At 46.2% G+C, this 127,500-nt stretch overlaps 1 protein-coding gene across 5 annotated transcripts; it reads left to right on the top strand.

Moving 5' to 3' along the window:
- Positions 1 to 25,832: 25,832 nt before the first annotated feature.
- Positions 25,833 to 87,302, top strand: LOC146178194 (uncharacterized). Of its 5 annotated transcripts, none has more exons than XM_084578013.1 (27): positions 25,833 to 27,065; positions 30,954 to 31,243; positions 35,624 to 35,718; positions 36,205 to 36,318; positions 36,979 to 37,085; positions 37,516 to 37,577; positions 42,508 to 42,653; positions 45,462 to 45,715; positions 50,839 to 51,184; positions 52,191 to 52,405; positions 54,699 to 54,893; positions 56,761 to 56,823; positions 58,241 to 58,340; positions 59,620 to 59,748; positions 62,680 to 62,767; positions 65,327 to 65,432; positions 68,314 to 68,360; positions 68,999 to 69,119; positions 69,375 to 69,496; positions 69,899 to 70,155; positions 70,270 to 70,421; positions 74,976 to 75,064; positions 78,000 to 78,135; positions 79,945 to 79,989; positions 80,289 to 80,331; positions 82,401 to 82,519; positions 84,656 to 87,302. In XM_084578013.1, exons 1-27 carry the CDS (start codon positions 26,661 to 26,663, stop codon positions 84,731 to 84,733), a joined length of 3,924 nt encoding a protein of 1,307 aa, XP_084434139.1. In that variant the 5' UTR covers positions 25,833 to 26,660; the 3' UTR covers positions 84,734 to 87,302. The 5 variants fall into 5 exon arrangements, with proteins under 5 accessions (XP_084434139.1, XP_084434138.1, XP_084434136.1 ...); XM_084578012.1 differs by having other exon boundaries at positions 80,286 to 80,331; XM_084578010.1 differs by having other exon boundaries at positions 25,834 to 27,065; positions 69,002 to 69,119; positions 80,286 to 80,331; positions 82,398 to 82,519.
- Positions 87,303 to 127,500: the final 40,198 nt, after the last annotated feature.

Raw genomic sequence — 127,500 nt, 5'->3', positions numbered from 1 at the left:
CCGCCTTACACACACACACACACACACACACACACACACACACACACACACACACACACACACACACACACACACACACACACACACACACACACACACACACACACACACACACACACACACACACACACACACACACACACACACACACACACACACACACACACACACACACACACACACACACACACACACACACACACACACACACACACACACACACACACACACACACACACACACACACACACACACACACACACACACACACACACACACACACACACACACGCGCGCGCACACACACACACACATACATACATACATACATACATACATACATACATACATACATACATATATACATACATACATACATACATACATACATACATACATACATACATACATACATACATACATATGTATGTATTCAAACAGGATGTCACACAACTTTCTCGATTATCTATTTTAGTCCAACAGTTTCGGACGGTGGACCGTCCTTCTTCAAGGTAGAATTGATTCTTCAAGGTAGATTGATGTAGAATTCTCAAGTCTACCTTGAAGAAGGACGGTCCACCGTCCGAAACTGTTGGAATAAAATAGATAATCGAGAAAGTTGTATGACATCTTGTTTGAATTTAACTAGCTGGCCCATTAGTAACAAGCAATCCATGTGTATATATATATATATATATATATATATATATATATATATATATATATATATATATATATATATATATATATATATATATATATATATATATATATATATATATATATATATATATATATATATATTGCGAGTCTAGAGCTACAGTTCTACAGGCATCTCTAATATCTACTGAAGAGGCCAATTCGACATACATTCGACGTATAAGCTAGGTGGCCTTCCGGCTCAAGCCGCTACGTGGGTCCGGGGATTAAAAAATTACTTGCAGGGATTATTGTTACAATGATTATTGTGCGAAAGGCAAGCACGGGCTCTTTTTCGTCGTGTTTATTTTAGCGCGGCATAATCGCTGTTTTTTATACGATACTTACCTGATCGTTTAAAATTCCCGTGAGACTCCTGATGAACCGGTTAATAATCTTTCCAGCCTGATGACGTCACACAACCTAGCAGTTTTATTACCAAGTGGTGCAAGAGTTTTTTCACTGACTGTGGACATGGCTCGCTGTAGTTTCAGCTTTACATGTGGCGCCTGGATCTGATAGCCGCCGTCCTAAACGGCGGAGGTTTAACCGTGGCCTCCACTATCAGCTCCGATGCAACGGAGCGCTTGATCGTGGAGGCCACGGGTTTAACCCTATACTTGTGACTCCATCTGGGAGCCGACTCGTCAAATGGAGGATGCTTAACATTTAAAAATGGTTATAACGAGCTAAGCACCCGCCACGTTGGCTCGGTGGTTAGCAACGTGATGGATGCCATAATTCATTTCCCTCAACTCATTTCTCATGAGGTCGCGGGCTCGAACCCAGTCACGGCGGCAGTATTTCAATGGAGACGAAATACAAAAATACCCCTGCTGTTTCCATTGTGAGCACAAGTTAAATATGTCGACGAGGTTTGGCTGCAGAAGCTGGACATTCAGCATTAACTCTGCGTCCTCTCCATTTGGACGCTTTTCGGCACTGCCATTTTTATTTTAGCACTACAAATTATGGGCTGTCGACGTCTTCACCTCCCACTGCCCCGGCTTGGCAAGCGCGCTTCTCATCCACACCATCTACCCTTTGTTTTCCTCTTTAATTTTCGCTCGAACAGTTGTGTTCAGTAAAGCATGGACTTGTTGGTTCAGCAGAGTATAGTCTTTGGCGCAGCAGGGATACACGCTGATGACGTTTATAGCATTCACAACATCTGTTCAAAACGCTGTAAAGACTCTCAGGTATCCTTTTCCCAACAACTCTCTGCAAAATACAAACCATTACGAAGAGGTCAGGATTTCTATTTGGGCATTCTCTGTCAGCCTAAGCTGGTAAACCTTATAGCGTGTTTTCATCCTGCTCACTCGTGCCTGCCGCCGCCTGCCCGGCCTTTCCTCTGTTGCTCACCAGAGCACGTCCGAAGCTCGCGCAATCAAATCGTTCGGGAAAGCGCTATAGATGTGACAAGCCATGTAGACTGCCATTAGCCGCGCTGCTTTCCATCGGTAACCTCGCACCGTAGCAGCTGCGAGGGCGCAGTACACCGTAGGCGGCTATAGCCACGCTGCTAGATTGGCGCATAATGCCTATATGAAGAAACTCTTTAAAAGCCTCGAATTCCTCACAATTTGAACAGGTGGCATCGAAACCGTCTACACAGAATCCGCTTAAATGTGTCATACACAAACTACTTCCTACATAAAATAGGCATAGCGAGCAGGCCTCTGTGCTCTACATGTGATGTGTGTGAAAATTTTGAACATTTGGTAACCTCCTGTCAACGGTTTACTGCACATCGCAGGACACTGCGCAATAATTTAAGCTTACCTAAAGACACAACCTTGCGCCTTGAACATGTCCTGGGTCCTTGGTGCGACGGATCGTCTGCTGCGCGAGCTACCAAGGCCTTACTAACTTTTCTGAAGGACACAGGGTTGATTAATACCCTTTAAAACTCATCTGTGTGTGATTATGTGCGTATGAAAGTTAACTTTTCTTAAGGACACAGGGTTGATCAATACCCTTTAAAACTCATCTGTGTGTGCTTATGTGCGTGTGAAAGTGTGCGACACCGATTTTCTTTTTTTTTTTTCTCATTTATTTCACCTTCCCCTCCCACAATCTGTCACCCTCATCCCTCAACCCTCATCAGGAGTAGCATGCTAGGCTTACCACCAGGCAGGCATCTCCTGTTGCCATTAAAATATATATCTCTCTCTCTTTAAAAGCCGCCGTCTCACTGAATGTTGATACTGTGCGATGTCAGCGCACGTTAAAGATCCCCAGGTGGTCGAAATTACTCCGTAGCCCTCCACTACGGCTCCTCTTTCTCTCTTTCCACTTTCATTCCCACCTTCCTCCCTTCCCTTACGGCGCGGTTCGGGTGTCCACAGAGCAAGTGTGACAGTTACTGCGCCTTTCCCTTCCTGTGAACCAATTTACTATACGGTTAGAGCGGAAACGAAGAGTAAGAGTCATTGTATCTGATAAATCGTATTGTTGAAAGATAAGCAGGGCGTAGAGTCGACAAAGCTGTCCACCCTCTACAACGAGATAGTATATCGTTGATTTTACGTGTATAACATGGTGCATATATTGTCTTGACCTGCAGTACAACGTCACAAACTTCTTTGAGTTTTCTGCTACACAGTTCATTTTGCTTTCATTTTCGCTGTACTATGTTTAGGACAATCGCAGAAAACATACTGGACAAAGCTTGTAATGTCCTAAAGCAATAACCGGCCGCTTCTACTGCACGTCGAAGGCAAGAGCACGTGATCAAGGGTGGCATAACCGCAGAACCAATGATACGGTTAAGAAGATGGCAGCGGCTTCAGGAGCCATGTGCGACTGGCAGTGATTCGATAGTATAAATGTGAGTGTAAGCTTAGTGGGGCACTCGGCCGGAGCTCCGCGTAGCCAGCAAAGCGATTTTTTGAGGTTGTTACTTGGTTTCACTGAAATAATTTCGCTCGAACAGAGCCGCATAGACTAAAAGAGGACAAAATTAACAGCAATGTGTCCTTCTCAAAGTGGTTGTTCTAGGAGTATTCTTTATTCGCTCGGTAGCCCACAGCTCCAGCGCCCTATGAACATGCCTGCTCACATCTGTCCAGTCTTATGACGTTCATCAATCTGGTAACGCTAGATTCAGGGAGAGCTGCGGTTCTTCTTCGTGTTGCAATATTTGTGTTTATTTTTTTTTTTTTTTTTCAGCGGTACATATGGGTAATGTCTACAGTGTTTTCAATCTAGGTATTGCTGTTATTATGACGTTACTGTGTCAGGATGCAGCGATGTGGCGCATTATCATGGCGTCATGTGTGATGTCACTGTCTTCTCGGTCTGATGAATGAGTGTGGCGTGTGTCACTCGTTTTCGCTTTCTTTTCTTCTTTCCTCATCTCAGTCCTTCGCGAAAACATCGTCAACATATAGGATGCCGCAGAAGCTGGAGGCAAGGCTGTACCAGCCTTAGGTTTGGCTGGTGCCAACAGTGCAATAACGCCGGAATCGCGTCCTCTGCCAAAGTGAAGCTTTCTCCATGATTCACGCCTCGAAGGACCCCAAGCAAGCGGTCGCGACATGCTCCGTGCCGTGCGACTACAAACTTTCCGCCCCGCTCCACATGCACAGCCCTCAAAGGCTGCCGCTAGGGCGGGCCGCTGCCCCTCCGTCGTAAAGGCAAACACACACACGCCCTGCGGAACACTCGCTTTGTGAAGGTTGCTCGCACTCTCCTTCCTTTTGCTGCCTTGGCGCTTACGGCTGGCGGGAAAGGAGGGGGGGGGGGGATCTTTCTTTTCCCCCCGACACCGGAATTCCCGCTAACTGTACACTACCGCCTGGATTGCTGCCATGCCGGTTTACGACGCGACTATTTTTCTTCCCGTTTGCTGGAGCCGCGATGGGTGCCTCTGCACCATGTACACGGACGTCGCCTGTTATAAGTTTATAACTGCACGTGCCGCAGGCGAGCAGACCAACAGTAATTGTCCCGCAGGATCTCTATGCTACTGTGTTCATCGTCTAAATAGATAATGTATGCATAACAGACACTGTATATTGTCCAGAGATTAATAAAATGTTGTGCCTGCACTTTACCGCCATATAAGCGTCGCTCCACCTGTTTCACTGTAATGACATCCGGGGTCCCTTCTTTGCAGAGCTGCAGTTCCCTATGCAAGCCAGAAACAGCTTGCGCTCACGGCCGACAGTCCCGCTGCCTCCTTTTTTGTCCTCCTCGGCATTCCACTTGCATCCACTGTGTGATAAAGGTCCGCCCCATTCGCCTCCAATTAATACCTCCTTCATCCATCGGCGGTCACTTCTCCAAAGAAACCCGGAAGATTTCTTAATCCCATCTTTACACCCGTCTCCTCTTCGCCACCGCTCTGTGCTTCTTCGGTACCCTGCCACGTCCAAAGTACTCATCTACGTTTAGTTAACCAGCATGAGTTTTGAACAGTTCGACGCGCTATTTCCAAATTCACGGCCTTATCTTTATTCAAACATCTATCCCCCCTTCCCTTCAGCGATATGCAGTCATTTTGCCATCATATTAGCCTCAGCCAAAGTCCGCGTTCTTGGAATTCAATTTCGAGGAGCGAGCAAAAGAAAGCCCCTTTCGTCGAAATGCAGCGCACACCAAATATCCGAGTCATTTCGTCGTCCTACAAGCACAGCTTTTACTACAACGACACGTGTGATTGATGGACTGAAGTAACATCAAATAATGAGTTTTCGTGTGGACAAAAGGGATAGTTGATCTGCTGTCACTGTCTAGCTAACGAAAGTAGACCAGTGGCGCAAGTCCGTGTGGTTCCTTTTGTATCTCGCCCTTGCGTGTTTCGTGTCCCTCTGCCAACATGAAAGTTTCTCCGACCACTGCAAGCTGCCCCACAACGTGTTCACGTTCCGGCATTCCTCGCTTGCCGTTCGCCCTTACAAGCTGTCTGCGCAAGGGGCTCTTTCTCTTGTGGAAGAAGGAAGCAATCACTTTCGCCGAAACTCTTTCTTTTCCTCCTGGGCTCGCGGGGCAGCCCCCAATGGGGTCGTAAAACATCGCCACTCTACCGTGGCGGGCCCAATGGACAGTTTGCCGGCCCGCATTCGACTGCAGGATGCGAGCCCGTTTACGGCGGTTGAGAATGTTCTGTCAGAGTCGGGGCGATGACGGACTACCAGGATGCCCATTACTTCCGTGCCTGATGCTGTTCAATTTTTGTTCTTTGGCAGTGCAGTGGGGCTATACCTTGCGGAGAACAGCACTGAATGAATGAATGAATGAATGAATGAATGAATGAATGAATGAATGAATGAATGAATGAATGAATGACGGCTCTGTGAACTGTCTGCGTTGAAAACGGCTCCGAAACAGAAAATTCTGAGCATGCATTATCAAGGATGTGAGTTATCGGTTGCCTTTTAATCGACTGCTTTGTGCATCCTCTTCGAATCAGAATTTGAGGATATACTGTTCTTTTTTTATTTATTTATTTATTTATTTATCTATTTTTGCTGTCAAGTAGATTGGTGCCGTCGTCCTTACAACGCACAGTCTGCCTGGAAAGAAGACTCAGCACTTAATTGCTTCTGTTCTTCTCAACGGTCCACAGCATGGACACATCGGAGGTGCTCGGCCAGGACGAATAGCTAGATCTAGAAATATTAGCAAGTCTAGCTCTCTCCCGCGGCGGTTACAGGCGCACATTCGAAATCTCGCGAGAACACGCTGATTTGGGTGCTCTTGAAGACCCTATTAAAACACGTGTATTCGGGAAAAAATTGTGATTTTCGCATGAGTGTTAGCGGATTCTGATTTCTGCCTATCATTCGGTGAAATGCTGAGCAAGGCTGTAATTTGTTGACAGCCTTTGCTCAGTATTTCATTTCAGTTGACAGCGCAAAATTTCGGAGTTGGTTCGAAATGATGACGTGCGCTTTAACTTATCTTTATTCGTGGTGTGTGAACCTGGTGTTCCTTTTTCTCTAAGTGATATGTTTTCGCATTTTCTTCTAACTGGTGTGCATTTTATTGTTCATGCCTATGCAGTACCATGTGCATAGCCGCCATTTTACTTCGCGTTGTTAAAAAACAAAACATCGTGACTCCTGTCTTGGCATATATGCTGACACTGCGGCTAAATAAAAAAATAAGAAATAAATCACACACAAAGGAATGCCACGAACCCGGAGTGAAAAAAGGGAAACAGTCACACATACATACATTAGCCGAGGAGGTTGGCGCCGTTCGTGGCGCGCGGGGCAGCCACCGTGACAGGAACGATGGATGATTAGAAGCTATGCTCACGGGTTGACGTGTGTGCTGACGAAAGCCGGGGGCCGGGGCCGTCTCCTCCCCTGGTGTCTCACTTCAGGCGGCGTTCGCTTTGCCAGCGCTCAGCAGGTGTTGAGTGAGCGCGGCCGCCCGCTTCTCAACGCCTTAGCGGTCTCATTGCCCTGGGCTCCCGCAAAAGAAGGCTTCAAGCCGCGAGCTCCCGATCGCGCAGCCTCGAACGTCGGGGACCCCGAGCGAGGCATCACGTGAACTGGCGCTTGCACCCGACCCCAACGGTTCAGAGTCCCCTGCTTTTCGCCTCTTTAGTCTCAGCGTGCAGTTTTGTGCGACATAGGCCCCGCGGTTCTCTGTGCAGGCCTCTCTGAAGCTGTGCCATCGGAATTTGTATCCAGGAAGCGCAGGAGGTCATAAAGTTGGACTGCAGCTTGCAGGAAACGTATTTGGCACGCAAAACCCGAAATACATATCACAGATAATATCACGTACAACGCAATGTGTTCTCATTCGTTTAATTCCTTCGGCTCTGAATTCTTACCCGCAAACAAGTTTTAACTATACACCCCCCCCCCCCCCCCCCTTCTCCCAACATCCTATCTCCCCTTCCCCCTGGACGCCAAGAGTGCCGTCACGACTCAGGCAACACGACTCAGGCCGGTCTAGGTTGTGTGTTGACTCAGGCCGGCATAACCCGCGTCCAGTATCCCCTCCCCAACAATATCCCAAAGTACTCATCTTCATCAACTATATAAGCAAGCTCGCCATCATAACTGAACTCCGGTGCCTGTAAAGTGTTCGAGGAACAGTCTATATATATACATATAGCCTGAAAAACAAATAAGCAAAAGAAAGAAAACCTATACGTCCGTTCCCTCGATACTTCTTCCTCTAACAGATTCGGCCATGTTCGCCTTCAAGATGGAAAGCTTGTAACCTGTTTAATTACAGAAGACAGCGAAGAGTGCGCTTTTTCCAATGTAAGGAGGATGAGACACGGACGCCACGATTTGAGATAAATTTTACTTTTGATTATAGGTTAGGTCAATATTGTTTATAGCAGTCCGCTGTAATTTGGGGGAATCCCCACGAAACTTGGGCGTTGGCAGCGCAGATTATGCTGAGGGGAAATCCCACCTTTTTGCTTTGGAGGGTAGGGGAGTGGATAACTCACACCTTGGCGGGATTCCCCAGAGTGCAAAGGAATAGCTGTCCGTCAAGTCGGCCTCTTCCTGCCATGCACCGGTGATCCTGGTTACCTTGTTTCAAATTAGGAAAGGGCGGAAGTGCTGTGCTTGGTACATATTGCCGGGAACGAACTCTCTGTTTCTATTTTTAGCCTACAGCCTTGTTTTATTATCACATTTACATTACAACGCACCGTGCCTCACATGGCAAGTAGGGTAGGTTACAGGACGCACCACTGTGGTCCTCTAAATGCGTATCTTGATCATTCCGTCGATGGATTAGAATGTCTTTTTGCAGTGGAGTTTCTTCAGAGCACCGGCTGTGCACGGACTTCGGACCAACTCTGCACTGCCACGTTATGTCACGAGTTTTTGCATACAGTTCATTATGTAAAAATATTTCTTTCTTCGCAGAGAGCAAGAGGGGGGGGGGGGGGCGAAGTGTTATTGGTCTTCCCTATCGGCTCACCGGCCACGGTCTCGCTCATATAGACAGCGGCGCCTGCATGCAGTCACTATATAAAGAAATCTGTATAATGAAATTAGACGGATGGGTTGCCCATATTGCTTTGATTATATGATTATATATGATTACCCAACCTACCTAGTGCCGGGTCATAGACGACCATGCTGAGTTACTGCAGCATTATTCTGTCTCGCCTGGTTTGTACATTGTGTAGAACTTCAGTAACCATAATTCAATGCAATATGTGCAACCCATCAAACTAATTTCTTTATACAGTTTTCATCTTTCTGCTGAGCTTTTCCTTGATTCCCATGTTTTCTTAAAAATGTATTATTTTTTGTAACTATTCTTTTTCAAAGTCAGGTATTTCTGAATTAACATGAAGAAGGAGCACGTCTCCGGTCGTGTTGTAGACCTGATTATAAGCTTTGTATTAATATTTCTCCTCTTCTTTTGCTTCAGAGGCTTTTTTTCTTGATCTTGCCGCAATGTAATAATGCGCTGATGCGATCGGGTTTCGGTCGAAGGTTGAACTAGCACCGAAACTCTGCGCATCATCAGTTCGCGGAAGGTCAATACCAACTATGCCACCGCGTTCACACAAATCACAGCCTTTCGTGTGCGCATAAACAAACAAAAATCAATCATATCATATTTAGCAAATTTGTTTCCTATCTTCTTTTGCAAAGAAATTGCTAGGAAGCTCTTGTCGCAATGAGCTGATTCAGGAGATCATGGAGGTTCCTAATCGCTGATTGAACTTCGGCACGTGGAGCTCCGACCGGGTATAATACACCCCTTTACGCTAGGTGCAGCTCTATGGTTTTTTTTTTGTTTTTTTTTGTCTTTCTGGGTGCACAAGCCTGATTGCTTTTTTAGTCCTGTTGTAACATTTTAGCGAATTTGTTGTTTCCCTAAATCATCGATTTTATAAACTGAATACGTGAGCGCGCTCGTCGCTTCCACTTAACGAGCCGTGATGACGGTGGTTCGCCATATTTAGCGTCAGGAAAAACGGCGCGTGCAAGTGAAGATGCATCTTGTCGTCCCTAATTACACAGGTAATAACTGCTTAAGACCGAAATACTGCACTGCCAACCTTTCACCACTTTGACTGCACAAGCGTTTCGAATCGGGCCTACACGTGTTATCAGTAGACACCGTTAAACTTAAAACTAGTTGATAACGCGATAAAGCGTTAAAGGCCCCTTTGACGGGCAAAGGCTGATTTTTCTTCTTCACACAGCAACAACTCCATGCTAACTTATAGCAACAATGTGCTTTTTTGCTCGATAAACGGTGCCACTCAGCTCCGGCATAATTCCCTCTCCAGGACTACTGCGGCCAGCAGCAACAACAACAACAACAAAATCACTCACTTTGCACTCAAGGAGGTCAAGAGTACCCCAAAATGCCCGCATAATGGCGACTGTCCTAACGTACCACGCACATGCTGGGTCTATTGCATCTTGCTCTTCATTGCGGCCGGAGATTTCCAGCGCCTCTGCTGCCCAATCACATCCAACCATTCATCGAATTTCGGAGAGGACATGACACCTATCCCGCTGAACTGTCCTTCTATTTTATACAAGACTGCCCTGAACAGAAAATTTCATAACTGTTATTTTTAATAAAGATGTCGATCTTTCATTTCTTATTATTATTTTTTTTTTTTTTATGTTCCAGCGTGTAATGGTGCCTTGCTTGTTATGTTGTCAATACTTTCAGCTTCTTCTACTGTGTGTGCTTCGAATGCAGAAGTTAAAAGCTTTTCCGGGGAGTGAAATTTTGCTGAAAAAAAAAAAAGAATCAACGTTACTTTTTTTTTTCGGCGACAGGAGTCCAAGAAATGAATTCCTCGATTATTGCCGCCGCGCCCCACCGAAACCGTATTTTCCCAGCGTGGCCCAGGAATCGGCTTCTCCACAAATCTGTGCGCTTCAACGATCGCCACGCGGCCTAAATAAATGTGTATGACTTTACCCTTTACCCGGCTGGCCTTGCCACCTTCGGCCTCTAAAAGTTGTATGGGTAAGCGCATTGAACCACTAGCCAGCGGAAAGTTCATTGTAAGAATTTCTCATAGCGCTATCCGCTATCCCCGACCGGTTCCCCGAGGCTCCGTTGCAAATGTTTGGATTAATCGCCAGGGGCGCACACGCTCGCTGGCCAGTGACTTCAGCTACTTTCCCGCTGGAGCAGATCACGGTAACGCATTGCAGATTGCTCTATGTGTTCAATTTATTTTCAAATGTCGACCGAGTTGCATCTGCTCATCCATCGGCATACGCGCAAGTAGAGTCTCGAGGTACCGGTTAGCGGTAACGCGTCGCGAATCATGCTGCGCTAAACATCTCTAAAGATAATTTTAACATAGCGCAAGCCGTAATCCACTGTCTCGACCCGCCTCTGCAGGGCACTGTCTGCGCATGCGCAAACGTAACTAGCAGGCGTCCATTTGCACTATACAGGAGCTGTTGGGTCCTTGACGGTGAAGCAAAACACGGGGTCTGTATCCCGACGTTTTTAAGAGTGTCGTTTTCACCTTTAGCTCGAGTCATTTGAGTGGTGAAGACGCCTGAACCGGATGTTGGTTCGGTAAAAAAACGGTGAGGGCAAAAAACGGCGAAAACGACGGAAACTAAAAATACAAACCCTGGTGTCTATTTAATTTTAAGGTACCTCTAGCCGTCTGTGCCAGATCTCTCACAGGTTGCCTGAGCCGGTTCGAGCTCTGGGTCGTGCACCCGCCTCTGCCTCTTCTTCTTTTTTTTTTTTTTTTTTTTTTTTTTTTCCGTTCACGGAAACAGACTCCTCGGTTCTATGCGGCTAAATAAGCTCGGGCTTACGCCGTTTGTCGCGAAGGCGCAAGTTTCTGCCGTACTAATGATCCATTTCAGAGACCGGCTGCTCACGAAGAACTGGACAGCCTGAGCGCGCAGCAGCAAATCATTTGTCAGGGATACACGTCGGGTGTGGAAGTAGCGGCGCTGCGCGCACCGGATTGCCTTCGTCCCGTGGCAGTCGAAAGCAGAGATGTCCTCCTTATCGCAGGCAGGAAGCAACCGTTTGCTCGAAATAAAGAAGGTTTTTATACATGAATCGATAGCACATGACGCATACCTCAGAGGTACGAAGTATACTGGTTAGGCCTTATATTGCTCGCTTTTCTTGGAGAAGAGTGTGTATTTGTCGGGTGCCTCAAGTTCGCACGTTAATTACTGGGAGGATTGTAATAAGTTTTATTTTCATATAAAAAAAATAAAGAAATAAAGCGGACACAACTGTTAATTATTTCTTTAGTGATGCGTCATAATCATCATAATCACCAACAGACTGACTATACACCAATGCATGCACTGCAGTGCAAAGGCGCTGTTTCATGTCCCTCCAATTCTGTGCCAGCTGTATGCATTTGGTCTCCGCAAACTTCTCCTCCGCCCATCTGACTATCTGCCGCATACTGCTACGCCTGTCTTTCTTTGGAATCGACTCGTACCCTTAGCGACCACTCGGTATCCTCCCGTCGCATTACATGTCCTGTCCATGCCACATATATTGCCATGAATTGAATGACTAGAATATTAATTTGCGTTTGTTTCCTTACCCATTCTGCACGTTTTATTTATCTTGTTACACCTACCATATTTTTCATTTCGTAGCTCTCTGCGTGGTCCACAGAAGAGTAATTAGTTAGGCTTGTTAGTTCATGATCATGTCGGAAAGAGCGTCGAGACAGGATTCTTCTAAATCTCTGACCTGTCCTAGGTATAACGTACTTACCCTACCACTTCAGACCTCGCTACCTCTCGTCAACTCCGGTTCCTTTCCGAGGCTTTCGAACATTACCTTCGTTTTCTGCATATTAATTTTAAGGCTTCTGTACCATTCTGCTTTGAAGTAACCATTCTTTGCGATTCGTGCTCTCAGTTACTTAGCGACGCAGTGTCATCACATAATCTCAGGTATTCTTCATTAATCCTTACCCCTGACTGTTCTCAATCCATGTTTCTGATGCCTTCCACCGAGCTAACCGCGCATAATGCTGAAGAAATCGAGTCACCTTGCCTAATGCTATAATTCTTATTGGGATTTTATTACTTTCTTTACAAACATGCGTCAGATATTGTATGAGAAGCAGATATAGTACTTCTTGGGCTCTTTTCAAGCCCTGATAATGAAGATGCAAAGCAAAAATTTTCTGAATTCGTTGCTTCAGTAGAGAACTCACAATGTTAGCTGTTTCTGTGATTGTATATTTTATAGCTCCATGCATCCAGATTCTCCGTCTAGGTTTCTTTGGAAAGGACCATGAAAAGGTATTAACTAAAACTAAAAAGCTTGCATGACAGATCAACATTCCATCAGCCGTCTCTGCAATGCCAAAATGTTTAACCTATCTTCACCACGTCTAAGATGGCGTTTAAAAATGATGCTCATGTTCTCCTCCTTCAGCTTAATGCATCGACTCGAAAGAAAAAAAAAAATAAAGAGAACAGGTTGCAGTAGCATCTCACCGCGACCCGTCCTGCCCAATGAGAGGGGGCATCCAGATAGCCCAGCTTTAAAGCCTTGATGTCGCGCGCCTCTGTACAAAGGCGCTTACATCGAGGATTCGAGGCGCCCTAGCAGCTCACGTCAAACGGTAAGCTAAGAACACGCGGTGAAGTGACCTGTAAGATCAAATTTACAATTATTTTCTTTCTATAACGGGCCAGTGTTACAGAAAGGACGGCCGAGGTCAACCAACGGTCGAAACACTGAAAACAATGGCTGTCATGCGCTTGCATTGTCTTGTTGTCCTCCTCCTAGTTCCTCCTCCACGTTTCTCGAGTTACGACGAATTACCAACATGCGTGCCCAAGCCTATTCAATTCTCTTTCTTCCGAAAAGGGTTCCTAACAGCAGTAAATTGCCGTTGCCATGACTTCATCGCAAGATCAGGTACTCCAAATACTTGCATTGCTTAATTTTTCTTTTTATTTGTACAAACACACACACACGCACACACACACACACATTATATATATATATATATATATATATATATATATATATATATATATATATATATATATATATATATATATATATATATATATATTTATATATAGCCGTTTCGTAACGCCTGTACTATGCTATTGCCGCGACCACGCCGCCTCACAGGCATGTCAGCTTATAAAGGGAGGATCAGACTAGATGTAATCCATCCGAAGCCGATTAGCCAGAAGCAGATCCTGCCGCCCCTTACGCGTACGGTTTCTCCCAGTCCGAGGATGACAGTTCGTTCTCCTTCCCTCGATACTCTTTGCTCACATTATACGACTGAGTTTCTTTTTTTTTTCTTTTCCGCATCTCCGGTATGCGGGCGTATGAATGCGTGAGACCAATGCTCCTTCCGAGCTCTCAATCTTTTCAACTCTCTCTCTCTCTCTCTCTCTGTATACCGCTGTACACACAAAGGACTCGTACTTTTCTCCACCGATCTCAGAGCACATTTTTCTTTCTGTTTTCCTGCTGCTCTCGTGTCTACGGCTCTCTCTCTCTCTATCTTTCCGGGATAAAAATTGTCCTCGATCTACATCTACGGGGGACTGCAGCGCGTGTTCTTACCGGCTGGGACATGACATAAAATAGTGATGTCTCTTTCCATCAGCCCCAGGTCGACATCAGCGCTGTTGCAGCTTACGACTGCTGTTTCGCTTCTTTCAAGAGCCCCTTCTCCGATCACCGGTTCCTAAACTCTGATAGCGATAAAAAGTGCAATATTTAGGCGTAACACAAGCCTGAACACTTGCGGGTCACGTGGTACCTCAGACTGACGCCAAAGGAAGCCGGTCCTTCCCTTCAGGCTTTACATGACAAGCGTGAACGTCCGATGTTTTAAGGCGAATGCCTTTAATGCTTCATCGTTGTCATAATTCCCCTTGTCTACCGTGAGGATAACAGGATTCCTCGAGTGACAGATACTGGGCCTTTAATTTGTTGTAAACGAATTATAGAGCACCGGTGAACTTTGATGCGTTCAATTGAATGCTGGTTGTGTTCGACAATGGGCGCGCCATGTACCGTCACAACTGGTCATGACGCCACTGGGAGATTCATGCATAGATGAGCTGACCCCGCCGGGCGTCCCATCCAGGCGTCTGTGCGACGCCTTTAATTTGGCGCCTCCTCGAAAGCCGCGCCACACAACAAACAGAAGCAGACCCAGATGTCTAGGAGGCGTTAGTACATCAGACATCAGCGGCATTTCAAATTGATTTACAGGATAGAAAAGGAGTAGTATTTGTAACAATTCTCCGCGGACACATGTACGCTGCCCATCACCGACAAGAGCGAATCCCTGATATGACTGACATATGCACCGATGCTTCGATTACTAGCGAATTTGCATTTATGGGCTGGGTTTGCGATGACAATCCGTCCCTTTCAGGCGCTTATGCCTACCACCTAACTCAAGGTACCCCTCTTCATGCTGAACTCCTCGCAATTTGGGGAGCCTTGTCAGGAGTACCTTGCACTGGAACTGATATTCAATGCGTATATTCTTACTGATTTATATGAAACCTACAAGATGATCGCTACTCCGGGTTCGCAAGATGCAACTGCTACGGCCATACAGCGCCTTCTTAAACACCACCAACTTGCGACCAGAACTGTCGTCATTCAGTGGACCCCAGGTTACTTGGGCAAATCAGGGGGCAATGCACTGTGCACGGACCAGCCTTCGTAGCCTCAGTCAGCATCGCATGCAGGTGGCCACACCAGATCCACCTTTTAAGCGAAAAACCCACCTCACCCGTAGTCAAGAAGTCTTCTTGAATAAGCTTATCGCCCATGCGGCTTACACGCCACGTATTATGGCCCGCTGGCGTCAGTATACAGAAGAAATGATTACGTGCCCCCACTGTACGACTCTAACGCGCGGCAGAATATCTCGTCTACTTTGGGATTGCTCTCCTTTTTCTGCTGGACGCTCCGAGATCAGACCCTACCGCCTGAACTACCGTTCCCTTCTAGGAACTGATGCTAACACTATAAGTATGGCTCCCTTAGTGGCCTGGTCAGAGCAATATGATTTGAGTGACGATCTGTGCAAACAATGAAGATTCTGCCTACTCCCCTTTATCCCCATCCATGGCCATGAGCCTTAATATTCCATAAAGGACGTTCAATCAATCAACCATGCCGTAAAGGAAGGGAGGAAGGTGGGAGTGAAAGAAGAGAGGGAGATAGAGGTGCCGTAGTGGAGGGCTACGATCCACCGCGCTTTAATGGCTTTCGCCTCATCACAGTTTAGTGGTCCAAAGTGCGTTCTAGATTATTTTTTTTTACCTCTTTTGACCTCGGCGCTTTGTAAAGGGTGAGATGGCACCTCTGGATGCACTGATCATTTGCTTAGCCTGAAGGTTTTCAGACGAGCATAGTGTCTATTTCCGACGTCAAAAATACAATGTTATATTTAGCAGTGCAATTTCAATGATTTAACCAGCCGTAAATACCATCAGTTATGGTTGGCACTAAGTTTCGTTTCGCTTCGTTTCGTGTTTTTATTTTTCGACTGCTGAAACAGGCACGAAAAATTAAAAGAAAACGCGAACAAAAGCGAATGTTTCATATATATATATATATATATATATATATATATATATATATATATATATATATATATATATATATATATATATATATATATATATATGAACGAAAGAAGCCAACAGTCGGCAAGGCCACGGAAAGCATTGAGGATTGTACTTTGTCTTTTTTTTTTTTAATTTTTACTTCGGTGATCACGTAAATTAGTAATGTAATCTGTTTACGGGGCCGATAAATAAACACAAAGTAGAAGGAAAAACAACGTGCCGATGGTGGGAACCGAACCCACGACCTCCGATTATCGCGTCCGGTGCTCTTCCAACTGAGCTACATCGGCCGCCGTCCCCCCTGCTACTTTCTTGGGTATCAATGTTGTCTGTATGCGAACCTGGATGGATGGATGGAATATAGGAGCGTCTCCTTTGAAACGGGGTGGTAGCAGTCGCTATCATGCTCATTTTTCTCCCTATATCTTAACTATTGATTTAGATTGCTTAACTAAACCATCATTCTATTGATTAAATTTTTGTTGCTACATTACTAACATTATGTCGCCTCTCTGCGTTTAAGCCACCAATCTTCCAGTCGTCTTTTGCTAGTTTCCACCGCCGGTTTATTCACCCGGCCACTGGTATCTCTAAACCCCAGTGTTTCAGGAACAGTTACTGCGCCTGCATCAACTTCCGGATGGATACCATTACATTCGAGTGTAATATGGTCAATTGTTTCACTGGAGTTACCACATACAGCACATGCGTCATCTTCATGCCCACGTGTAACCTTGAGAGTGTTCACCAGCGCCACCCTCAATCATAGCGGTGGACGTGGAACGTCCTTTGTTACCGCCAGCGTCACGTAGAACGTGATCAAGAGCGAGGGCGAAAGCTGTGCTAGAACCCACTTACGCTACCTATAGCTGCAAGACTGCCAGAACCACACACACACACACACACACACACACACACACACACACACACACACACACACACACACACACACACACACACACACACACACACACACACACACACACACACACACACACACACACACACACACACACACACGCACACGCACACGCACACGCACACGCACACGCACACGCACACACGGACACGGACACGGACACGGACACAGACGCACGCACGCATATATATATATATATATATATATATATATATATATATATATATATATAAACTTAAAGGAGGTGACACACGGTGGAAAAAAAAACACTTTAATCCGTCGTTTCGGCCGGGGTGCGGCCTTTGTCAAGGAATGTAGCTACAAAGCTACATTCCTTGACAAAGGCCGGACCCCGGCCGAAACGTCGGATTAAAGTGTTGTTTTTTCCACCGTGTGTCACCTCTAAGTTTATGCCCTACCGGGCCCATTCGAGCTTCAACCCTCTCCCTATGTACATATATATATATATTGGGTGGCAACCGTAACTATAACGGTTATGAAGTGAAACCTGAATATTTATGGCTGGTTAAATAGGTGTTAGGTGGAGCGCCACTCAATGAGTGTACTAATAAAAGAACCTCGTTTTGCCTCGTTTTAAAGGACGTGTTTTGCGGTTTGTTTCATTTTTCTTTCGCATGCTGATGGAGCAGATAATCCATATTTTCGCCTCTCAACAGTATTCGTTTTGAAATCCCAGACTTGAACAAGCGCTTAAGAGAGAGACAATAACATCGGCAGTAACTATAGCTCAGCGGACTCCATAATGCTCCCGACGCCCACGCCATTCGTCGTGCATATGCGCCGGTCATTTCGAAAGCGGCTGATGCTTTGAAACTCAGCCGAAATAACCGGGCTCCCACTCGGCTCAGCCATTCAAACGTAATCCAGTCTCGTCCGAGCGATATGCGCTTTCGCTTTCAACGCCGGCGCGGCTCGAGCGAGCGCCTCAAACTTTATTACCTCAGATGGAGAAGATTACCGCACAAGGTCAAGGTTCGTCCGGGCCGTAAAGTTATGTGCCAAGACCTGAGCAGCGCAGACTATAGGCTGCTTGCGCAAAGGAACTAAACTTTTTAAAGTGTAAGAACAACGCATTACCAAAAGCCCTCATAGATAGAGAGAGATGCTTTCATGGTAGAGTGTGAAGTTCCGCTGTCTCTATAGGTCACTAAGCCATTTGGAAATTCAACTCTGTACTTGAGCACAGTAGAATGACGTTATTATTGCGCACGTTGGAGAATGGTTTATATTATGTGTAGAAGTTGAGAAGAAATTGGAGTTGCCTTGCATGGTCTAATTTCTGGAATCTAATATCGAAGTCTCCTTTCCTAAAAACCGAGCAGAATGATAAACTAGAAAACAACAAAAGGGAAATATAAACCAGTATCGCAGATGTAATTCATTTTAAAAACGATGCAATGAAGGCCATAAATAAAGTAGAGTCCATAACAGAAGCCCACATCTATACCGACTCCTTAGCTGCCATAAAAAAAACTGAGAATAGTGACAAATATACGCTACGTGTAACACAGGAGATCCATGCACTTGAAACAAAGATACGCTTCCAGATACAGTGGACTCAAGATAATGCTGAGAACGCTGAGCAAAGAAAAGTTGGCAACCTCACACATCTAATTCCAAACACTAATACACCACCCATCAAGCTATCTTTTGATGCCCGTTTCTGTATAGTCACCATCCTAGCATCCTCTCTGCGGAAAAGTACATGTGCCCTCATCCCGCCGAGCACTTACCCCCTCCCTAATAACTTAACTAGACTGGAGGAGGTATCCCTTAGAAGGATTAGGGCTGGGGCGGCCCTTATTCGTCAGTCAAGTGTCGATGAGACTCCCAAGACATAGGACCGACCACCTGCCCGAAATGTTCTACGCCGGCTGAAGAGGTGGATGTTCGCCACCTGCTGTGGACTTGTGCAGGGACGAGGGCGTCAGGGACACGGATTTTTCAGAAAGTAGGACTGTCGGCGACGAGGGAGGAGGATTTCCCTAAGTGGCTATTTGACAACTCTAAAAGCAAAAGTCTTCTCCAGTTTCTGGCAGAAAACGGTTTGCATGACTTTATATAGTGTGCCTTATGGCAAGTTAGCGAAAAAAAAAAGGAAAGAAAACTGTGGTGACGTAAATTGCATTTTTTTTTAAATTGATTCCTTAGCTTGGCCACCACCTTACTAGAGTGCTCGACGCATTTCGCAGTTCACGGCATCCCCGACGTCAGCGCTGCTCCAGATGGGCAGCGGTGGTGGTGGGAAGTATCGCGCTGTGTAAGGCAATCTTGTATCTTTATGGAGAAACGTACCTGTACAAATAAAGTTTGCCAGGTGTGTGAAGAAGAAGAAGGTGTGCGAAGTTGAAGAATAAGCGAAGCAAGAGAATAGGGAGCAAGAGCCGCCGGCTCCGTGCGCCGAACATGCAAAGAAGGGATTGGGGTCAGCTCCTCGCGCCGTACCAGAGGTCAAATTATCGTACCTGATGACCTCGGCGGAACACGGCGTAGCGGAGCTTCTGCTCCAAAAATGTGAACAATGCACGTAGTACACATCAAGCAGAAAAAGTATAGAAGACACACAAGCAACTTAAGCTCCGCTGAGGGTATACGACACTATATATAGCGTAGGCTGCCACCCGCCTTGACCAAGCAACTAGATATCCATCCACTGATCCTTTCATGTGCCAGCTGCGACCGCCATATATTCCGCAAGAAGTTCATAATTTGCCCAACTGACTCTGTCCCCACACCCCTCCAATCCAATCATTTACTCTTAACGACCATCAGCTATTTGCCTTTCACTGCACGTCATGCCCACATCCGTTGCTTCTTGTTACACGCAAATTCAGCAGGTTGCCCGCATTCTTTGTGTCACTAGTTGGCAAATTAAACAGACTGATTTATCTGGTATCATATCTCTTTGTAGGGGTGTGAAATGCCATTTCGGTACGCGCGGCTACGGGGGAGGGTTACATATCTCCTTGGAGCATATGACTTTCAAAATAAACGGCACAAAAAAGCTTGCAAACCTACTCCCAACTATAGTTATCTCTGATAAAAAAAAAAATCCAAACGAGAGGAAACCGAGCAGGTTCTGCCCTCCAGCTGTCATTTCCTAGTTTTATCAGGCGCCCGCGTATCAGCCGTGGTCGATCACTCAGCGCGTTACGCGGAACTTGCTAATGGGCTCAGAGTGGAACCGGAGATATCCGCCATCGTATTTAGCAATATGGCCAGAAGGATAGAGGAGGGCGACATGAGGACTTTCGCGAGAGGCCTTCGCGTTCCTTGTTCGCGGTCTGGGGCATGCAACCCCGTGAACAGGCGCTGCGCAATATAAGTAACGTCACTCCGTAACGTCAAACCGTATTCTGAATCAGTTTTTTCCTCTTACTTATTTCTTTCGCTGCCATGTCATTGGTCGGCTCTTTCTTGGAGCGGTCGCACAGCCTACGAACGACTTTGCTTGTTTGAATGTTAGCCATGACGTCATAATCATCAACTACCATTGGTAGAGAGCAAAATGATGAAAGGGGAAAAAGGCGGACTCAATACGGCCCCACATCAATTTGTAACTTCTCTTTGTAAGCTCCTCTTAAGGTCATTGCTACGAAATACGGCACTGCGGTTATAGTTAATAACTAGGAGGCTGTGACGTCAGTCAAGACGTTTTGGCGAACTATTCAATGGTGAACACAAACGAAGAGCAGGGTGTCGTATCAAGGAAAGGCTGTAAAAAAGAAAGGAGGAGAGGAACGGCTCAAAATCGGCTTGTCAATTTAAAGACGTTTACGTGGTTTCCGATTTTCATAAAAAACTTTAGGGGTCACCGAAGTTTCCTAACGTGAAAGGATACGAATGCATGTTTGCGATTTCTTTGGCGTCTTCCTTTGGCTGCCGCTTAACCGTCTCTCTTTCGACGACTCTGCTATGCCATCAGTTCATACAAGGAAAAATTACCTTTGAAAAAGAATTCAATTACATTACTGATTACTTGCCTAAAAATCACCAAAGCATAATTAAAATGCATTAGTAATTATGGCTCCCAATAAGTAATGACATGACATATTTATACAATTACTTTTGCAGCGTAATGGAAAACTTCCATCCATGCAAAAACTAAGTCGACCTAGTAACAAAACAACCTCTCTCCAGACGCGATGCACGCATTCTTTCATTTTCTCGCCAAATTCAATCCCGTGCAATTATTCCCCCCTCTTTCCAACAGTGCGCGCTGTCACAAAGGTAAGACAATGCCAACAAATTAACTAAAACAGAAGAATATGGTCGAACGCTCGCCACTTTCTTTGCCCTCAAGGTAAAAATGAGCGGCGAACTCTACGCCTCGCTTGCCGGGAGCGATCTTCATCGTTTGAAGCCCTCCAAACGTCAAATGTTCCTTCTGTGGTTCCATGCGATCGACCTCAGCGCCTTGCGCTCAGTAATGTTCCCGCCATTGACTTTTCCGCCTGCCTCGCTCACCCCGTGTGACAAATGTAACCAGGCACCACTCTGCCCTATAGCGACGCAACGGAGAGCCACTACGCCATCCTAACTATAGTTTTCAACTCCGGCCGTCTTCAACGATTTGTCCATTCGACCGCCTCTCGACACCTTCTTGCTGCTTGGGAAATGCTTGCGCCTATCCATAGGATATATAGTCGCAGTAAGTGACGCGGCTAGGACACCGCAGGCCTCAGGTGCAGAGTTTTACTCAGTTGTATTTCTGCCGTTCCGTTGCAGGCTTGGCACGAGCTGTTCCTGCTTTCGCAGCACTCTGCCGCCTTGCCTACTAAATAGCAGTATTTTCGAAAGCAATTAATTAATTTTGCTGCAAAACTACTCACTGAAGTAATTAATTATATTACTAAATTACCAGATCAAAAAGTAATTCGGTACATGAAAATTAACAGAAAAATAATTCAATTACCGTTCATTGCTGTAATTCAATTACTGCCATGTCTAGCTGAGCTGTTCGTCGAGATAGGCTTGCGACTCATGGACGCGACTTCCTTTTGTTACGTCATTACTCATAGTGCACTGTTGCAGTTTATTCTCTAAATACAGTTTACTATAAGGGGTCGTTATTTACTCCTTTACTACCTCTAGTTCAAGCAACGTACATTTGGCCACATTTGGAGTATTTTAGTACAGCTTGCTCACTAATTAAGGTGGCTAATTAGTGCTGCTTATTACTTAGGGTTCAATTATTCTTCTTCTGACTGCATGTCGCGCATTTTGGCCATCTTATTCACAATCTACACTGGGCTAACTACAAGTCACTAATTGGGAGCCATACACTTCTTTGCATCTTCCAACCCCAGTACCACATCTATTTTATTATATTCAGTGCATTTTTGCCGTTTTCTACATTTTGTCACGAAGACGCTTCACTAATTAAGGGTTGCTATTTACTCATTTGCTACCTTCTTTTCAATTACCTTTCATTTCATTACATTCAGTACATTTCCCGTTTTTGCTCACTAATCACATTTAACTAATTCGCGGTCACTAATTAACAGTCACTACTAACCATTCACTCGATCACTACCCATGCACTGCTGACTATTACGGCACTTAGATTTCTTCCCATGCTTTGCATATCCATATTTGGCACGTTGCCTCCACACTCAACCAACATCAGCTCGTACGGTCAGAATTGTTTTCACTCGACGGAACAGGAATACATATTACCGTTTAGAATCACGTGATTTGGAAAGCTGCATGAGTAGCTGAGATGACAGGCCGAGGGACCGGTTCGAGGCATACCGCGCTATGGTACGCATCTCTGCAGAAAACTTTAGCATACCGATGTATTACTGGTAACGGAGTACCGAGTAACGGGAGCCGGCGCGCCACCAAACGACGCAGGGTTTACGGCACGCTGCGTGCGGCTGTCGCAACAGGATATGCTAAAGGTGTCTATTGTTGAGAAGAAAAAGAGAAAAGTGGCCATTGGATAAAAGCGAAAAGTCACGGTGTGCCACCGGCAGCGGCGCAAATTCGAAGCGCACTTATGAAGAATAAGTATAGGGATCACGGGTCCGTTTCTCGCATGCACTTTCCCATGATAAGCCTGAATCGAGCGGCGGGAAAAAGAGAATAGGAAATGAAGTGTCCAACTTTGGAGGAACAGACATTCTCGTCAGTTTTGTTCATTTTTGTGCAAGCCGTTAGTACATATACCTGGTAGTAAGCACAAATAAGCTAATATTTGAGGCTTAAATGTTACAGGTGATCGATTTCGTGTTAGCCGACCAAGACGATAAGCTTTACTTTTTTGTTTGTTTGTGCAAAAGTAACTCAATGATCTTCTTTTCAGTAGCGCATCCCTCTTGGGTTGCCAGGAGAAATACATTTGTCGCACCGGCTCACGAGGGTCCCTTGCATATTTGCTGCAAAAATTCATTTAAAATAGTTGGATGACCCTATTTTTCAAGTAGTAAAGTGGTCCCGCCTACAAGTGGACAACCCTAACGCACGTTTCGCTCTGCACAACAAAAGGATGCCGTAGAAGCCTGACTGCGTATTTTCGCTTGAGGCGAGGGCGGGTGGGAAAAATGCATACATTACCGATGGCCTAGAAAATGCTAGCACTGTACGTAATTATTGCTCAGCAGTTCATCGCATCGATGACCGTAGGGACGTCGTTCGTGGAAAAGCACGCACAGTGTACTCCTCCCACATTTTCACTGGGCAAAAGCGGCTGCTGAGTTTTCTTCGCGCATGCGGAGAACGTTAGCGAAAAAAAGAAGAGGCCTATGTCATATTAACTAAAAGGCACAAGGGGAACTAGGGCGGTAAGCTGTGAACATGTATTTCACTTGGCCCTTGGTGCAAAATTTTCTTCGTTTGCAGTAAAACTGAGAGTTGATTTAGTTTGTATATCCTCGAAGGAAACAAACAGCTCAGCAACATGGCGCAAGAAAGAAGATAGGAACGGTGTTAAAACAGTTTACAGTTTATTGAAAGGAAGCATAAATAATATATTTTTCCAGCCAGAAGCGCACGTGCAACATCAAGAGACCCGAGAAACTTCAATCCTGCTTGTGAACCAAGATACATTATTTAATTCTGTTCACGACTACAAGCTTCTGTATCTCGAATCCACGTGACGAACATATTGTCCCTTAATTGTAGCTGCTGTTTGTCTCCTTCAAGGATTTTGTTTGAGCACTTTGATTTGTGCAGGTTAAGCCAAGTTGAGGTGTTGACCATCATACTGATTCGGAGAGTATAAAAGCAGTTTGGTGTTTTACCTCAATATTTGTGAAAAGTTCTAGGTCGTCGACGCGTTGGCAGACTGAATTGTGAAACGTACTGCTACCCTTTGTTTTTGGTTTCATCATCGTTCCGACACTGGCAAGCATCCATGGCTTGACGCGTGGCAGCCGCCCTTCGTCAGTTCTAAGTACAGTAATTGCCCCCCCCCCCCCCCCTCCCAACACACACACACACAAATGTCAACATCCTGAAAAGTTCCTTCCTGAGTGCATGTTCTACCAGGATGCAGTTGACATGATTCCTTTCCGCGATTTGTGAGCTGTGCATGCTCAAAAAACCATCTTGTGCCTTTTTTAGCCAGGACGAGCTGTGTGATCATTCTGCGCGCTGACAACGCACACCTGTGTCTGCCACAGCGTTTTCAGGCCCACTATACAGTTTAAGGGAAGCCCAACGACAATTAAGCAAGTGTGAAAAGTGCGCTGTCTTGAGTTCTTTCAAAAGGTCGCCTGTCAACTTTAGCTACGACAGCGTCGTCAAAGAATAAACAAGTGATTTATGGACAAATGCTGAAATATTCTATAACCGGGATGCAGTACAATGAGCGAATGCACTGTGTTCTCAGTTTAACAGACTGGCATTTGAAGACTACCTATGTTGGCACCGTCTGCCTCGGCACCTGCAACAGTCATTAATATTTTATGGATTCCTTAGCCCACCCGGCTTCCCGACGGCGCCCTAAGGTGCGTTGAGAAGTCGCTTAGCTTCATAGTCTCGCCACAAACTGCACAATGAACGACGGCACTCGAACGCTTTTCAAAGAGGAAGGGTGGGGCCCCTATTTACTTTCCGAGTTCAACGACTTCCGGAGCGCGACGGTGTGGGTCGTGGAGGGAGTCTGGTCCTTTGACAACTCACCCCACCAGTGCGCATAAATCTTCTAGGAACTGCGGGGGAGGTGGCGGTGCGGCGTCGCAAAGACTCGACAGCTCCCCCTTCAACCGAGTTTGCAGCTGCATGCTTTGTGTCACGGAAGGCCCTTCGGGGCGCACGCGTTCTGGACTTGCGCCGAGCTCCTACTACGAAGCCAGGTAATAAGCACTCGGCATGAGCTCTTCCAGCCCGAAAACAAAAGTTATACGAAGGCACGCGCAACAATTTGGGTTAAGCGTCGCGCGCGGGTCACGCACGACAACGCCTTTTTCGGCTCGCCGGACTTTCTTCTTTGTTCTGGTCAAGAAACCGTCCTAGTTGCGAGCCTTGTTCTCAGCCGGCGCGAAGTGTTTACTCAGAAGCGACGCGCGTAAAGTGCTCATTTACACGAGTTTAGCATTTGCACGCGTGCGCGAGAAAATAAGGTCGGTGTTTGCTGCCAACCGCAGCAACTAGTCAACGTCCGGAAAAACGCTGCCGATAGGTGTCGCGGCGGGCGACCGCGGCATCGTCGGCGGGAGCTGGCAGGAGGAGAGCGAGGAGAGCGTGCGCGGCGCGGGCGTTCGCACGCTTGTGCGCATTTTTGGTTGTGCGCTGTAGTGAGCGAAACCAAAGGAACGCTTGACGTACGGGGCGTCTGCTACGGCGTCCTGCCGTGTTCCGGGTCTTCCACGGTTGTTCGAGCCCAGCTCGCGTCCATCTTGACCACAGAGACGTTATAGGGGCGCTGCTGTTAGACGAAGCAGACTGCAACAATGCAACCGGTTTGGCCATGCCGGACTTGGCGAAGACGGGCCGTCACTTCAATGCTGGGCGTCCGCGCGTCCTGCGGCGCTGGGGTTGGCTTGTCGCCACTGCAGCCTCCCGCTCCGATCCTCCTGCCAGGGCCTCCGGCTGCTCTCGCATCGATCGTTTAAAAAAGGTGGCGGTAAGCGAAGGAACGCTTTGCCCATTCCGCGCGCGCGCGCGCGGGCTGCACCCACTCACGCGCGTCACACAAGCATATACAACGTATCGCTGTCCCTGCGGCACCTTGTTTCTGGCGCAGCGTTCGGACACTGCTCGGATGCGATGGAGCGGAATACTGGAAACCGCTCTGTGGCCCTCAGTGATCGATTCGACTGCTGCTACTGCCCGTGGTCGTCCGCCGTGGTCGTGAAAGCCAGGAAACGACGCGGGGCACGGGATATTTCAACACCGAGCCCCTGAGGACTGCGCGGGTGCGGCAGGGAAGAGTTGTTCAGCGAGGAGTGTGGTGCCTGACTCAGCGGCGCTGTGTTTTCCGCGTTGCCGTGCCGCTGGCGCGGGAAACGCTGCCCATCGTCATAATGACAGCAGCGCGGCTCCTCGATGCCGCGTCCGTCGTCTGCTGTGCCGCCGCGCTGCTGTTTGTGTCGGTAGTGCGCGTTGTGCCGCGCGCCGAAGCCGCAGAAGTGTTTCGCGACTGTGGCGGCGTGCTGCGCGGCCCACGGGGCGTGATCAGCACCCCAGGCTTTCCCCGACCGTACCCGGTGCCCATCGCGTGCCGGTGGGTGCTCGAGGCGTCGCCACGGCAGCGCGTGGCGCTTTATTTGACGCAGTTCTACATGCGCGAAGGAGTGACTGTGTCGGAGTACTTGTTCTACTCGGACGAGCAGCTCAACATGGGCGGAACACTCATAGGGTCCATCAGCTCCGAGTCCGAGCCCACCCACGTGCTGAGCAACAAGCCTGTCATGGTCATCGATTTTCAGGTGGGAATTCACTTCAATCGAAACGTGGCGTATGAGCGCGTATATATTTTTCTCAAAAGAGAGAACATTCTATCATAAAGAGGCCCCGCTCTGGATAGATTTTAGCGAATCTAGCTATAGCTGGTTACTTCGATCACTCATGCATATTAGGTTGCGCAGGCTTTAAAAAAGGAAAATCTCACCCCCCCCCCCCCCCCCTCCCCTCCCCTTGGGGGTTGAAAAAAGAACGTGCTGCTTCTATCAACTTTTTACGGGACGACGGCAGGGTTCTGAAAAAAATAAAAAATACGGTGCGCGATATGCAGCTGTCAAACGCATGCGCGTACACCAAAGCTGATATATTAGGAAATGACAGAGCTAAAGTTGAAGCTGTGGTCCTGTGGTCGTCCGACCGTCGCTGGAATAAGCTAGTGTGCATCTTCTACATTGTAAAAGGCAGGGCCGACACTTGACTACTTCGTCAAAATTTTTTTTTTCTGCAAAAGTGCTGTAGTTTAATTCTCTCCCCTCAATCTTGGAAACATACAATAACACAGAAAAGTAGGAATTTCTCAAAATACTCATAATGGTTTGTCATTTGAGGACTGCTCGTTCACATAACTCACCGGTTTTCTGGAGGACTACTAAACTATGCTTCTTATTTCAGTGTTTTGTTATAGAAGTGACGTTTCACAACTCACCCTTCATTTACCTTACTGCATACAATTCTTAAATATAGATACGATAATCTTGTGTAAAATATTTTGATAAGTTTTCCAATTCAGGCAGACAGAGAAATGGTGATGCATAGACAAGAAATTTGCATTTATACATCTGCCAGCAGGTACAGCATCATACTCAGCCGGGAAAACATGTGTATGTTTGTATCAGTTGTTAGCAAGCAAGACATCTTGTTATAGTTTTCTTAATCTCTTAGTTTGCTGACCTCCATTTCCTGTCAAAACATTTAATTTGCCCAAAAATATCAGTTACCATGGCTTTTCTTCCAATGTCAAAAGTTGGTTTTTATGGTAACAACTGATAGTTTCTATCTTTTGGTATTTTGCCTAATATTGTTTGTTTTTGGTTTTAGATGATTCAGCTATGCTTCTCTTGTGGCTTATTAGTTAATAAGTGCTAGTGCTGAGTTGTTATAGTGTATGGGGCACAGGTATGTGTAAAATCTGTGTGGTTTGGCAGTCCTAGAGTAGCTCATATGCAAGGTAAAATTAGGCACACCATTGCTTGCATCTCCCTTGCCACTGTTCTTTTGCTACGCTATTACTGTTCTTCTGCTAAGCTTTTGCTAAAGATGGTTATTTGCGTGGCCTTACTGATGCTAGTGCTTACTTTGCTTTCTTTCTTGCTATATACTTCAAAAGTCTGAGCAGTTTAAAAAGAGCTCGTGCTATTGTTCTTTGCTTTTAATATTGCTCCTGTTGACAACTTCAAAGTTAACAATGGATTTTGACTGTAGAGGAGTAAGAATTTTATTTTCTAAATAGGAGAGGGGAGAGGGATGGCTGCAGCTTGAACTATAGTAATAATTTAGTGCTATATCTTCGCCATTCTCGATGCTTGGCCACAAACAATATTGCAGTGACCTCTTTGTTCATCTAACAGAATAGGCAAACACCTGCATGACACGTGAGAAAAAGAAAACTCGAACACTTCCGATTTAGTTCTTTTATTTTCAACGCAAGGTTGCAAATTCAACAGTGAAAAATAGTAACGGTATGCATGAAATGAGTAGCAGTAAGCAGTGCTTCCTTTTTTTCCACTTTGATTAATAGACAGGCTCTCCATTTTTCCATTGTTGGTTTGTATAAATGAAAAATGCCAGAATTGTTGGTGTTATATGCAGTGCAGCAACCAATTACTCAGTGCTGACTGAAAAACTAGTCTGTTGCTATGCTTGCTGTTTTTGTAGTCTTCAATTGCTTTTATAAATTTTTGTGAGACAGCCATTTACTATTAACATACAAGGGCAGAGATGCTGGGTTCATGTATCATAACCACAGTGAAAGAATTAAGTCTCACACCGTGGTCATATCACACCGTAAGGAATGAGGACAAAGGCACAAGGGGATGCTCCATTCTCCCTATGGACATTGCTCCCTGAAATTCTCTGAGTGCTGCATCCTCACCTCCTTTCTTCCTTATTTTTTTCGTCCATTCTTATGACTGGCAGCTTTAACACCCCCCGAAAAACATTTCTGGCTATGCCACTGGTGTGCGGCATAATTTCATGTGAATAATGTGTGAAATCTGTTTGTGGCAGCCCAGCATCACTGTAAACTCTGATAGTTACTGCCCATTTCTAACAATGGCACGACAGGAATAGAACTGTGGTGTAGGTTTACTTGCAGGATATTCTTGTAGTTTTCAATTTGTAATAATGTGGTTGAGCTAAATTTGTTTGCATGTAGCACCACAACTTGATCTGAAAAGCTACATATTAACTAGTAATGTTATACATGCTTTTTGTATACTGGGATTGAAATCATGCTAGTACGCAAAAGCAGACTCAGCTCAACAGTCGTCAACTGATCCTGATGTGAAAAATGGGATACAACATTTGTCTAAGATGTATATTGACAGCATATGCTGTGCAGTAACAGATACAAAAATAGATTTTTGCTCTCTGTTGGGTACCTCCAAAGGGCTTCCAGAAGCTACATGGATAAGATAAACTGTAGAATGGTTTTTGAGATGCAGCAGGGCTATCTTTTTCGTGCCCATCTGCCTTGTCTAAGATTGGACCTCTAGTACCTACGTTTAGGCTAGCGTGATAAACTGTCATCACATAATCTAGGTCGTGTGTTCTGGTTGTGCCATACAGCTGGACACATTTCCTTGAGTTATTCAGGGAGCAAATTTTACTCTGCCAATATAATATGACCTGCATACAGAGCAGCAGCTATATTTGCAGATGCATGTGTCACATAAGTTGAACTGACATGCATATATGGAGACAAGCTTCAATGATGATTGTGTAAGGGGGTCATGGCCACAGAGGTTGACGTCATCAGTCCGTCACATGATGTATTTATTGATTGTGTGACTGATGACAGTGGATCATGGTACCTTCCAATGTGATTGTGTCGCTGAGCGCACACAGCTGCGCTAGTTGGTTCTGAATTGCATTATGAAACATCATTCTAGTGCTGAAGAATGAAAAAAAAAAAAGACTAGAAGCAGGGGGACTAAGACAGAGCAGACACAATGGACATTGCCTCTGTGTGTATGTGTGTGTGTGTTTTTTTTTTGTGTGCTGTAATGAGATTTCGTAACGATTATGTCACCTGATGCAAATGACCCCCACGAGGTAGTGGTGAGGTCTGGCCAGCCTGGAGCTGTCAAAATATATTCAGTGTTGTGGAGCTGAACATGTGCTGTGGCTGATACGGCGCTCGCTATCTAGGCTGTACAGGAGTGTGAGACACGCATGCCACTACGAGATAGGCCTAACATATTGAGGACATATCTAATGAATGGGAGTTGGATGTTAAATTGTGCTTGCAAAAATCACCAGTATGTCAAATTATTTCTTGCGGCTTTGGTCGTCCAGTAGCCTCACAGTCGGCGTTAGTATAGTCGATCACTGGCAGCAGTACTGTACCATCTGTCAGCTTACCTAAAATTGACATAAGTTTCACAAAACTTCGCAATGTGCAACACTTTTCAGGAATTGACAAAATCGTCTGCTTGCGCTCTTCCGTGCAAATTGTCCACTCACTGAATCGTAAGCATTTTAACTTTCGATGGCACCAGCATAACTTTCTTCAGTCCATATCTTAACAGAAACACGTGCAGATGAGTACCATAATATTTTCTGAGGTGTATATTGGCTCAGTGCTTACTTGGAGTAAGTGTTACATAGGTGCATCGATTGCTTGGTCCAAACAGGTGCGCGAGCCGGGCAACATCCACCACCGTGTGCTTGACCTGTTCCTGGACGTGTACGGGTTCAACCTCACCTACGAGATGCTGGAGGCCAATGAGAGCCTGCGTACGGACTCCTGCCTTGGCCACCACTGCTCCTTCACAGGCATCTGCCTGGCGGCCGCGGACTGGAGCCACTACTCCTGCTCCTGCCTGGGTGACTTCTATGGCGACGAGTGCCAGTTTTCGCCGCGGTGTGGCCCCGACAGCAACAGCCGTGCCTCCTCCCTCTGCCACAACGGTGGCACCTGCCGGTCAGTGGCATGAGTTTCCAGGCTCACGATGGTTGCGTAGACCCAACATATGAAGGGGGAGCAGGAGAACAAGAAGAAAGTAGTTGGGAGGCAGGGGCATGGACGGGTAAGTTAGCTTGTTACGCTGTGCTATGTTGTTTCATTTTACTGGCACCCACCATGATGGCGCAGTGTTTAAGGCGCTCGACCGATTATCCCCCCCAAAAAAAAACAAAGCGGGCTCGACCCCTTTGGTGGAGGCAAAAATCAAGCCTTCCGTTTCCTATGCAATATCAGTGCAAGAACCTCAAGTGGTTGAAATGATTGGGAGCCCTCTGCTGCAGTGTCCTTCATAGCCCGAGCCGTTTTAGGACACCAAAACCTGTAAACGAAACCTATAAAGCAATCCTTTTATTGACATTGCACATGTCGCACACCCTGACACCTTTCACTGGGTTCATGCAACATAGCCTAACTGGCAGTCAGTTTTTACTGTAGGAGCACCTTTTATAGCACTTTGCTAAATACTAATGCTAGCGGTTTTCAGCCATCTTGTTTTGTCAATGTCACAGAACGTTGGGCCAAATATCGTACTGTAACTTCCACATGAAGATGAAGCTGCGGAAAAAATAGAACTTGCAGTAAATGACTTTTTATTAGTACAGTGCTTTTGCATTCGTTATCGGAAAGTAAACAAGTTTTCTAAGTCAGTTGTAAACATTATTTGATTCCCATAATTTCCCCGAAGTATGTTTTTATCAATTTTATGTAAAAACCAAATTTTTTAAAGCTGTAATTTTGCTTTGGTGACAAGCTGGCTGGTAATTATACTTGAAGACTTTAAAATGTATATATACAGAGCGAAGGTAATATCTGTGAAGAAATCTTAGCCACAAAATGAAAGGGATGCATTTGTGGGGTGTGATTTATTCCAGTGGCCTAATTTTCTCGAGTCAAGCTGTCTCCTAACTGAGCCTATCGTTGTCAAATTTTAATAGATGCACTGACAGTTATTACTTCTTAGGCTAGCCTTTGGACTAGCTCGTCTTCGAGCCATTGTCCATTGCTGTACCTGCATCAGCCTTGCATGGTGCATGGTTTTATTTTCTGCCTTTTAGCAGGAGTGTAACGGTTGCATAAAATAATGAGATTTCCTCTTTTTTTTTTTGCATTGTATAAGCCATGTATGTTTGGTTTCCCAGTTTTCATTTCATTGTTTTAATCCAGCTGATTCTTCTTGGTCTTCTTCTTTTTCCTGGTTTTGCAGTCATTCTTTTTCTTTGCAAATGTTTTTCCAGATGTCTGGAACTCTTTTAACAGGAATCTACAATTTTTGCAAAGAGTATGGCTAATGCTCTTTTTACTCCTGTGATCTTAAGTGAAGATTAGGTGTAAAAAATTTTTATCTTTAAAAGCATATATTGTCTATTATTTTGAATCCTTGAGCCGTCCAAATTACGTCAGTGGCTAGAACACACTTTTCCACAGTTATGCTAATTTCTTTGTTCGTTCTTGGTCCATTGTTTTTATCTGTTGTTCCTTTGCTCTTGATATTTGTCTGCTGCGTATGATATATACTTTCCACATTACCGCTTTATCATAAATGAGGCTGCTTACCTCATGCCATATTAGCACACGTGGGAAGTCTGAAGATCATCTTGTCGCTATCAAGGCCTGGCATGCATTTGCAGGGTCCTCACATGCTTCTTGAGATTGCCTCTTTCGGGGAGCAGGGAAAGTTGAGCTGCCCCTCTGACGCGAATGAGTATAGTAATCACCTTGATAAGCAGCTGAGATGCAGTCGGCGAAAGGCACAATCGCGCGTCCCCCTTTCGCAGCACTGTTTGCGTCAGAAAGTGGAGCTGATAAATATTGCTCAGCGTGCACAGTTGTCTGCACACAAACAGCGTTTGCACATCTTGCATCTCTTTTGTCAGCTGCTATCTTAGCACTCCAATTGCAGTGAGGAGAGCACAAAATAAGATTAAGGTTCTGGCCCGAGCCTTGATTATGCGACTGCTTGTTTAGGAAGATCATGTGGCTGAGACAGCTGCTGCTTTTCAGTGCTTGTGCGTTAAGAAGTGGATCCCAGTTTTCAAGAAAGAGATTCTAGAGGGTAGAGAGACAGGGTTCTTAACAACACAAAGCAAAATGAACGAGGGTTGAGGTCAACATTCCTACAAAAGGACCTGTCAGAAAGCAATCCATTTGTAATTGGGATTGGTGACTACTCCCAACCAAAAAAAAAACAGTTGGATCCAATTAGAAATTTCTAACGGGAACAAATGGTGTTTTTGGACACTTAACCCATTGCAGCCAAGGGACGAGATCAATTGCACACAATGGGATTCAATGGATCACACCACTTGCATGCAATGGGTCCAACAGGGTGTAACCATTGGGACCAAAGGAAGATTGACTGACAATTTGTATGTTTGCTAGGCATGTGCAAACTGATAATTACATGTTTGATGGAAATCAAGGAGTACAGGCAAGCATACATCTCACACAAGAAACACAATATACAATCGCACAGTAACATATAACACGAGACACACAAAGCAAACACACTTCTGCTCTTGCTTATGTACACCACTCATCCTGTCCTCATGCTGGGACCAGCGAATCTTGGCATTTGAGTGCAGTTATTTGATTTAATTTTGTTTGCAGCAATAGTTCAGGCGATGAATTCGGTTTAGCAAGTTAAGGTGCTGATAGTTGTTATTATGAATAGAATATTATTTGTCCTTTCTTTGTGAAATATGTGAATGTTTCCATGGATACACTCAGTGCGGTTGGACAGACCAATTGGACTCGGTAAGACCCATTGGATGCAATGGGTTTGACTAATTGGGCTAACCAGTTGGCAGAATTTTGTCCAACAGAGTATTCATTTAGAATATGAACAAGTGGTTAATACTATAGTTATGTACAAGCGGCAGTCTATAGACTTTGCACAAGTAGCAGCTTCTAGATCCAGTTTGCCTATCCAATTGGAACTAACTGCAATGAGAATTTCGAAGGGAATCAACCGGACTATCCATTTGTATTGTGACTTCCAAATGGACTTTCCAATGGGTTCCAGACGGAATGTGAATTTTAACTGGAACCCATTTCGCCCAATAGGTACTGATGGAGATTCTTGTTGGTTCCTATGTTGTTTTTTTTGTTTTTTGTTTTTACTGGGCTTGCTTAGCTATTGAAGGCAACTGAAGGGCAGTTCCAGGCGATAGATAAGAAGGAGGCAAGAAGAGGATGATCGATGTGGATCTCTTCTGATCAACCAGAAGGCACCATCGTGGCATGCAACGGGTGCCCCAAGCTTCAGCCCCGATCACCTAAAAATGCGGCAAAATAGATGCACCAAATAGACCTTGCATTTGCTCCAGTTGGCAATGTAACCAGGTTAAATCTGATTTTTTTCTTTCTCTTGTGACCAGTATTAATGAGATGAAACTTTGCACTCTTATGTCCGAATATGCAAGCTGTTCATTATGGTGCTCTTGAAATGGGGACTTGCATAAGGCTTAGTGCAGTTTGTCAGACAAGCTCAGTAGGGATCATTCTTGTTAGATAAGGATGCAGCATGGGAAAAATAAAACAAGAGTGCTTTTATTGCAGGGGTGAGCCATACAAGCACCAGGATTAAGACAAACCAAGTGTATAGGGCAGCAGGCAAGAAAAAGCTAGGGGATTAAGGGGATTAGTGCCGGCATCATAGTTGTGTGCTACTATTTCCTAATCCTCAGTTCATGAAGGTGCTTGGGTTGACATAAATGTAAGGCTACTGCTTGTATGGAATGGTCTTTTTGTCTGCTATTTTTTTGGCTCAGAAAACAGAAAACACAATAATACCAAGAAAAGGAGCGGTTTGTGCAGCGAACTAATGATGGCTTGCATTTTCTTTTTGTATGGTACTGATATTTGCTTTATATCTTTCTCGAAATCCCCTCTCATATTTTTGTACCGATTCTATGTTTAAGTAAGATCCTTTTATATATTGAGATGTTATAAATGCTTCTTTAACATCTAGTGATTCTGGCTTCTCAGTTGAATGATGTGCTGGAGTTGGGAATCAGAATGGTGTGAATCTGAGATTTTCGCACTAATCATGATGCTTTTCAGTAGAAAGAAAATCATTTCATTGAGCTCTTGAAAATGGTAAGAACATAGGTGAGCTTGCTAGTAACAGGGAGGTAATTTAATCTTCTCTTACCAATGGCATTTTGAGCTGTATGATGAACTCATTGACATTTTTATGTGTATAATTCAGTAAGCAATGTATTCGTTGGCACTGTCGAGCAGTTAGGTAAACTTTGTTAGCAATAACGGTGCTTCATTTGTCATTTACAGGTTCAGGTATTTTGTGTTGACGTGCTCTATTTTATTTTCTCATCGCAGGTACTACATAGGGAGCAAGACGCAGACCTGCATTTGTCCTCCTGAATACCGGGGTAGCCGGTGCGAATACCTGGCACGTCCAGAACAGGTTTTGGGTAAGCCAGAAAAGAGAATTAATTCACCCAGGGACATTTAGTTAACTACTAAAATTGACACCTTTGCATTGCGCACCCTTCCCCTGTTTCAAATGGTATGGTGCAGCTATGTTTCTTGTGCGGAACTTTAGTACATCACTGTTTGTCAGTTTAAGCATCTGTTTGTAGTTTGCGTGATCGCTTCTGCCTTCAGCAGCAAGCAATCTCTAACAACTTGGTTTGTGACTGTACAGCCTCCTTTAAATACTCCAAAGCACTAGGAATTTGTTATTTTTTAACTTTAATTTGCTTAGGAGCAATGCCTGTGTCAGATTAATTATGCTATTGTCATTTTGGCCAAGTTCTCCAAAAGTGAGGTTAGAGAGAAAAAAATCCGCGTTCATTAAGGTGTCACCTAGGCAGTACTGGGTACCTGGTAGTACTGAGACATTCAGGATGATCTGACACGCTGCATTCTTTAAATATTACGAGTGTCCCTCTGTGCAGACTGTGTTCAGCTGAACTGCTCCCAGCACTGCATAGAGGCCGGCCCACAGCCCCACTGTGAATGCAATCCCGGCTTCCGGTTGGGTGACGATGGCCGCACCTGTTCCCCAGCGAGTGAGTGGTCTCCTTTCGTAAGATCATGCGTGCATGCATGCGGATACCTGATGTTTTCCAAGCCTGTGCGCATGCTTTCTATTGCTCTTTTTGTACTCTAATTCATGTGTCATTGTCTTAGAGGAGAATAACTTAGCTTGAATGCAGCTTAGTTCATGCAGGAACGAAAAAGTGGGATGCCAAACAGAGACCCATTATTCCGTCTAGTGTCACTTATCTCCATTGAGAATTCATTTTTCAGCTTGTTTGCTGCATGTGATTGTTTTCTGTTTGATTTTCGGGCCTGTTGTGTGGCACCTATTTCAAATAGTGGCGTCTATGAGCCTGGCTGTACATAAAGTCTTATGTGGATACAACTTTCCTTTCATTGTAAGCACCATTACCATATCTAAAACTACTTTGCAGTTCAAACTTTCTATAAAGAAAGCTAGGTGTGTAGGTTGGCATAGGTTTTAGTGGACAGGGAGCCGAATTATTTGAATTCAGGGTTGAAGTCATGGTAAAAATGATTTTTCACCTGAAAATTATGTCTTGGGTAATTTTGCTTAGAATGCAGGTACATAATTTGCATAGTTTTACATACATAACGTTTCAATGCCGTGCCTGTCCGAGCGGCTCTGGGATATTTTTGCACTTACATTCCCCTTTTGTCATGTGCAGGCCGTACCCGCTTTCTGGTGCAAGTTAAACTTTATGACCGCAATGTCGACCTTGCACGGTTGGATTCAAAAAGTCGTTTGCAGCTGCAGGCAGGCTTGGAGGAAGCTGTGAGTATGATTAGGCATCATTTTTTAGTTAGGTTATTAGACTCGCATTTTTTAAATTCATAGATCACATATCTTTATATGGCCGAGGCTTGGCTTCACATGCTGTAAATAGACTAACCAAACAAGTGGCATGCTTTAATGTGGCTTTGAACTGCTGAAAACCTTTGGTGGCATCGTTTTTACATGCATTGCTTGGGAATTGTGTTTCCATCTCTATTACTGCCATGCATGTTTATAAGGAGAAAGTGTCGCTACAGATTTGCCTGTTTTACGAATATGTCTTTACGCTCATTAGCTATGAGCTGATGCGCAGTTGTTGTTTGACAGCAGTTTACTTTTGGAAAGTAGTTACATTCACAGGTTGCACAGCATACTGGGTGAATGGCCAGTAATTTTATTCTAACCTTTTTCTGCTCTTCTGACTCTGCAGTTGAAGTCCCTGTTTGCCAGCCAGACCAAGGCATTTGACAATTTGGCTGTTCTCCAGTTTATGTAAGTTGACTCACTCTCATCTACTCATCTTTAACGGGGCCATTAATCATTTTTTTTGTTGAATGTGAAAAACTCATTGGATATCATAAGGCACTCATATCAAGGAACAGCAGCTTGATTTTTAAAAATGGTAAACATCAGTTGAGTTGAGTAGAGATGCATGCGGTAAGCTAGCGGCCAAAAATTGCACCTGAGTGGGCTAAACCCAGACAACCATATCAGATCCAGGAGATGTACATAAAATGTACCCCTCAAAATATTTAATATTCAGAGGATCTCCGTAAATACCCACAATTGGTCCAGTGGATATTCCAGAGATGTCCCTCTTGCCTCACAGTAGACGTCCACATGGACATTCAATATGATGTCTAGAGAACGTTGCTAAATCAGTCTCTGGACATTGCATGGACATTGCCAAGATGTACAAGCATGCACTTTTAGCAGAGCTAGGGATAGCTGTTGAGCAAAACACATAGCGTGAATTATAGTTTTATTCACAAAAAGACTCCAAGCCTTCAAACACCTTCCCCTCTTCATGGGTTTCAGTTTGCGTCCGTGCTTGTGCCTCCTGGAAAATATGAAAGATGAATTAAGTGAACAATAAAGTGAGGCATTAAGAAATTGACAGTTAACAGAAAATAATCACAAAAAAAGGCCGCATGCACAAAACAAACTTGTCTGAAAGCTGGCAACAGAACTTACAGCTATACAAGAGTAAAAAAATATGGATGTAAAACCTTTGCGTGCGAAGAAAATAAGCTTATTAACATGCCCGTAGTTCCACCGGGCCCGTAGTTAAAGGAATGTAAAAATTTCACAACCTGTTGTCTCTGTAACAAAGATAGTTAACAATTTGTGTTCACTTCTTTTTCAGTTAAGGTTGGAAGTTGTTTTGAGTGTAAGCTGCCCTATTCAGGCTGCAACTTCATATTTCACCTCACTGGGACTGAATGACTTCAACCTAATTAAGCATAGGTGTCCACTAAAAAGGGAGACATACTGTGTCTTCCTTTCCCCAAAAACCAACTAAAAAAATAGCGGAATGAAAAGGTGGTGTTAAGGCACTCTCGCATCTACTTTTAATGAGAAGCTTGAGCAACCCCCTAATTCAAACCGTGTACAGCCTTGGTAAACCATGCAAAATCACGCTTGAGCTTCCGCTCATTTAAATTTGTTCAAGCCATGCTAAACAGGCATCTAACTGGTATGTACACACACAGTTTTGTACAAAATAGTGGCTAAATGTTCATACCTTGTTTTGCAAGCCTTTCCTGTTGCTGTTTAAGACTGCATGGAGCATGTTGGAGCCATTTCTTTCTGCTTGCACATCATCCACTGTTGCAACATACCGCATGTTTGACCTCGCAGCCACTGAAACAAATACAGCAGTATAGTAGCTGTGGTTCATTATTAAAATACTAAAAAGAAGGAAAAATTGTTGCCAGCCACTTAAGTACCTGAGTACTGAGCTGTAGCCAGTGGAAATAAAGGAACAGGGAGAGGAAACAAGGACAAGTAGAGTGTAATGACAGCAAGAAAGGAAAAGAGTTTCATACACTCTTAATAATATCCAGAAAAATATACAGTGTGAACAAGCTGGCACCTCACGCATGGCAAGACAACAATCTTATTCTCTGAAGTGATCTAATAAGAGCCAGCCTAGCTTTTCACAAAAAAATTTGAACAAAAAATGGCAAAGCAGCATGCCCATTCTGCGATGAAGGCATGCAAAAAGTGATGATAAAAAAATAATATAGCAGGGAGGTCGCGGCCTTCTGCATAATGTTCTCTTCTAGTATCCACTCCCGCAAAATGCACTTTATGTCAATATCAGCAATGTCGCTCGCACATTTGCTAGGCGACGCGCGCAAAATGGCCCACTGCTTAAAGAAAAAGCTAGATGTTCCGATGACACAGGTGATCCTTGCGCTGCGGGAATAAACTCTGGGTCAAACATGACAGAAGTGGGCTCCGGGCTGTCATTGCGGGCTAGCTTTACAACTACCATTTCTGGTTTATGCACTTCTGCACACTCGTCGGGTTCACCAAGAGCAGAAAACGTGGCACGAGTATTCCTCGCAACTGCGCGTGCTGCCCATGTTTTTGCTCTTGCTTTAGGCATAGCAGAAAAAGTCGTGCTCTTAGGTGATGCTGAAACATACTTACCTTTGAAGAAACGTACGTACTCCACGAACAAGGCAATGCACAGGGCAATTAACAACTTGAAATGACTGCTGCTGTCAACTTCGTCAGTGAAGATGTGGCCATGTGACGCGCGTGCGACGATATGCGGCTGCCAGCACCTCGGAGAGCGGTTGAGGCGATGTGAGCTTGTGTCAGCTATGCAACATATGCATACCAGGCACAATGACACTTCCGGCTTCCGGGGATCGCTTCCGGTTGTACAGGAATGTACTGGTAGGGTGCAGAACTATTACACCAAGCGCGAGCTGCAATACTCGGAAGCGCCAAGGTTAGCAGAGGTGGCATGTACTACGGCATGAGTCATTTGTGGACACACGTCCACGTTTCACTTAAATTGACCGCGTCTTCTCGCTCGCAAGGACAACACGTGCATTGTGTTATTGTGTTGTGGTGGCTGCACCAATCTCTTTCTCTATGGCTGCGCAGCGGAGGCAGGGAAGGGAACAAGACGAACGCCGCGGACGCCATGAAAGAAAAAAAAAAAGGCGTGCTACTCCGCGCTAATTTTGTGGTAGAGTTGCCGAAGATATCATGAAAGTGACAGCGCGTCGCCCAATAAACGCATTATTCATGTTCATAACAAATGTATCATACAACAAGCCTGCAGGCAAACCATTTAATATTTTTCGCTCGCCACAAAGAATGCACTATTTCTTGATCGCGAATGTAGGCAGCGAGTCTCTCCAACGTCCTCCTCAACCTCTCCGGCACGAGCAACGAGCTGCCCACGTTTTTATCATGCACTACGGCATGATTCATCTGTGGACCGCGTCTTCTCGCTCGCGGGGGGGGGGGGGGGGGGGGGGGCAGATAAGGGACAACAGGGTCTTGAAATTGAGGGGCTTTACTTGAAGACGCTGTCTGCCTTTCCACTTAGTCCGAATCAAAATTTAAAGCAGAAATCTGCTGAACTATGCATGTCCACTGAAAGTCACATATAACATCGAAGTTATGTACACTGTGTGATATCTTCCCGACCACACAAAGGTAAGGTCATGAGGATATCCACTAAAAGATGATCTTTTAATAATGGACGCATGGACATCTCAGGGGTGTACAAAAATGACGTTTGATATTGAGACCTTTTGTGAAGATCCTATGGATATTGCTGGTTGTGTGGGAATTGGCCTAATGTGAAGTCTCTGCGCGATCATGCGTTTCATTTCACTTTCACTTCTAGGCTAGGGTTTCAGGATTGACCTTCAGGCAAATATTGGTGGAATTGGTGATTTGAGGACCTCGGTAGTAGCACAAAACAAAATTCTTAATCCGCTTAACGCACCTTAAGAGGGCATTGTGAAAAAAGTGGGTTCTGGATTCTTCGCATTCGGGTGAAAGTTGATGAAAATTACGATATGTAATGTGCAGCGGGAGAGAACTGTAGCTAACTACGCGTGCTGATGAGTTGTGGCGATAGCAAAGTGCTCTCATGCAGTGGCCAGTGAAGCTCATCTGTTCATGTCACCACGAGTTCGAAATATACGCTCATAGCAGCTTAATCATGTTCATTTTATTTCTATCTGTGGGTCTAGCTGGCTTCAGACAAACACACGAAAAATGGTTTATCTGAGAGCCCTTGTGCTCAAGCACTAAAAAAGTAGTTGCATCATTTATTTGTGCTGTAAAATGGAGTGGTAAACATAAGAACTTAAGTTGCTGATTCCTTTACTACAGTTCTCTTCATGATGTTGGTGTACTAATGCAGTATCGCGACTTCTTTCTTTATTTTGAATTTGGATGCCTGTGCATTGTCAGGTCCTTGTTTCGTTGCAAGACTTTAAGGTAAGGTGACACTGGAGTAGTCACTTGCGACAGTACTGCTAGCATTCTCTGCATTCTCTAGGACAGTCGTGGGAATAATTACCAATTAAACCGGAAAGCATGATGCTGTGCACAAATACTATAAGTTTATACTATTGGTGTTGGCGCCTACTAAGCGTGACTGACAGTGGCGCTGCACATTTAGGGACCTTTGTTTACCATATAGACTCAATTTTGTGAATTACTCTACCGGGGTAGCGCAGTGGTTAGGGCACTCGACTGCTGTTCCCAAGAACGCGGAATCGAATCCCAGCTTCGGCTGCCGCTTTTCGGTGGAGGCTAAAAGCTAGGCGCCCGTGTGCTGTGCGATGTCAGTGCATGTTAAAAAACCCGAGGTGGTCAAAATTTCCGGAGCCCTCTACGACATCTCTCATAGCCTGATACACTTAGGGACGTTAAACCCTACAAACCTACATATATTATGCTGAGGCATGCAAAAGGAAAGAAAAATAAAGAGCCTCTGCCCGTGCCACAAAGTATAACGGCCTACAAACCTACAAACCAAACCCAACCATCAATTTTGTGAATTGTATAAACGAATTACAATAAGGGAGTAATTACTCATTGACATCCACCCAAGCACAGCCAATGGATGTCAATGGCAGATGTCGATGAGTAATTATTCCCTTAATACAAATCTACTCCACCTTGGGTGTTTCCCCTAAATATCCGACCATAAACAAATTGCCTTCGAACCACCACTGTCATTGCTGCTATCATAAGTGAGTGAGGATGTTGCCATTGCATTGGCAGTAATTTACTCCACCTTGGGAGTTTCTCCTAAATATCCGACCATAAACGAATTGTCTTCAAAACGCCTCCATCATTTCTGCTATCCTGCTGCCGCGAATGAGCATGGCGCCATTGCATTGTCAGTACTAATCCGTGGTTCCTTCCTTGGCAGGCCCAACGCTGTGGTGCAGTTCCACCTGTTTGGCCGCCAGGAAGAGCGGGCCACAGTCGAGTCGGTGCTGGAAGAGGCGCTCAAGGGAGGCAAGCTGGGCCCATTTGCGGTGGACAGGGAATTCCTGCAGATCAGTCAGGAGCCCGGTGAGCATAGGCACAGCAATGCCTTGTCGCAGTCGGGTTGCTGTTGTGCAATTTGACTCTCTGTAGATGTGCCAGCTTACCTGTTGTGGGAGTTCATGTGCCTTTTTGAGTTGTTTTCTTTACCCAATTGGAAATGAAGGTGAGCACATTGCTTGACATTTTGAAAATAAAGCTTGGAACTAAATTTGGTAAAGCACAAAGGGTTATGAAGAGGAAAATGACAGAGGCAGACTAGACCAACAGTCCTCATCCTTTTAATTTTGAGGTACCTCGAGGGATGTATATTGCTACGAAGATGACGAAGCGGGCAGTGGTGCGGGGCGGAGCGCTCGCGCCAGGCTCGCTGGCCATTAAAGCATATTTCATCGTCATGTCATCATGTCGTTCTATTTCTGTTGTGTCGCCGTGTTCCATCGCTTGTCATGCCACCACGTAACATTTGGTGGAGGTGCGGTTCATCCCCATCCTCGCCTTGCACCGTCGAAGCCAACCGTACGCCGGGTTCATCTGCCGAAAGCCCATGGAGATCGCTGCCCAGCTCTGCCCCAGCCCTTTTTGCTCAGACCTGACCAGCCGCTGTCCCCAGTCTCGTCCCTAGCCCTGACCACAACATACGACGACCAGGAAGAGCCCAAAGCCGACCCTACCGACCCCACGACGAAGCGACCTCATGACCACTCGAGCGAAGGCAGCACCCCCGCCCAAGCCGTTCGGCGTGTCTATGAGCCTTGGCCTTCGGCAAACGGTGAAGATTGGACTTGATGCTCCGGTGCAAGCATTCTTCCCATCTTCGCATTCATTGTGGTGTCCAGCGTTTCATGTCCCAATCCTGTGTCTATGTTCATCGTCACGTCATGCATTGGATTTCTAGCAATTGATGGGGACGATCACTCGGTGGCCCCGGGTAATGCTACGAAGATGACCAAGCGGGCAGTGGCGCGGGGCGGAGCGCTCGCGTCAGACCCGCTGGCCATTAAAGCATATTTCATCGTCATGTCATCACGTCATTCTGTTTCTGTTGTGTCGCCGTGTTCCATCGCTTGTCATGCCACCACATAACAATATAATGACATTGTTAGATATGAGCAGTCATAGTATGCCAAATTGAGTGGACGAGGTGGAATGGATAGGAATGGGGGATTAGTGGGGAGGGGGTGTTGTTTGGTGCGCCATTATTTGCTGCCTTTAACCTTCATTGGCTTCAGGCTGCTGTCTGTGATCATACCATTCCATGTTTATTGGTGTGAACATGCTCACCACAATGCCATTCCTTGGGAAGCTATGAAGCCAAGCGCAGCAGCGAGACAAAAGCATAGAGGTGCGATATGTGCTGACTTATATTTGGTAACAACCTTTTATGGCCAGTAAGGGGCTCAACTTGAAGGCGGTGGAGTTTTACCTACAGGATAGCTGGGGATTCAGGAAAAGCAGAGTTCACTCAATACTAGAAGGAGCCCAAAACAAAACGTTTTGCCGTAGTCGTGTTTTCTTGCTGTGTTCAGTTCATTTGAAAACCCGTCTGTACTGTTGCTGCCTTCATGACTTCAAATCAAAGATTTTATTATGGTTGCATTATTTGTGAAAGTGATGTATACCACTGCTGAGCAGTGCATGGGTGTAACGTCTTCGTTAAACAGCCCCATTACTGAAAGCCACTTTTGTGGCCAAATAATTAAGATTCAAGATAATTGTAAGAGCATTCAGTGTGCCAAGCACGTAACTGGTGGCCCTTGGGGTAATAAACTGAATCCCAAGAAAAGGAAACTGAATCCCGATTGAGAGATAAGATGAGGGATTTTGCTGGCATGTGATTGCGATAGTTGCGATGTAAGAGGTATCATTAGAAAGCATTAGGGGCTGCTTTCGTTGTTGTGCAATAGATGTAATCTCGCTGATGATCATGGTCCCGACGCTGCCGATGAAACAGTGTTCTTTGGAGAATTCCTTGCTTAAGCAAAAGAGTGAACAGCTGACAAGCACTGCCATAAGGCGGTTGTTACAACTAATTTTTTTTTTTTGTCGCAGGCTCATTTAAGGCCTGTGTTTTCCTACATTGTCGCCCTGCAATAATGCCTTTGAGGTGCTGCAGGTACATGTGTAAATAAAGCAAACAAATTTCTGCAGAACACGGTTTTCATACACATCTCCTGTGGTGTCGGTGGTGTCTCGCTCAAAAATGACATTTGTATAGAACTTTCACAATTTCACTTTTCTTTGTGACGAATGTTCAGTTTTATTCAGAAAGTCTTATGCATCTAGCTTATCCTACACTTTACTTGCATTCTTTTCTTTGTGTTCCCTTTGTTATGCTTGATGAATTCGGCTCAATAAGCTAGTGCAGCAGCTCTCAGACTGTGTTCTTTGATACCCTTGAGCTCCTTGGAATGTTCTGTGGTCTCCCTGAAGGCCTAAATTTATGCACACCTCAGTCTGTGCCATTCCTTTTCACCCACTTTATTTTGAGGCTAATTGAACACTGATTGCTTTTTAGTAGGCTGTTCCACTATGCTGCCTGTTGTAATTAATTTGATTTCGGAATTCTGTGGAGCCTTGTGTCATTGCATGCCAGGTAGGAATTGGCAGAAGTCAACACACGTAGGGTTTCTGAACATTTTCAAAACCACTAGGCTCCCCAAAGATCAAAGCGTTGAGGACCCCTGAGTTGGAAGGGTGTCCGCAGTAGCCAAGGAAACAAACACCTGCCGCAAGTGAATGAATAAAGTGACCAGAACAAAAGAGAGTGATACAAACTGCTTGTTATTGCATTACCTGGATCGTTTGCAATCTTGCCTCTCTTTGCATGTGCAGCGATGCACATAGAAATGATGCAGGTGTCTCCACGTACACCCCGAGTGGGCGAGGAGCTGATGGTGGCCTGCATGGCGGTGGGTTCGAGCGCTCTGACGGTGCACTGGTTCAAGGATGGCTTTCCCGTCGACCCCGATGTACCATTCCGCTCCCTGTGGACATCGCGCGTTGCCAAGAACCAGCGTGACCAGTACACACTCCTCTTGGGCATCGACCGGGCCACCACACTCGATGGCGGTGTCTTCACCTGTCAGGTATTGAAGCTGGTCAGCCAGCAAGCTTCAGTTCTGAAACATGTCGGCACTTGTGCCTTTGCGTGCTTCCCCTTTTGCTTTGGCTCACCATAGCCTTGGTCGCTTTTGCACCATAAAACCCAATATAACTAACTAACTAACCTTTTCCCTTTCATCCACTGCCCTTTTGGCTTTTAGAAACGAGTTCAGAGTGCCATCAGCAGGGTGGGCCATAGCTTACCTTCAGAAAGGGGGGTCAGTTCAGTTGTGTCCGACTCTTCGTGACCCTATGGACCATATCACGCCACGCTTTCCGGTCTCTCACTATCTTCCTAACATCACATAACCCTCGAGGATGCCATCTAACCACCACATTCGCTGCCTACCCCTTCTCCGGTGACCCTCAACCTTTCCCAACATCAAATCTTTCTCCAGCGACTCCTCTCTTCTCATCAGATGACTAAAGTAGCTGAGCTTTAACTTTAGAATTTGACCTCCAATGAGCAGTCAGGGTTTATGGTCGACTATATCGACTGATTTGACCTTTTGGCAGTCCAAGAAACTCTCAGGAGTCTCCGCCAGCACCAAATTTCAAACGCATCAATTTTTCGGCGGTCAGCCTTCACAGTCCAACTCCTGCATCCATACATCACAACTGGAAAGACCATAGCATGAGTTATACAGATCTTGGTTGGCAGTCTAATGTCTCTGCTCTTTACTAGGCGGTCAATGCTAGCCATGGCTCTCTTTCCCAGAAGCAGGCGTCTCCTAATTTCATGGCTGCAGTCTCCTTCCGGGGTAATCGGAGCCCAAGAAGAGAAAATCTGTCACAGCTTCCACTTCTTGTCCCTTGATGCTCCAGGACTTGATAGGGCAAGACACCATGATCTTTGTCTTTTTAATGTTCAGTTTAAGCCCAAACTTCTCACGCTCTTCTTGTACGCGCATCAGAAGTCTCTTGAGTTCCACTTCACTTTCTGCCATTGAAGTGGTATTATCTGCACACCTAAGGCTGTTGATATGTTTTCCAGCAATCTTCACTCCAGCTGAAGACTCTTCCAGACTGGCCATCCTCATGATGCACTCAGCATATAGGTTAAATAGGCAGGGTGACAGTATGCAGCCTTGTCTCACTCCTTTCTCAATTGGAAACCAATCAGTAAGACCATGCCCAGTTCTGACTGTGGCCTCTTGCCCTTCATACAGGTTCCTAAGGAGACAGACGAGGTGAATTGGAACTCCCATCTCTTGGAGAGCTTGCCACAATCTGCTGTGATCTACGCAGTCTAACACTTTCGCATAATCGATAAAGCAGAAGTAGATGGGTTTCTGGAACTCTCTTGCTTTTTCCATGATCCAGCGAAGGTTGGTAATCTGGTCTCTAGTTCCTCTGCCCTTGCGAAACCCAGCTTGCACATCCGGAAGCTCCTAATCCACATACTGCTGCAGCCTACCTTGGAGGATTTTCAACATCACCTTGCTAGCATGCAAAATAAGCGCGATCGTGCAGTAGTTGGAACAATCTTTGGCACTGCCTTTCTTTGGAATGGGGATGTAAACTGACCTCCTCCAATCCTGTGGCCACTGCAGGGTTGTCCAAATTTGCTGACATAATGTATACAGAACGTTAACAGCGTCATGGTTGAAGTTGTGGAGCAACTCAGCTGTAATGCCATCATTTTCACTAGCTTTGTTCTTAGCAAGGCTGTCTAAGGCCCATTCAACTTCACTCTTCAGGATGCCCGGCTCGAGATTAGTAATCACAAGTGTCTTATGTTGGGTTTGCACATCCGGGTCCTTCGTGTACAGTTCGTCTGTGTTCCTGCCACCTCTGAGGCTTCAGTGAGGTCCCTGCCTCGTTTGTCCTTTATCACGCCCAGCTTAACACAGAAGCTTCCTTTGATATCTTTGATTGTCTTATACAGAGCTCTTGTGTTCCTGAATTGGCTGTTGTCCTCAACTGCTTGGCACTGTATGTTCAGGAAGGCATTCTTATCTCTCCTTGCTATTTTCTGAAAATCCGCATTGAGAACCTTGTATCTTTCTCTTTCCCCCATAACTTTTGCCATCCTCCTTTCCTCAGCTATTTGCAAAGCCTCTTCAGATAACCAGTTTGCTTTCTTGCATTTCTTTTGCTTTGGAACTACCTTAGTAGCAACTTCTTGTATTATATCACAAACATCAGTCCACATCTCTTCAGGCTCTCTGTCTTCTAGATCTAATTCTTGAAATTGATTCTTCACTTCCACAGCATATTCTGATGGAATTTGATCCAGATCATACCTGACAGGCCTTCTAGTTTTCTGCGTTTTCCTCAATTGAAGCTTAAATTTGGCAACAAGAAGCTGATGATCGGTGCCACAATTGGCTCCAGGCCTTGTTTTTACTGCTTGTATAGCACTTCTCCATCTCTGCCGGCAAAGAATATAATCAATCTGATTCCTGTACAGACCGTCCGGTGAAGTCCATGTGTACAGGCGCCTCTTGTGCTGTTGAAAATGAGTATTCGCTATAGTCAGGTTGTTTTCTTGACAAAACTCTATTAGCCTCTGCCCAGCTTCATTTGGCTCACCAAGACCGAACTTGCCTGTAATTCCGGATATTTCTTTTACTTCCCACCTTGCATTCCAGTCTCCTATGAGGAAAAGGACGTCTGATGATGGAGTGCAGTCTAAAAAGCATTGCAGGTCAGCATAAAATCTCTCAACGTGAGCTTCTTCAGCAGTAGTGGTTGGTGCATAGACTTGGATAACTGTTATGTTGAAAGGGTGACCTTGGATCCGAAGTGAAATCATTCGGTCGTTTTTGGGGTTGTACCCTAGCACTGCTTTACCCATTCTTCTGTTTACTATAAGAGCGACCTCATTCCTTCTCCTGGATTCGTGCCCACAATAAAATACTGCTACAAAGATGACGAAGCGGGCAGTGGCGCGGGGCGGAGCGCTCGCGCCAGGCCCGCTAGCCATAAAAGCATTTTTCATCTACATGTCATCACGTCATTCTGTTTCTGTTGTGTCGCCGTGTTCCATTGCTTGTCATGTCACCATGTAACATTTGGTTGGAGGTGCGGTTCATCCCCATCCTCGCCTTGCACCGTCGAAGCCAACCGTACGCCGGGTTCATCTGCCGAAAGCTCGTGGAGATCACCGCCCAGCTCTGCCCCAGCCCTTTTTGCTCAGACCCGACCAGCCGCTGTCCCCAGCCTCGTCCCCAGCCCTGACCACAACACACGACGACCAGGAACAGCCCAAAGCCGACCCTACCGACCCCACGACGAAACGACCTCAAGACCACTCGAGCGAAGACAGCAACCCCGCCCAAGCCGTTCTGCGTGTCCATGAGCCTTGGCCTTCGGCAAACGGTGAAGATTGGACTTGATGCTCCGGTGCAAGCATTCTTCCCATCTTCGCATTCATTGTGGTGTCCAGCGTTTCATGTCCCGATCCTGTGTCTGTGTTCATCGTCACGTCATGCATCGGATTTCTAGCTATCGATCGGGACGATCGCTCGGTGGCCCCGGGTAATTCTACGAACATGACGAAGCGGGCAGTGGCGCGGGGCGGAGCGCTCGCGCCAGGCCCGCTGGCCATAAAAGCATTTTTCATCGTCATGTCATCACATCGTTCTGTTTCTGTTGTGTCGCGTGTTCCATCGCTTGTCATGACGCCACGTAACAATACATAATGGTCGCCGGAATTAAATTCTCCCATTCCGGTCCACTTGAGCTCGCTGATACCCAAGATATCAATGTTCAATCTGTCCATTTCTCGCTTGACGACATCCAGTTGACTTTGCATCATAGATCTTACATTCCATGTTGCTATGTGATATATCTCCTTGCAACATCTGACTTTCCGGTCACTCCCCGACACATCCACAACTGAACGTCCTTTTGGCTTTAGCCCAGCTGCTTCATTCGTCCTGGAGCTACCAGTAATCGCCCTTTGTTCATCCCTATTAACATGTGGGACGCCTTCCAACCTGGGGAGCTCATCTTTGGCGCCCTATCAATAATGCTATTGTGACTGGCCATAGGCCATAGAAAGGGGGATAGGTTGACTCAATGAGCCCGTTGCACTAGTATATCCTTTTTAGTGCTTGTGAGCTGAGAGCAAGCACAGAAGCCATTCGGCCACATATGCTTTTGTGCCTTTAAAGGTGCACAATAGCTGGTTTGGCCACTCTAGGGCAGAGTTTATGTTAATGTTTAGGTCAGGATGGCCTCAAATGGGCACTCTCATATAATGTGGTCTCTTTTAAGTTGCACGAACCATCAGAGAATCAGTGCTCAGCCATGTTAGTGGCCAGCTATCACCTGCCAGGGTCATGCCTGGAATTTTTCGCTCACAATTCCGAGTCCGGATTTTCCGAGTAATAAGACCCTTTATCGCATTAAAAGAACAAAAAAAAGAAAAAGCACTTTTTCATCTCTTTTTTCTTGCACCTTGCATTTTGTGCTTGCATACTTTGGCACCTTGGTTTGCAATAACGCCTGTAAATGTTTGCCCTGTCATAGAGCGAACGTTCCATGGCCACCTGAATCAGCAAGCATCTTGTTAGTGGCATGGCTTACTCTCTTTGCTTATCACTTTCAAGTGCTAAGTTCTCATGGTTAGAATTGCTCTTTAGCCAAGGTCTTGGAACACCACAGTTGTTTTAAGACACTAAAAAATCGACAAAGTATTGTCGATTGTTTAGTGTTTCAGAAAGTCTGTCCTGAGTAAGTCTCATTGCTGATCGTGGAGCAAAATTCAGAAAAAGAAATTAGCGCTTGATATCAAGGCAGGAATCAGTCGACATATCTCTGTCCTAATCTGGCGTGCTAGCCTGGAATGTGTCATCAGTGCCAGCATGGCATCAGACGTTTGGAACAACCCAGTACTATTCAACATAGTTATACAATGCGCATTGAAAAACAATAAATTGTCGCATATTGTGTTGAAAATACGGCCTTAGTGGTGGTGATGAAAACGGAGAATAAGGTCATACCAGTGGGCCTTAGTGGATCTCTTCCACTAATTGTTTTCGGGACTGCATATTTTGAAAGAGGGCTGCTTTTCTCCTGAGTGGCTACAGCCCATGCATCTGACTGCTCATGGCATTGGGAGATGTTGTACGTTGTATGGACCCCTGGTGGCTTGCAGGTCAGTGACTGGGGGGCAGTGCAGAACAAGAGCATGCGGGTACGCCTGGATGTTGCGCCACGACCCCTGGTGTCGCCGCTGGCGGTGACGCTACTCGAAGGTCAGCCCCTAGAGTTGAGCTGCCTATCTCCCCACGCTGGGGGCTTGGGACCCGTGGGTTTCCGGTGGCTGCGCAACGACCGGCTCTTGCCACACCGAAGCCCGGAGCTCACCGAGGACCTTTACCCGGCCGGATCGCGCCTAGTGTTGGCCGAGGCTCGCTCATCAGCCACGTACACTTGCGTGGCAACGGGACCACTGGGCTCAGGCCGCGCCGACGCGTTTGTCACAGTGCTCGCGCCCCACGGTGAGCGGGCCGTCGTGGTACACGCACTGTACTTGTTTTGTGCTTGTCCCAGCTGTACGCTTCAATTGGTGCATCGGTTGTCGCCTTTGTCAGACTCACACTACAGATTGGTTTTAAGTATTAGCTTGAACTTTTCAGTGTTGTCAATGCGCTCGTTCTCTTTTTCTATTTCTTTGTCGCCGTCCTATGCGCTAGTCTTTTCAATTAATCTTGACCTCTCAGTTGGTCAAATAGCCTTCAGTAATAATCATGAGCTGTCCGAAATGTTTATGCTTTTGAATGTTTATTATGATGTGGTCATAGTTTCTCCTGAAAACGTGTCTTGAAAAGCATGTTGCTTATGATAGCGTGCACTCATGACTTAGTGTGTGAAATATTCTTGGACTTTGAGGGTAGCACTTTTTCTTTGTCCGTCATGAAGATACGGCTCACTTTCCTTGGAGGCGCAGCACTGACCAATGTTTTGTGAACAACTTTGAGCCCGTGTCATCTTTCACCCTCCCTTTCTGTGATTTGGATTGGTGTTGTGAGATAGTGAGCTAACATCTCCACCAAAATGAATTGTGCCTATCACTCCCTCAAAGTGTAGCCTTGGTGGTGATGGGGGTGAAAACTTTATTTACTTGGTATCTTTTGTTATGTCTGCTAGCATTTTCTTAATGAGATGATGAAGATGTGTATGCTTTAAATCTTCCTCTGAGAACAGGAAATTTGTTTCTGGACGTGAAATTTATTATTTTTTAAAACAGCCTGTAACTGTTCCATAAATCTTAAAACATTTTTGTGATAGTTTAGGTTATACTCATTTTCGGTTTTCTGGACCCCTGAAAGAGAGGTGTTTACAAGTTTACAGCCTTCAGCATCATGCAGTGCAGCTCTTTAGTGCATGTAAGATGAAGTGGTCCTGGGAGCACAGCCACAGCATATTCGTGTGAATTACAACAGGTGGCCTCTGAGTATGGAGCTGTTCTATATCAGCTGTGTCATGGCCCAACAATATCCGCAGTATCCACGGAGGTGTGCCCAGCTGAGGAGTCGCACAGTGTCCAGTGGCAGCGCACAGCTGCCCACTCGCGAGATGTCCAGGCCTGCCCGCAGCCACTGTATGTGGAGGGTCGCCTGGAGCGCCCCTGCCGCCTCTCCCTTGACCGCCAGGCCATGTGGGGAAGCCCAGATTTCTCGGGGTGCACCGATGCTAGGCTGGCCCAGCTCCAGTGGAAGGCAAGCCCCACTGAGCCCTTGTATCTGCTTTGATGCCACGTGTGTGTTGGGAAATGGGCATGCCCTAGATACGTTCACTATACTACTCCTAAGGCACATTAATGGACTCATTGAATGGTCATGGAGAATGTCAGCAAGACACAAGGGAACTGCTGCTAGCTGCTGTGTAGACATGTTCATATACTAGGTGTCATATCGTAAAAAGCATGAGAAAAGAAAGCACGCAAATACAAGATGGGAGCCACAACAGCAGAAAGCTCAGTACCACGCCGTCCCTTTTCTCCCTCTCTTTCTTTCCCTTTACAGGGACTGAACACTGACCAAGATATGTGATGAGATTATGGTGGAAGTGAAAGGATCTTGCCTCGTATAGTAGTATTTACTCGCATAATGCTCGTACTCGCGTAATGCTCGCACCCCCAACATTGGGCGTCAAAAAATAGAATCTTTTTTTGCTCACATAGTCATCGCACCACCAATATTACCACTGCGAGAGTTGTCTGCTAGTAATAACAAGCGCCATCTTTGGAGCGCTACTGAGCCTAGCTGGCCTCGTTGTGTGCATGCGCTACCATGCGATGATAGCGTGCTCATGTAGATCATCATTATAGGTTATGCTAGATTTTTTTTTTTTGCCTCCATGATGCTCGTAGTCATCGCTATTTTGCGAGGTGTCTCCACGTCTCGTCGTTGTTCCTTCTTTCTGTCCGTGTTCCTCACTTTGTTCCACCGTCTACTGTGTTCTTGGTGCCGCATCGCGATGGGGCAGTACACAAGTTATACAGCTGCTTTTAAGCTGAAAGCTTTTGAGTACGCGCTACGGCATAGTAACCGCGCTGCCAGCAGGCACTTCGGCATCAACGAGTTCTGCGTAGTACGCTCTGGAGACGGTGATTGCAGTGCCGCCACGGATTCGGATAAAGTCTCTGATCAAAAGTAGAACTGTATGGACTCTGCTGCGACCACTATACCACGAAACGCGGGGAGGGATGAGGCTGCGTGCAGCAAATAAAGTGCTTTAGCAATTAGTGCTTTTGGCGACCCTGTACTTTTATAACAAGGGTAAGTTCTGCTTGAAAGTAATGTTTTGGTTATATTTACAATAGCTGGCTTAAGAATCCAGATTCACACCTCTTTAAATTTGCTTTTAACGCTTCAGAACATTTGCTCAAAAATTTTCCCCACATAATTATTGCACTCCTCAACTTAGCATCAATTTTCTGTGAAAAAAAGTGCAAGCATTATGCGAGTAAATATGGTATAGATCCATCATAACAAAGAACGAGGATCTGTAATCGTAAATTTTGCACTTAAGATCGCATAAAAGCAGCTGAAGTGTGACCCCTTGTTGTAAGCGCTCTATCATTGTAGCATCCCACATGACCTCTTTTCGGGAAAATTTCACTAGTTTTCCTAACTGCTCAGCTTTCTTTATTCTTTCAGGAGTGCTTGCCTTGTTTTATTATATTTTGCGTTCTCTTCAGGACGCCCATAAAGAAAACTACTCCCCATTGATTGATTGATTGATTGATTCATTCATTCATTCATTCATTCATTCATTCATTCATTCATTCATTCATTCATAAATTTTTATTCATAAGGATCACCTGGAGCCTAGAGGGGAAGTGGATGAGTTAGGTGAGGTAAAGGGTGCCAGACTTCAACATAAAGTCTAGCCGGGCACTAAGTTTGCGCTTGGCATCAGTACTGGGGAGCTGGACTCCCCATTGCATATTGCCTATGACGTGCTTCCAGCATGTGTCACTAGATGGCACCTTAGTGATGTGCTTCTAGCATATGTCACTAGATGGCACCAGTGTTTTGAATTCCTTGGGTGAAACAATGAAAAATTTCTTTGACAAAGCATGCATTCCAGTGCCATAATAGCCTTGAGTGTGAAAACTGATGTGGACACTTACTCTACACAAAAAAAATACTAATTAGTCCCTGGTGGGTTGAGGTTTATATTTTAAGGCACATACCATCTTTGTCGACGCCCCACTCATCATCGCGATTTCTGCTTATGGTTTCCATTACATACCTCCATAAAAAACTGGCACGTGCACTGATAAAAAAAATCCTGGGTCAGTTTTTTCTACGGTGTCAACAAAACCGCTGTGGAATCAATCACTTTAGACAGGGAGGTTTCTATTGTGCCAAAAAAAAGGTGCCTAAGGTCCAGTGCTGCTTCCCTTTAATTGCAGCTTGTACTAGTCGCATTACTACCCCACCTTAGACTTGCACCTGTGCTTGGTAGTGCAGAAACCTTGATCTCTTGTTCTTCCGTTGCCAGCTGGAGAGCATGCGCATGGGCTACCTGGTCTCCTCGGGCCAGCAGCTTTCGGTGGAGCTGCGCCAGTACCTGCAGGGGCGCCCACTGCAGCCCGGGGAGGGGAGGCCCCTGGTCAGGTTCCTCGGGGGGCTGGTCGACTACCTGAGCCACCCAGTACTGCGGCACGGGGGACAGCCCGCCCTGGCCGCAACCGATGTATGTGCTGAACCCGCTAACCATGTGCTGCACGGCGCACACACATTTGTTCAATGCTATATTGCCTATTTTGACATCAATGGTCCTGCTTTGAATGCGACGATGTGGGCTGGAGGCTCGATTGGTTCTTGCGCTCTCCACTCGTGGCAGTATTTTCTGAAAATATAGGAGATACCTTACAGCATATCATTTGCATTTGTCATTGAGTGGTCTTCTTTGTGTAACTGGGGCACCCTTGAATGGTGGGACTGCTACACAGTCGTATATATATTCGACACTTTATTTCGTAGTTCGTGCTTTGGCTTGGTCTGTGAAGACAGAAAATGAGGCTGAGCAGGCACTGCTCAGAGCACACAATTACAGTTAAACCTGGTTATAACGAAATATTCAAATGTCCTGCGATTTTTCGTTACATCCAGGTTTTTATTACATGGTGTTTGCGCGTGAAAACCCAAAAGGACAATGTAGAAAGAAAACCAGATTAGGAATTGGTGTAAGGGAAACCACCTTGAAGGTGTTTACAGTAAATCAGAATTATTTGAAGTTATAGAAGCGGATTTTTCGCGATCGCGCTGATAGCGCGGTGCGACTGCGGCGGCGGCCTCCACCTCCTTTGCGGCTCGCGCGACGCGTCTACTGGGAAACGGTTAAATGGGGTGGAGGAGGAATCAGTTTAGGGGAGAGCGTGGGCGTTGGCGCTGCTGCCGCCGGCCCGCTATGTCCCACGCGCCATGCCGCGCGCGCTCTTTCACCGCCGTTGCCCATAGAAACCAATTCTGCCTCGCGTCGCCAGCGCGCTCCGCTGTTCTCGCTGCTACCTGCTACTGATGCGCGAGGACCTGCGAGAAACCGTGTGGAAGCGATGGAAGCGCGTTGCTAGCCCCGTGTCTTTTTTTGTTATATTTTGCAGCTTTTAAGCAAGAACTATTGTAGAGCCATGTTCCGACAGCGAAAGCTGCGGAGACTGCTGCGTCTGCCACGGAGAGATGCGGCGTCGGAGCTAAAACACGGCACATTGTATCAACTGCGGTCACTCATTGCTATAGTAGGCGTTCCTCTCAATTCAGTTTGTGTCTTATCGCCCTGAAACTTGCGGGGTTCTGCCAAATTTTCACTAATTCAGTACTAGTTAAGACAGTCGGCGCCGCGAGTTCGTTATATCAAGGTCAACCGCCGTGACATGTTCGTTACATGGAGTTTTCAAATACATGCACTTCAATGGGGGCGGTGTTGGGGAATTGAAAAACTTCGTAATATCGAGGAATTCGCTACATGGAGGTTCTTTACATAGAGGTTTAACTGTATTGGGACTAGGGTATCTACTATCCAGAAGAACTTTCCATCTTTGCTCACATGCCATAGGCAGCCAGGTAATATAAATGCACCTTGGTGCTTTAGTAAATTTTCGGGAAAAGAGTGAGTGCAAGTGTGTTGGCTGAGCCAACTTCCTACCTTTGTAATATGAAGGAACCGTAGTAATAATGACATACACTACTCGGCACATGCATACAGTCTGTTCTCATTTTTCTTCTTGATTCCATCTGGTGTGTGGATCAAATGTTTCTGAAATGCCGATGTCTTAACTTTGGGAGAGCCATCTGCCTTATTGAAGGATGTGCCTGTCCTGCATCCTTTTCACAGGGCTATAATTTCCACAGGAGATGCTTGAGAGGACACATTGAGATACTGTATATATATCTTTATAGCTTCTACTGCGTGCCATGTATTCAGCAAGGTGCAAGTATAGTCACCCCCTGAAGTTGTTCTTTTTTTTTTATCCTGTTAGTACGAAGCCCAGACCTCGTCAGAAGTGTTACATGACGTTGAGTAATAGAAAACACTGCAAGCTGTTATGTCTTTGTTGCAGGCCATCTGGGACGTTAGTTCACATTTGCTGGCCCACAAGCCATTGCTGCTGCAAGACCATACGGTAAGCATCGGTGTTATAGCTGGCTGACAATTTTTAACTGAATGAACCAAATGCACAAGGGAATAACTGTACATATTGACGCTTTCAGCACCCCTGCAGTGTTGTGCTTAGAAATTTGGTTGCTTTCACGAGAACAGTATGAAAGCCTGCAGAGGAGTAGTTTCTAAAGGGAATTTTCAGTGTATACTGCATGAAATCTCGCTGCTTATGGCAAGGCTATTTTATTGTAGCAGCTGAGTTTTTTCAGTGGTTGTAATTAATTTGACATGTATGTGTGAGTGTACTGCTTTTTGACTGCTCACATGGCATAAAGCAAATATGGTGGTAAGAAAGAAAATGCATTCCTTTTTTGTTTTCATCATATGTTAGTTACAGAGCTGTGCACATTGTTTATCACACTGGTGGTATCATGGTAAGCATGTCATGTAAATACTTGGCTTCTCCCGACACTTGGACTTAATGGTAAAATCAGTTTAGGTCTTAATGCCAGGGTCCTCGACACTTTTCTACGCAATCGTGAGCTTTCATAGGCTTGTTTTAGTTATAGTTATAGCATTTAGTTATAGTTATATCATTTTAGTTATAGATATAGCATAATTATAGCATTAATGCAGCATTTACACGAGCTCAGTAGAATGTGGGCTGAGTCGATTAATTCAAGAACACAGGTCTTGACAAGAAAAGGCGCGACTCAAATTCTATGATCTTCCTAAATGTTCTTACAGTTTTTCTTTCAAACATGTACTCAGCTTGACTTCTGCCGAGTTCATGTAAGTGCCACTTCCGGTTTTCTTTTATTGACAGAAATGTGTTATAAACATTAGTGATGGTTGAATCGGTACAGAAAGTGGTCCCAAAGTGAGGCTGTCAGGGAGGCCTTCTTCTGTATCAATTATGAAAAGTGTCAATGTCGATTGAAGGGCAGCAGACAGCCGTGATCCAAGGTCCTTTACATGGGGATAGTTTGATCAGTGCCACAATACAAACAGAGCAAGAACAGATAAAAAGGTTTTACAGTTAAATTTTTATTGTAAGCTTCAAAGCAAGCCTTTCTGCACTGAGCCATATGCATGAAAGCATTGCTGCATTTGTCTGATGCACATCATTTATTACGGGGATGAGCATGTATGTGCATGTCTGTGTACGTGCATGCACATACACATGCATACACTTTTGCTTTTTGCACTTGGTGTTGTGTGCAAACTTGCAAGGAAGGGAATGAAATTCTCGCAGGATTTTTTGTATTGTTTCTGACTACTCACCCGAAGATCGCTGCTGTCAACGTAATAAAATCAACTGGTATTAAAGAGATATGCTAGAAAACCAGTGAAGCTCCAGCATCTTTTTTATTTGAGCACGTTTTCAGTTAATCTAGGAAAACTTTTCACGGTTATTTTGGGAATGCACTGTGTTGCAGACGATAGACCAGCTTCAGAAGCACATCCTCCGGTTTGGACTTCTGGCGGCCGCTGCGCTCAGCCCCGGTCGCTTCAAGAACTTTGACCGACCAGCTGTAGGTAGGTGGATTGCGGACAGATGTAACGCTGCTTCTCGGATACAACTATTTGTGCTTCCCTAAGTTACATTTATCCAGCAGTTTGTGTCTGAAAGCTTGTGTTCCTGCCGTCTTCCTGTTTGTGTCTTTTGATCTTGGCTTGAGCAGCCACATCTTACTGATGTCTAGATGTAAAAATATTTCTGTGCTGTGTGATGCCAATACACAAGAGCTTGTGTAGTATGCATGAAAAAAATGTAATTCGAAAGCATGTTTATGATTTATTCTGTTATATTATGCACTTGGGGCACGTAGATACAGTTTGTTGTTTTTACATCCATAATAACACATCAACACCAAAGGGCCGGGCCTTTTTTTTTTTTTTATTAAACCACTTGAATATTCCAGAAACTTCCTTCTGCCAGTATGTACAAGCCTACTACACACGATACAAAACAGGGCAAGCGCATTCATACACACAAGATACTCCTGGACAACTTTTTGTGGCTATGCAAATCTACAGAGCCGAAACGCATCAGCTAACTGCACAGCAGAATATGCCTAGTCTCTTCATAAATTTTGTGGATCGTGTACTGAAATATACCACTTTTGAATTATTGACGTTATTAATGTATCACGATTGTACGTACTGTAAGACAAGCGTTTACAACATTAATGTAGTGCATTTAAAATCACTACAGTACGCCGAGCAAACGGGATGGCTGCTCCATCTGTCAAGAATCTTCTGAAGATTACGTCCACTGCTTCTGCTGCATCTACCTGCCTGTTTCTGTACGCGTTCACAATGCACTTGTTTTGGAAATGCATGCAGTGCGTTATATTCATTAACCGTGAATTTACGTTCACTTAGGCCTTAAGTGTTCTAAAGAAAGTCGTTTCTGCATCGTCTGCAGCTCGGAAACTATAATTTCAAGCAAAGGTGGAACTGAAACTCTAACTGAGCCCAGACATGCCAGAACTACATGGTGTAGTAACACCATGACGGAAAGCTCCGCCCTATAGCCTTGGCTGCATAGCCAGAAAAAGTGGTCTGGGAGTATAGACCCATGGCCACAAACTGCCTTGATACAAACGTAAATGGAAACACAGCATGCTTACTGCATTGTGGGGTCACCGCTCGTGTGAGTTGATGACAGTAATGGAGGTTTGCGTTTTAAACAGTTACTCTACATTCCGATGCTGACTTTATTTTCAGAGTGCACCTCGGCATAGCTTTTGCATTGATACAAGGGCATTTTGCAGTGGGGCCCTTATAACATATGCTTCATTATTGTTTCCAGTGGTGTCCATTGGGCGGATAACGCGGCACACACCGGATGCAGCAGTAGTCCGTATTCCCTTGCCCGGGGCTGCAACCTCGGCATGGACTGGAAACTCTCTGGAGCTGAATCTGAAGCAGGAAGGCCATGGTGAATACCTTCTTATACCCTTTCAACACTTTTGAAATGGGGCATTGGAAACGGTTCATAAAATATGATCATGATAGGCGATTAGAAAGCTGTTGCCGTGAGATCAGTTTTAATTCTTACCAAAATGACTACTGTCTTCCCTGTGTCTTTCATTTTGATCACGGGTTTGGCTACACTCATGATAATTTGAACTGTGACCACCTGTCTGTACCATCTCTTATTGAGGGACTGTTTAAAATAAGGAGGCTATTACAAGATCTATTGTAGAACCCTGCTGTTACATTCTTTACAGGATTGCAGAAAGAAACATACCAGCTAGAAAACATACAGTAGGCCCCCATTAAAATGATCTCAGTTAAGATGAATTCTTGGCTAAGATGAACAGTTTGAAAGCCTGGTTTAGTTTCCCCATAAGACTCAGTGTAAAAAAAGAAAAATACCCCGAACCACTGTGATCCTGCAATAATGGCATTTACAATGTGCTTGCGTGGCATTATCAAAGGAAAGGTACCTAATATGCTTCTCTGCAAGAAAGCACACATCCACCAAATGGCTTCTATGCATTATCGCAGCGAATGGCGGGAAAGCTTTCATGGGGGTAGTTTTCTTGCTGGTGCGGATTAGGCAGGGCACCATTATGCTTGCGCTGGCAGAGATCAGATCTCGGCATTGCTTCCCGCCGAGTAAAAGGCGCTATGTGCAAAGTGTGTGAGGCTTTACAATCTGCAGAACAGTATTTTCAACTGACATGGCGTCGCAGCGCAGGTTATCACAGTGCAGAGATGGCCAGGTGCACATTGCCTGTAAGATGTAGCTGCTTCACAAAATGGCAACAGCTGTGCCAGATAGAGGAGCAAGATTAACAGAGACAGAGGGTACTACCATGTCGGGCACATTCCAAGCCTTCAGAGCTATGTGGAGAGCGAAAGTTGGGAAAAAAAATTACCGACGATTACGTTACTTCCTAATGCGAAATTTGAGCGCAGCAAATAAGCTTTTTCACCTTTTCGATAGATTGAGGCAAAGAAATCGAGCAACACATGTATGCGCTATCACAGAATTTTTTTTTTTATTTTTCACACGTATTCCTTTAACAAAGACTCCCTTCTCGGCGGCGGCGATGAGCTTCTGCTTCAGCCTCGCTTACACCTGGTTGCTCTCGACGGTGGCGATGAGCCTCCGCTTCGGCGGTGCGAACGGCAGGGTCTTCTCGACGGCGGCGATGAGCTTCTGCTTCAGCCTCGCTTACTGCTCTGGATTCTGGCGGCGACGGTGCTGGGCCTCTGCTCTGGCAGCTCGTTTAGCAGCAGGAGCAGCAGCAGACGGAGGACTTCCACCGGTCGTCTCGCTCATGGCTCAGAAAGAAGTGGCAGATAATTTCGCAGTGGCGAACGGCAGCGGCAATTTCTTCTCGGGCGGTGCACATATACAGATCTGCCGCCACCGATCTGGCTCTCTGATTGCCACCGCACAGGGGTTGCATTGGAGGAGGAGCGAAGAAAGGAATTAAGTTCGAGCCGGCGCTTTGACAACCGGAGACTCGCAGGAAGAGGGAGGAGGGGGGCGGCGTGTACACCCAGCGGCAAACGATGGGGGCAGAAGCGCGCGCAGCAAGCGGACAACGCGATAAAGGGAGGAGGGAAGAGATAGCAGCGACTGACTGATGCTGCTGACGCCGATAGTGAGTCAACCCCAGCTGCGGAGTTGGTTTCAGGGACAACGCCGCCGATGCCGACGCAAACAATATGATACCCTCGCTTCCGCAGCGCCAAGAACCAGGTCTAGCCGTGGGAAGGTGGTCACGTATTCGTCGACGTGCCGGGGCCTACGTGAAATAACCGGCGCGTCGGCAACTGAAGAGCACCCTATCCGCCACACAGGAACAGGGGTGGGAGGGGGGACCCTTTCCTCCTCTTTCTGCATGGCGGCAACGGTGTTCTATGCAGTCACGTTATCTTGACTCTCTAGCGGCGTCAGCGGCATCCAGCGCTATCAGTCGGTCGCTGCTAGCGCTGGGGGGATGAAAGGGGGGCGGAGCTGGTTACGAGGCCGACGCCGACGCAAAACCCAGGAACGGACGCCAAAGAGCTGCGCTCTAAAAAGAAAAGAGCCACTGTGAGGCACAGTGAGCGAGAGATGAGACAGCGAAAAGAAACTAGACTGATGGCATTTTCCTGTCTTGAGCTCGCTCTATGCATGGCGCAATCAATGGTCTGTTAGCAGTTATCCTCTCTCTGAAAGGCTATTTTATTGATTATTCTCGCTTTTATTTTCTTTACTTCTTATATTTCTTATAACATTAATTACTTTTTCATATTAATTTTATTATAGGTGATATATCTTGACATACCACCTATCATGCTCACATATCTTATTATTTTTTGGGGGGGCACGATAAACTTCTGACCTGACAAACAAATTTTCTGGCCCGTTCAAGTTTTGTTCTGCTTTAGAGGAAGTCTCCAGTTGCCAAATGCAGGGGATGAACAAGTTATACATTGTTGTACTCTGCAATTTCTTTAATGATTTCTTGCAAGCACAACACATAGATTTCTAATTTTCACAGCTCTGTGGCTTTTAGTTGGCTGTGCATGTGCAGAACAACAAAAGCAACCTGTCATCCTAGGTGAAAAGATGTTTCCATTTCCAGTCAGAGACTATGCCCTTCCTGTGATTCTAGGGGGGTGGTGGGGGGTTAGTGGTCTGTTAGGCATGATGACAAAGCGCAGAATTTGTCCGTTATTCACCCCTGTCTCTCATACGGCAGCAGGCAGTGTTCAATTTTCTCCGAAAATTGAAAAAGAAAAAAAAAAGATATTAAATAAAAACAAACAAAACAAAGCAAAGTGACGCCACAAGGCAGATTATACTGCAGTAAATTCTTCTTTCATGGTAGTGTTTTTTTCTTTGCTTTGTCTTATTCTCATGCAGGAGACCATGGCGGCGAACTTTTTGCTGCTGTGGCACTGTTCAAAACACTCAACGAGCTGCTCCCAGAACGTTTTCTGGCGCAGCAAGGGTATGTCGGCTTTCCTGCCTGTTTCCACCCGTCTTAAAAGCAGCACAATGGGAAGGATACGTCTGCTTGTCCTTAGTAGAGGCCTAGTGGCTGAGAGCATGCTTTTAAACCTAACTTGACCCAGTTGTCTCTTGTAATTGAGCATTAGTTTCAGATTCAAAGACTTTCAAGCGCAGACACCATTTTGCGCCAGCTCGTTGTGGGCTCAGAATTTTTGACGGCCTTCTTTAATGAGCAGCCTATGCATTTCGGCAGCTTTTAGACCTACTGTTTGTTGTGTGTAAGAGATGCTTTCTGTTAGTGTAGAAATGCCTGCCTTTTTATTTTGTGGCTTAGGCAAATGTGAGCATGTCATGTGGTAATACTGTGTTAAAGGGGTCATGTCACGGTCATTCAATATATTAGGGTTTTTTAGTTTGCAGACAATACTCGACCTTATTGTTCTATTTCCGAAATTTGAGCTCTCTAGACGCATTCCTTATTTCGAAATAAGCGGCTTAAGTTGACACCGTGAAGCTCCTCCCACTGACAGTGATCACCATGTTGAAATGCTTGGTGACGTCACAAAGCGACCCAGACACTGCATAGTCTGCTGCTGTGCTGGTGCCGATAAGCTGCGGGTGCACTGTACTGTATTCATGCTTGTCTTGCTAAAAGTCCGGAATGACTCTCAATAAGTATACTCAGCTTGTTTCTGAGAACAGAACACAGACTGTAGTAAAGTGCGATTTAGTTCTTGCCCAGGCATCCACCTTCGGCGCAACCGCTGCCACCGCCACGAGCGTCCATGCACTGCCCCCACTGCCGTAAACACTGCTGTGCTGGCCATGTCTTCTGTGCAGGCCGTCCTCGCCAGCGTTGCAATGGATCCCTTGCGCCGTTTTCAGAAAAGCATGCTAAAATTTGTTTTTCTCGTAATAATAGGCCCTCGAAAAAGGAATTTCAAAAATGACTGCTTCTTGTGAAATGCCGACCGTATGGCGGGAGTTTTTGCTCCCAGCTGGAGGGGTGCCCGTGTTCTTGTACGCTAGCTTTGCTGCTAAGGCGTCACCGAAAATAACCATTCGCCTTTACTGCGAAACAGTGGGGTTCAAAGTAGAGAAGTTTCATGATCGAGTGGCTCATTTACTGAAATGCCTCGCAGATCTATTTCAAAGTGCCTTCCGCTGTTGCTTCGATGCGAAGTAATTTAGGTCTAGTGACGATTAGGAAGAAGTTGTCCTTCGCGCTCAAGGGCGGAGCCGTTGCTGTAAGCATACAGCATCCGGTGCTGTAAGTCTCGTGAGCTTATCGTCTACTTTCATGATGCGGCTAGGGCCAGGCTTGGGCCTGAAAACGAGTAGTGTAAACGATGCTGCTAAGACGGAACGGCTGGGGTATTGGGTGCCTCGATGTAGTGCTCCGTGCCCCATACACTACGCTGCTGCACTGTCGGGCGGTACTCAAAGATTGTACAAATGCGCCATCGGACGGCACTAAATACATTGCTAATCTTATGTGTAGCTTTTGAGACATGTTTCAATGTACAATGTGTATGCTGTTCGAGCGGGTCAGCTCGTGTGCTTTTCGTACTCGGGCGCCGATGTGCACCTGAATCCTGTTCACAGATATGCTGCTATTCCTTAGGTTAAAACCGCTAACAGAGATCGACGAAAAGCTCAGTTTGCAGTAACTTCGGTAAGCGGCATGACTGCTGTTTCACCGGCATTACCGCGGCTTCACGTAGCCGCGGCTGACGCTGCTCGTGCACAGAACATACAGCAGACAACGCGGCATTGCCCATATCGTCACTGGCTGCGCCGGTTGCCAGGTCAGCAAGCTGTTGACGAAGAAATGAAAATAGTAGTAGTTTTAAAAATATCTACAGCTTCGACGCAGCTGAAACTTTGAGGCTTAATTGCTCGGCACATCAGGAATAAGATAAAATGAACAATTTATATTCGAAACCTGGTGCATTACCCCTTTGACAGCTGCAGTGATTTCAGGGTGTTAGGGCATGGCATCTCCAATGGTTAGAAAGTATGCGCATCAAAATTTTTTATGTGCATTTTTTTTCTTTGGAGCAGTGCGTGAACCAATAGTTTACGTGAGTTTGGATGTGAAATTTACCTGCATGAGGTAAATAATTAACAATTAGTAATTTTTTTTTCTCGTGCAGTTTCGGTTTCAGCCACTGGACAACGTCATGCTTTCATCAAGTGAGGCTTGAAGAAACTGCAACGGTGCTGCCTAATCATTTTTTGTTCGTTTTTGTTAGTTTAACTTTTGGGCAGGCTGTGAAAGAATGGTGGGGCAAATCAAAGTGAACAAAGCAGCAACATACTGCATTTTCTTTAATGTCTCGCGTAACCTCAGTGACATCATAGCTGTCGTACGGTGTTTCGAACTGAAACTGAAACTACATGGAAAAGACAGTTCGACTGTAAACTATTTGCCACTTTTTGGCACAATTCACATTGTTAGTCATGTTTAGTAATGTGCCACATGCCATTCCACAGACAAAGTACACAATGAGAATTTGCTTCTCTTGTAAGCTTTGTGCCTGTTCGCAACTTTCAGGAATCTCGAAGAGCGGTCTCACGAGCTTCACTCGCATCTCATCAGCGTGGACCTGAGTGGCAGTAGAGGTGTTGGCATCCGCGTGCAGCTGGTTCACATTAGGCCGGTGAGAAGGACTTTTTAGGAACTGCATGGAGGGGCGTGCGAAGGGATCTCGGAGGGGAGGTTGGGTTATCCTTGAAAGGGAAGACTGGCAGCTTTTGGGAGGCATAGCCTTATTCCCGTTTGTTGCTTGATGTGCTTGGCTGTGTCTGCTGGTCTGTTCACCTGCAATTGCTTGCAGGTGCTGCTAAATAAGCTCTTTGCTGTACTCCACGGAAACATATCCTTGCCAGTAGACCGAAAGCTAGAGCCAAAATATATCCTTTTATTCTTTTCAACAAGCTGTAGTCCCCAGCTGCAGTTAGTGTTTCCTTTAAAAATACGGTGTACTGATAGCGCTAATTATTTAACGAATGTATCTGCCATAACTGCACATTCTCTTCATTAGTCACCGTAAAAACTTACTGTATGCATCTGTAGGGTTGAAAAGTGCCTGCATGCGAAGAGGACAGCCACGGAAATATGTAGTATGTCACATACATGCAGCATCAGTATGTGCACAGGCTTGGCATTTGCAGCGAGCAGCAGTGACGGGAGCATGAGAGATTGAGCAGACTCTAGATTATAATCTTATCGCATTCTCATTGCATAGTGTAATTAAATATGTCCCTTAAATGCTTTGGTTCAAATTTTTCGGGGGCATTCAGTTCCACAAAGCTTTGATAGATGGCTCCAGCTACACCATCAATTCAATGGAGCAAAGCAACTGTGCAGTGAGCTGCATGCTAGGCAGCTGTCCTGCGGATATCAACTTATCAGTGGAGGGACAGATTCTCCTCCCCTGTACCTTTCTCAGCATTGATATAAAAATGGTGAAGTACAGCACCTACTGCCCGCTTATTACTTTTCATGGTCTGAATGGCTTCTCTAGGGCTGCGATGTCACATGTTATTCAATAATATGTTGTGTTTGATCATTTCATGAATTGCCTTTTCTCACTGGAATGCAGTGCACCTTTCCCATGAGTTTGGTGTGGGTTGTTGGGTTTTTAAGTCGTAAAAGCTTCTACGTTGGGGCAGTTCTCATTCTGTATCTGGTCCTCGGCATTGTTTCATCACTGCACTTATATTACTGTTGTCATCGTCATCGCTATCATTATTTCCTATGCAACTGAAGAAAGTAGTGATTTCGAGGTACTGCCCCTGCTGTCTTGGTGTTTGGAGTACTGTTTAGGCATATCAGTATCCTCTTCCTTGTCATTAAGATTGGTTTGTTTTGTGGGGGAGCGACTCAGGCTATGAGGAACACCGTAGTGGAGAGCGGTGGAGATTTATTTCACGTGGTGTATCTTTAACCTGCACTGATGTCGCACAGTACACAGCCTACTGACTTTTCGCCTCTGTTAAAAATTGGCCGCTGAGGCCAAGATATGTTCCTGCGTCCACGGTGATTTTGTCGTGAAGAATGTTGTGTTGGTGCTGCACACGTAGCCTATATATGGCCTGCATTTCGTATTAATACCTTTATCGTGAAGGTTCTTCATTTTGCTGCATAGTTGTCAGTCATTATTGGCGTAGTATGTCATAGCTGAAAACTCGATGACGCCACTTCTGTCATCCAAGTCAGTGGTCCTTCAAGTGATTGTGCTGGGCAGTAAAGATATATGACGCCTGTATTCTCTGTGGTAACTTTTCTTGGAAGTGGATACAAAGCTAATGGGGCAAAGTGTATCTGGCACTGTGTCATTGTGCCACATGATTTGACCACTGCACCCTTGCACTCCTGGTGCGCTGCTTGCTGTGCACTTTCTTTGCCCCGTCACTGGTGTAACTGGCACTGTCTGTGGAAGGTTCTTCTAATAGGGCAGACTAAGAAAAAAAACATTCTAATCAAAGCAAATGACTGTGTTTGCTGCGACCCTCTAACATTGAGAAGTGGCAGCTGTTAAAAGTACTTAACGAGTGTTACTAAGTGTGACAAAACCGTTTACTGCAGCAGGAAGAGGTGGCGTATTTCATTTGTAGATTTTGGTCATGGACAAGGAAAGTTGTCACAAAGTGCAATCATGTAATCTAGCTAGGGTTGTACTCCAAAGGTTATGTGGCTTAAAAAATAGGCTCTTTTGATTGAGGGAGGGCAAGGTGTGCCCCATATGTGGCGAAAGCCAGTTCTACCTTTGCATCTAGTGCATCCGCTTCTTCTGGCTGTGATTCTTGTACTATTTTTTTCACTATGCTGCACATATTTGCTGCACCTGTCTTGCAACTTCAATCAAGGGCATTTTTTGTGTGTGGAGACCGGGTGTTTTTCCAGCGGATCTAAGCATGATTTGGACGATGTATGTACTATAGTAACTTGATCTATAACAAGTTTAGTGCCATGATGAGCGTCTGCTGCTTGAAATCTAAGATTAGAGGTGGGGAAGAACTGAATCTAAAGACTCATTTTCTGTCATTCTTCCATGGTCAGGTTGAGTTGCCACTTGGGACTAGGTAAGCAGGGGTGGAAGAAAAACAAAAGTGAACAAGCTAGAGTTGGTGATGAGAATGTGAAAAAATGCAAGTTTTCTACTTTCGTTACACGTCTGTCGAGCTTTCCTATGCCTTGAGGTGAGTCTAGAATGACGCAAAAGCAGAGGCATCGCCGACATATCTGATATAAATACTTGGTTTTATTTTCAAGTTGCATTGTACTTTATAGCGCGCAATGTTTGCTATTTCATGCTGTTCTGTCTGTTGCACTAGTTAGTGAATGCGATTTCTGCACATCAGGCATGCATGGAGGTTAGTTGCCATATGGCTTGCCTGAATCTATAGATACCTTTTGCCTTCCAGGAAAGAGTATGAATGCTTTATGTAGGCTTCATACAAAGTTGTTCTGTTTCTTCTCTTCAAGTCAAGATGGGATCTGAGTGCATATTTAGTATGCGTTTGCTTGATTTACAGCAAGCCAATCAAGAGATCGTCTGCGGCATAGCTGACTTTTCGCACAGGTGATTTTCTGCATTTCTTTTCACTATAATAGTTTTCATTGTGTCCAGACTTGATGTTCATGCGGGAATGCAGACTGCGCACTTGTTTTTCTGAGTTTTAAGGAAAGTATACCTTACCTGTACTGAAACGCACATTTTTTTCCCCTTGAGAATATAAAAATTTAAAGGTTCCAGGGGCTCATTACGCAGGATAATATTCAACAGTTTTAAATTTTACCTAGGAGGGACTAAAAATTTTCTTGATGTGCACAGAATTAAAATTACAGTGTTGCAGAATAAACACAATGTTTAAATTATGTGGAGTAAATTAACAGGATTCTTCTGTACTAGCTAAATTTTACTATTACAAAACCAGTAACAGTAGCTAGTTCATTAGGCTGTTGCTGAGCAGGGATTGTCGGCCATGTTATAGTCTATATGCTTCAGCAGCAAGCACACTGAAAACTTTTCTGTTTCCAGTTAGATTGAACAGGCATTCACTTTAGCTTAATCTTGGTGCAGCTTTATAATGCAGTTAGTATGTTGGATCAATTTCCTGCCAGCCTTGTGCAGGAATGGTGGAATGCAAAATGTTGATCTGATCTGGGATATACCGCCCTACTGCGCTGATGCACGTGTGCATGTTGTGGTGCCTTCAGCAGAGTCCACTTCCTGCTTGATGGGTGTCGGGCCGAGACACCAGTGCAGAACAAAAGCTACACCTGGTGCTCCTGTGACCGGCCGGGCACCTACGCACTCCTGGTGGGAGAAGAGCCAAAGGTGAGGATAGCACCCTGACTCACCTGTCATTGGGGAAAATGGAAAACGAATTTGCCTTTAAAAATGGCAAAGCTAACATTTGATGCCCTTAGAATAGAGCAAAGCTTAAGCATTCTCTTGTGTTGTTAGAATGCTCCCTTCTCTGCCTCCAGCCTTGCAATGTTGTTTCAGACTTGATGCCTTGTTTTTCAGAATGGTATTATTGGCATGTTGGATGTTGTATTGTTTAGTGTTCGCCTTTGCAACTGTTCCCAGGCATTGGAGGAGGACGGTCAGGTTGTGGATGTGGTGGCGGGTCTGGGCTGTGGTGTGTGCCTGGTGTTGCTGCTTCTCACCCTAGCCGTGGTGGTCGTCCGCTGCTGCCGACGACTCCGCAGGTGGCCAACACTTCTTGTAGTCGTACCATTGCGCAGTTTTGTTTTTGTGCTGCCTAGTTAGTGTTCCCTAGCACCCCACGTTTTTTGCAAGATGTGTCAACTTTGTGAGGGCAAGGAAGGAAACATTTTCTCACTTATTGCCAATCCATTCATCTAGAAGCTAGCAAATTTACTGAGTTCCATTTTCGTGAGAAGTTGAAAGTTATGTTGCCTGTGTTTACAAACACTTGCTGCGCCTTTATTTTCTGCATAGCCATTGTAATTAATACGAGTTTTGTTATTAATATTCTAAGGGGATCATTGCCTGCACCTTTTGCTGAACCGACTTATGAAGTCCGCGTGGAGCACCAGTCAGTGCACTTAGAAAGTGTGGCTTCCTCTCTGTGTGTTCTCTCCTTGCAGCCAGGGTTCATGCTGTGGGCTGGCCACACTGCACGCCCAGGTGTGCCTGGCCCTTTGTGGCGCGTGCGCCACCCTTCTCCAGGGGGTGCAGGGGCGGCTCTCCCCACGGGTCTACCCGTACGCGGTCTCCCTCCTGCAGCTGTGCCTGCTGGCTGCTTGCTGCCTGCAGCTGTGTGTGGCGCTCGTTCTCTACGTGCAGCTCGTGGACGCACACACCGTACACCACGCCGCCTTTAAGGTGGCCGCACTTGGATGGGGTAAGCGAATTGGAGCCAAGGATCCACTTCCCTACTGCTGCACCTTAACGCTGCACCTTGGTGGTGTATTCTCCCGAGTACTGCACATTTGACGCAGTTGGTTGTTATGTACAGCCGTGCCAGTGATCGTGGTGGGAGCCAACCTAGCCGCACAGGTACTGGAGGGCTTCCGCCTGGAGAGCTGGTGGCTGACTCTGCGCACACCCACGGGACACCTGTCCAACTACTTCTGCGCATACGTGGCCTCCCTCGCCATCATCACAGCGGTGAGTTGAGATTCTCTCTTCGCCATTCATACTCTCTCATCTTACCAAAGCTGTATGAAAAGACTGGGAAGAAATGCTGTGCTATGCATGCAAAGAAAAAAGTAGAAGGAAGCAACATAGCACATGTGCCTCACTTCCATGCTACTCCCTCTTCCTGTCCTGCTCTGTTCCCTCTATGCCAGTGGTGCATTTCTCTGGGGGTGGAATGCATCTGTGTGACGTCAGTGAACACTAAAAAACCCCAGGTGATAGAAATTAATCTGGGCCTATCTGCTGCGCTGTATCCCCAGTGCAACTCCGTGCAACGTCAGGGCGCGCTTACTTCATGCCACTCTCCTGTTCCTCTGCACTCCTTTGCTGTGCAGATGTGCAGGAACAGTGCATACAGTCGAGTTCACTTATAACAATATTCAAGTGCCATGAAAATTTAATTGTTATAACCGATAATTGTTGTAAATGGTTTGCATGAAAAAAGCATAATTACTTCAAAGAGGGGTCGCGGGCGGCAAGTGACTTGCGAGCTCTGCCGAGGCATCGTTTTGGTGGCCCCGAAAGGGGTCTTGTAAAAATTACAAGAAGGTTGCAGCGGTTGCCTCTCAGCTTGAGAAATCCCGAAGTAACAGACTTCGGATGTGCGTATAAGAAGAGAGTTAGAAGTTTCGGCTTAAACTGAACATTAAAAAGACAAAGATCATGGCATCTTGCCCTATCAAGTCCTGGAGCATCAAGGGACAAGAAGTGGAAGATGTGACAGATTTTCTCTTCTTGGGCTCCAAGATTACCCCGGAAGGAGACTGCAGCCATGAAATTAGGAGACGCCTCCTTCTGGGAAAGAGAGCCATGGTTAGCCTTGACCGCCTAGTAAAGAGCAGAGACATTAGTCTGCCAACCAAGATCCGTGTAACTCGTGCTATGGTCTTTCCAGTGTGATGTATGGATGCGAGAGTTGGACTGTGAAGAAGGCTGACCGCCGAAGAATTGACGTGTTTGAATTGTGGTGCTGGCGGAGACTCTTGAGAGTTCCTTGGACTGCCAGAAGATCAAATCAGTCGATATTGTCGACCATAAACCCTGACTGCTCATTGGAGGGTCAAATTCTAAAGTTAAAGCTCAGCTACTTTGGTCATCTGATGAGTAGAGAGGAGTCGCTGGAGAAAGATTTGATGTTGGGAAAGGTTGAGGGTCGCCGGAGAAGGGGTAGGCAGCGAACGCGATGGTTAGATGGCATCCTCGAGGCACTGCAGGTGAAGTTATGTGATGTTTGGAAGATTATGAGAGACCGGGAAGCGTGGTGTGAGATGGTCCATAGGGTCACGAAGAGTCGAACAAGACTGAACGACTGAACTGAACTGAACGCTTGGGTGAATAGAGAGAGAGAAAGAGAGAGACAAAACTTTTATTTAAAAGCAGAGGAGATTGGGGCACGCAGGCACCTGGGGTGAAATCGCCACAAGCATCTCACCACGTACCTACATCTCACTGGCTTGTATGAGAAAAACTTGTGTCCGTTAGCCTTGCTTGCCTCACGCAAAGCTTCTCGACATCCTTCTCCATGGCATCTAGGTAACCCACGTAGTGCAACAGAAGGTCCCTCGTGAAAACAAAGCCCCAAAGGGACTGAATCAACTGCAGGGAGCCTGCCCTACCGTGTCATTGCCGCCGCCGCCATTGTCATCGTCAGGTGCCTTGTCGAACGCGTTTGCGCCCGCTGTCAAGCAAGGAGATTTCTTTGTCGAACTTCTCAGCGGAGCGGATGATCGTCGACACCATCGGTTGCGATAGTGCGTACTCCTTCACAATACTGCACTTCGTCTCCAAATCGATAGCCGTGCGCTTTCTTTTCACTGGCAACATCGTCCGATAATCAGCGGGCGGATCAGCCATCTTCCGTTTCGGTGGTGATTCAAACGAGATAGAGAAACCGCATGGCCAGAAACGACTTCGACGCAATCAACTTGCACCAACCAAATCCTTTGGCAGAACTGCGCAAATTGAGGGGCGAGCAGGCGAGTGAGCAGATCAGCTGATCAGTGCTGTCGGCGCATTGGCGAAGTCCATTTGTGTTTCGGAGGGTGGCGCAGCGTAGAGCTATGGGGGCAGTTCATTTGTGTTCCAAGGGGTGGAAGTCCAGCGGGAGAAAGGCGCGCGTGGCTTGCAATGCGGGGAAGGCCAGAAAACAGGTTCTATTTTATGAGCGTGCGGCGGGGAGGGTGCAGCAGCTGGAATTTCTTTTTTCTTTTTTTCTTTTCAAGGATTTCGCTTTCCACTACTTTTTGGCACGAGCACTCAGGAGCCAGACTTCATTGTATAACCGATAATGTGGCAAGGGAGCATTGTAGTAAGCAGGTTGTTTTACCATAGAAAGCATACAAAAGTGGACAGTGCAGCAGGTTTTTATTGTTATAACCAATATATTGTTAAAACCGGTATCGTTATAAGTGGACTCGCTTACTTCATGCAACTCTCCTGTTCCTCTGCACTCCTTTGCTGTGCAGATGTGCAAGAATAGTGCATACTTATATCTTATTGAAAGTGTGCCATCAGGGTCCATATTCCCGGTTTGTGTCAATATTGAAAGTGTCGCTATCTCCCCGACCTCGAGTCATCTATAAACGCCAGAACTGGAAGTGGTAATGACATTCTACTCCAGAATGTCCACCATTCAGATGACACGAAGTTGGGGAGATGGCTATACTTTTGATAACGACGCAAACTCGGAATACGAACCAAGTTGTCCTGCAACATCATTGGGAGTGCTTCAGTTAGTACTGTAAAGTGCAGTACGAGCAAACACCTGACATGAAGTATGTCAGCAAGATGTTTGTAATGTACGCCGTAGTAGGTACTGTGTATTCTATTGTGCTAGCTGCCTTTTTCTCTTTCTTATGCCGTTCACATAGCAATAGAAAATGCCTGTTTGCTCTCTTCATGTCTCGGGTAGCAGTCATAAAATGGTTGCGGCAGCTTTCCTGCGAACGCGAATTGGAAGGCAGGCTGCCCTTCAGAACTGTGGATGTTTTTAATTTCTTTTAGCACCATCTGCACACGCTCAAAATAATAGTAATAATAATAATAATAATAATAATAATAAATTCACAAGAAGGGTAGGCGCAGTACCTGTCACACTTGCTCTGTGGACACCTGAACCGCGCTGTAAGGGAAGGGATGAAGGTGGGAGTGAAAGTGGAAAGAGAGAAAGGGGAGCCGTAGTGGAGGGCTACGGACTAATTTCGACCACCTGGGGATCTTTAACGTGCACTGACATCGCACAGCACACGGACGCCACTTTGTTCCGCCTCCATCGAAACGTAGCCGCCGTGGTCGGGTTCAAACCTGGGAACTCCGACACAGTAGTCGGCGTCTTACCACTGCACCGCCTTGGCAGGGCCGCTAAAATTATCATTTAGGAATAGTTCCAGACTACTGACTGTTGCATTGACCCATATGAAATGAAGACCTTGTGTTAGAAGGGCTCAAATAAAACCTGGCAGTCCGTAATTTATTTGTGGACTGTTTATGGGGGGCCAGCTATAATAAAATGTTACAATATCCTGTACTCATTTCATATTCAGATGAGCCATTAAAAACAATCAAAGCACAAGTAACATACATCATCATCATCATCATCATCAGCCTGATTATACCCACTGCAGGGCGAAGGCCTCTCCCATATTAACCCGGTTCTGTGCAAGCTGCATCCAATTGACCCCTGCGAACTTCTTAACCTCATCCGCCCACCTAACTTTCTGCCGCCCCCGGCTACGCTTTCCTTCCCTTGGAATCCAGTTTGTTACCCTCAGCGACCATCGGTTATCCTCTCTTCGCACTACATGTCCTGCCCATGTCCATTTCTTCTTCTTAATTTCTACTAGAATGTCGGTAACTTGAGTTATTTCTCTGACCCACTCTGCACGCTTTCTATCTCTTAATGTTACCCCTACCATTTTTCGTTCCATAGCCCTCTGGGTTGTTCTCAACTTAAGTAGAACTCTCTTGGTTAGCCTCCACATTTCAGCCCCATAGGTGAGTACAGGCAAGATGCAACTGTTGTATACTTTCCTCTTGAGCGATACCGGTAAGCTGCTAGTCATAATCTGCGAGTGCTTGCCAAATGCGCTCCATCCCAATCTTATTCTTCTTGTTATTTCCAAGTAACATACAATTTAAAGCTATTCAAGGCAGCATCAACACATATACTATCGTGGTAAGAAAGTAGGATAAAATTTGCCATTTTTTAATGTTCAAACTGTCTTTTCATGCAGCAATTTCTGGCTTCTGACAATTTCTGGGAAGCAAAGAGTAGCTGAAACTAGCATTCATATTGTAGGCATATTCACCTTCTGAAAGTTATTTTCGTGGACAAAACATTAGCTTATTCCAGTATATACTAAGCAAGGCTACACTAAGCGTTAACTTGGATTGTAGAGTTGAGTTTAATATGATAAGACAGAAACCCAAGTGTCAGGCAAGCCTGTGTCACAGCAGTGGGGATGCTCTTGAGAAAGCACTCCATGGCTTCCACTACATGCAAGCTTCACCAACTCCTTTCTCCAGCTTCACTTCTTGCTCTTCCTGACTGTGCGAGGAGAGCTGCGACGCCAGCGGCTGATGGGCATATCCAAGAAGCATGCTCCAACTAGCCGGTGAGTATGCCTGAGTGGGAGCACCTTTTTTTGCCTCCTTTGTGAACTGCTATGCTGTCGCTGCTGTATATCATAATTGAAAGCCAGCGCCCTTACTCGTGGGCCTGTGAGCTTGTTATTTTAGTGAGCCAGTAAGATTGCTTTTCCGGTGGGCCGGTAAGGCTGTTGTTCGAGTGGGTCAGGGAGCAGTAGCTCTTCAGGGCATGCATTTTGAATTCTGTAGTCGTAAGTGTCGTGCAGGCATTGCCCATTGTTGGTTTTAGAGTGGGCCTCAGAGATAAGGCGGCAGGAGAGATAAGTAATGGGAGGCTGCAGCGCCACTGTTGTTGTTAGCTTTTTGCCCAGAAGGCATGCAAAAAGCCAAATAGCAGTCTGTGCTTTTTAGAGAATAAGGTGTACATCTAACATTCTCTAAAGTCATTAATCTGCGTAAGCTAGGTACTGCGCATGCACCAGTTCGATCTGTGCCTCGCCACAGCTGAGCCGCGCATGTGCTCCTTTGTCTCGTTGCCGGTCGAACAGCGAGTAACATCAACTTGCGCTCCTCCTCTGGCTCGCCACTGGTTCAAACTTGTGCTTTCGCTGCCACATGACAGCTGCTTAAAGAGGGTTTATAAGCTGCTTAACTGCGGCTCGCTTCTTCAGTCTAGCTGTGGATGATGCGGTGCCTGGTTCATTGAATTTCTACACTCTGTTGCAAGCTTCGGTCTGAGTCGGGCGATCCTGCTCACATAGCCCCAGTACAAGGCCTACATTGGTAGCTATAGGGAGCGCAGTCGTGCCAGGTCTGCAGCTGAGATTCCCAAACAGTGAGAAGTTTGACTGGACCATGCACATAACGCGAGCTTACGCTCATTAACCAGGTTCAGCTAGATTGAACCTCACCAATTTTTTCGCACTAGCTTAGTGATCTACTTTGCAGGTGCAGTAACACTGGAAAAGCTCTTGCAAGGCAGAGGGTATCTGCTTTTGAGGTGTTATGACATAAGAAACTTGTTTATTGTGTATACAGTTTTTTGAAAATTCTCAGATGTTTCGATTCTGTTGTGCCTTTCTTTATCAACCCGGCTTCCTTTTCACATGCTGTTTCGATAAATAGCAAGCATTATTATGCTTAGATTGACCATAAGACTTTTTTTTTACAAGATGGATATTTTGAGTAAACACTGTTTTGATTATAAGACACTGTAGCCATGTAACAGGTAATGAATAGGATAATGCTGAGCTCACAAAATAATTCTAGTTATCTTATGTACTACTTAATAGAGAGGTAATAGGTGAAAGGGAAAAAACTGTGACACAGCGTGAATACAGTAGAACCTCGATGATACAAATCTCGCAGGGTCGCGAAAAAATTGTATCATCCGATCATTTGTATCATCAAAATGAATGAAAATTGGTTTGCAGAAACATGAGAAAGGCAGTCACGCAGATCTGTTTACGTCTGAGAAGGTTTATTATGGTCGCGCAGTAACAGTTTGCTACTCGCGGCGTACACAGCGTGGCAGGCGACCGCGGCTTCGGCGACGTGCAGGCCGCGTGCCTCTGCAAACTTCTTGCAACGTGTACAGCACGAAAAAAGATGGCGACGCGCCGGCCTCGCGGGGCCGCCGACTGCTCGCGAGGCATACAGCGCGACTAGTGGTCGCGAAATCTACGATGTGCGTGGCCTTTACGTGCCCGCCACATGTGCCGGCGACTATTACTGCCGTCCACGCACCGCTGCAGCCTTTTTGTGGTGTGGAAAGCGATCGCAACATTGGCGATGTGCGGTCCGCCACCTCCGCATACTTCTCGCGGTGCGAACAGCACAACTGAAGATGGCAGCATGCGGGCCGAGTGGTGCCGCAAACCGCTCTCAGAGCCAGCGATATGTGCGATCCATGCGCGTACGCCGCCGCCAACTGCTGCGGTTGCGGCGTCTGCTGTTTATGGGCAACGCGCCACTGAAAGATTTTTGCGATGTGAGTCTGCAAGAAGCAGACCACGCGTCACCGTAAACTGCTCGTGACATGTACATACAGGCTGGCTGGTGATCATGGAGTCAACGATGTGCAGGCAGTGCACAGTGCTCAAGGTTGCGGTTGCATTTCACGCGCTCGTATCATCCGTAGTGTCGCGGGAGAGTGTTCGGAACATCCAAAATTTTGCACATTGTACACAATGCACTGCGGCCGGGGAATTTCACGAATTCATTTCATCCCGACATTCGTATCATCGAGAGTTTACTATCGCTCAGTGAAGCTTGCAAAAGGGGTTAAGAGGCTATATGAGATAATATTTGTTGAGTAAGTAAAACAGATTGTGATAGGTATTTCGTTACTAGTCATGCTACCGCAAGAACTTTTGGGCTAAGTTCATTAACATCAAAGATATCAGGAATTAAAAGTGATGCTCCTCATCCTCCCTCTCAACTCATATACTCCAGCTTGCCTGTAAAATAAAAAAAAACAAGTTGGGACTGCACCATGCTCGTGAATATATGTGATGCATCAACCACTTGTTTGTTTGCTTCTGGCATATCTTCCCATCGATGTAATCCCTTGCGAGCCTTTCACTGCTCTTATTGCAAGCTCACCACAGCCCCGATCACAGGGCGTGACTTCTGAAGGTGACTATTGCAGCTTCAACCAGCCAAAAGTGTGCCCTGTGTAGAAACTGAATGCTAGCAGTGGCAGCAATGACTCATTAACAGATTCACAGGGTCCATCCAATGGCAGTGCACGCCTGTCGTTCCTCCTCTTCCTTAGTTTAGCCGCAGAGACGACTGCAGAGCAGATGACTGATATCCCTCTGCCAGAAATGCAGCCGTGATGTCATGCTTGCAGCTAATCTTGTCACTTGGGATGACATCACTGGACTTGTAACACAAGTTTTTGAAGAATGTTTCAAAAACGGCGCCCCTGACCACGACTATCCCTTGTGCTGAATGCAGGTCAACCCTCCTGGTGGGCTCCATGCTTGTGCTGGTAGGGCTGCTGGCAGTGTCACTGACGAGCATTCTCTACGTCAACATGGGGGCCGGCTCTCGCCTTCGCTCCTACCTGCTGGCCGCTAGTCTGGGCCTCCTGGTTAGTACTTGCCTACTTGGCACAAGTTTTTATCTTTGTCCATTAAGGTAGTAACCATGCGTCCGCACCCACCTGAGCACAGCTAGTACACGGTCGCAGAGGAGAGCTGGTCAGCTCCTATATATCGCCAGAGCTTTATGACTTTCTCTTGCAGTTATGCTGCTATGCTTAGATGGATGGTAACGAGCCAGTACTCCTTAAAAACTACCCCTGTTGGACTACTATATGGTTACCTCTGTTACAGGCTCCCTTTTGGAGGGTGATATCAAGGCTCTTGAGTATTCTCTTCTGCTGTAACTTGTGCCGTCTGAATGGATGTTTAATTTATTCCTTATACGAGATGCTTATGTGAGACCCAAATGCCACAGTATGAAACCTTCGCTTCATATGATTGAGGCAAGGCTAATCAATATTTTTTGGTGCATGCAAAGCATGCCATATGCCGGTGATATGCAGTATGTGAAAGCTGATCATAGGTACTGACCGAATTCTGTATTTATGTGTCCATATATGGTAGGTCAGGTTTGGGCAGTATTTTGTAGCTGGTAGATACTACCCGTAGCTGAGAAATATTCCCACGCAGTCTAGAATTATTGCCAGAGCAGTATGACGCAAGTTTCCCATTGTTGCTTCAAAAACGCGACCTCTTCCTGATGACCATTATTTGACTTCCGTCAAAAACAACAGTCCAGTGACATATATGTGCATTTCATCAACACCACTTTGGCATTAATCTAGTTACATGAAATTAACCAATAAAATGTTTATTTACAACAGCAGATTCTATCTGAATTGGAGTGGCCCCAGTGCTTTTGACCATGCCATTAGGTGTCCTCTGTACTTGGCAACAGCCTTTCCTGACAATGAAGGGGGGACGTCATGGGTGGAGTGACCACAGCCATTTCATTCGGTCAATGAAAATTTTTCTGAGATCACTGCAGAATCTGCACTGGAGAAATGCGTAAGCCTGAGCATTGTTGTGTTGTCCATGCGATGTGTCAGCGGGATTCCGTGAGTGACAGATACTGCCCCTTTCCTTTCCTGTAAACCAATTATAGAATGCTGGTGAATTTTAATGCGTTCAACGTAACGCTGGTTGTGTTAAACAAGGATCGTGCAATGTACCGTGTGCAGCAGCAACGCTCAGGCTTTCGCATTTCTGCACTATAGATTCTGCAGTGCTCTCAGAATTCTTCAGACTGCAGTTGGTTGACTACCTGTGTTTATACACTTTCTAATCATTCCCAGCCATTTGTGTACACAAATGGCGGCCTTTCCCGCTCGTTCACATTCAAATATTTCAAATTTCCCGTCATAAGAGATTAGGCCTACGTCACCGGAAGTCGAGCACCACGTGACCTCCTTTAGACATTGACATTACTGCTCCCGGTTATGTCAACATCTGATTAACTTAATTATCTCTAATAATTAAACTAATTAACCCGCATCAGCCATTTTGTCATCTGCACACATTTCCTTGACGCTCTGTCCGATGATACCATTCTTTTTCCGATATACCAACTAGCTTCTCTTTTATAGCACTGACAAGATCATGCCCATGCGAAACTCGCCTACATAGCCATGCAATTCTTGCACATTAATAATTTGGCCGCATGACAGTGGGCCTGGCTGCCTGGCACATTGCTGTCCCTGCATTAACTACATTCTGTTGAAGTTTCTTGTGACAAGACATGCCTCCACACAAGCTCTACAGCTTGTGCTCCATTACGAGAAAAAGTTTTCATAAATTATAGGTACCTCTAGCTTCCACTTAACTCTGGTGCGATTGGTGTTGTTTCATCTTTGCAGGGTCTCCTGGTGTTCTTCCTCTATGTGGTGGCCGCCAGAGAGAAGGTATGTGAACCTTTGTACTATGAACCAAACAGTGTCGTCTTAGAGCTTTGTTCTCTTGTGCTTTAGTCTGTTTCTGTAATTAAGAGAAAATTTGGCATCAACATGATTTTTATAACATACCTAAGTTTGATGTGTATGCTTTTTTCAAACTATCTTGTAAAAAAAAAGGAGTTAACTAGTGTTTGTTGTGCATAGCATGCAGATGGGATAAGTTATGGTGCAGAAGATGACAATGTGACAATGGTTGCTTCATCCCCCCCCCCCCCCCCCCCTTTTTTTTTTCTGTGCTTCGTCAGCAGGCACCCTCGCCAACTCTTCAGGCCAGGACCATTGCAGGAAAACGTATGCTCTCTCTCTCTCCATCCTTGCTCACCTTGTAGAGACAGTATGAGAACAACAACTCTGTTTAATTTTCGTCCTAATTGAAAATGTGGATTGTACTGTGCCATGTGACTGTTTTGTCATTTGTTCAGCAGGAAATGACATATTGAAAGCTGAGAAAATTTGAGTTCAAAATTTGAGTTTCTTTTTCTTTTTTTCTCCATCTTTTGAGTCAAATTTGGGACATTGATGACTGTGTTCCAGAACTGGCTAGTGGCACAATCAATCCTTACAGCTATGCACAAAAAAACAGTGCACACCTCAACATCGCCACATTTAGTTTGTGAAAACAGCATGTCGTAGTGATACCCATCCTTTATTTCTTAGTTTATTTTCTAGCTTAGCCAAAGCTGCATTGCCAGCAAAAGTGACTTCCTTATCGTGAGAACATAGTAGTCATTTGATATAGGCCTACTGCGATTTGTCCTCGATGTCAGCATAATATTCTGTTCTTATAGCTTGCATATGCAGTGTTTCTGGGTAAAGTTATGTCGGATGTGACCCCTAGTCTGTTGATGCTTACGTGCATTTATCACAGAGGGGGCTTGATGCGCTAGCACTATGGTGTGATGGGATTTGCTCTATGGTGACCATGAATATCGAGTGGCTGTACATTTTACCACTGATCATGAGCCTCGGCATTTGATTCCCTCCTCTGGTGGCTGCGTTTGAATGAAAGTATAAAGAACACTTAGAAGCTTATGCACTGAGAATTTTGTGTGCGACAAGAACACAGTGCCTTCTCCATAGTATGTCATTATTTTCTCTTAGTGTTGGATGTTCAAATAATGCCTCTCATGTCAGCTGGAAATCAGAAAAGTTCAGAAAGCACTGCAGAATCCTCACAGGAAAAATGTGAAAGAGTGGGCGTTGCTGCTTGCGGTATATTGCGCGTCCATTGTAGAGCTTTTGCTGGCAAGGCCGGGGCTCGTGCCGCACAGTGGAAATTTCCTTTTTTTGGTGTGCGTTCGTTGCAGTGCTATATATACTGGTTTATAGGAAAGGAAAGGCGCAGTATCTGTCACACTTTCTCCGGCAGGTGTGATTTTGATTGGCACACGGTCGCTTCTGTCACGTGACGTTCCTTGGCACTCGGTCAAGTGCGAGATTGCAGATGGCAGGAACACTAGACAAGAACATGTCTCGCGGAATCTCGCTAACAGTTGTCGTGCACATATCTCGCGCACAGACCTTACACAGGCAAGATTTTGACCATAAGCCAAAGAAGGCTTTCGCCTTAATAATAAATTGGTTGCCATTACAGTTTTAGTTCTTGTTTCGGTTCATTTGTTGAGTTAATTTTCATTGCTCTGTACCATTTGCATGTGGCAAGGATACCTGCTGTGATGTTTGTGCCATCGTAGCAATAGTAGATGTTGAGAGCTCAACAAGTTTGTTTAAGAATACATGCAAGGTAAGGACGGTCAGATATTCTTCAAAATTTTGGGCACTGAAATTTTGAAGATTTCAACACAAAAATTAGTTTTGGTTTAGCTCTGGTTAACCCTAGTTGAATTGTGAAAACAACGGCGGAAGCTTCTTTTGCCTGCTACATTATTCCCCTATCACGCTCGATCAGTGTAAGGTGCTAAATTATTGGGGACACTAGCTCATCCTTTAAGGATATGACTCGAGAGCGTAATATACCAGCCCACATAATAAAGTCACACTGCAACCAAGCCATATGGACGTGCCTGTGTGTCATAGGCACTTTCCCTGAGCGGCAGCAGCGCGTCACCGACTAGGGCGCCATTTGGCGGAACTTTGGCTAAGCGGTTGCTAGGCGCGGTTGCCACGGCATACGCGATGAGCTGAAACCTGGCATAATGTTGCTTTCGCAACAAAAGCAAACAGGACCACTCTTGCATGCTTTAGCATAATGATTGCTTGTATGCCACCTTTGATGTTGTAAAAACTGCATTTGTGGATTACTCTCAACCTGGGGGTGGTGTTGCCTTCCTTTGTAGCTGTGGGGGCTGGTTTAGGGAAGGTTAAGCATCTAAACAGTGATCGGCCTCTCTCTGCAGCAGGCCCGACGGTCCTGGCCACTGTGATGGGGCGCGATGAGTCCGAGGGGCTACTAGCTCAGGGAAACGCTGGATTGGATCTGCCCAGGTTGGAAGAAAGTCCGCACGGCTCCCGATCGCAGGTGAGAACTGGCTGGTCCTCTGCTGTGGCCCATGTTTTAGCTATCGAGTATGATGGAGTGGGAAGTGACAATGGTGACCATGAGAGACAAGAAAAGACCAGCGTTAGTTAGATAACAAACTAGATGTGCAAACAGACATACACATGAGGGGAGGTAAATATATCTGGGGACGATAGAGTTAGGTGGAGAGTACTGCGAACGGCATTACTGAAAGTATGGCGGACATCACGTGGTTTTGAGCACTGAATCATGGGATTTGTCGGCACAAAAAAGCTTCTTGCAGTCAAGTCAAAGTTCAGCTTTTTTGTGTAGCCATTGTGATAGAAGGGGGGGGGGGGAGGCCTCAAAGTACTGGAGGAGGCCTTTCGTCACGGTTAGTCTTGAATGTACCGCATTTAGGTCACGTTTAGCATGTTTGCTTTATGCTGGAAGCCTGTAACTGCTCTTGCTTGTCAAAATAGGTTAGCGTGACATGTCTCAGGGATTGTGCAGCCATTCTCATCAGCGATTGTAGCCTGTTAAAAAATAACATGTAGGTGAGAATATGTTTACATGCCCAGGTGGCAGAGGTTAGGAAGTTTGCTGCTGTAGAGCGGTTGTGGTTAGTGTAAGGCAGGAATAATGCAAGAGCGTTGGGAGAGCGACTGCTTTGTAGTGCACATGCACTGCAATGTTAAATGCTGCTAAATAGTATTACAGTTAAATATAATCAAGGAATAGAGCTGCCATCACATCTTTAAACGAATTTGTGTAACGTGCTTGCACAACCTCCGAGCACATTTCAAATGGCCACAATTTGTACCGGTGCACAATCCTGTGCATTACAAAACGTGCTCTAAAAAAAATGCAAACCCAACCAGAGACTGCAAGCTGTAGATGCTAGCTGCAGTGAACAACTGCAGTGAACAACTAACCTGTTTAACCTGGCCTCCACTGGGAGGCTGGAATGAAACTACGAACACACATATGCTGCACTTTTGTACTTTGCATTTTATGAATGCTGTATGAGCGCCTACTTCAGTATATCCTTTACCAGGAAACATGAAACAGGTTAGTTGTTTACTGCAGCTGAAAGTACAGAGGTAAATTATTTTGTTCACAAGCACTGTTCACATTTCATTCCAGTTTGGCTATATGTGATCTGGCTGGTGGTGACGATTATGGGGAGGGTGATAACGGAAGTTAGTCTACCACTGATACCATGCAGGCCTTCTCCTTATGTCTAGCATCTACAGCTTGCAGTCTCTGGTTAGGTTTGCATTTTTTTTAGAGCACTTTTGGTAATGCATAGGATTGTGCACCGGTACAAATTGTGGCCATTTAAAATGTGCTCGGAGGTAGTGCAAGCACGTTACACAAATTCGTTTAAAGATGTGATGGCAGCTCTATTCCTTGATTATATTTAACTGTAATACTATTCAGCAGTGTTTAACATTGAAGGGCTTAAAAGGAATTGTTCCTTTGATTTGAACAAGTTCTTTGTCATATCTGGTTTCCATAGATGCTGCTGCAGTGACCAGAACAAAAAGCTGTGCAGTGATAGTCTTGTGAAGCTAGGACTGTGTGGTTGAACAGTTGGTGTAATTACACAGTTGCAGGTGTTCAGCACCTGTACTTTTATTTTATTTTTTTCATTGCCAAAAAAAGCTATCACCAAATGCGCAATGGTCTTGGTTAGGTTAGCTTTAGCTCTGGAGAAATAAAAGGAATACTAATGCTGTTTCACTCTTGGTGTACCATTACTGAGCCATGCCACAAGAACATGAAAGAAGAAGGAGAGGGTCAAAGTTCTGTTATCCTTCCTGCAGCCTAAATGTTCCTTTAAATACCCATCCATTAGCTTTTGGGTAAAGTAGGAAGTTTTTAGGTAAATAAGTACACGGGACAAAGCTGTCACGTGCACTTCTTTTTCTTATGCTCCTGTGTGTTTCAGTGGTCCAATATGTTAGACTTGTCTACATTTCTGCTAAGCATGTCTACTGCTTTGGGACGACCATACTGGTCGATACTTCATTGATAGAGGGTGCAGAACAATGTCCACTCAGAACACTGTCCACATCTAATAATGTTGTGCATATGTGCTTCTTGTTCGTGAAAGTCGTTTACTGTTCTCGTCTTGGTTCCCCATTCTTCAAGATCTTTGAGGCCAAAAACGAGGACGACGAGTCGTCTCAGCAGCAAGCAGATCCTTCCTTCACAGTGACTGCTGTCTGATGCGCCGTCCCTCTTCGTGAATGTGTATGTATGTGTTGGCTGCCGCTGGGAATCGAACAAAGCAGAAGAAGGAAACGAGTTCAACGCGCACAACGGCCCTGGATACTACTTGCCGCATCCTCTCCCATCGTCATCAAAAGCATTGCATAGAGAGAGACATTTGCTCATGCCATTCAGGACAGTGCAGACTCTTTTGGCTGCAGCAGTATGCATTTGCAATTTTCTGCTCCGTGCACAGAAAGGACTTTCCTTTTTCTGTCAAACGGAGCACTGACACAGTCGCACAGTGAAGCCGATGCCCTCAGAGGGTTATGTGTGTGAGGCACGGCTTAACTGCGCTCTGCTTGCAGGACCATGGTTTTCATTTAGTCCAACTGACAATTGTTGTAGCTAATTTTAACTCCTCAGTTGGTCCTGTGTCCAGATTCTTTTTCCACCACACAAAGTAGGATTCATGAAGTGTTTGAGTGAAAAGTAATTTCAATATTACACTTACGGAGTTTCAAATTGAGCTTTTAACGATTTATTCAATAATCCTGAAAGCTTCATTTCTTTCATATAAAGTAGCCTTGTAAATATCATATCTACCATTATGAATGCCAGCAGTGCTGGCACCTTGTGGCCAAACTCTAGTCTCTGTGTTTTAATAGCCAGCACTTGCTGTTGCGAGAGTGGTTTGTTGACCGACCGTCTCAGTGCTCCGCATGGCACAGATGGAGTCCAGGCTTGAATTAATTTCCTGCGCAGCTACACACGTTGCTGCCCATCCACGCTAAATAACTTGCCACTCTGGGGCCACTAATATTTGCGCTCAATTTTGTGCACAGCTGAGTAGCGTTGTTTTACTGCATCACAGGCAGCAGTGTACACCACCAATAACATCTGTTCAGCAATCGTTGTTGAAAGAGGGTCATGGGCGCAAGACAGCTTTGCAAGTTCTTCCATGTTGTATAAAGTTTTCCTGTGAAGGAGCTGGGCGAAGTACCTTTAGGTGTACAGGTATGCCAGCCTTTGTCGAGCCTCGGCTAGCCGAAGAGCAGTCCTAACTTACCTGCTACATCGAGATCAGAACCGGATTTTGTTCCTCATTTTACCGCTTGATTTTACCTTTTAGTGGCTTAACTGTTCTTACACCAGCCTTTCGGTAGCATTGCGATGACAGGTTTAGTAACGATTGAGAAAGCAGACAAGCTATTTGTCGCACTGTTTGCTCCCTCACAGTGTTTCGCGTTGTTGCAAGGTTATGGCAGAAGTGATGTTTTTTGGATGACTTAGCATAACTTGGGCAAGAACAGTCCAAGGTTTTACCCCTTCCTGATGGCAATTTCTGAAAGCTGTTCCAAACATGAAAAGTATCTTTTAACTCTTTCATAAAGACCTGGTTTTGTTACAGCGTCATGTAGCCTTGTTCTTCCTGGCAAACTATTAATTTCTATAAGCATCCACAAAATGTGGTATGCGACAGTGATGTTGTTTTCCGAGCTACTTGTTACAGAACAGCACATAATATATATTTTTTCTTTACCGGCAGCATTTAAACTGTTGATGCTGGAATAGGCTCTTTGTTGCTATGCTTTTGTAATGCTCAGTGTTCTGCTACAAACAACAAAAAAAATTTCTTGGAATTGTAAGCTAAAGGAAACTTTTTGCATTGGCTATGCAGGTACAGGAATGGAAAATATGTTGTTTCCGTGTGGAACATCCTCAGTGCTCAGGAAACAGTGTTGATAGTATGGGCTGCTGCTGTGTACTCGTGGGTGATTTGAATAATCTGTTCCTTACCTCCTCCACAGCATAGGAGCATGTACTACCATGTTATGCAACTGTTTTTAAAGGTGTCCATTTTAGTGTCTGTTTAGTACACGAAGCTTGGGTAAGAAAGAAAGGTGTTCAGCTTACACGTGTAAAACTGTTTTTAGGTGGAGCATCTTCTTCACACTGTTTTTAGTTATCATCTCAGCCTGTTTTAGACTGTATTTATGTGTAGAGCACGTTCAAACAAGTTTCAGAGTGTGGACAACCATAATGTGTATTTCATCACCTGCGCATTGCTGGCTGACAGCCCCATCTTGAATGTGAACAATCCTTTTATGACTGCTGTGGTTCAGCAGGAAGTGTCTAGTCAAGTTGCAGATGCAACTGTGTTTTTAAACTTTTTTTACACCCACCAATAAACATTTGTTCTCTATGAAGCAGCGTTGCAGTCTACTGTTTATGGAGTTTAGGTGGAAAAAGTCATGCAACAGGAGTGATGGTGCAATATCCTTGGTGACGTCAGCCGGAGTGCTCGGTAGGGGTACAGGATGTCTGTTGTATTTATGCCACAGCATTGGTGCCAGCGATATGATGAAAGACACGTGAATTGCTTGCAAAATGCATGCATTATGTAGAGCAACTTTTAGGCTATGTATTGAACATTCATGCCGCACTGAAATTGTCAAAAGTGGGCCAGTAATTTATAGATTTCTGAGTACTTTCATTCCTGTGCCTCTCTGTGCTCTCTGTTGCCGGTTTCTCACTCGAATGCTGACTTGCAATGACATAAAAGTTGCGTGGTGTCTATTATGAAGGGCTGTCACTGACTCTGCTTGAGATATCCACTGTCTGATTGTAAGAGAAACGGCTTCGATGTTAGTAGGCAAAACACGAGAAGATCCCAAGGCAAATTGGTCAATGGCCAATAATTGGCAAGTTGACAGTCCTGAGTTGGTGGTAGCCAAATCATTCGGCCATCTAAATTTGGGTCTGTGTCTGAACACGGCTGGCCAACTCCCACGTCTGCCAGTCGTGGGTAAAAGGCTGACAAGTGACAACTGGCCAGCACCTGGCCATAGTAGTATAATTGGCCACCGACGCGCAGGTAAGCAGAGAACACAGTGGCCACCAGCCACATACACTAACTTTTTGAGATAAGTGTGCAGAAAAGTATGACACAGCCACTGGTATAAATCCTATGAGTAGTTTTGATCGTGTAGCAGTTAGCCAAACTTCTTTAAATGTATTGTCACGCTGACCACAGAGACCTCCTGGCAGGTTCACATGCACAGTACTGGTGCACACAGGCAGCGGACAGCAACGCAGGAGCCACTAGACCAGATCCAACGGAACGTGCGCGCTTCGATCTTCCTTTTCCACACTCTCCTTGACGCTTCTTCACCTACGTAACACTTCCCCCGTCGCAGACGAAGCCCCTAGGCGAGTCAGTCATCAGGACGATGATGGCAAGGTTTCAGTCTCGCGACATGGGTAACCTCAGTATGTGCCGAACGTTGGCTACTTTTGATGAGGCGTGCAATCAACGTAGCGATGATGGTCGTCGTAGCAAGATTTCGAATGCTGTTGTGAGGCGAGAGTTCTCAGGCGGGCTATGCGGCGCGCTTCTTCAGCCCGGCAGAGGAGCTCGGCGACTCCAAGATCGGCGTCTGTGAAGAATGGGAAGAAATATTGAGGGTGTGTCAAGGATAGCATGCACAAAGCAGAAAAAACTGACTGAAACGTGTTGTTTTCTTTTGAGCTGTATTGTATGTGTATGTTATAAATGGTAGCACAGAGTCCCAATTCTCACGATCAGCGGCGATGTACATCGAAAGCATGTTGGTGAGGGTCCGGTTGATTCGCTTTGTCAGTTCATTTGTTTGAGGATGCTAAAGAGTAAGTGTCGGAAATGCGTCGTGTAAAAGGGAAGGAGTTCTCCCACAACATCCGCGGTGACCTGGGGACCTCGATAGGTCACTGATGAGCACTCGTGGGGTCCCATGGCGAAGTATAAAAGTGTAACAGGAAGAGGGAGACCTGCTGTGATGTAGCCGACGGGAGAGCTGCCGTTTCCCAATACTGCGTGTAATAATCAGTGCAGACAACGATCCAGCAGTTGCACTCATGAGATTTGGGAAAGGGTCCCATAGATCTACCCCGACCTGCTCAAATGGAGATCACGGCGGCTTCACAAGATGCAGGGGACCAGGAAGAGCATTAGTGGGACATATGACTCGCACACTGGGCACCACATACTTCTCGGTAGTTTCCCGCATCCGTGGCCAATAGAAACGCTCTTGGAAGCGGAGTGTACCCGCAGGATGGTGGGATCGTCATGCATGATCCAATTTACTATTTTATTTGTCCTCTGAAACAAAGAAAGGAGAGGGAATCCGGACCAGCAAAAGCTTTGCCAGCCTTAAAGCCAATTAAAAATAAATAAAAGACAGCAAAAACTCAATTAAACATATTAACAGTAAATAAAGAGAAAATAAACGAGGTCAGAGTTGTAAAGTGGTCCATGCTGGCCTAAAGAAGGAGAAGAAAAAGAAGCAAAAAAAAACCTCCAGAAGGTAGCCTACTTGCTTGGACCACGAGTGGCAGCCATCTTTCTCGCTCCTCGGCCTGCTCACACGCCGATCGGCTAAGTATTGGGTTGCTGGTCCTGGTTTTGTTTTTCCCCATTGTGCCTTTGCGTCTTCTGTTTTCTGTTGGCTAACGCATGCGGTGACATTGGTAACTTGAGGTAATGTCGACGTAGTCCCCCGCCAAGTGCGCTCCCCTTGGTCGACTTCCCTTCTGCCTAATGATCTGCCCTTGCAAGCTTTTCAGAGCTCTGGTGTCCGCAGCATCCCTGTGGCGCTCGTTCCTAACTATGGTGGCACCATTAAAATGAACAACCCAGGAGCTGTTTGAGCTGCCCTTCAGGAAGCCACTATTTTTTTATGAAGAAATAGCTGAGATACGCTAATTTGGTCACGGCGAGATTCTGTACCGTTCACCAGACCTGGCATGTGCAAAGGATCTTCTAAACTGCTCTACGTTTGCATCTTATCTGGTAAGCAGTTTCATTCCTTCGCACCTGGCCTGCATAAAAGCTTTAGTCCGAGGTGTTGATTCCTTCTTAAATCCAGAAGAAATCCCTGACCTATCCGCGGCAGGTGTTGTTGCTGTCTATCGCTGTAGCCGGAAGGTAAATGATGTTCGTGTGCCGACAGTATCAATAACTGCTACTTTTGCAGGTACAGTCTGTCCATCAGAGATTAAAGCATGGCCTTTGATATTTCGTGTAGATCCCCTTCCATCAAAGCCTCTGCAGTGCAACAATTGCTGGCATTATGGCCATACTACTGGCGGTTGCAAGCCCTCTTTGCGATGTTGCAAATGTGGCGCTGCTCATAAATCAAATTTATGCCCCATTCTGTCTGGAGCCGCATTAGATTTCTTGCTGTCTAAAGCCATAGTAATTGCTGTGGAAGCGACCATGGCCAAAATGGTTGTTAGGATTGTGACCACTGTCACAGAGTGCATATCTAACGTTCTGACAGCTCAGATTACTCAGGCTATGCAAACTGCTACGGTCTCTCCCTAGACAGCTGTGCCTTCATTAACAGCGCTGCACTCCTTATAGCTACAATGTCTCGCTCACAAAATGAATCTCTTTCCGCATCTCCTATGCGAAACTCTGACAACTTAGACTAGGCTCATAATGCAGAGATGATGGAGACAAATACGCGAATCATAAAACACAGTAGATCCTCGATCACCTCATCACCTCGTCCCGTCATCACCTCGTCCTCAGGCAAAATAAAAAAAGGTTGGTTGGTTGGTTTGTGGGGTTTAACGTCCCAAAGCGACTTAGGCTATGAGAGACGCTGTAGTGGAGGACTCCGGAAATTTCAACCACCTGGGGTTCTTTAACGTGCACTGACATAGTACAGCACATGGACGCCTTGCTTTAAGCTGCCGCCGAGGCCGGGATTCGATCCCGCGTCCTTGGGAACAGTAGTCGAGCGCCGTAACCACTGCGCCACCCCGGCGGGGTAAAATAATAAAAAAAAGCAACAGCTCGGCTCTAAACCAAAAAATACCATTTTGCGGCAGGTTGTTGCTGCTGCCCGGATTACACAACCATAGGAGCGAGTTCTGTGGAACTGTAGATCTCTTCTTTCAGCTACTACAGATTTAGTTTATCTTTCTTTAAAACAGAATCCAGTCATAATTGTTTTGCAAGAAACTTGACTTACATCTGCAAAACATTTTCATTTGCAAAATTATCGATCATTCCGACAAGATCGACAGTCAAGAGGTGGTGGGTTATTAATTCCAGTTCCTTAAAAATTTTGTTATAGGGCTAAGATTTCTTTCCAATATTCTCTTTTAGATTCTGAATTATTGGCTTTTGATTTTGAAATTCCAGGGTTCAGTCCGTTTACATTAGCGAATGTTTATTTCCCTCATGATGTTCAGGACATTAGATCGCTAGACCACTTACTAGTTAATTTTCAAAATTTGGCTATTTTGGCTGGAGAATTTAATTCGCACCATGTTTTGTGGGGTTACAAGACAGAACTCTGTGGCAAGCGCCTGTGAGATTGGATTTCAAATAATAACCTTTATTGCATGAATTCTGGTTTGCCTACTTTCGTACATGTCCACAGTATATCTGTGATAGATTTAACTTTCTCCAGTCCTAATGTTTCTATACTCAATTGGTCGACAGTTGATGGTGGCACCTCTAGTGACCATATGCCTATTGTTTTTTATGTTAACTGCCGCTTAACTCCGTTGACCTCTCAGTTGAGGTCATATGTAAATTATAACCAATTTCAGTTATCTTTGAGTTCTCTTGAGTCAGTGGTTAATGCTACGGAAAAGCTAAAATCACAACGATTATGCGAGGCTATTGCGTCCTGTCATAAGAAGTGTGAATTCTTGGTGCGTGCATCAAAAGGCAATACATCTACAAGATGTTGGAATGCAGATTGTTTGCGTGATTATAGAAGAAGGAAGGCTGCATGGAAGAGGCTCCTTCACAACCAGTGCCCCAAAAATTTGCATGAATATAAATTTTTTGCACCTACATGTAAATGTGCAGTAGCACAAGTGAAAGATCATTTATGATACTGAGCATTTCAATTACCTTTCGCAATCTAATAACCGACGTGCATTTTTCGGGGTTTTAAGATCGCGAAAGAAGATTCCTGCCTCAGAAAATTTACCCTCATGTGTTTCGACTCCTAAAGAAGTTCTCAAAACAGTAGAAATAATTGCTAAAGGTTTGGGAAACCGTTTTTTGTCAACACTTCCCATATCCCCTATGTTTGTATGCCCAGTAGATACGGTTAAGGATGTCCCCAAAATTACAGTTTACTGAGATTTCTTTGATAGTGAAGACATTGCCAGCTGCTGCTCCTGGCCCTGATGGAGTAACATCAAAAATGTTAAAAATCCTTTTTGAGGTGTCTCCAAATTCCTTGTTAGAGTTGGTAAATTACTCAATTAATCATTCTTGTATACCTGGTGATTGGACACTAGCCAAAGTGATTCCTTTACTGAAACATAAAGGTGGTGGCTATACCTTGGACAATATCAGACCAATATCATCAGCGTCAAACTTGGTAAAATTTATTGAAAGGGTTGTACTCCAACGGCTTACAGAGTTTGTGGAACAAGAACATATTCTTAGTCTTCTGTCAAATAAGTTTTCGCTCAAAATGTTCTATATGGAATGCGCATACCGACCTTGAGAGTCGAATTTTCCTTGCGCGGCACCAGAAAATGCAGGCTGCATTGGTGACACTTGATATATCAAAGGCTTATGATAGTGTAGAGCCCAGAATTTTATTGCAAAAATTACAAAGCGTGGATATCAGCGTGGATATCAGCATTCCTGCAAAAAAGACAATTTTATTGTTCATTGAATGGTATGCATTCTGGCAGATATCAACAAACCGGAGGTGTTCCTCAAGGGGCAGTTCTCTCGCCCGTGCTCTTTAACATTTTATTGAGCTCTATTCCCACTCATCAAGAAGTTCGCACGTATGTCTATGCGGATGACATCGCGTTCTTTACGGCTGCACCTGACACTGAAACCCTCAATGGACGCCTGCAGTCGTACCTGAGCTCCCTTCAGAATTGGTTATGTGACTTCAGATTTACATTAAACGTAAAAAAGTGCTGTTCTTGTTTTCCAAATTAAGGATTCTGTAAATCTTTCACTTAACATTTTAGCAAGAAACAATACCTCAAGTTAAGTCTTTGAAGTATCTGGGTGTCATTTACGGTGATCATCTGACACGAAGGGATCACATTGAACATGTTGCAGCGAAAGGGGCTCGTGCTGTGGGTATGTTGCACAGGTTAAGCAATCCCAGGTCTGGAGTGTGGCGAGATGCTCTTTTAATGATTTATGTTATATATGTCCAGCCAATTATAAAATTTAGATTGGTGTTGTTTTCTGGTTGTCCTGCTAACAAAATTCATCCGCTTGTTCTTTTAGAACGGAAAGCACTTAGATTATGCCTTGGGCTCCCCAAATTTGTGGCTAACAATGTACTATACCTTCAAGCCCGAATACCATCGTTGTTAGCTAGATTACAATTCTTGACTGTTCAGACGTATAAAAAAATATATGAATCTCATTCCCATAGCTCACTGTCAATTTTTTGTTGTGAGCCGGCCTCCTTTTTTTGGAGTCAACTGGCCTCGGTTCCATACCCCACAGGTAATACTAGTGCAAAATTTGTTACAACCTTTTGAGCGTAGTAGGTACTTTCTAACATCCTTCCAATAAAAGTATGTGGATCTTCGGTTCAGATTGTCTATAATGACATTTTCCCCAATAATGCAAAACACTTATCACCTAGAATTTTAAATGGATTATTAGAAGATAATTTACAAAGTTTTCCCATTAGCATAATGATAGCAACTGATGCCTCTCAATTTCATGAAAAGGCAGGCGTTGGAATATATTGTCCGCTTCAAGACTGCTTTTTCATCTTCTGGATTTCACCCCAATTTTCCAGGCACAGTTGCTGGCGGTGGTACTTGCTCTGCGCAAACTAGACCCATCATACTCAACAGTGGCTGTAATTACAGACTTTTATTCCTTGTGTCGTTGCTTTCTTCGAATATGGATTCGCCAATATTAAAAACCTTTCTTTCATTGCTCCCCTCACATTTGAGCCTCATACATATAGTGTGGGTACCAGGCCACAGCAATGTGACAGTCAATGAGCTTGCTGATAGACTAGCTAAAGAGTCCCTCAATGGCCCCGTGTTGCCTATCCTCCCAGCAACAGCGTACATAACAGCAGCGCGATTTCGTAGGCGCTTCTTATTAAGCACGCAGACTGCATCTATTTTAACATCGGATGACTACCTGCATCTCAAGTATTCCTGGAGTAGGAAACCATGTCAATCAAGGCAGACTGAACTCTCTAACCAGGCTGTGCTGCCGTATTCCGCCTCTAAATTTCTATATGCACAGGTCTGGTTTGGCGCTTACTCCCGTCTGCGCATTCTGCGGGGAACCAGAAACAATAGAACACTTCTTGCTGTTTTGCCGCCGTTTTACTATGATAAGAAAACAGTATTTGGAGAAGCCGTAGCAACAGCTGGGACTTAATTTGAGCAGTCAGATTTTATTATTGTTCGGTGCCGCCATGCTTGGGTACAGCCACAGGTCTGTTTTTGATGCCATTCAAAACATTTTTAATATAATCAAAATGTCTGCCTTGTTAATATGCTTTGAATTTTTTAATCTGTAAATGAAAATCTCAGTGTTCTCCTACTGCATGCATTATTAATTATCCTTTTTATTTTGGTTTTTCATATTTTACTTTCCTTCTCTATTCCCTAGCAATCATTTGTTGTTGTTTTTTGCGATGTAATTATTCATCTCAAAATCAAATATTTCTGCACCCCAATCCTTGGCCGATCTCCTGTGTGGGTATGTGCCATCAAATTAGAGAATGACAACAACAGCATATCCAGACCTACAAATCAAACAAAAACAGGAAACAGAACCGGGAAAGTAAAAGAACAGCAGCAATACAACTGATATACAGAGATATATACAAAAATGACAATGAATGTACGTACATCGAGAGAGACAGATGTACAGACACAAAAAAACAATACAAAAAAAGTAAAATAGTAAGGAGGACAGTCCACAACAAAAAGAAATGAAATGGAAATATTGGCAGTCTCATTGTAATTGTTGGTCCATAAAGAGAAAGAAATAACTAAAATAAGGAGCAGAAGAATCAAACAAAAATAAACCAAACACGAGAGAGAGAAAGAGGAAGAGAAAGAATGGTAAAGCCTAGACAAAACAAAAGAAAAAAAAATAGAGAACTTAGTATTATACAAAGGACGTTCGTCACTAAACCAGGTTATATATCCCGAAATTTCATGAAAAGGCAGGCGTTGGAATATATGGTAAAGCCTAGACAAAACAAAAGAAAAAAAAATAGAGAACTTAGTATTATACAAAAGACGTTCGTCACTAAACCAGGTTATATATCCCGAATATTTCATGAAAAGGCAGGCGTTGGAATATATTGTCCGCTTCAAGACTGCTTTTTCATCTTCTGGATTTCACCCCAATTTTCCAAGCACAGTTGCTGGCGGTGGTACTTGCTCTGCGCAAACTAGACCCATCATACTCAACAGTGGCTGTAATTACAGACTTTTATTCCTTGTGTCGTTGCTTTCTTCGAATATGGATTCGCCAATATTAAAAACCTTTCTTTCATTGCTCCCCTCACATTTGAGCCTCATACATATAGTGTGGGTACCAGGCCACAGCAATGTGACAGTCAATGAGCTTGCTGATAGACTAGCTAAAGAGTCCCTCAATGGGACTCTTAATGATTTATGTTATATATGTCCAGCCAATTATAAAATTTAGATTGGTGTTGTTTTCTGGTTGTCCTGCTAACAAAATTCATCCGCTTGTTCTTTTAGAACGGAAAGCACTTAGATTATGCCTTGGGCTCCCCAAATTTGTGGCTAACAATGTACTATACCTTCAAGCCCGAATACCATCGTTGTTAGCTAGATTACAATTCTTGACTGTTCAGACGTATAAAAAAATATATGAATCTCATTCCCATAGCTCACTGTCAATTTTTTGTTGTGAGCCGGCCTCCTTTTTTTGGAGTCAACTGGCCTCGGTTCCATACCCCACAGGTAATACTAGTGCAAAATTTGTTACAACCTTTTGAGCGTAGTAGGTACTTTCTAACATCTAACAGATGTACAGACACAAAAAAACAATACAAAAAAAGTAAAATAGTAAGGAGGACAGTCCACAACAAAAAGAAATGAAATGGAAATATTGGCAGTCTCATTGTAATTGTTGGTCCATAAAGAGAAAGAAATAACTAAAATAAGGAGCAGAAGAATCAAACAAAAATAAACCAAACACGAGAGAGAGAAAGAGAAAGGTGCATAAGAGAAACGCTGGAAGAAACAGCAAAATTCAGCAAATTAACGGCTGCGCAAAACTTTGGTACGAGAGAGAGGGAGCCTGGCTTCACATGCCGGCTCGTTAATTATGATGTTGGAGCTATTGTCTATCCTGCTTCAGGTGTAATATATTTTTTCTCTTTAAGGCGAGAGCCTCTACAGGCTCATGAATGTCCGTCCGTGTGTGCGTACGTCCGCGAGAATTGTAACTTTTTTTTCGAGATTTCACGGGATGCCGGGAAATTGTGACGTCATCATGACGTCACACTCGGTCAAGTTTAATAACCGGAACTGATATCAGCACGACACCACATCCGGTAATGACCGATGACTAGACGATTCACGCATATACGAAGCTGACACCGCGCGGCCCTCTGATCAGGCGTCCATGTTCCGCCGTTCATTTGGCGTTTCCTCGAATGCCTCACAACACACCATACAGAAGCAGGCGCAGTAAAGCAGGAATCAGCGGCCTGTCAAAGGCTTTCGCCTTATCGAACTTAATTACTGGTCTAAAGTGCACCCTAGAATTTTTAATGCGAAAACATTACTTCTCTGTCCACAGATTTCTGTCCGCAGACCGTGTCCGCAGAACGTGTCCGCAAAATCGTGTCCGCAGCAGTTGGGAGTAATTGAGAAGAGGCAGAGGTTAATGAGGGGTGTCAATCGTAGAGGGTGACATAATGTTGTTGCTGAAAAAATAATTAGGCCAAAAAGGTAATTAGGTAATTAATTAGAATAACTGGTTCACAGGAAAGGAAAGGCGCACTATCTGCCACACTTGTTCTGTGGACACCTGAACAGCGCGTAAGCCAAGGGAGGAAGGTAGGAGTGGTTGGTTGGTTTGTGGGGTTTTACGTCCCAAAGCAACTCAGGCTATGAGAGACGCCGTAGTGGAGGACTCCGGTAATTTCGACCACCTGGGGTTCTTTAACGTGCACTGACATCGCACAGCACACGGGCGCCTTGCTTTTCGCCTCCATCGAAAAGCTGCCGCCGAGGCCGGGATTCGATCCCGCGTCCTTGGGAACAGTGGTCGAGCGCCGTAACCACTGCGCCACCCCGGCGGGGTAAAGGTAGGAGTGAAAGCGGAAAGAGAGAAAGGGGTGCTGTAGTGGATATGAAGTCAAGAATGCGACGTCACGCAACCGGAAGTAGAGCCGAAAACAGGGCATAGGAAGGAATTGGCGAGCAATTTGAAAGTACCAAAGACTAAAATGGGCAAACAAGAAGTGAATTAAGCAACTATGAAGCAACCAGAAGCAACCAACAGCAGCATCCATGCTTTCGCATTACTCCAATACACATTCTGCAGTGCTCTTTAATTTTTCTTTCGCCTATGTTCATGACTGGCGCCGCATACGCCGAGAGTTCTGACGGAGGCGACAGGAGACGCACAGCTAACGTGTTTTAACGCGAAAACCTTACTTGCCTGAAAAGTAGCGTAAGCAACGAGTGGTGCGAGTGGTGTCATACCGTTTCGCTTCCCATTCAGCATGCATCTGCTAAAGTCGGAGACTAGCTTTGGATATCGACTCGAACCGACTCGTTTACATGCGTATTGTGACGCGACAGCTCCTGCTGGGAACGTGGTTTGGGGATGTTAACTATATAATCGATCTCCGGAAATTGCCCGAACGAAAATAAAATTTCCGTATTATTTTATCGCTTCGGCAAATCCTTCAGCGCTATTATGTTTTGCTGCTGTCAAAGTTAACTGGAACATTTGAGCACCTTTCAGAGCCAAAAACCCGAGCAGCTGTTGTAAACGTTATTCGTCCGTGTGATCGGGCAAAAGTGCGGAGGTACTATACAACGCAAATGAATGGGAGCTTGCAAATGCTCCAGCGCAGACGGAAGAGTACGCACGCGGGGTATGAATTCGTCGAATGAAGCTTGAGATATATTAACGAAAAAGAGGCTAGTCATTCACCACGAAGTCACTAATTCTATAATTATTACTCGCCTCTCTGCGTCACGAGCTACATGAATGTCGCATTGAGCGAGATGCAGTCAGACGCTGTCATGTACGGTAGCCGTGTCTCTCATCCGTCTCTGTACGAGTATGCAACTTCCTACTCTCGCTGCCGTGATGTAACTTAGGGTAAAATAAATTTAGTTGCCAAAGCGTGCCACAGTGTCTTTTCAGTTTTTGTGCATCTCGTGTATGAGATGCGGAGGACCGGAGGAGCATTATTTTTGATCGCAGATATTTCTTCTTTCAAGACAGCTATAAAATTTAGAGGTCAGATAATCGCTCATGAAATCCATCATTATTCTTTTTTCTTTATCATTGTGAAAATAAAACTAGCGGACTTTTAAAGACCGTTAATACAAGTAGAGAGAGAGCAGAACTTTTTATTCATTCCAGCGGATGAAGAGGCTCCGGCCCTCCGTCGCTTGGGATGGATGGCGGGTGCCCCGCCTCAGACGCAGGCCGGCAGACGTTGACCGGCGGCGTCCCAGGCCAGCTGGATGACGGCTAGCTGGAGCCCAGGGTCCGAGCAGTGCAGCATGGTCTCCCAGAGTTGCGGCGTCAGATTTAGACCCCTCCCGGGAGAAAAGGGGCAGTCCCAGAGGATGTGTTCAAGGGTCCCTCTCGAGTCACAGTTTGCACAGAATTCAGATCTTTCTCCTGGGAGCATATGGCTCACCAGGAGCGGGTGTGGAAATGTCCCAGTCTGAAGGCGACGCCAGGCGACGGCCTGCCTGAAATTTAGGGTAGGGGCTGGCGCAGCAGCAACCCGTCTACTGAGTCTATAATGCTGCAGAATTTCTGTGTAAGATTTGGCACACTCTATGGTCCCCGCTCCAAGCCCCCCCCCTCTCTGCCGCCGGCTCGGTGGTAGAGCCTTCGAGCCATGGCATGGACGGATTCGTTGCCGGGAACGCCAGTGTGCGATGGAGTCCAAATCAGCCGTATAGTTCGCGAGATTGGTGATTGCTGTAATATTCGAATTGCCTGGGGAGCAATCAACCCACGACTGTAATTTCGTATGGCAGTTTTGCTGTCGCAGATCACGAAACGCGCCTTTGTCTGGGCGCAGGCTAGAGCTACAGCCACTTCCTCAGCTGCCTCAGGAGATCTAGTTTTCAGGGTGACCGCGGTGATCGGTCTACCCGACCCATTCGATACCGCTGCAACCATAAAGGGGCTTGCCCCTCCGGCAGCATCTACAAAGGCTACTTCCTCCGGCGGCAAGCGGCTAAATTTCTTACTGAGCATTTGAGCTCTTTTTTCCCGACGCTCCGTATGGTGTTCGGGATGCATGTTTTTTGGCAGCGGAGGTATCCATAGCCTGTCCCGTACAGCCATGTCTATTTCAGATTTTGTCTGAGCGCCTCCCCAAGTGTCGATGCCCAGTTTTTCTAGAATGGATCTGCCTGCGGCGGTTAGGCGGAGCCGTTCTACCTGTGAAGTGCGCACCGCTTCCGCGATTTCATCCCATGTGTTATGGATGCCCAGTTGCAGGAGGCTAGCGGTGGAAGTACAGCGCGGGAGTCCAAGGGCTCTTTTAATACTTGTGCGGATGAGGCTCTCTAATTTCTGTCGTTCTGCTGCCTTAAGGGGTAAGTATGGCGTAGAATAGCTGATTCGACTAATGATAAATGCCTAGATTACGCGCAGAAGATTTTTTTCCTTTAGTCCTCTGCCTTTACAGAAACTCGGCGGATGAGGCTAACTGTTTGAGATACATGCCGCTCAAGCTTTTTAATAGTTTCTCCGTTTTAGCCATTATCTTGGAGTAGGAGACCTAACATACGGATCTGCGATACCTGGGGAACTTGATGTCCTTGTACCGAAATCTGTATATCCACTTTACGCTCTTTCCGCAGGCACCGTGGATTGTAAATTAAGAATTCTGATTTTTCCGGCGAGCATGTAAGTCAACGTTCTGCTACAAACCGCACGATCGTGTCCACCGCCTCTTGTAGCGCGTGTTCAATTACGGCATCGCTACCCCGGCTGATCCATAGTGTAATGTCGTCAGCATAAATACTAAAATTTAAATGAGGGTAACGTCGTAGTTGTTCTGGTAATTTTGCCAATGCTACGTTGAAGAGAAGAGGCGAGAGTACCGAGCCCTGAGGAGTACCCCTACTGCCCAGAGGGAAAAGTGACGATGTGCTATCGCGGAATTTAAAGCGGGCACTACGCCCACTCAAAAAGTGTTTGATATAGTTATACGTTTTTGTCCCTACATTCAATGCTGATAGGCCGTCCATGACTCCCTGGTGTGAGATATTATCAAATGCCTTCTTTAGATCGAGGCCAAGGATGGCCTTAGCATCTTTACTCTTGGACCGGATAATGTCATGTTCCAACTGGACCATGAGGTCCTGAGTCGAGAGATGAGGGCGGAAGCCTATCATTTCCCGCGGGAAAAGGTCGTGTCTATCAATATATTTGGTGAGCCTGGTTAGGATAACATGCTCTAGTAGCTTTCCCAAGCATGATGTTAGGGATGTTGGCCGTAGATTGTCTATCCGAAGTGGCTTACCAGGCTTGGGTATGAGAATAATGTCAGCCGTTTTCCACTGCTGAGGTATTTCCCCTTTCTCCTAGCACTCCTGCATAAGCTGAGTTAGTGCGGCTACCGATTGGTCATCTAGGTTTCGCAGCATTTTATTAGTGATACCATCTGGGCCCGGTGCCGTGTTGGTTCTAAGCCGAAGAATCTCTGCTCTTGCTTCTGCCGTGCTAATAGGGGCATCAAGCTCATCATTGGCGTCCCCTAAGTAATCAGGAAGGGGCATCCTGCTTGTATCGCTAACATACAAGTCTTGCAACTGTCGAAAGAACTTCTCGCCATCTCCTGGAAAGGAGTGTCTAATCTTCATGAGGTTAGTGCCTACTTGAGCTTTTGAGCTCTCAGGGTCCAGAAGGTGACGAAGAAGTCCCCAGGTCTTAGGCATGCTCATATTATTCTCCATGTGTTCGCATCGATCCCCCCAGTTTTGCTCGCATAGCTTGAAAGCGTAATCTTCAATGGCCTTATTATGCCGAGCTATCTTGCGCCTTAGGTTACGATTCCACCGCTGCAGTCTCCTTTCCATTCGTTCCTTTGCCTCCCACATGCGGAGAAGACGACTATCCACTAAATCCGGAGCGTTAGCGTCATCGAGATATTTAGTTGCTGCCTTGACGTCGGACTTTAGTTGTGCAACCCACGTGTCGAGGTCGGTTATTTTTCTTTCATTGTCGCCTGTCCTGTTGTCCCGAAATTTGTCCCATTCCACTATCGCCGGCTTTGCACGACGTTTGGGGCCGGGGCCACCCCCAAGTTTAAGCGCGATTATGTAGTGATCGCTACCGAAGTTCATGTCCGTGTTGTTCCACTGGGGACTGAGGGTGCGCCTAGATAGTGTGAGGTCGGGGGATGTATCTTAATACAAGTAGCTCTATAGGCCCATTTAACGTCTCAGCGGTATTCAAACGGTCCATGCAAGCAAATCGAGGGGTATGCGCAGCCTGCTTACGTTATGATGCGGCATAATGGCGATGGCAGTGCTGAGGAAGCGCTGAATGCTGTGGGGGAGGTCATCGGCGCGCCGTGATTGATAGGACAGCCCGATGTCGTCCATGAGTCAGGTGACGTCGAACCGAACTGTGAAATCCCCTTTAGGAAGCAAATGGCACGCCGCAGGGCTCGGTGCTATCGCCTTTCCTATTCAACATGGCGATGAGAGGCCTCCCGGGTAAACTTAACCAAATCAAGGGGCTAAATTTTAGCATGTATGTGGACGATATCAACCTCTGGATAAACCAGGGGAGCGATGCGACTACGGAGGAACACCTGCAGGCAGCGACCGACATCATTGTCGATTACGCGGCTGAAAGGGGACTTTCGGGCTCCCCGCAAAAATCTGAGTTGTTCGTATATAACCCAAAGTACCTCCGCTGCAAGAATAGCGGGGAATTTCATATTCAGGTAGAGGGCAAACCGGTGCCAAAAGTTGATCAGATCAGGATTCTGGGGATGGTCATCCAATCTCACAGCCATAACGGAGAGGTCCTAGAAAGTTACGCAATGCAAACCCTCGGGCTTTGACGAGGGTCGCCACTAAAGGAAGAGGCCTCAAGGAGAGAAATTTACTAAAACTAATCGAGGCGTACGTAATAAGCAGAATCAGTTATGCCACGCCCTACCTGGACATCAAGGCCGGCGAAAAAGAGAAATTAGACTGCCTGATCCGAAGATGCGTTAAGAAGGCGCTAGGACTGCCCACAGGTACCTCGAGGGAACGACTGCTCGAACTCGGGGTGCATAACACTTGGGCAGAATTGGCGGATGCAGTGCGAGTCTCTCAATAGCGCTGTGTGTGTCTTCTTTCTCTGTCCTTGTCTTGGTGCACTACATTTTGTTCCCTTCGATCATGTACCAACAAGCCCAAGTATCTACCCTTCTCTCAATTAGACTACGCACGACCGAGACGGGCAGGGTAATCCTTGCAAAAATAGGCCTCAACCCAGACAGAGGAGTTAAAAAAATGTTACAATTAGTAGGGAAAGCAGGAACGCCTTGGTAGTCCCCCCCTTCCCTAGAAACATGCATCCAGAATTTAATGTCGAAAGAGGGGCCAAACGAGCCGAAGCTCTAGAGCGACGGTTCAAGATCATGGGAGCGAAGGAAGTAGTCTATGTTGAGCGGCAAGTGGCAGAACAGGTGCGGCGACAGCTTCGATAAGGAGGCTATGCCGAGGGGCGCCGGTATCCGCGGCAGCCTTCGGAAGCCGCAACATAGAGACTGCGGAGAAAGTTGCGATAGCGCTAGCTTGCGTAGGAACGGAAGCCAAGTTCATAATTAGCGACAGCAAAACTGGAATTCAAAATTTTGGTAAGGGGAGGATATCGCCGGAGGCGGCCAATATCCTCACCCAAAGAACGCTGAATAGGAAAATTTAGATAATTTGGACACCCGCTCACGCTGCCGTCCCTGGTAACGAGGCGGCTCACGAGCTAGCCCGAGCTCTCTGCTTCCGGGTAGCCGTCGAGCCCCCCGAACACTGGGCATACGACAAGCATCTGCAAAATTACGGGGAAATCATCGACCATTATAAATTGGGACGTAGACTGGCACCCCCGCCAGATGTTAGCCTAAATAATAGAGAAGCTGTCGCGTGGAGGCGGCTACAAACTAATACGTTCAAGAACCCGGTCTGGGCGTTTCACGCGCTACCAGACCTTAGGGACAACTGTGCAAACACTGTGGGGCGAGAGGGACCCTCGACCACATAATTTGGGAGTGCCCACAATCTCCAGGGATAGGACAAAATATTACAAGTAGAGTAGCCTGGGATACCCTGCTGCGAAGCGCGGACCATGCGATCCAGCACCGTACCGTCCATCTGGCGGAAGAGGCCGCAACAAGCCAAGGGCTACCTGCCAGTCTCTAATCCGCGGGCGCACGACTTCCCGTCTTCCCCGGCACGCGTGCCGGGGGCGGGGAAGAGGACGCCCATTTCCAATGGAAATAAAAGTTCTGCAACCAACCAATCTTATACTGCGCCTTCCTTCACCCAACACCGAACTTCAGCGGCATCCGCGTGCTATGCGATGTCAGCGCACGTTAAAGATCCAGGCGTCCGCGCAGCGCCTTTCATTTGAAGCTTGCTCGTACGCCTACAGAAGCAGACGCAGACAGCAGGCAACGGCGTTTCAAATTGGTTTACAGGAAAGAAAACGCGTAGCGTAAGCTTCCACAATTTTTCGCGAACACCTCAACCGAGCCGTAAGGAATATGAGGAAGGTGGGAGGGAAAAAGAGAGAGAGAGATGCCGCAGTGGATGGCTTCGTACCACCACCTTTTGCCTCATCCCACTAACAGCGCGAGTGTAATATCGCGTGATAACTACGTGGGCGTTAAAAGCCCTGTTTGCATGGACCGACAGCGGATGATCGAGTTGGAGAGTTGAGTGTACTTGACCCTACAGGATTTACAATGACCCGACCCGACGAGAGCAGAACCGGCTCTGGACGAGCGGCGATTACGGCGACACCTTGCGTCGAGGCAAAGAACTAGAAGACGGCACCCGATTCCGGTTTTTTCCCCACGGATTTGTAGCGTTTTCCGTACTGCTATCCTCTCCCACTGTGCCCCTACTCAACCCGACCGTGTTTACATGCTTCCTGCAGCGAGGTCGAATCCACTTAATTCACTCTGCGCGGGAGTTGGCTAGGCTCGGCCCGTCGTATCCTCGACCCGACGGGGATTACATGAACCCGGTAACCGGTTTTCGACCCGATAATTCAACGCAACTTACTCCTGTCGGGTCCATGTAAACGCCGCTACAATGGGACTGGAGATTCATTGTATCCCCAGAGACTACACACTCGCCCGGCCGAAGCCAGTGACGTAGGTCACGCACCGCACTCATCACAGGGCCAGCGCCTTTTGGTGCGGGTGTAACTGAATTTCACAGTGTGACACTGCGCGAATGACATCAATTACAAATATCACTCGTTGAACGGGACACTTAATTTTTAATTTTGGATAACGCAAATAACCTTGCAGCGACACAATGGTACGGTGAAAATATATTTGAAAATATTTTACAGCGTTCGAATGCTGGCAAATCGCGGTGCAGGCGCGGCATCGGAGATTCCGCAGTCCCATGGTCCCCAGAGAGAGAGATCCAGATGGCGGTGCACTAGTCAGCAGAAAATGACTCTACGCGAGAGCGGCTCTAAAATCTGGTCGACAGAATAGTGTTAAAACCGGCAGCATAGAACGAGAAACCGCATAAGCTATTGTCTGAGGATAACACGAACACCTTTTGAAAGCTGTTCTATTTCGGTTCTAGTTTCGCCCAAACCGATACCGCTGGCTCTCCCCTGTTGTGGCGCTTGTCCCACGCTTTTCCGTATATCATGGGGCTATGCGAACAAGCTTGCAGTCTTGTAGTGAACGTCATCCACACTACGTGTGGGAGGTGGCCCTGACAGGTGAAAAACCTATATATCACTAAGTGCAAATGAGTCCGGCTAGTACGCGAGTCGACTTCTGCCAGCATTACAACCTGATCTACTCTACAATCCTCCCACTCAACTTCAATTTAGACATAAAAGGTGCATCATCATTATCATCGTCGTCGAAGTACGACTCGGCAAAAATACGCTGCACGTTGATAGCCAGCAGCTTTGATTTCCTTCTGACCTGCTGTAGCGCCATCAGTGCCATTCTGAAATGATCAAACTGGTAATTTTTCAAGTTACATTGCTGCCAATCATCTACTGAGCTGATGTCATCTATTGACTTACTGATGTAAGTTCGTTTAGAGTGTCGGGAAGGATGTGTATGATTGCTATGACGTCTATTTCTTAACCCCCCCCCCCCCCCCCTCACCCAACTCTTATGTAGTACATACAGTTTTGTGGCGGACTCCGGTACAAAACGAGATTAAACCGAACATGAAGGGGAGCCCGAGGTACAAATCCCACCATCATTCCTTCGTTCTCACCCGTAGTTTCTCTTGCTATGTGCTCCTCTACATGCGCCATCAAAAACAGCATTGAGAACCTATATACAATATCAGCAGAGCGTGTTCGTCCTAGCTACGGCTCACATTGAAAATTAGTATACTTAATTCATCGCTCGATTTGAGCGTCTGCTCCATGCTTTATTTTACTCATGATGCTCTTCTGAGAACAATGAAATGTTCAAAAAGGTCTCATCACGTGAAGGTACTCTCAGCTGCGTTCACACAATCTGTAATCGTGTGTTGGTCACAATCGTGACCAACACATCACGTGGTACATTGTACATGCCAGGATCAGCCCAGGAAACGAAAACCTAGCAGTCGAGCTATAATTTAAAGAATGCCAGCGTGAAACAGTGAAGAACCAGAAAGATTGGCTTCTAAAGATATCAAATGCTTCAGCAGAGGCGTTTGCCGATCAAGATACGAGATAGCGGCACGTGCTTCGTTTGGGATAGGTGAGATTTGCCGAGACTAGGCCTAACCCCAGCAGAATGATACGGAGCATGCCGAAGCACAGCTTTGCATTGCCGACCCTGCCCAGGTTACGCTATTTGATTCCGAACGTTTCACCTCCGCCCAGGACTAACCAGACTAGCAGAACATTCCTCGCCCCTCTTCTCAGTCCCTGCAGTTGCGAACTGTGACGTGTGTTCAAACCCTGCAAATGCCGAGGACTCGGAATCTATGCCATGCTGCAGGCTCGCCTGTCTACTGCAATCGACAGTGTTGTGTCTGTGCAAGAAGTTCATCCGAACGTCGCCAACCACTGCTGGTTACTGTTTTCATGGCATTCTAAACTGCATCAGCTGCACTTTCTGCCAATCTCCGCGGTGAGATGTCATCGGCGCCGCGCCGTGTGTCAGCCAGCTTCAGCTCTGCGCGTGAGATCAAAGTTCCTCACCCGCATGCGCCAAAATGGTAAGTGCGACTGTCATTTAATGCCCCTTGCGCCGCCATATATATATGGCACTGTTTGTCCGCCGCTTGGTTTAATATCATCAGAATCTGGAACGCATTGGACGCTGTTTTGAACACCCCTTTAACGCGGTGTTTTCATTCTGAAATATTTGCAGCGCCGATCTTCGTATGTAGGGCTAGAATTAGCAAAAAAATAAATAAATAATAATAATAAAATAAATAAAGTCACATTATGTTTGTGGAGCATTAGCGTGTACCTGCAGTTATTACAGTGTATAAAGAAGTTTTAGCTCACCGTCCTTGCATTAAATGTTAACGACGTTCTCATTTAACTTTTCCCATCTGATTTACTTAGAAGAAAACACGACGAATTAAATTTTCTTAATAAAAATGACGCCATAGTAACTTACGAGTACCATCTGAAATGTTCAGTATTTACGCCACTGCTGGTGATCTATCATTCATGATCCAATGGTACTTTACGAAAGTACTCGTCCCATTCTGATTCTAGTTATTTACGTACGTTTCGTGACCTGGATCTGCGGTCACAATCCGTCGTAAGTAGACGTATTTCGTTACTACATCTAGCACCTCGCTACTATTCATTCCGGCATAATGCTGTGTAACTCCATGGATTAACCACAGATACCTCTTGGCATTGGCAATAATTCTTTGAAATGAAGAGCTCGAATGTCGCTGAGATGCACGTGTTGATTTTAGCACCATGCATTGTGTTATCGGATTGGAGCACATTAGAATGATATTTTCTTAATGCGCGTATGCTCAGCTCGCCAACATGCGGTGTCATTTCGCGGCTTTACGCCGATTATTGTGTGAGATTCGCATACTGTGTGCCATCGATTCGCATACGTTAAAACTTTGCCACTTTTTTATTAAAACAATATCCTTATAATGTCGTGTGGCCTTCGCCATGCTGTTGTTGTACGTGATAATACAAAATTTTGTGTAACTGGCACCTCTCAAAGTGGATACACTATGATCTCACACTTAAAACAAAGGGATTTGCTTCGAATCATGCGAAGTTCCCCTTTATTCCACGGCTTTTGTAACGTACGCAGCTCGTTCAGTCGAAAAGGCATCGCTACCCCCGAATTACGAAAAACGTGTCAGAAAAATAGGCGCTAGCATGTGGCAGCCACCAGAACTAATCGAGACCTTCTACGTCGTTGCGGAGACAGATGGCGCCTCCATGTTCCACGTCTCAGGCACCCTACCAAGTCTCAAAACGGCTTTCGCAATGCGAAATGTGCGTCTGCGTCGATTTTTCTCAATGCGGAAGCACCCCACTGGGCCACAGGCCGCTATCGCGTGATGTCTTTGAGGCGGAGCGTGTTACCCTTATCGTCAAAGCTTCGCGCTTTCAGTGTCATATTTAGCGCTCAATACTATAACTACCCTTTTCAGTGATTGTGACCAACTTTTAAACCGAATTCTATAATATCACGAAAGTTATATATTCGACGCTGACTTGCATCTTATAGTGTGATAAGAAAACCAGTGACGTTGTTTGACGATTGGCATCAAAAACACCGAGAGGGCTGAATTTCATACGATATAGTATCGGTTTGCGCTTATGAAATAGCCATCTCCTTCATGCGGTAAAGACAATCTCCCAAAACCCGTACCTCAGGCAAGCGCTCCAGTCGAGCCGGGCATATGATAACCAGAATCACCGGTGCAGAATCGCAGCTGCAGCAGAGGCACCTGGCAGCGAAGCTCATCGCCGTCACTCCGGGACCTCCACACGCTAAGTTCCTCGCTGTTACGAGCGTATACGCGAAAATGCCATAACGTCAGGTGAATGACAGATACACGAAAAGCTGTAGGGGATGCGCCCGCCGTAGCTATGTTTGATGAAGAACCCCCCCTCCCCCCCTCCTTCGATTACTGTTTATAGTAGCTGGGGTGCCAATTTGGCCAGAATGTTTTGCCATTCCGAAGGGCGAGTGTTCGTGACGCAGCGCATTAAAGGAAGGAAGTTTAGTTGCTATGTCGGAGAAGCGTACCACCAGTGTTCCCTGAATCGAAACGCGGGTATATGTAATTGTACTCCTTCGCCGGTGTAATACAGCTCCTCTATTAACTATGAACTTGCAGTGTGTATTGTGGTTTTCTACGGGGGCATCGGCCACCAACCACCGCGGGTTTGAGCGTCGCGCGAGCCGGAGCCCCGATCAGTCGTCACCACGCGCGCACTGTCACACAGCAGCGCGCACTCAACCTCCGCAGGGAGGAGAACGCTTCGCTTCAAAGACACAAGCCTCCTAGTTCACAAAGGAGACTTTTATTCAACGCCGTCCGCCAGCGGTACACAAACACTCAGTCATCGCTTCCCAGGAGCGCGCGAGGAGCAAGGCTCCGCTGGGCGCACGCAGTGACAATGAATACGCGCCGGAAGCACGCAAGGGCATGCTGTGATCTCTCTTTCGCAATGACCAAAGGGTTCCTTTGAGAGAGAGTGGGCAACCACCGTTAGGTACGCCTGTCGCGCGCGGATCGTTGGATCACGATCACAGGCTCGAGTTGCGCTCTCAGGTACGACCCAGAGCCGACGAACTCGGGTACACACTGGTCTGCGCGAACAAAGGCCGGCAGACAAAAACAGCAGCGTACACACCTTGCGATGTCTCCGAGGGGTCTACCTCTAAGCCCCGCCTGGAATGTCGCGCTAGCGCGGCCGTCGAAGCGGTGCCGTGTTCCCGCCAAAAGGCGCCAATGAAAACAGCCACTGGGACGCCAGGGCGGAGCTGTGGCCGAACGACAGTGACAAGTGACCACCTGCGAGCGTTCTTTACGGGTTGGGTTTGTTTCGGTGTTTAACTCCCCAAAGCGAATCAGGCTATGATAGACGTAGTGGAGAGCTCCGGTAATTTCAACAACCGGAGGTGTTCGCGGGCGCTGATACCGCACAGCACTCGGGTGCTTTCCTTTCCACCTCCATCGAAAGCGTCAGCCTGAATGGCCCGATGTAATCTTGCATCAGTCATGACTCCCGAGCCGATTGGCAGGTCTTCACGCTTTTCGAATGTTTCGCCAATTGCAGTACCGTTGTCCCGGCTAGATTACGGCAAACTTCGTTGCGGAATTACTATTACGAACTGCAGCAGCGAAGACACATCGTCGCAGAAAAAATTCATATACGTCTGGAAATACGATTCTAAACATCCCTTATTGATATACGAACCCCCCTCCCCTACATTTCATATCCTGAACTTCGTCCCGCAGCATATTTCTTCGGGATGGTTCCTTCTCTCGTGTACTGTGTAATACTGTAGTATGAAGCATTTCTACAACCAGCGTTTCCTAAATGGAGTGAATGCGATACGGCAGGTACACAGAACACGCTAACGGAGTGAGGAAAGTTCGAGACAGAGCTGATTCATTTCAGAAGCAGGGAGACATGTACATTTGGATACTGTCCTGGTGTGACACATGAAGGCACGATGCCGCTTCTTACCTCTGTTCCGCATCTTCCACAGTCGCAGCACTGCGTTTTCCATATTCATTACCGTTGTACCGTATGCGTACAAAACCAGCAGCAGCAGCAACAGGCATCCACCCTTCGGATGCCCGGGAGACAGCGAGAGGAGATGCTGTGCCTAAAAGGCACACCACCTCACCTTGTCCACCACACACGGCGGCTGAGTGTACAGCCGGAGTCCGCAAGGGTCCGGAACGACACCAGTAAGAATCTCGGTCCCCGCAACACAGCGATCGAAGGCAGAAGCGCTGCAGGCGCTGGGATTCGAACCAGCGTCTTCGCGTGTGCGAGCTCAGCACGTTACCCACTCAGCTACCGTGTGGCACGGCTTCTAGGTGACACTCGGAATAGGTGTTGCGTGGGGGATGACGCGGTCTTACCGTAGCGTGCGCGCTTGATATCGAATGCACTCGCTGTAACTTTCGTGCCTGGTGATGCATGATTACCTTATCACTTAATTCCGTGCTTCGTTGTCCAGACGGCGGATATAAGAAAGGTGCAAACAAGCAGAACGTGCCTATATCTGAATGATGGGCGTGCTGTTTGGTACTTTTACAGTGAAGTTCGCTTTTGATGACGTTAACGTATAAAGAGAGGGGAAGTAGAGCTGTTGAATTCTTATTCTGCTGACAGAACATTGTTTTCATAAGATGTATATATATTATTTTCTCGGCATCAACATGCCATGTATATGAAAGACCCGTTGAGGAGGTTTAAGTAAGAAATGAGTACGGTAAGTATGGGTTTGGAGGTTTTTGCATGAAGTGAAATTGAAAACGACTGCTAATGTATAAACGAAGTTCGACAAGTACGGGCACGTGGGGATGAAACATAATACGCTACGAGTGCATTGAGATGTACAGGTTGTCGGAAGAACGTAGGGCGTGTAAGCAAAAGTGGGTTTGTTTATGCAGATATCTGTGAAACATGCAAAGGCTAAGGTTACGGCGACGAAGTACGAGGTGGCACACCCAGATTTCACATTGTGGTTTGGTCGGTCGGGTGTAACGTCCCAAAGCGAGTTAAGCTATCAGAAACACCGTATACTGGAGGGCTTCAGAAATGTCGACCACCTGGGGCTCTTTTACGTGTAGTTATATCGCACAGCACATGCGCGCCTTCATTCGCCTCGACCGAAAGCGGAGGCCGGGATTCGATCCCGCGTACTTCTGCACAGTTGTCGAGCGCCTTAACTACCGGGGCACCTCGGCGGAGGAGATCGAATTCGACGGCATCACTTCAGAAACATATACGCGAAATCCATACTTTCATACTGTTTTGGTCGCTGCATTGTAAGCCTTGCAACTTTTTCACAAGTCTTTTTTATCCCTCTCTGAATAAGGCACGCGCCATTTATACCCTGTGTCCCGGCTAACTTCGACCAAGGTTTTCAAAATACAATTCGCCCTAGTCCAGGGAAACAAATTCAGAGATTTGCAGAGTCGCAGCATATGCTAACCTACTATAGTTTTTTCACTACAGGTAATTGGTACCTTGTTGGGAAAGATTGAGGGTCGCCGGAGAAGGGGTAGGCAGCGAACGCGATGGTTAGATGGCATCCTCGAGGCACTGCAGATGAAGTTATGTGATGTTAGGAAGATAGAGACCGGAAAGCATGGCGTGACATGGTCCATAGGGTTACGAAGAGTCGGACACGACTGAACAACTGAACTGAATTGGTACCTACTAATTAGCTAATTCTTTACGTATGAAATTCAGAGAAAACGTGTCGATGCAAAAGTTTATCTCAAAAACTTCTGGTTGCGCTGTCTCCATCACGTTACGGCTTCCGCCGCCCTATTTACAATCCTTCAAAAATACCGTCACGCGACCAGCCAATTCGCCAAATGCACACAACCAGCATTATCGTAGATAACCTTCCTTACTGAGCCAGCAGTAAAAAACATCGGGCGTAAGAGTCCCTATGAAATGGTGGCGACTTGTAATGAAATAAAGTAAACTGAACTCAGGAAATCGAATTAACAGCTTTCTCACACTTTATAGAATAGTTCCTTCGAAAGGAGGCCATTCTGGTTAACGAAGGAGGGACTAGTAGGAGCAGGGTGTTCAACAACTCCGGTGGAGTGGCCGGCGTCAGTAATCGAGAATTCGCACTAAAAAAACACCGTTGAAGCTGAAACAGCCCCTCCCATGAAAGCGTATGTATGCTAGGAAGTGGTATGCTTCCATTGCTCTCACAAACAGGATGACTTTTCGCGAACACTTTGGTGGCTTCTCTTCGTAGCTGCAGGATTGTGTTACCTTTCGTTATTCTTCCGCCGCTTGTAACATAAGCTTTAGGAAAAATATACAGGAAGCACACTTCGGGGGCTTTGCAGCTGCGTTGCAAGAAAATGCTCCCGAAAAATATCTTCTGATATTCGTGCCGACTGGCAGTGACTTGCGCTGCAGTCGGCGAAGGGCCAGGACATCGATATGTCGCATGCACCTATATCTTTCACCTTTACTATCGGCCCGCAAACCCACACACACGCGCGTACACATTTCTACGCACCTATAGTCGCCTAATAGGTAGCGAAAAAAAAAAGAACTTCAAAAGAACTGAACACAGCTGTGGTTGTAACCAGGATACATTAAACATTGTTCCAGACGTCACCGCGGGTTGTTATCCCCCTGGCCCAAACCTAACTTCACCAATGCATGTCCACAATTTCACACACTGCGTCTGGAAGGTCGTGGCTGCACATCTTCGACGTGCGTTGCTCTGGCTATCAGAATGATAAAGAAAAAGCTGCAGTGTATCAGCACGGTGTAAGGGAGCAATACCTTTGCCGTAAAAAGAAGTTTAGCCTAAGGAAAGCAAAAATAAATAAAAAAAAAGGTCTCCTTTGTATCCATTCACCTTATTTTGGCCAGTGTTATATAAGACCTGACTGCGGTCCGGCTGAGAAACAATCATTATAGCACAAGTAAATATTGCAAAAGCGGGTAAACAATTCTCACTGCTATACCCCGTCTCCGTATTCCAGCTTTCTCCGGTGCCATTCTGTTTGTGAACCCAACCCCTCTTCCCACCCGACCCGTTAAAATACGTCTTATTCGCGAGCGTGAAGACCAGCGTGTTCGCAGCCTAGGCTAGCGAATATCTGTTCCAGTGTAGTGTCGCTGACGTAGAAAACGTGAAACTTGTGCTTCCGCTTGAGGAATAGTGAGCGGTCGAACGTTTCGCATAAGCTGGTCGGCGGCTCAAAAATACGAAATTCCAGCAGGCCCTCGTAGCAGCGCACCAGCGAGCACATCGGGAAGTGTTCGATCATATCCATCACGATAAGCCACTGATGATCCATATCGCACTTACGGTCGGGAAAGTACTTTTCACTGAGCTCTTTTACCGAGCCGATGCAGTCTATGCGGCCAGCCGCCAGGATGCCGATATGGTCGTAGACGCTCTCGTAGTGGCGAAGATGCTCGCACGTCAGTATAACGGTGCTGTGCTGTCCAAGGTATTCCAGCACTCGCTGCACCAGAGCGCGCGTCTGTTTGTCGTAGTCCGGAAGGTCCGGAAGGTAGAGCGTGGGTAAGGCCAACAACGCCAGAGCCAGCGACAGCTGCACCCTGGCGCCCGCGCTGCACGACTTGATGGCCGCGTCAAGCTCGGCGCAGTCGACAATGGTCAGAAGGGTCAGAAGAGACCTCGTAACGCGCGGTACGTTCTGGACTCCGCGAAGCACGGCCGTGCTTCGCCAGAGGAGTGTTCCGCAGAGCCACTGTCGGTAGTGAAGTGTAAGTGACGTGGGACACAGGTAGGCGTCGCCGGACGTCGGAAACAGCTCGCTGCCAAGAAAGCCGAGCAGCGTAGTTTTGCCGGTGCCCAGGACGCCCACGAAGCCGAGGCAGTCGCCGTGACGCATCGCGAAGCTGATCCTGCCGATGGCAATGCGAGGCCGGATGAAGCCTTATGTCTTGCTTAAATTGCGCACGAGCAGCGCGTGTTGTTCGAAGTTGCGCTTGTTGCAGATGTCCTCTACCTGCTGCTTTTCCTTCGCGACGTTTTCGTTAGCCGAGGTCTCCAGGAAAGCGGTGCTTGTAGCGGCTGGTTCGTGCATCCCAAAACGCGACCAAAGCCGCTGCAGCAGCTCGGAATCGAGGAAGGTCACCAGGGTGAAGGCAATTCCTCCCTTGAGAACCAGGGAAACGACTTCGAACTGGCGCGTGTTCAGGCCCACGCTGTAAGGCTCCAGTTGGTCGGCGGAGTCCGCGTTGAATACAAAAGTTACTGGCAGTACTATAGGCTGTTTGCATGGCAAAAACATTGCCGCCTACGTAACTCCAAAACCTTACGTACTAAGCGGCCATTGGTTACAGCGGCTGCAAGATAGTTTTAATACTACAAATTTGTATTAACATATACTAATTTATAATTCAACCTTTTTCGCCGTACTTCTCTCTTTCTCAGAGTTTCTCTGAGATTTGCCGCTCTCCTACGTTGTCACATAGCCCCTGCAAGCATACACCCTCCTCGCACGATGTTGGCAGGAGTGCATGGTAGGTTGCCACCATGGCAGTTATTTTTTGCTTGCGCTCAAGCACAGTCTCCCACCGCTTCGCTAGAGAGGAAAAACAGCTTGGCGCGGAGCAAGCTTAGTTCATGTTGTCTTGACGCCTTTTTCGTCGTTGGGATCGGGAAGTTCGTGGAAGTTATCACCATATAATTGACTCCAAAGTGCTTGTCCATTCGAAAAGAACGCAGTAAGACACCAGCTTACGTGGAAGATCACATGACTGATTTCAACCGTTCGTGCTCACAGCTACTACATGAGGGCCTTCTGGCACGTGAACCAAATGTCCCGAGGCGTTTAATTCAGTATTCCTTTTTATGTTAAATTAGCTAAGCGATTCGCGTACTTTTTATTAGACATTTTCACTACATGCGCGACGTGCTGTTTATCCTGTGCGCTGTGGTGTGTTCTAAATTAGAGGTCATACAGCTCGGACATCATGACCCTTTCGACATGTCAGAACTGCGCGACGAACTGCGGGGGACACTAACGACGTCGGCTTTTCTGCAACACATGGCCCTTAAGCTTTTCACGCAGTCAGGTTGAACTCGAATGAATTCGTCTAATTTTAATAAAATCAAATTCATAGGCGCCTTTACGTCCGTTAAACATTGCGATTTGAAACTCCGAGCCCACGACAGGTCCATGACGGGATTCAGCTGTTTCGCACTATATTCAGGGATAAAATCTAGACAGCCAAAGCCGCAGAAAAAAGTGTCTTTCGAGACTGTGACAACTACCTTCTTTTCTTTCCTTGTCAAATATTTGCTTTTGCCTTTGATTGTGGCGACCTTTCACACAGATCAAGAAATTACACATCTAAAGTCCCACCTCCCGCACATTGATATGTAGCTGCTGCTGTGGTGTCATGAAAAGCAATATTTCGCCAATATTATATTTTTCTTTTAACGCTTGTCTACAGAAGAAAACTCGTGGGGGTGTTCGCGCCACACTTCTAAACTTACGCCTTTGGAATGCATGTATTTGATGGTGCACGTGTGGCCTGCTGTGACACATGAGAAAGCGAAGCATCACGGCGTACACAAGTGGCCCGCGCATTAAGTGCTGGCATTTGCTCCTTGCTTACCGAAATGAGATCGGTCTACAACGCATTGTGAAAGTGCGAAGTCAAGGACGCTGAAGAGCATAATTACCTTATATAATGCAGGGAAGATGAATATCATCTGTTCGTGTACAAACGCGTGAAAACAAAACTCACTGGCTGCAAAACGACGCATGTAAGTATTCACTTGACAGGGCCAGCTACATGATCTGCGAGGATTCAGTTCTCACTTTCTGCAGTGAAGTGGCCAACACCACATGAATAATATCAAGTAAAACATCATCGAACAGTTTATATAGCAGCTATTGCCTTTGTCTGGCGTTAATGACTGATTCCATCACCAAAGCAAGACGTGACCATTGCAGTTGCATGGCAAAAATGTTGTCCATTTCTATTCTCCCCACTTGCAAAGTACAGAGGAAAGACGTTTAGTGCCGACCACTGTTTTACGTGTGGTGGTGTATTCACTTCCATTAGTCGCTTCCAGTTGTTTACGGGTGTTGTACAGAGATTCTGCTTCTTTCAATTTGGTTTCACCGTATGCACGTGGTATCAGAAGGCTCCTGGGTGTTTGGTGAATGGGGCTTTCTGAAGAGTACAGACAGACGCAGGTAGGGCCTATGGGAAGTTGAGGGAGGTATATGGGTGGTGGGTGGACGGAACAACAAGACTGCGCTAGTTCTGTTCTTCCATGTGTCCGTGTTTCTATAGCACTGCACATTTCCATGAAACCTCACTGAGTGGCCCACACGAAGGTGTACAGTGAAGGCTGACAGTGTAAATTTGGGACCCGCAAGGTAGAGACGTACTTTTGTACGTTTACGGCAGCACCTGACACGTTTTCCAATAATGTGCGTTTTAATATGAACGTTTCAGAAGAAATAACATGAAAACCAACCAGCCAATAACTAAATTCTCGTACAGAATCATATGTCTTCTATATATCCGAATGTATTATTAATGCTGAGGTGGCACACAACGATTCTTTGTTCGAGATGTTTGGTTTGGTTTATAGGGTTTGACGTCCCAAAGCGACTTCAGGTGTAATAGACGCCGTAGTGGAAAGCTCCGAAAATTTCCATGATTTGTTCTTTAACGTGCACTGACATCACACAGCACAGGGGCGCTTTGCTTTCCGCTTCCATTGAAAAGCGGCCGCCGCGTCAGGATTCGATCCCGCATCCTTGTGCACAGTGGTCAAATGCCCTACCCTCTGAACCACCGCGAAGAGATCTGTTTTACAGGTATATCTTCAAAAACTTCACTACATCATTGTTCACTACAGCATATCGATAGAATTGCCACCTGAACAGGCCAACAGCCTTACCTTTTGCAGTGGATCACAAAGCTGCTATTCCTATACCGAATTTCGCGGAGTTCGCATGCCCAATCTAGGAGTTCATTACTCATGGAATAGCTATCTGAGTCAAAACAATGAGTTCTGCGTGTGAATGGTGTACTATAAGAGAAGAAAAATAGTACAGCAAAGCCACATCAATCCGCGTGAGCTGATAGAGCCCTGAACGCTGTTATGCGCCAATAACCACGGCAAAGCGGCGACTCGATGTCGATACTCGCTGTCAGCGCACCGAGCGCTGGTGAGCTTCAATGACATGTTCTCGGCTACACTGCGAGATACCGCACTTGCGACAGAGAGATGATGCTGCTCGTCTTTTTGCCGTTGCGCCAAAGCCGTAACGCCGTAACCGCGAGTTCCCTGCTATGCGGGCATCACAGGGTGGACCTCCGAGTGGCGCCACATACTAACAGGAGATGTAGCTTCTAAAGTCCGGCATCTGTATAACTTGCGGAGCTCCGCAGCCCCTTTAAATGTTTTAAACTGGGCAGCGCGAGTGCGCATGAGTGAGCAGATAATCTTGGGGGCGGGATATTAGCGGCGAAAGACGAGGGTAGATAAGCGCGTCGGAAGCAAGGCGCGAGGCCTTTTTTTCCCCAGCGGGGAAGCCAGCGCGGGGCAGGCAGCGAGAGTCATGAGCCAGAGGGGTGTGCACGGACGACGGAAAGAAGGTCGGCGACACGAAAATGTAAGGAGCGCCTGCAGAAACGGCGTAGGCGTATTCGCGTGAGTTGTTGTCACGCGATGTTTCTTGTGCCGCCATGGAGTTTACTGAGACATGTGGCGCCACCTGGCAGCCGACGGGGGCTAATACTGAGGCGGCGCAGAAGCTAACGCCGTGCATGTTGCGGCCACTGTGTTCCTTTTGCAGCACGTCTGACAGTGAGAGTAAGTTACTCTTTTAGTGACTTCAATGGTCTCGTGCGATGCTTCGACTACTACGGATGTGAACAAGAATAAAAATAAGCGCAGGGGCGACGAGAAAGACTGCCACAATCGCGAAAGAAACCTAAGCGTGGGAGAACCTGAGGAGAATGATGAGAATAATGTAACTGCGGGCGACGGCGACGCCCGCAGTTACAGTGTCGAGTGTCGACGAGTGTCGCCGTCGTATACAAGTGTCCAGATTTTTAAAGATGGCGTTAGTATCTCGGACGAAATGCTTTCTGATTGTTTTAATGATTATTTTATTAATGCAGCTGCCCTGTGTGTAAACAGTAATGCGGACCGCTATGTTCCGGTCAGATGTCCCGATAGTATTTTCTTATATCCTACAACTGAATCTGAGCTACTTCATTTATTTTCGGAGTTGCGTAATGTGACATTGATGGCATACAGATCACACCTGCAAAGTACGTCTTAGACATTATATCACATGTTTTAGCATATGTTTACAACCTCTGCCTGGTATCTGGGGTATTTCCTGCCAAAATGCAGATAGCTAAAGTATACTTGCACTGTTTAAAAAGGGTGACAAAACTGTGTTATCTAATTATAGACCTATTTCTATACTTCCAGTATTTTTGAAAGGATTTGAAAAAATAATATTTCAACGTATTTCTGTTTTTATTGAAGAACACAACCTGTTAACAGACTGTCAATATGCTTTCCGAAAAGGACGGTCAACCCAGCTCGCGTTACTAGCACAAAAGGAACTAATACTGAGAAACTTTGGAGAAAAGCTGCTCACACCCGGAGTTCTAATCGACTTCAGTAAAGCGTTCGACTCTATTAATCATGCACTTTTGTTAAAGAAGCTGAAGCACTATGCCATTCGTGGTATTGCTTTGGATACAGTCAAATCTCATTTAAATCAACGGAATCAACTTGTTGAAATTAATGGCATCTGCTCTCAGCTCAAACAAGTAATAGTTGGAGTTCCCCAAGGGAGCATACTGGGCCCTCTTTTTTTTAATTTATATGTAAATGATCTTGTTTATGTTGATAGTGAATCCAAGTACATAATCTACTCAAATTATACTACAGTCCTTTTTTCGTCAAACAATATCGCGAGCCTCGTTTCAACCGCAAACTCTGTTCTTGCAAAAATACAGAGTTGGTCATAGGATAATGGCTTAAAAATGAATACTGACAAAACTAAACGTATTTTATTTCAACCAAAAAATAAAGGTGTGAATTTAGAGTCCGATATTGTTATAGGTCTCTCAAGAATTGAGCTTGTACGGTTTGCGAAAACGCTAGGTGTGTTTTTTGACAGCCATATGTCATGGACTGATCACGCAGACTTTCTTGCAGTAAAACTTGCGCAAGCCGCTGGTGTACTGTTCAGTTTAACACCGCTGCCACGTAAGGCCAAACTTCTTCTATACAACGCTCTTTTCCTCAGTCACGTACACTACTGCTGTCTCGTGTGGAGTACGACATCTGCTACAAACATGAATTGGTTATTCTTGCTTAAAAAAAAAGGTAATACGTAGTGTCTGTAATGTTCCAGTAGACGCTTATACCGCACCTCTCTTCAAACAGTTGAAATTGCTCACACCGCACTCTTTGTTAGATTTCAGGCTGCTGCTAGCCTATTGTAAAGACGTAAAACAAAACCAGTCATTCATCACGTCCTTAACGCAGCTAATTAGAAACAGTACAGAATACAGTACACGGTCTCCAGAATACTGGTATGTGCCGCATCCTCGCACTAACTACGCTCTTCAAATGTTACACCATCGTTTACCATGCCTGCTAAACAACCTCACGCGTAAAAACATTGATGTCACTTCTTGCCCTATCTCGCGTTTATACGAGTATTTCCTTTTGATATCAGCCTTTGTCAATGGCTGAAATATGTCTTTCTTTCCTCGCAGTGTCTACTTTGTTAATGGTTCTTTCACTGTTTTCGTTGCTCAAGTGTGCACTCTGGATTGTGGGGCTTTACTTTGGTTCTTGTAATATTTTCTTAGAATGCATTTTTTTTTGTTTGCTGGCATAATGTCGAAGCCAACATGTTCTTAATTTTTTTATGTATTGTTCTTTTGTTTTTCTTGAATCAGTGCCTGTGTCCGCTGCCACTGCCCTCAGACTGGGTTTAAGGCCCGTCAAGTTTCCGTGCGCAACTTTTTCCTTAAATCCCCCATAAATTCTATGTTTATGAAAATAAAGTCAATTCAATTCAATTCAAATTCTTTGTTATGGATCCAATGGCATACAGACGCCAAGGAGCTAAAATAAAACGATTGCACGTTGAGCGGAGGAAACGGTATAAACATGCTCCGCGCTGTAAAATCTGGCGTGTACTGATATATGCTGTGCAAGATCGAGTAGCATTGCCCTTTTAAAGGACGTAACGTCCAGGAAAGCAACACAGTCGCGAAGCTGCAGCATCGAATTCCAGCTGCGCTTCATCGGAGGCGAAATAAACAAAAAATGCTCGTGGATCTGTGAACCGGATTTCTAATGTGATGTCTTTTCGGAACCACACAGGCAAAATATGTTCAAAACTTCAAATTACAGATTTGAGTAAGCATATTTATCTGTAAATTAGTTCCTAAGGTGCTGAAAAAGTCGAAGTGGCGGAGTGTGGCGGCCCGTGATACTGTGTACGCGGAGCATGGAACTTTGTTCTATCGTTCCGCGCCAAACATTTCTTGCGCCGGCTGCTCAAGCTGCTCAAGAGTTTCTTGTCCTAGACGATAGACCATTCCATCATTAGTAGCAACAGTAAAAAATCCTAACTCGAACGACCTCATTTACGGAAGCTTTGCCGTCGAGTGCCAGCATTTCCCGCTGGCTTTCCCCAAGCTTAAGGTACGGAGGTACAAAATGCATGCCAGTTGTCGTTAAGAGCTTTAGTTTTCGAATAATGTAGGAGGCTCCCTATTCCCTGCCCCCGGCATGCAGGCCTATGGAACGGAGGCCTGGGCCTCCGGGGCTAAATGCCAAGTTTCGTTGATGACGCGCACTACAACCGTACAGTGCTTGCAATCGCCACGGCATCCGTAGCGGGTACCGCGCCATGCCTCCTGTAACCTCTACAGCACTGTCGAAAGGTGCACCACGAAGACAAGTGTTCGTCATGGTATTAAACTGTAAAGCAAACCGCGAGGAAATTATTATGCTGCTGTAATCAAACAACAAGAACAAAAAAAGAAGTAACGATCTCTTATCAGGTTTTTCCTCTGCACTTTGAATGTTTGGGTATGAGGTGTGAACGCAATAGGTAAATGAAAAGCTACGTTTACAACATTTTTATTCATTTAATGATGAAACAATGACTTATCAGATGTCAAGCAGGTGGTTTCTGGTGTTCCGCAAGGTAGTATCTTGGGACCGTTGCTGTTTCTTCTTTACATCAATGACGTTGTCCGTATCAGTAATCTACCAACTTTTGTGATCTACGCTGACGACACCAGTTTATTTTTCAAAGCTGCCCAATTGGTAGATCTTGAGAAACAAGCCTCAAAATGCCTACAGTCGCTTCTAGAATGGTCTCAAAATAATCTTTTAAACATAAACACTGAAAAAAACAAAGCTGTGCTGTTCAGGCCTCGAAACAAGTTGACAAATATGCCACCACTCTGTTTAAAGATCGGTGCGTCACGCATCCAAACGGTCTCGGCGGTAAAAAGCATGTGCGTTATTTTCAACGAGAATTTGAGTTGGAATGATCATGTTGATATGGTGGTGAACAAGCTGTCCAAAGTTGTCGGTATCTTGTGTCGATTGAAATATTTTATAATGATTTTTGTTCTGTTGTTAAGTATTGCTTTTTGGTGTGGGGTACCACGATGTTTACTAATATTAACCGCTTATACCTCCTTCAAAAGAAAGCCGTTCGAAATGTTATGAATGCTCCCCGACTTCAGCACACTGAACCAATTTTCAATGAACTTCGAATTATCCGCTTGCCACAATTATACGAAACTTTACTCTTGCGGCGGTATGAAATCGGTGTTCACAGTAACAACTGCCTGGTAATAAAGCTGTCAGGATTGCAACGCAAAGAGTCAGTATACACTACACGAACGACACCCAAATGGCTTGTACCTAAGATCCGAATAAATTATGGTTGCGAAATGCTGAGCTACACTCTCCCGCATCAATTATATACAGTCTGAACGAATTAAAGATAATGAGAAATCGATTGTTTTATGTTTGTTCTTGTTTCTAAAATTGATATTATGCTATGTACCACTGCAATGCCTCTGTAGGGTGCGTAGGCCTCGTCAAGCCTTTCTACTGGCTTTTTGCTGGCGCACCTAATATCCTCAGGATGTTATATAAACATTATTCTTATTCTTATCATCACATATCCGACTGATGCCATGAGACAACGAATTTCGTTACAAAAAGAAAAGTCTACTCGCGCGAAATTCAAATTTGTGCGTGCGGTTGTTCCGTCGCGAGCGGCGCGCACTTCGCGGTGACGTCGACACCGTTCACGTTCTAAACATGACCATGCTCGAACAGGTGGTGTCCTTTCGCCAGTATTGGTTTTCGGAAGTAGCTCTGAAGACATTCGATTGCCTTAACACCGCAGAAAATGAGAGCCGAGATGCTTCCTGCCGTAAAACGCGAACGCAAACCGACCGAGCCGGTCGCCTCAGATTACTCGGCGCCGCCGTTGGCGGCGCTGAACGCTGCACTCCACTAGAGTCATTGAAAAATTTTCGGAGTACCGCAAAGGTGACCGCGGGCCCCATCTTCCTTCCAGACCGCTGGACCCAGCCACCGTCTGAACAGCGAGTGACCGCATTCGTAGACTTCTAAGATATTTTGAAGATAGCAAAACTGAAAGATTTTGATACGTTTATTCAGAACAATATCACCAATAATTATGTGATCGCAAACTTCTTTAGTCCGCAATCGATAGGAAAAGAAGATGTATGTAGGTGAACCGGCGCACACTTCAGGGCGGTTGCTCTTATAAATCGCCAGAAATTTAGATCAACTCCTGTTGTACGCGTAGTGCAGTGGTGTTACTTGTGTTACAACATTATAAAGTGACGAAGTGTGAAATAGTGCGTCTGCGAAGGTCGCAGGAACGTGTGCGTATAGTGCTTAGTCGTTGCGAATGCCGTCCGTTGGCGCCGCTGTGCCAGACGCGGTAAAGGCACGGAGGGCGAGGTGCAGAGTTTATTACGCTCTGATCTGATTAATCGCTCTGTATAAGCAACACAAAGTAAAGCAGTAGGCTCGCCGAGACAGCGTAAACACACTAACATACAATTTCGTATCGCATCGCTGCGCCAAGAACGCCAAGCAGGCTTTGTTGAAGCATATGTATTGTTCTGCGAGAACTGCTGCTCTGCTGCTGCTGCTGCTACTGCTCCTGCTACTGCTGCTCCTGCTGCTGCTCCTGCTACTGCTGCTCCTGCTGCTGCTCCTGCTGCCGATGCTCCTGCTGCTAGTGCTCCTGCTACTGCTGCAGCTACTGCTGCTGCTCCGGCTATGCTGCTGCTCCTGCTCCTCCTCCTCCTGCTGCTGCTACTGCTATTGCTGCTACTGCTGCTGCTCCGGCTACTGCTGCTGCTGCTGCTCCTGCTGCCGATGCTCCTGTGGCTGCTCCTGCTACTGCTGCCGCTCCTGCTCCTGCGGCTGCTGCTGCTGCTCCTGGTACTGCTCCTTCTGCTGCTGCTGCTGCTGCTGCCGCTGCTGCTGCCGCTGCTACTACTGCTGCTGCTCCGGCTGTTCCTGCTGCTGCCCCTACTGCTGCTGGTGCCGATGCTCCTGCTGCTGCTCCTGCTACTGCTGCTGAGCTGCTGCTCCGGCTGTTCTTACTGCCGCTGCTCCTGTTACTGCTGCTGATGCTGCTGCTCCTGCTGCTACTGCTGCCGATGCTCCTGTTGTTACTGCCCCTGCTGCTACTACTGCTGCCGCTGATGCTCCTGCTGTTGCCACTGCTACTGCTGCTCCTGCTCCTGCTGCTGCTGGTACTGCCGCTGCTGGTGCTGCTCCTACTGCTGCGGCTGCTCCTGCTGCTCCTGCTCCTGTTGCTACTGCCGCTGCTGCCGCTCCTGCAGCTGCCACTGTAGCTGCCGCCGCTGCTGCTGCTCCTGCTTATGCTGCTGCGGCTGCTACTGCTGCTCTACCTGCTGCCGCTACTACTACTGATGCTGCTGCTACCGCTGTTACTGCTCCTGCTGTACTACTGCTGCTCCCGCTGCTACTCTTGCTACTGCTATCGATGCTCCTGCTGCTACTACTGCTGCTGTTGCTGCTACTGCTCCTGCTGCTCCTGCCGCTGCTGCTGCTCATGCTGCGGCTCCTGCTGCTGCCGCTCCTGCCTGTGCTACTGCTCCTGCCGCTGCTGCTACTGCCGCTGCTGCTACTGCTGCTGCTGATGCTGCTCCCCTACTGCTGCTGCCGCTCCTACTACTGCTGCTGCCACATCTGCTGCTGCCGCTCCAATTACTGCTGCTGGCACATCTGATGGTGCCGCTCCTACTACTGCTGCTACTGCTACTGCTGCTGCTGCTACTGCTGCTACTAATACTGCTACTGCTGCTACTGCTCCTGCTGCTGCTGCTGCTGCTACTGGTACTGCTAATGCTGCTACTGCTGTTGCTACTGCTCTACTGCTGCTCCTGCTGGTGCTGGTGCTGGTGCCACTACTGCTACTGCTGGTGCTGCTACTGTTCTTGCTGCCGCTGCTGCTGCCGCTGTTTCTGCCACTGCTCCTACTGCTGCTGCTGCTGCCGCTGCTCCTACTGCCGCTGCTGCCGCTGCTCCTGCTGCTCCTGCTTCTGCTGCTGCTCCTCCTACTTGCTGCGGCCACATCTGCTGCTGCCGCTCCTACTACAGCTGCTCTTACTACTGCTGCTGCTACTGCTGCTAGTGCTGCCGATGCTCCTGCTGCTACTGCTCCTGCTACTGGTCCTGTTGCAGCTCCTGCTGCTTCTGCTACTGCTCCTGCTGCTGCTCCCGCTACTGCTGCTGCTCCTGCTACTGCTGCTGCTCCTGCTCCTGCTATTCCTACTGCTGCTGCTGCCACCGTAGCTGCCACTGCTGCTTCTCCTGCTTATGCTGCTGCTGCTGCTCCTGCTGCTCCACCTGCTGCTGCTACTACTACTACTGCTGCTGCTACTGCTGCTGCTCCTGCTGCTCCCGCTGCTACTCCTGCTGCTGCTCCTGCTACTGCTATTGCTGCTGCTGCTACTGCCGCTACTGCAGCTCCTGCTGCTACTCCTATTGCTGCTGTTACTGTAGCTGCACCTCCTGCTGCTACTGCTGCTGCTGCTACTACTGCTACTGCTGCTCCTGCTGCTGCCGCTGCTGCCGCTGCTGCTGTTACTGTAGCTGCTGCTCCTGCCGCTGCTGCTGCTGCTGCTACTGCTCCTACTGCTCCTGCCGCTGCTTATGCTGCTGCTGCTCCTACTCATGCTGCTGCTCCCGCTATTGCTCCTGCTGTTGCCGCTCCTGCTGCTGCTGCTGCTGCTGCTATTTTAGCTGCTGCTCCTGCTGCTGCTACTGCTCCTGCTGCCCCTGCCGCTACCGCTCCCGCTGCTCATGCTGTTGCTACTGCTGCTGCTGCTCCTCCTACTGCTGCTGCTACATCTGCTGCTGCCGCTCCTACTACTGCTGCTGCCACATCTGCTGCTGCCGCTCCTACTACTGCTGCTCCTACTACTGCTGCTACTGCTACTGCTGCTGCTGCTACTTCTCTGCTTCAGCTCCTGCTATCGGTACTGCTGCTGCTGCACCTGCTGGTGCCGCTACTGCTACTGCTGGTGCTGCTGCTGCTGCCGCTGTTCCTGCCGCTGCTCCTACTGCTGCTGCTGCCGCTGCTCCTGCTTCTGCTGCTTCTGCTGCTGCTCCTCCTACTGCTGCTGCTACAGCTGCTGCTGCCGCTCCTACAACTGCTGCGGCCACCTCTGCTGCTGCCGCTCCTACTACACCTGCTCTTACTAGTGCTGCTACTGCTACTGCAGCTGCTGCCATTGCTGCTGCTGCTACTGGTACTGCTACTGCTCCTACTGCTGCTGCTGCTACTGCTCTACTGCTACTGGAACTGCTGCTGCTGGTACTCTGCTGCTGCTCCTGCTGGTGGCGCTACTTCTGGTACCGCTACTGCTCCTGCTGCGGCTGCTCCTGGTGCTGCTGCTCCTTCTACTACTACTGCTGCTGCTCCTGCTGCTACCACTGCTGCTGCTGTTCATACTACTGCTTCCGTTGCTGCTCCTACTACTGCTGCTACTGGTACTACTGCTGCTGCTGCTCCTACTACTGCTAGTACTGCTACGGCTGCTACTGCTCGTAATACTGCTACTGCTCCTGCAAGTGCTGCTACTGCTGCTCATACTACTGCTGCGGCTGCTGTAGGAGCTCCTACTGCTCCTGCTGCTGCTACTGCTCGTAATATTGCTACTGCTCCTGCAAGTTCTGCTACTGCTGCTCATACTACTGCTGCTACTGCTCGTAATACTGCTACTGCTCCTGCAAGTGCTGCCACTGCTGCTCTTACTACTGCTGCTGCTGCTGCTACTGCTCTTACTGCTCCTACTACTGCCACTACTGCTCTCACTACAGCTACTACAACTGCTGCTGCTGTTGCTCCTACTACTGCCTCTGCAGCAGTAGCAGCAGCAGCAGTCTGTTTTTTATTCGTTTTTTTTTTCCTGTGGTATCAGAGGGGTTCCTCACCGGGCGTTTAGAGCAGTGTCGGCGCGTATGAGAACTTTCTGGCCAGCCATGTTGTTCGCCCATGCGAGGCTGCAGATGATAGTGCCATTGAGGCTCAGCTAGAGAGGATCACAGCGACCCACTTCCAGGCGGACGCCTTTGGGAGCAGAGAATGGAATGTAAGTACGCGATATAGTTGAATTTGATGCGAGGAAAAAGGACACTTTCCTTAAGTATGTCTTTCTTCTAAGTACCTGTAGACATTGGCCAGAATATATTCAGTATTCATTTTAACGCAGTCGTCTTTAATTTGTACCGATTTTAAACTTTATTTCAATTGCATTAGAAGAGTGCGTACTCTTGCATGCTTTCCACAAAATTCCGGAAGTGCTATAATGCGAAGTCCGGTTTGCGAGATATGGTTACAGCTGCTGCCGATAGCTGTTCCCCTTATTCTTCCAAGACGTCTTGCGGAGATCTGTGCGCAATTTGGCAGCGGGAATTCACAGCCATATGTAAAGAGTATGTCGAAAGAGTATTGACTCTTAGGAAAGAAGACCCTTCAAGCTCCCACTTGAGTGTAATACTTACAAATACATTACTGCATACAACGTCCCTGCCAAGCAGATAAACGATATACCTTACAGCCATCGTAGTTCTCAAACTTCCGTCATAAAGTAGTGCATATATGCTAATATGTCTGCAATCAAAGCGTCCTATTGTACAACTACTAAGCACAACCACATCAGAAGACACGTACTTAGCTATCGTAGGTGTGACGAAATCGATTGCGGTACGGTGGGGTGTTGTGGTAGGATGACACAGATAACAGGCATCTCAAATATGCGATGGGGGCTGGTGAAGGTGAGATCCATTTACCAGCAGTTAACAGGATGCTAAGTACCAGACTGATAGAATGACTAACAATGCTGTACAAGTTACATAATGAATAATTTCGGAGTGCGAAAGTGCGGTGTCAACCTCGGATATAGCATCAACCGCTTGAACGAGTAATGATATTAAGCATGTCGTCCCAGCACAATCGTGCGACATACATAAAAAATATGCACTTTTCACAGATAACCCCAGCTCCCTATGAAGGAAGTCATCCCGATG

This window comes from Amblyomma maculatum, chromosome 9 (assembly GCF_055883805.1).
Source record: "Amblyomma maculatum isolate TAMU_Amacu chromosome 9, ASM5588380v1, whole genome shotgun sequence".
Taxonomy (NCBI): domain Eukaryota; kingdom Metazoa; phylum Arthropoda; class Arachnida; order Ixodida; family Ixodidae; genus Amblyomma; species Amblyomma maculatum.
This window is presented reverse-complemented; position numbering and strand designations above follow the sequence as displayed.

Excerpts from the sequence above, each read along its gene's own strand:
- LOC146178194 (XM_084578009.1), top strand. The coding sequence starts at position 26,661 with ATGACAGCAGCGCGGCTCCTCGATGCCGCGTCCGTCGTCTGCTGTGCC. Across the intron at positions 56,824-58,240 it reads TGCTGCTGCAAGACCATACG|ACGATAGACCAGCTTCAGAA; the intron begins GTAAGCATCGGT and ends ACTGTGTTGCAG. Across the intron at positions 80,332-82,397 it reads CAGGACCATTGCAGGAAAAC|CAGGCCCGACGGTCCTGGCC; the intron begins GTATGCTCTCTC and ends CTCTCTCTGCAG.